At 34.5% G+C, this 144179-nt stretch overlaps 1 protein-coding gene across 5 annotated transcripts; it reads left to right on the forward strand.

The window, feature by feature from the left end:
- Positions 1–21821: 21821 nt before the first annotated feature.
- Positions 21822–112991, forward strand: TRIQK (triple QxxK/R motif containing). Of its 5 annotated transcripts, XM_046006167.1 has the most exons (6): positions 21860–21914; positions 28763–28819; positions 32036–32195; positions 66162–66243; positions 106072–106157; positions 111812–112990. In XM_046006167.1, the coding sequence occupies exons 4-6, from the start codon at positions 66183–66185 to the stop codon at positions 111923–111925; spliced, it is 261 nt and encodes an 86-aa protein (XP_045862123.1). In that variant the 5' UTR covers positions 21860–21914; positions 28763–28819; positions 32036–32195; positions 66162–66182; the 3' UTR covers positions 111926–112990. The 5 variants fall into 5 exon arrangements, with proteins under 5 accessions (XP_045864109.1, XP_045863470.1, XP_045862123.1 ...); XM_046008153.1 differs by lacking the exon at positions 28763–28819 and having other exon boundaries at positions 21822–21914; XM_046006932.1 differs by lacking the exon at positions 28763–28819 and having other exon boundaries at positions 21874–21914; positions 31974–32195.
- The last annotated feature ends 31188 nt before the right edge of the window (positions 112992–144179 follow it).

Below are 144179 nucleotides of genomic sequence, written 5' to 3' on the forward strand. Positions count from 1 at the left end.
TTCACTTAACTAACATGTTTTTGGCCAAGTTTGTCAGACTCTTTATGACAACAAGGCCTGGGGAAAACTTAGAGGATTTTAGGATATGTCAGACGTGGACAAACAGTAAGTGCGTGAGATTAAATATTAGCCTTTGGTTTCCCATAGTGAATGGCAACTGAAAATATAGTGAAGACAAATCTCCTCTAATGTCTCTAAATTAAGCTATCTCCCACATTTTTTTTCTACCAGGAATAAATAGGTTCATGGATTTCATCTACTTACAGTTCATCTGGGAGTTGTCAGGAAATGAAAAAGAAAAGTAGAAGAAGAAATAGGAGATGGAGTCTAGAAACTATTGAGTAGTCATGAGGAATGCAGAAAAACTTCATGGTCACTAGCAAAATTTGCAATGAACATTTTTTTTTGTATAAATACTAGCTCTTCTCTCTCTTTTGTACATACAGACACATACACACTTCAACTCACATTTAAGTAAGAATAAGCTATGTATTTAAGAAATGGTATTATACAAGTTTCTAGAACAATAATAGTCATTCAAAATCTAGCACAGTGGCCATTTACTTCAAAAAAAGAAAAAGAAAAAGGAAACTAAAATGAAATAAATATATAGTAGTAACTGACTTGAGTGTCGGAAAAAAAATTAAGACAATGAATTTATTAACCGTTGGACACATGACAGGTGGAGATGAATTGGTCATGGTAATTAGCAAAATAACTAATTTATTCTAAATGGAATTATCTCAGTTAGAGGTAACAAGTACAGCATTATGTGTATTAGTTGAATATCCTTGCTGTGGTTTCCAGATTTTACAGACTAAATACATAAAATGCATACATAGTCAAGAAAACTTTTGGAAAAATAATGAAGAAAATGTAGGGAAAAGACAGAGAAAGCCAAAATGGAAGCTAAAAGAGGTGAGAGAAAAAAATCATTTTTCAATCTACCTAAAAATTATAACTTGAGACTTCATTGAACTGGCACATTATCTTCCAATTTGCAGGAAAAACTATTTGATCTTAAGTTTCCAATTAGGTGATTAAGGGCAAAGTTGTAAATGTTAAATAAGTAATGATTTATTGCAAAGGAAGTATGTTTAAAAGGTAGGCTAATGTCTATAACAGAATAAAAGGGAACTAAAGAATTAAATTCCTCTTTTCAATTCTTTAATGAGAATTAGCTTAAGACCCTATACTTAGGTTTTTTTCTTATTCTGATATCTAATATAATGTTAACAACGAACTGAATTCTCCACTTTTCAGATCCCTGCTTAATGTGACCTTTAAAAACTCCTTTCTCCCTTTTCTTCATTTGAATCTTTGTCTTCTAAATCCTTGGCTCATTATGTAATGGTAAGATCCTGTCCCCTGTGATGACTTCATTATTTTTTACTTCATAGCTCACTGGAACCTTCTCAGCATAAGAAAGTGTTAACTAAATATAGATTCCTTCTGTATAGTACATGTGAAATTCAAATATACATCTAATATTTAAATAACATGATTTGCACAGAGATGCTAATGGACTTGATGAAGATAGGGCAAAGTGGAAATGGAATGCCAAGTCATTATTACAGTAATTTTTCAGCCATCTTTTCATTAGTAAAAATAATGCCTCGTGCTTTCTAATTTATAAACACATTTTCATGTATTATTTCAATTTAACTTTCCATTTCTGTGATTTAGACAGACATTTTTCAGGTGAATGAAACTTGGAGAGGTTGAGTCACTTCAGCTTTACAAAGAGCTGGGCCTGAGAATCCAGCGCTGCTGAGCTGATTAACAAACTGTAACTACTCTTGGGTTTGATATTCAGTTTAAGCAAAAGTTGGATGTTTATTTTCAAAGCTATGTGAAAGGAGCATGCAAAAACTTAGGTGAGAAAATTAAAAAGAAAAATTCAGTGGACTCTCTGCTCATATTTCGATGTCTGACCAAATGACATCTGTGGCTGAAACAATGCCATTTGTTTATCAAACTCTATTTTTTTCCACCCTGGGTACACAGAGTATATCTCCAAGCCTCCCCTCTTCTAGCAGGTGGGACATTGTATGACTAAATTCTGGCCAACACAATATGAAAAATTTGGGAATGATATATACTGCTTCTATGTGTGGTCCCTAAGAATGCATCCATGTGTTTCTCTCTCCCTCTCTCTCTTTTTCTAATCTGTTTGCCAGATGCAATGGATTTACCCAAGATCTTCAAGACCTGGGAATAGTGGAACCTGTACATGAAAGAAGCCTGATGCTCTGGGTGACTTCATGGAGCAGAAGCCTCACTGCCTTCCTATATCAGTTGTGAAGTCAGCAAGAAGCAGATCTTTAATCTGTTAAACCGCTGAAATTTGGCGCTTGTTTCTTATAGCAGTTACTCTACTCTGTGCATATGAACAGTTGCAAAATATTTTGTTTTGACTTGAGTTGAACTGAAGCTCTCACATCTCCTGTCTGCTTCTGCTTTGGGTCATTACTTCCAGGAGAGCAATCTGAAGAGACTAATAGTGTCTTAGCACATAGAGAGCAACCCTGCTCCTCTCTTTAGTGTAGCACTTATAAAGTAAATAAAAGTATTTAGTAAATTTAAGTTTACTAAATTAAGTAAATTTAGTAAATTTAAATTTAGTAAATTTATGTTGAAAAACCATACAATTCATACCATGGATTTCCATATATTTGTAACTTTTTGAACATCATCTTGTATAATTTTTTAAAAAGATTTTATTTATTTATTTGACACAGAGAGATCACAAGTAGGCAGAGAGGCAGGCAGAGAGAGAGAGGAAAGCAGGCTCCCTGCTGAGCAGAGAGCCCGATGCGGGACTCGATCCCAGGACCCTGAGATCATGACCTGAGCCAAAGGCAGCAGCTTAACCCACTGAGCCACCCAGGTGCCCCCATCTTGTATAATTTTTATAGCAACACTGTGAACTGGATATTATTATCTTAATTTTATGGATGAGAACTCTTGAGGCACAGAGACATTAAGTAATTTGCCCAAACTGTCACATATAGATTGAAGAGACCTAACATTCAAATTTAATTCTGAAGGGCTCCAAAGCTCCTCAAAATGGATTGCAGCAAGGTCCATCTTTCTCTTAATACTCCCTTTAGGCACTATCACTCCCCCACCAAAGAGGAAGAAGAGCCTCATATCACATCATAACTTTATCTTCTGGGTTTATAATGTGACCCTCTTCAGAAAGCATAATAGAGGACAGTTAGCTGTATGGAAAAGAGAATATAATAGCTCTCATTGATATTTGGGGCATCTGAGTTTAGAGTAACACTTAAAAGACCAGTGTATCCTTAATTTATCTTACCATTTAGAAAGAGAAAAATTATTTCTTTCCGATTTTTGCATCAGTTTTGGTGGCTGTTTTAGCAGGATAAAATTGCCTTGAAAGCAGTCAATCATGATCTTGTCCTTATCATGGACATTTCTCACAACTGAACAACATATGGTTAATTCAGTGAGTGTCAGATTGCTGACGGAATTTTTCTTGTCCAGTATTCATGTATTCGGCTGGCTGACAAAACACTTTATTGAGTTTGCAGAGTACAATTATAGTTTAACATTCCACAACAAATACATATAAAAATACAATTTCCATTGAAATTCAGAAAATATACATTGCTAAAATTAAAGTGGACCAACTGTCTAGCTTTTCCATTTTTAAGTCTAATTGAATCTCAAAATTATGTTTTCCATAGAAAAATACCCAAGTAAGATAATATTGCAAATGATGCAATTGTTAATTTAGCAGACTTCAAATAAAAAATTACCAAAGAGAAGCTAAATTTTCAAAATTAATAGTCTCTTTTACTACCAATTCTTGATTTTAATTATTTCTATTTTGTCTCCACTTATTGATTTTTCTAAGATTCTTGCAAAAATAGAAAATCTTATTTACTTATCTCTGGATATTATGAAAATGGGCTTTACTGTATGTTCTGTAATATAAAATGAAAGGTATTATTTTCATAAGGAGAAATCATGTGCTTGAGATACGATGTTACAGAGTCTAAAATACTATTAATATGCTAGGATCAAAATGACACATTAGGTAAATTCTGTATCATATCCTGTTTCAATTTCTTGGAGTTCATAGTAAAAATATTTTTCAAATAGCCGTGATTGTACTGGAAAACAAGAAGGATATCCATTTTTGGTCTAGAAACTATGAGAAAATTTAAAAGATCCCAAGGAGATTGCATTCAGTAGACGAAAGCTCACCTGAAGCAAAGGACACATTATGTTAGGAAGTAAAGGAAGAAATGAAAAACAAATAAACCAGAAACTTGTTAAGAAAAAAAATAAACAACAATATTAACATTAGACCAAATAGAATTTAAGGTAAGCAGCATTAAAGAGGGGGAGGGATATGACATACTAATGAAATCTAATATAGGAATTTTAACAGTGTAGAGCAATAAATGTTCTTTACGTACCAATCAGCAAAGTTGAGAAATACCTAAGGTAAAATTGATCAATACACAAAAAATTTAATGAATCCATAATCATAGGTAGAAACTTTAATAGCTACCTTTAGAAACTTTTGATTTGTTGAATCAGGGATATAAAAATTAGTAAGGAAACAGTATGAGGGTCTTTAAAAGTTAAAAATAGAACAACCCCACAATCCAGCAACTATACTACTAGATATTTAACCAAAGGATACAAAAATACTGATTCGAAGAGGTACATGGACCTTGATGTTTATAGCACTATCATCAACAATAGCCAAACTATGGAAAAAACCCAAGTCTCCATAGACTGATTAAGGGATAAAGAAGATGTGGTATATACAGGTTAGGGTTATACACACACACGTAGAGGAAGATTCTACCCAGCTATCAAAAAGAATGAACTCTTGCCATTTGAAATGATGTTGATGGGCTAGAATGGATTATGTTAAGTGGAACAGGTTAGTCAAATACAGATACCATATGACAGCACTCATATGTAGAATTTAAGAAACAAGACAGATGAACATAGGGGTAGGAGGCAAAAAGAGAAAGGAAGGCAAACCATAAAAGGATCCTAACTACAGAGAACAAACTGAGGGTTACTGGAGGGGAGATTGTGGGGAATGGGCTAGATGGGCATTGGATATTATGGAGGGCCCTTGTTGTGATGAGCACTGGATATTATATGCACCTGGTGAATCACTAAATTCTATTCCTGAAACCAATATTGCATTATATGTTAACTGACAAGAATTTATTTAAACATTTTATAAAAGATTTATTTATTTGAGAGACAGAGTACATACACATACGAGTCGGGGTAGGAGCAGAGGGCCAGAATCTTCAAGCAGACTCCTTGTTCAGTTTGGAACCCAATCTCACAACCCTAATATCATAACCTGAGCTGAAACCAAGAGGCACTTAACCTACCGGGCCACCCTAACTAACTTGAATTTAAATAAAAACTTGAAACAGAAAATGAAAAAAAAATTAAGGGTTTAAGCAAAGTGTAATATGTAATATGTTAATTCTAGATTCATCACAAAGAAAAAGGATACAATATCAATCTAGTAGAAATACATAGTATTTTACAGAAGTTTGTATTCAGTGGAGGATTTAAATACAAAAGGGACATTGAAAGAAAAGAGAAAACAACTATGTGCTAAATTGCAAAACAAATCTCAAAAAAGCCACCAAACACTCACAGAGTGAGATATCACAGAGGCCATATTCATTGAAGATGCAAAATAAGAAATTAACAAAAAAAAATCAGCTCTCTTCCAAACCCCCTCCAAATCTACAAACCTATTAATTAAAGAAAATGCTCTTAAATAATTCTTTGTTAAGAAAAAAAAATCAACCATTTTTTTAAAGATTTTATTTATTTATTTACAGACAGAGATCACAAGTAGGCAGAGAGGCAGACAGGGGAGGGGGGGAGCTGGCTCCCTGCTGAGCAGAGACCAGCTGAGCTCAATCCCAGGACCCAGAGATCATAACCTGAGCCGAAGGCAGAGGCTTTAACTCACTGAGCCACCTAGGCACCCCCAAATAAACTATTTTTAAAGAATGAAACCACTGTTGAACAAAATGTATACTGGGTTTCCATGACAGAATTCAGAAAAAGATTTATGAGCCTAAATGAATTATTAGAAAACAATAAAGATTAAAAATAAGTAATAAATACAGAACAAAAATAACATAAACTTTAAAAAAAGAAGCCAGGAAATTAAAGTATATATTAATAAAATAACAAAAAACAAAAAGAAATTCTAAAGTTGATCAACAGAAATAAAAAACAAGGTTTTTGGAGAGATAAATATAAAAAATAGCTAGAAGTATGGTCATTAAAGAAAAGGGAGAAGCCCATTAGGAATGCAAATGGACAAAGTTACTGAATAAAGTTTAAAATATTGTAAGAGACTGTACAAAATTTATGCCATAAATTGTTAAAACTATGAAAAGTGCATAGGCTTATAAGAGAATGTGAATTCCCAAGTGTGTTCAAGAGGAATTGCAACAACTGAATTAAACCTTTAACCTTACAAGAAATTGAAGCAGCAGTAAGCCCAGATAATTTTAGCCAAGATAGTGAGTTCTGGTAAGATTTTAAAAATAAACAATGTCTCATCTTCTGCAAAGATTTCCAGAACAAAGAAAATAAGATAGAGCTACCTAACTCACTTAACATAGTATATGCAATAGTTACCAAAAGTAAGCAATGCTAGCAAACACCACACACACACACACACACACACACACACACACATCCCACAATATGCCATTTATACTTTTAAAATAAATAAAAACAATATAAAATATTAACAAGTCAAAGTAAGCAGCATTTTCAAAAAAAGGCATGACTAGGTAGTGTTTCTTCAGAGTAAAGTATATTTCCATATTAGAATATCTATTAACATAATAATAGTAAAATGTTATTTGTTTATATGATAAACATTTAATAGAAATAAATATCCATTCATAATAAAAGCATTTAACAAAACAGGTCTAGAATAGAACATTTGTAATTTAATAAAGTATCAGATATGTATGTGAACACCATATCACAATGGTGAAACATTAAAAATATTTCAAATTACAGTTTATAGTAAGATGAAGATTCTATTATTGCTTTTCTTCAACATTATGTCGGAGGCCCTAGCTACTGCAATAATGAAAATAAAGTGTTACATACATTGAAAAGGAAGAAACAACTCTGTCATTCATATGTGATCCTCAATTTCAAGATAATCAGGAGCACAAATGACAACAGCTAAGAAGCAAGTGGAATGGCTTGATATAAGATCAATATGCAAAAATCATTGGCTTTCCCACAAACCAGTAGTAAGCAATTAGAAAATATAGCAGCATGTATTGAATACCATTCATAAAACCACAAAACTATAATACCTTCCCAAAAAAACCCTAAAGAAAAATGTGCATGACCTGAATAGAGATAATTATGAAATTTTGGTTAACAAACTATAAAAAGACATAATATATATGTTCAAGAATGACACAATATTAAAAAGGCATCTAAAAATCAGAAATACCAGTGAAATGCCCACCAAAATGTCAGTAAGACTTTCATGGAATTTGAAAAATTGATTTTAAAATATATATAGCAGTTGAGAGTTCCATATGTAATGATACGAGCCTTAAATGCCCAGAATGACCCCTGAAATTCTTCATTGCTTAATTCTTAATGCTGAAAAAGCTAAAAACAACGAAAAATGCTTATATATGTATATATCCAAAGAGTTAGTAAGATTAAAGCATTTCAACCACAAATATAAGAGAAGATATGGCAAATCTCATTTTCCAAAAATAGGTATAATAATTTATTCCATCCCACAAATCTTCTGCAATGTGACCTCATGCTGTGAGAATCCCAAGCCACACCTCAAGGCTATGTATAGGTCCTCCTGTCAACAGCTCCAGCTAAGTGCAATGCAGCTTTCCAAACATCTTGATCCAGCTACCAGACATTTGTGTAGAAGGGCTTAGAGACAATTCCAACTACCAGCCATTTGCATCCTTCCTTGGCAGCTTAGTCTTCCCAGCTGAGACCTCAAAAATCATGGAACAGATAAGCACTTCCTGTTGAGTCCTAATTTGATTGTAATAAAATTATTGTCATTCTGTACCACTGGATTCATGGTGGGGTGTTGTGCAGTAACAGTTAATGGCATCAGCTGTATTTCGGCAAGTAGTAGGAATATCGAAATAGCTTTTTCTCAGAAACCGTATGTCAAAGGTAGAAACTTCAGTGATTTTCACAGCCTTTAGGAGTCAGGGCCCACCCAAGGTGGGAAATCTGATAGGAAACTCTCAAACATTGAGTTGGGAACCTCGGTGTAAGAAGGAAGCAAAGTTAAATAGACTCATGCCTCTATCCTCAAAGAACTATTACTGTTGTTCCTGAGCAGAGAAAAGAAAAAAAAAATCCCTGAGAAGTTGTAGCCACAAGCTAGACTTTACATGTGTATGCAGTCAAAAGTTGAGATTTTTATGCTTCAATTAATTTTTTTTAAGGATTTTGCTTATTTGAGAGAGAGAGGGGGAGAGAGAGGACAAGTTGGAGGGAGGAACAGAGGAAGAAGGAGAGGGAGAAGCAGACTCCCTGCTGAGTGAGGAGCCATATGTGGGGCTTGATCCAAGGACCCTGAGATCATGACCGAAGCCCAAGGCAGATTCTTAACCAAGTGAGCCACCCAGAAGCCCCTCAATTAAGTTTAAAATGATTCTACATTTTTACTGCCCTAATGTGCTTACTGTGGTGATACAAATCCTCTCTGAAAAGACTGCACCTTTCTCCTACAACTAAAAGGCACTGATTAATTTTGAAATAAAATTGAGAATCTCAAGACTTTTGTTCTTCATTATAATTAAGTAATGGAGACCAGATCTAACTTTCACCTGAAACAAAAATTCAAGTATATCTGTCAAACAATGGTTTCAAACACTGGACATTAGGCAGCACAGGACACTGATCCCTGGGGGGAGGAAAAATTTTGAGGTCACAGGGCAGGGAGAGGAGATGCAGGTGGAGGGGATGCTGGTACCCCTCAGATGAGATGATGGCGTTGGGTATCTGGTGTGGCCAAGGCAGCTATAGTTCACAGAAAGGAAAGCCAGACCTCAGAAAACTGCAGAGTGGGAGTTCTACAGAGACATAGAAGTTACCTCTCCAAATTTCAGCTGAGTACTGATCAGTGAGTGTGCGTGAAGAAACAACCTGAGTTTGAGAAAAAACTACCTGGAAGAGGCAGAGGCAACAATCTATAGGGCTAACACTGAGCAATTAATAGTTCATGTTCTACCAGCCAAAGTGGAAATACATCATAATTCAAAGGGCACTGGTTAGAATGAACACAAGTGTTTTGGGTAAGTAGTGGGGAAAGATTAATAGACTACACGCTGCTCTGCTTCTGCCTTGTTAAGCTTATAAGCAAGCCTGAAAAGGACTAAATTGTTTCTAAGTAACAACTGCATTCCAGAAAATAGCTCAAGAATATTTTAGGAACACATAAATTTCTAGCATCCCACAAGGTAAAGTTCAAAATGTTTGGCATTCAATTAAAAAATTTGCCAGGTATTCCAAGAAATAGGAAAATATGACTCATACAATGAAAAAAAAATCAGTCAATAGTAACAGATCCAGAAGGGACACAGATGATAAAGTTAGTAGAAAAGGATGACGAAAGTTCTTATAATTATCTTCTAAATAATAAAGAAAGTAGAGGAAAGGAGGAATCTGTGAGGGAAAGGAATGAATGATACAGAAAAAGTTGTCAAATTGAACTTCTAGATATAGGAAGAAATTTCTGATATGAAAAATATATTGGATGGGATTAACAACAAAAAAATAAATGACTTGAATATAATGGAATGGAGCAATACAAACTATTTAAAGTATATGAGAGAAAAAAATATAGAAAAATATAAACAGGTCAAGTAACCTAATGTGTATGTGTTTTGGGTCCTTGAAGCTGACAAAGAGTGGAAGGATAGAAAAAATATTTGAAGCAAAAATGACTGAAAATTTTCCAAATTTAACAAAAATAATTAAAAAAAACATATAGGTCCAAGAAACTCAACAAATCACAAACAAAAGAAACACAAAGAAATCTACATCGTAACATAAAATCAAATTGCTTAGGGACTGATAAAGGGAAAATCTTAAAAGCAATCAAAGAGAAAAGAATCATAACTTATAGAAGAACAGATATAAAATGATAGCGGATAGCAGACTTCTTATTGTAAATAACACAAGGGAGAAGAAAGTGGGGTAATATCCTTGAAATATTGAAATGAAAACCACCAACCTGGACTTCTATACCCAGAAACAATGCCTTAAAATGTGAAGACAAAATAAAGGCTTACTCAGCCATACAGAAGAAATCATCACTAGAGGCACCATAAGAAATGTTCAAGGAAGTCCTTCAAGCAGAAAGAAAATAATATGCAGTGGAAACATGCATCTGCAAAAGGAGTAAACAACACCATAAGTTATAAATATGTAGGTAAAGATAAAAGACCTTTTTTCATGTTTTAAAATTATTTCTAAAGGAAAATTAGTAAAGAAAAATAATAACATAGTGCTGCACTCATAACATGTATAGAAATAAAGTGCATGACCATAACACAAGGCCTAAGAAATGGAAGTACATTGTTTTAAGTTTCTTTTACTTTATGTAAAATAATACAATTTCCTATCGGTAGAAATTGAGGAGGCCATAAGAGCAAACCACTTGGAGCAATACATGTTGTACAACCAGGTATCCTTGGTCAGTTGCTGATAAGCACCCACTGAAATTATACAATTCGTATGTCATAGCTCATACATGCATATGCATTTTGTTCTTGCTAAAACAGTAGTAACACAACACAAAACTAACTCAACTGTTCTTATTTCACTTCTTTATTTTTTTAAAAGATCTTATTTGACAGAGACAGACATAGCAAGAGAGGAAACACAAGCAGAGAGAGAGGGAGAGTGAGAAACAGGCTTCTGCCGAGCAGGGAGCCCTATGTGGGGCTCAATCCCAGGACCCTGGGATCATGACTTGAGCCAAAGGCAGACACTTCACTACTAAACCACCCAGATACCCCTGTTTCACTTCTTTATATGTGAACATTCTACCAATACACAATTGGTATTGCCAGTGACTTTCATAACATACTTACCTTGTATTTTGTGTCATGTTGAACTCCCACACATCATAATCCACTAGAATTCTGTGCTCACAGGGCATCCTGAACTCTACATACAATGGGATGCCAAGATGGTGGCAAACTTGTGCACTGTGTACATCTTCTCTATTCATGCACATCCTCTGTTATCCAATAAGACTCCCTTTACAAAAGACAATTTCAAAGATAAAATTATTAAGAATCTCGTGGTGGCAACAGTATAGCATTGACCGAACACAGGGCCCTTCTGAGCCTGGGATCCTTTGGACTCACATAGTTCTCATATAGTTCTCATACCATGAAGCTGACCTTGAGTGATACATTCTAGAGCTCAATAAAAATTAAGGGGAAGTATTGGGTTTTGCTAGAGTTTTCAGACTGCTTGGCCTACCAGTTGTTGGGACAGGCCTTATCCGTTCTCTTAGTTCATTTCCTTGTCTCTTTGGCCCAGGTACAGAAGATGGTGGTGTTACTCTCCTGTTTGGGGTCATTATCATGTGGCCTGGTGCCAAAAAATGAAGAGTTTTTGGTTCCTAATGACCCACTGAAGCCCTATGCATGACCAACTGTTTACCTGGGCCAGTAGCCAGGGCTTTGGCTGCACCTGGTAGGATAGTGGGAAAGCCCCTGGGGTTAACGGTTAATGTCAATACTGAAAATTATCAGGGTGCCTAGGTGGCTCAGGGTTAAGCCTCTGCCTTTGGCTCAGGTCATGATCTCAGATTCCTGGGATCGAGCCCTGCATCGGGCTTTCTGCTCAGCAGGGACACTGCTTCTCCCCCTCTCTCTCTGCCTGCCTCTCTGCCTACCTGTGATCTCTGTCTGTCAAATAAATAAAATCTTAAAAAAAAATACTGAAAATTATCTAATTCATTACGCCAATAGGAAAAGTTGAAAAACATGATCATTTCAAATATGCAGAAATATATTTGATAAAGCCAATATTCACCTAGGATTTTTTTTTTTTTTTAATCTTTTAAAAGCTAGATGTAAAAGGGAACTTCCTTATCCTGGTAGAGAATGCCATAAAAAAGTTCACAGCTAAGAAATACTTAATGATAAAATTGATATAAAAATGTTGGGGTTCAGAGTGAATGGTCAAAAAAGAATTCTTGAGGTGTTTTCAGTGCAAAAAGTTTGTTTTATGAAAGCATGGGGACAGGATGCGTGGGCAGAAAGAAATGCACTAGGGTTGTGAAGAGTGGCTTGTGTTGTATACTTTCTAGTTAGGAGGAGGTTAGGGATAGGGTAAGTCTCCAAGGAATCTGGAAACAAAGTTTCCAGCACCTTGAGGGGCTAGCTGTTGTTAGAAAAAGGTCATTTACTACTGTCTAATGAAACCTTAGTCACAAGATCCTTCAGATAAATATCAGATAAAAATCAGGAGAATGATTCCTAACATATATCTTAGGGGATACAAAAAAAGGAAGTTTCCAAAGGAATTTGTATATGTTAAAGGAGACTTAAAGGATCCTGGAGGCTGGGCTAATGTTAAGCTAGAGTATTAGCATTGAGGCAGTTGATTTCCTAGAGTAAGGTCACTCTGCCTGTCTCAAGGATTTGTCAGTGGGCTATAAGTCATAAGGAAATTTATTTTTTTTCTTTTCCCTTTGCTCCCCACATCAAAAATGTTTAAAGATTTCCTTAGAATACAGAGAAGATAAGAATGCCAACCATCATCACTTCTATTAAACATTGTAGCATAATAAAGAACTAATAAATATTGAAAAGAAGAGTCATTATGTACCAAATGATGATGTAAAAAGTAAAATGATGCAATTTTTTAAAGTTTAGCAAAATTTTAAGACAAAATAAAAACTCAGATATCAATGTGAACTTCTGCTTCCTGCCATGACAGAATAATCAGTGCCAAACTAGTCCTTCTACTTTATAGCTGGACAAAATATAGGAAGCAATATTTTTCAGGCATTGGGCAAGAGTTAGCACATGTCTGTGATTCCTTAAAGAAGGGAAACGCTGGACATGAGCCCCAGGTTCACTGCAGTTCTCTGTCTGAAGCCAGTTTTCTGATCACAGCATAAGGAGTTGAAGCACAAGCAAAGCACATCAGTTTCACGTATCCGTAGAGGCAGATGTTAGTGTCTGAGGTTGTCAAAACAGCTGGAATCTGCAGGACAGGATATTGGAGAGCAGAAAGATGCACATTAGGAAGGATCCAAAAGTCTATTTGGGGATTTCCTACGAAGTCCTTGGCCAAGGAATAGGCTGGGCATATGTAATGAAAGACATTGCAAGGCTTACCAAAGACCAGTGGCTATGAGACTGGGAGAAGAATAAAGCTATTACAGTTTGAAGAGAGCTGAGAGATGAAATTTCAGCCCAAGTAGAATGAAGAAACCTCAGAAACGTTTCAGGAATAAAACTGAGACAGCAGAACAACCCCAACTTAGGTACAAGGACCATATCCTAAAGTAAGAACGATTCTGGATCTATTCAAACAGAGCTTAAAACCAAGCCTAGACAAGAACAGGAGGGGAAAAAGAGTTTGGAATTTGAGGATAGCCAATGCAAAGGGTCTTGGGAATCATCTTGGAATTTTCACTAATCCATTTTCAGGTAGTATAAAACCAAGCTTAGACAAACGCAAGGTGATTGGATATAACTGAACTTGCTGCTAATAACAAACAAACAAACAAACAAAAAACCACTTTTCAGAGGAATTTAACATCCTGCAGGCCCCTACATTATATCATCCACAATGTTCAGTATTCAATAAAAAGTTATCAGATATGCAAAGAAACAGGAAAATATGACCAACAGCAAAGAAAATAGCAGTCACTAAAAACTGATCCTGAGAAGGACTAGATGCTTTAATTATTAGGTAAAGTGTTTGAAACAAATATTATAAACATGTTCAAGGACTTAAAGAGAAATGCAGCTTTAATGAATGAAGGGTTAAGGAATCTCAGTAGGTAGAAAAAAAACAAATAAAAATAGAAATATAACAAACATTTAAATGGATATTCTAAAAATTCTGTAGTAACGGAATTGAAAAAGTAACTGAATAAACTTAAGGGAATATTAAAAACAACAGAAGTGGGGGCACCTGGGTGGCTCAGTGGGTTAAGCGTATGCCTTCGGCTCAGGTCATGGTCTCAAAGTCCTGGGATCAAGCCCCGCATCAGGCTCTCTGCTTAGGAGGGAGCCTGCTCCCCCTTCTCTCTCTGCTTGCCTCTCTGCCTACTTGTGATCTCTCTCTGTCAAATAAATACATTAAAATCCTAAAAAAAAACCCAAAAACCTACAAAACAACACACACAACAAGAACAAGGAGTAAAGTTTTAAACATCACCAGAGCCCCAGGGATCTTGATGATACATTATCATTCATGTAACTGGGATTAAAGAATGAAAGAGGAGATGGTAACGAATTCTTATCGGGTGAGCACTGCATACTGTATATAATTGTCAAATCACCATGTTATATACCTGAGACCAATATAATATTGTCTATCAACTGTACTTCATTAAAAGATAAAAATAAGAATGAAAGAAGAATTACAATGGGCCAAAAAAATTAATTGAAAAATTATAGCCGGAAACTTCCCAAATAATACAAAGCCTTTGCTTATAAATCCCAGTTCAGCAAAATCAAAGTAAGATAAATACAAAGGGAAACACATGTACACATCTAGACACAATAGTCACAAGGCTGAAAAACAAGGGTAGCATCTTGAAAGCAGTCAGAGGTGGGGGACAAAAGACAGATTGCAAACAGGTTCAGTAATATAAATAATAACCTCACAAAAGGAAACTGGTAGCAAAAGGACAACTGAATGACATATTAAAAGTGCTCAAAGAAAAATTACTTTTAACCTGAATTCTCAGTAATATTCAAAAAAGAGAGAGGAGACAGACATTTTCAGATAAACAAAAACTGAGAAAAAATATCACTAATACACCTGAATTACTAAAAAATACTAATTCTTAACACAATTTATCAAAAAGACTTCTTTCCCCATTGCATATTCTTGACTCCTTTGTTATAAATTAATTGACCTAATGCACATGGTGATTTTATGTCTGGATCTTTATGCTGTTCCTTTGATCTATGTATCTGTTTTTATAACGATTGTTTCAATTATTATGGCTTTGTAATATAGTTTGAATTCAGGGAGCATGATGCTTTCAGCTTTGTTTTTCTTTCTCAAGATTGCTTTGGCTAAATGTAAATTGGTGTAGTCACTATGGAAAACACCATGCAATGTTCCTCAAAAACCTAAAAATAGAACTACCATATGATCCAGAAATTCCACTTTTGCATATTTATCTGAAGAAAATGAAAACACTAATTCAAAAAGATATATATACTCCAATGTTCACTGCAGCACTATTTATAATAGTCAAGATATGGAAACAACCTAAGTGTCCATTGATGAATGGATAAAGAAATTGTGGTACATATATAATGTGTATATATATATACATATATATGTGCATATATAATGTATTATATTATATATATAAAATATGTAGTGGAATATTACTCAACCATAAAAAAGAATGAAATGTTGCCATTTGTGAAAACATGGATGGACCTTAAGGGCATTATGCTAAGTGAAATAAATCAGAGAAAGACAAATACCATATTATCTCTCTTAGATCTGAAATCTAAAAAGAAAAAAGAATAAAGAAAAACAAAATAAACAAATAAGCCCTGCTCCCAAAACAATACAACACAAAAACAAGCTCATAGATACAGAGAACAGATTGGTGGTTGTCAGGGTCAGGGTCGGGGGTAGGAAAAAATGTGCTCTAATTGCATTTTTGATCCAGCATCTATATCTATACCTATATCTCTATCTAAAAATTGGATTTGCTCTTTCATTTATTCATTACCATTTTTGAAGATCTACCATTTTTGAAGATCTACCATTTTGAAGATCTACAGTGAGCTAAGCACTATACAGTACTGAAGAGGGATGAATCTTACAGTATTAGATTAGGGAAGATGGATGCTAATTAAAAAATTAAAGTATACAATAAGCTTTAATGGCTTTTTAAAGTAATTGTTAAAAATTTAATCTCTCTGAGCCTCAATTTCTTTATTTCTGAAGATGTTGCAGGATAGGATAGTAACTGTAACTTCAGATTAATGTTGCAAGAAATAATTGAAATGTGTAGACATGTTTGTTGAGTCCAAAGAAAATGTTCAAAAGTAAAAATGAATATATGCATATGTATGTGTTTATTTGTATTCATTTATATTTGAAGTATATGCACATATATATGTGTGCAATAACAGAACCATTTATAATCTCATATTTTGTGTGAAAGGAAACTTGAAAGTTGTAGAGGATAGAAAAAACTACTAATTCTATTATGCAAAGGGATTGATATTATTGGTGACATAGAAAAGAAAAGTGCTAGAGATGGTAAATACATGAGTAAATATAAAAGACAATTCTCTTTGTTTTCTTTAAAAAAAGCTAACTATTTAGGTCAAAAGCAAATACATTTTAAGTTGAGGTTTTATAATGCATTTAAAAGAAACATATATAACAATAATACTAAAGATGAAGTGGGGGCAGATGAATGGAATTATACTGTCATAAGGTTCTGGCATCTGTGAGGTGTGATGCATGAATGGGAAGTGTAAAGTAATGTGTGTGAAATGCGCAACTGTGAACTCCAGCTCTGGGGTGCTTGGAGGAGAGGAGAAAACTAGGGACAGTGTGAAGGAGGGGGATAGAGGGATCACTCTTAAATATATAATACTGTATGGATATAATACTGATGAATCTTAGCAATAATTTAAGGATACATATTATTAATTCTAGAATTATAGAACACTACATCAAACAATTGCAGAAAACACATTCTGCTCAAGTACACTGGGAACGATCATTGAGATAAACCATATGGCCAGCTATAAAATAAATTTTTATAGTAATTTTATTCAGTAATTTTCAGAAGTTTGAAATCTTAGAGTATGTTCTTTAACAACAATGGAATTAAATTAAATGTCAATAATAAATAAGATATTTGGAAAACCCCCAAATACTTGGACTCAAACAACACATTCAAAATAAATAACCCCATGATAAAACTCACAGAAATTTAAAAATATTTTCATATGAATGCTAATTAAAACACAACATGTCAAAATTTATGGGCTATTACTAAAGCAGTCTTTAGAAGTAATTTCCTAGTTTTAAATGCCCACAATTTTAAAGGATAACAATTTAAATCAATGATCTTACTTTCTACTAAGTATATAGTAGAATAAAATTAAGTTGGTAGAAAAAAGAAATAATGAAGAAAAACAGAAATTGTTGAAATAGAAAGCAAATATGAGAAAGTTAACAAAGTTGAAATTTGGTTTTCTAGAAAGGTCAATACATTTGAATCTCACAAATGCTTCTGGTAGGAGGGCAAAATAATACAACACCTTGGGGAAAAAGTTTAGTATTATATTTTCATTTAGAATGTGCCATGCTTTACAAATCTGTGATGCTACTCATAGTCATAAACCAAAGAGAAAGTCTTGTAAAATCGACACCAGGAAACTTACATAAGAAGGTTTATAACCACCTTATTTATTATAGAACAAACCGGAAAGAGCCCCAAAGCCCTTCAATAGAGGAAGAGATTGTGGCATATTCATGCATTAGAGTATTGCATGGAACTAAATTAATCACAACTATGCAGAACAATTAATTTAATAAAAAATTTCTTGAGTTTACATTAGGTGCTTGGCACTGATCTCAGCACTTGGCATACATCAGTTAAAAACTGACAGGATCTCTACCCTCGAGCAACTTACATTCTTTTAACTTACATTCTTGAGGTAGAGAAATATAATAAGTGGTTCACATAGCAAACAGGTAAATTATGTATAAAGTACACTAAAAAGTGATGAATGACAATAAGCAAAAGAACATGTGAAGTATTGGTAAGTGGGCTCTGGAATACTTTGTACATTGAGTACATTGAGATGCTGTGCCTCAATTCTGTCCTGTAGCAGTGAAAACTATGAAAACCTGCATTTGCTCCTTTCTCTGGATGTGAGGAATTCAGAAGCCTTGTTTTGAGAGTGAAGGGGCATGAGATCAAAGCAGTTTTGATTAATGATTTGCCTCCTGAATTATAAGGGGGCTATCAACTGAAAAAAGGCCATTATTATTATGTGTACACTTAAGAAGAGAAAAAAAATGCTGTCAGCGAATTATTTGTAAACTATCTTGTTTTTAGAACAGTCATTATCATATTAGATTAAATTTCAATAAACTGAAAAAAAAAGTAAATGTGAACATTTTCAACTGACTAACTTTTATCTACATGTCATTTGTCAGTTAAAGAAATATCTAGCAGCTATACGTTTGAAATTGTATCCTCAAAATATTTGTAATCTTTGTGATTAAAAATATTTGTGATCTTTCTTCCACGCATGTGAAATAATTCTTGTATCATCTGAAGAATATTTTGAGATATAATTTTATTTCAGATTTCAGAGACAATCTTGCATTGAAGTAATCAAAAATCAAACAAACACAGAAAAATGTATTTAATAATGTATGTTAGTTCTTCCCAGGGAGTTCATTCTATATATGTGCTACATAGCTATAATTTCAAATATTATACAAATTAATGAAAAAAAATTTTATCATTAATTTTCTGAATTTTGCAAAGGAATTTTTTTCCTTAAGAAGAGCATACCCATTTTCAAGGTTTTATTGAGTGGTTTCAATATAGTACTATGGGCTAAAACCAAGATTTTCAGGCAGACTTTGCGATCACAGGGATTTCTTAAAAGAATTCACATGAAAAATAATTTCTTTACATGTTTCAAACAAAATTCACCTCAAATGTCTCCTTATATTCTAAGATGACTGAACAGAAAGAGTAATATGCATATTTGACCTATTACACAGCCATTTTCCAGCTACCGAGAGAGCTAATTTGGATATTTAAACTTAAAAATTTAAGGCAAAGAACTGCTGAAAAATATTAAATAATTTGATATTATATTTCTTATTTTAATATACCCAATGAATTTCATATATTTTGACAGAATCATAATTTCTGCAAATGATCCAAATTGGTACTCCCAAATTTCAAGTTATATGCACATTTCATCTAGACCAAAGTGTTAGCACATATAATTATTAGGTTCTAATTTATATTTCAATTTATCACAAATTTAAATGTAGCATGTCTGTCATTACGTGGTAAAGAACTCTGAGAAACAAACTGAAGGTTTTGGAGGGGAGGAGCGTGGGCGTTGGGTGAGCTTGGTGGTGGGTATTAAGGAAGGCAATATTGCATTGAGCACTGAGTGTGGTGCATAAACAATGAATCTTGGAACACTGAAAAAAAATTATAAAATAAAACTAAAAAAAAGCATATTCATAACATACATCTGGATGCTTTAATTTTACATTAGTCACTGACTTCTTGTTCAGTATCCCTAAGATACATTTTATTTCATATTAGGTTAGTTTGTACTTCATAATTTCTTCTAATGTATATTGGTGCCTATGGAGAAATTTCAAATTATATATGTTCAAAGTATTGGAGCAGATGGAGAAATTTCAAATTATATATGTTCAAATTATTGGAGCAGAAGCATAAGTTAAAAAATAAACAACTGAAGCATGGATAACATGAGACTCTCCTACTCCAAAGTGGGGAAGTTAACTAGAAAATTATTTTTTGGGGTTTAACTATTTGGATAAATACTTGCGAAACTACTTTGCAATAGTCTCATTCATATAGGGTAAGTTGGCTAGTGCTCATTTTATAAAATAGTAAAGTGCTTGCAGAACAACTCACCAGGACAAGCTATTTCAAAAGAAAATGTTCAAGATAAGAAATTCAGTGGCAGAGACTCATTATTCATTGTTCTAACCTTATTTCCTCATTGCATACAGAGTTTTGATATGTATTCTTACGTATATGAAGCACAGTATTTTCTACTGGGTGTTTAACTAGATACCAAGGTAGAGTTCCATAAATTTGAATGTATGCTTCAAACATCTGGAGCTAAACATATGGGAAATATACAGCTGTGTTTATTTCAATGATTACACATTTACATGCATACAATACATTTATTTAAATGTATAATCTCTTATATATGTGAGAATATTTAAACAAATGCATTTGCTGTACTTACTTGATGCAATTGAAAAAGGATTCAAATAAATAATTCACTACTTTTATTTAAATCTTACAGTATTTATTTATATAACATACTTATTAATATACAATCATAGCTCTTTCTTTTTAGTCTAAAACCAAATATTTTTAAAAGATTAAAGAAACATAATGGTGATCATGAGTCATACAAATCAAGAAATTTTGTGGAGAGGTATTTATAGTTAGTGAGCTTTCAGAAGAATTTGAAAATTCAGCAGGACAAGAGAATAAAATCATTTGCAATTGGAATGTGTCTTTTATCCCAACAATTTTATCATAGTATAGTGGACGTTTTTAATTCAGTCTCAAAGTACTTGTCCAGAAATACTGTTTTGTTTTTTCTGTTATTATTACTACTGTATCAGACAAGATAAACACTTCTGGGTATTGGTTTAATATAGAAGGAAAAAAGGGTTGCACTATTTTAAAACCACACGCATACAAATCTGGTTAAGAGTATTAAGATAATCTCATTTAACTCTACCTTTATTTCTAGGAGAGGAACTGGAGACCAGCAAATGATTTAGGAGAAAAGAAAATAAAATTACATTTTGGATTCAATTCCTGGTCCTGATATCCTGAGAGATTTCAGAGACCTTCTAGTTAGTCTATTTATATTTGTCTCAGTCCTTCTTTATTCTGTGTGCTATTTCCCTTCTCAAGGGCTTTTTTTTGGAAACTACGATGGGCTGGCCTACAGGAAAATGACTTACACTGGTGCAAGGGGAAAAATGAAAAATTAAATTGGAAATCGCATAATTTTTAAAAGAATTTTAAATTCAATTTGCCACAGTAAAAAATAACGACTACAGGCACTTTTTCATTTGTTGAATGATTGAATAAATGTAACCTATCTGAGCCTCAGTTTCATTGTTCATAGGCCTTGGATAGTAACAGCTCTGTTGGGTGTTGAGAGGAGTACGGGATTATAAGGTATAAATCATTCAACTGTCAAATGCTTTCCAAAAATAATATCTTAGTATTTCATTCCCATTTCGTAGACGTGAAAACTGAATACCTGGACTGAAAACCTCCAAAGTTTTATTGTTTTATTGTTGCTCATGATTCAGGAATCACTTTTCCTAGATTAATTAATCTGTGAAAAACTTCAATCTGCAAACAACGTTGTTTTCAGAGATAGTTCATGCTTCCTCCAAGGTATGCTCCCCAGAGAGTGGGGATGGGGAATGTGTGTATTAGGCGAGAAGCCTTCAACAATCAAAAGAACGTACTCTCGTGTTTTATATTTCACAAACGAGTTATAGTCCTTATTTCTGATTTCTGGGGTCACCTCGTAAATCAAGTATTGGAGTTTGGGACTCCACGCTGGAGGAAGAAGAGGCCCAAGGACCGGCTCCCGGGCGTCCGCGACCCACGCACAGGCGGGAGAGAGACTGACCAATCGGAGCGCGGGCTGGGGACTGGTCGCGTCCCTTTCCGCCGAGCCCCGCCTCTTTTCGTACCGCCCGTTGGGATTAGGGGTGTGCGGCCGGCTCGTCCCGCCCCTGCCTCTGAGTGACAGGACCGTGGACAGCAACATTTCCAGCCAGACACGAAGTTTGTCGGCCCTTGCCTTGGCTGAGCTGAGGTGTGTGTGTCCGGCGAGGGCGAGGGAGCTGGGGAGGCCCTGCCAGGGAAGCTCGGGGTCAGGGACTGAAAGTGGGCGCACGGCCTTAGCGAGCCCCCAAAGCGTTTAGGAGATGGTCGTTCCGCCTCCGAGAGCGGCACTTGGGCGGGCCTTGTGGAGGGAGGCTCTGGAAGAGGGGGAACCCGAAGCCCGGGAAACCCAGTAGGTACGGTAATAACTTAAGGACCCCTTCTGGCGAACAGGACGCTCGCGGTGGGGGTGGGGATGGTGGGTCTGGTGTTGGGGTGCGGGGCGGGCGTGGCCGCCGCTGTTCCTAAGGAACGCGCGGTTCCCGCCCTGCCAGCGTGTCGGGCTGGGGCCCTGGGCCTTGGAAATTTTAGTCCCGCCCACCTCCCGAGACCGACCTCTCACTTGGCTAGGGATTGGCTCCCTTGTGCTGTCAGTTAATTCGCGTTCGCCTATTTTATTGTTCACGGCTCCGGGTCTGTAGTTCTCTGGCGTCCCTCCCCTGTAGTACCCTTCTCCGTACTTTCCCCCGCCTTTCCTTCTTAATAAGCATCTGCAGACCAAAACAGGCAGCGTGAGGTGGCTTTATTTGCATGGAGGAGGGGGGCGCTGGAGTGGGATGGGGAGAGGATCTTTGCTTGGTTCTTGGTGAATCCCTGAACCCACAAAGTATTGGTGTCCATGTGGGTGGCTAGGGAAAGGTGGATAGGAGATCTGGTCTCTTCTGCCTAGAATTCTTTTTCTCACTGGTGCTCGTTTGGGCACAATGAGCAGCTCAGGAAGTTGAGGCTATTCATTTTTGGACGGGCCTCAATACATGATCTCCATCTCTTCTGTGGAGAGTGGTTAATATTAAGCGTGTAAAGCCCCTTGGCTTCACTGACTCACCTTCAATGATTAACTATAAGATGGTAACCACAGAAAGCCACTTGAGATCTCTTTGCTTGTACCAGTTGGCCCCAAATGATTCAGCAGAACAAACATTCCAGAGAGAAAACACAAAAGGAGCTAAAAACTGCTTTTACTTCCTTCTGCTAGGTTTACTGTATAAATCCCCAAGAAGGAAGCTTGTACTGCTTGATAACACTGGTGAGAACCTTGGCCTATAAGTCAGAAAACAGGCAGGGTTAGGAAATACTGTCCTTGGGCAATAACTTTCATAACTTTTCTCATCTATAAAGTGGGGCTTCTGTGCCCTTTGTTCCTAAAGAGTAAGAAGGGATAATTGATTATGAAAGTATTATTAAAGATCTACAGATATAAAATGTTACATTTTATCTTTTTGTCTGTATAATCTGAATTTGTAAACACAGAAGTATGATTATTCAGCTTAAAGTATTTTCAAACTTCCTTTGCAACTTCTTTTATCATTGGAACTACTCTGGGTCTGTAGTTCTCTCCTTTATGTTAATGATTCTGTGATATTTCTGGTTACATAGCACCTTAAATGTTTTGTGTGACATCCCTCTACCCCCTTACTTGACATCACTGGTTTTTCAAAGCCTGGAAGGATTTGGAAAGGACACATAGCCTGAAAGGATTGGAAAAGATTACCTTCTAATCCAAAGATGAATAACCTCTTTGGTGCTATATACCACTTTGAGAACCCAAGGAAAGCTATTGACTCTCCCCTTAGAGAAAGACACAGTTGGAAGCATAAGTGGTTTTGGATTAAGATCCTATTTTTGATCAACTTCTTGAGGGATAAGGAAATTACTCTCCCCCTTGCCTCATCTCAAAGAGAGACTGAGTATATAGTTGAGAAAAGAATTGGGTCTTTTTCCTTTCTTCCACAATGCATTTACCACAGTTTGCTTTAATTCAGAATCTTAAGCCAATACTTTTTTTTTTTTTTTACTATTTAATAAACAGGAACTACCAATAGATTGTTGCTGTCATTTCAAAACCATGTAAGCTGTAATTTTTTTCAAATACCTTTTGATCATTCTCTTAAAAGGATATTCTTACACTTATGCCAGTAGAAAGAGAAATTATTGTCAAATATTTTGAGAAAATGTGATATGGTATTTTTGAGATTAACATTAAATACATAAACTTTCTCTTCTATCAAAGTCCATTTTAGACAAAGAAAAACTGATTATGTTTAGCATATGCCACTTGAATACCATAACCTGACTCCTAGACTCTCTTCTACAACTTAAGTGAGTCATCTTTTGTACTATTTTAATTTCTTGTGGCTAAAAAATATTGTGGTTGGTTCCACTGTGGCTCTTTTCTTGATTTCTATATTTAAATAAAAGGCTATAAATGAGGTTATTTTGTTTGCTGAATTTTCTTATCAAGGTTTGTCAATAAAGTGGACATCTGTAGTAGATATTATCATTAGGGAAAACACTGACAAAAGAAAACATATATGGCTTTTATAATAAACATAAGAGTATATAGGAGCACTTGTTTTCTTTATTAACATTTATAATTTCATTTTAATTGTTTACTATTTGATTATCCTTTCTTAACTCCATTTCTGGTAGAGAAGCTTGTATAAAGACAAATGGATCAGAGAAAGCATTCTAATGAAATTAAAGTTTTTAGGGCCTCAATAAATAATAGCTTTTTTTCACTCTTGAGTTTGTAAACAGGTGGAGTTTACAATATCAGCTTCATTACTAAATAGTTGATTGGGCATAATAATTTCGATAGGAGAATAGAAACGAATACTAGTACTTCCTCTCCCTTTCTACCTCCACTTTGTTTCTCAGAACTTAGACTTCAGTGAGAGAAAATTTCAGTTTGCAGAAAAGATGCACTTAACCAGAATTACTGATAGGCATGGTCCAGGGAGGAGAGTGAAATAAAAGAAGGAAAACCTCTAGTATTTACAGATTTGCAGTAGTTACTGTCTACCAATTGGAGTAATATGGACCAATGGATTTCAGCCATCAATCAGATAACACTCCTGTTGGGAAGCCGCAAGTAAGCAGTGGGATCTGAGGCCAGGACTGTTAACCTAGTGTTCTGATTTTCCACCCTGGGTGATCCCTTTGGGTCATTTGAAATACGTGGAGGTGTTTTTAGATTATTACTATGTGTTTAAAAGCTACTGGCTTTTGGGACACTGTGTAATATAGAAGTACAACTCAATGAAGAATTTTCTTCCCCTCCTCCAATGCCAGAAATACCTCCTTTGAGAACCACTGTTTCTGTGAAGTTCTGCCACATGGAAACATGAGGGTAGGCCAGATTTCTCCCTAGTCCTTGTTCCTCTGTATTCATATTTTTGATATCAACAGATTTGGCTCTAAGTGTGAAGGTTTTAATAAAAATATTGCTTAGAAATTGTCATTTTTTGGTATTCTCCCAGAATGTCTAAAATAATATTAAGGGAAAATAGTGATGCATATTTTATAATATTTGATATCCTCAAGACATATCTAACTGGACAAATAAGGATCATAGATTCCTAGAGCTAAATCTTTTCACACTTCTTACATCCATACCTGGTACGTATCTTTGCAACAACAGAGGGAAATAGGTATATAGTTTCATGAAAAAGAAAAAATGATTTCTTAGCTTCTTAATTTGGGAATGTTAAACAATAGAAAGATAAATACTCTGTACTCAGAGGTTTAACAAATTCTGTTTCGTTGAATCAGAAGGTGGAGACAGTTGCATAAGTGAGAGGCTCTTATCAGTTTCATGGATTTCAAGCCACTGAATATGGAGAATGACAACAGGATTAAAAAGATGCTTAGTTCTTCTATAGAAGTATTATGTAGTGGGTGCCTGGGTGGCTCAGTTGGTTAAGCGACTGCCTTCAGCTTAGGTCATGATCCCAGAGTACTGGGATCAAGTCCTGTTTCAGGCTTCCACCTCCATGGGCAGTCTGCTTCTCTATCTGACCTTCTCCCTTCTCGTGCTCTCTCTCTCTCAAATAAATAAAGAAAACGTTTTTTTTTAAAAAGGAGTATTATGTAGTGATATAGTTGCAAAATTGGCAGACTAATTAGACTGATCAACTTAAAATTTTGGCAAAGAAAAACAAGATGGTTAAACCCAAAAAACATTTTATCATAGATATTAAAAATATTCAAATATTCTAGGATGTAGAATAATAAATTATATGGATACCTGTGACAAAATCCTACTTGTGGATTATAGTTTATAACTACACTAGGTAGAAGGTACACTGGACTGAAAGGTTTGGTTTAGCTCCAGCAGTAGATACATTATTTTGGGTGGAGTGGGGGGTGGTTTATAATGGTTCAGGCATCAAGTTCCTCATAACTGAATATATACAGTTGAAGATTTATGATGTTCTTCCATTTTTATGAAGAATGTGCTTGAACATTATAATACATTCTCATTATTCACAGTATATCTCTCTGGGCAGGGTCATATCAGATTTTTTTAAGGATGGAAAAGTATAATTTAAAAAAGAACCAGTATCTGATTCCATTTTGATATTTCCTAGGTGTCCATCCTCTGCCTCCTCTCCTCTCCTTAACATCTCCACCCCCCCCAATACATACATACATACATTAGGAAAAGACTCGACTAGGTAGAAATAATCTGTATAGTCTTATTCAATGCCAAAATATTCTGGGTAGGTTTAGCATTTGAAATGAATAGAGTAGAATCAAAACCCCCCACAAATCCAAGGAAGAGTTAATCATAAGATTCAGTGAAATACCTGTGAAAATCTAGAGTTTTAAGCTACAGGAGAACATTTGAGGAAATTCTTTTACATCTAACACAAGAATTCATGGCCTCTGTGGATAGGGGAACTCCATATAAAAAGGACAGACAATGATTAAGTGACAGTAGAAAGATAAAAAGGCAAAACGAAATGATGAGGAAGAAACCAAAAATGAGAACTGTATTAGTTTATATTCTTGCTTTAACAAACTGCCACAAACTTAGTGACTTTAAAAACCACAAATTCATTATCTTATAGATCTGTGTAGTTCAGGAGTCTGACATAGTTCTCAGTGGGCTGAAATCAAGGCATCACTAGGGCTGCATTCCTTTCTGGAGGCTCTGTGGGGGGATCTATTTACTAGGAAAAAATATATACTTAAACCATTCATCAGCTGATTATGATCCATGGGCTACCTAAATCTGGCTCACTGCTTGTTTTTTATGACCCGTGAACTAAGAATAGTTTTTGCTTTTAAATGGTTGGAAAAAACAATATTTTGTGGTGTAAGCATGAATTTTAAATTTTGTTTACAAATAAAGTTTTTTTTTGGGACATAGCTACACATATGTTTATATATTGTATGTGGTGCTTAAACAGCAGTGTTGAGTAGTTGCAGCAGATAAGCAAATGTGTGGGTGTGTTGCTTTGCATTGCTCAGAGCACTACAAATTGCTGCGACACAGTTATAATTTGATTTTCCCTCAAACTTCAAAGCCTAAAAATGTATGATCTGGTGTTTTATAGGAAAAGTTTGCAACTCTTGCCCTAAACTATAAACTTTAGTGTATAAGATTGGAATTTTCTTTTTATTTCAAGGTACCCAAATTTACTCAGTAATTGCCTTGCAGTGTTCTACCCCCCGCCCCCAGCCCCTGCTTTTCTTGGTCTTATATGGATTGGGGTTAAAAATAAGTCTATTATTCTTTATATTTGATCATACAAAATTTCTTTTTTTCATCTCTGAGCCATGAATGAAACATACTCATGTAAAGATTGTAGAATTTCATTTCCAAAGACATTCAGTTAATTATTGCAGTATTGTAAGAAATAGTAATACTTTATGTATACCAAAAATCTGTGTACTTATAGAGATAAGCATGTACTGTATTAAGTTACGTATCAATCAATTAATCAGCAAAGATCTGTTTGGCAGATATAGGTGAATTATATAGGGGGAGTGGCTTTGAAAGAGGTTTTGAAGGATGCCTGTGAATTTAAGATAGGTAAGGCTGGGGCTAAAATAACATCAAGGCAAAGAGAACAAGATTTGTAAAGCTACTAAGCTGTCAATAGGATCACATAGTTGGGAAATGAAAGAAATTCAGTGGCTGGAACACAGAAAAGTGGCTGGAGTAGAGGCAATAAAGACCTGCTGGCCCAGGCCGAGATGGCTGTTTTATATGCCATACAAAGAAATTTTCATCTTATAGGCAGTGAGGATCCATTTCAGATTTTTATACTGTAAAGCCCATGTGATTGGATCAGTATTTTAGAATAATGGTTCTTAAATTTTCAAATATAGCACTCCCTAAATTTTTTTAATGCTAAGAATATACCATCGTGGAACAGAAGTTGCATTGGGTTATACCCTTGCATGTCCTATTTATAACAACATTTTCCTTGAGGGAGGATATATAGATAATCCTCTAATTATCATAGGAACTTAAATGGTACATAAACTTTTGTGAGCAGGCTGTTAAATAAACTGAAATAATTTTAAGATTTCAAAAGATTAAGAAGTTACCTAGAATGTGAAAAAAATAATCTGGCCTCTCCTGGGTACACAGAACTACTTTAAGACCAAACACAATATATATGTTTGCACACTGCACCAGTTTTACATATGGCTTATAAAAACTTTATGGAAACTTGAGATAGACGTTTAGTAATGGACCATTTTAACACATTTTGATTTTCTTTTTTTAGATATTTAAAAAACAATGTTTAATGCTTAGTGTTTATTCAAATAAAATTAGTGTATTGTGAATGCCTGTAAAGAATTGGACTAAAACTGTATCTCACTTTAAACAATGATTTAGATATATAATAAAAATAGTATTCCAGGTAATATTTTCTCACATTTATATGGACTTTTATATTTGTCACATTATTTTCATAAAATGATCTCATTTCATTCTTACAATAATCTCTGATATATATAGTTCTTTACTCCATTTTATAGATTTGAAGTCTATATCTCAGAGGGATGATCTGAACATACTCTTCATTGTAGAGGAAAGTGAGTATGCTCTATGATTAGATAGATTTGCATTCAAATCTTTGCCCTTTTCTTTGTTAACTGTGTGTGCTTAGGAAAGTCACTTAATCATTAGGAAACTCAGCTTTCCCAGTTGGAGTTAATTGTACTTGTCCCACAGGAATGTTATGAGAATTTCTTTCTGATTATATATGTGACATGTAAAGCACAGTAAATGGAAACTGCTGATATGATTATTGCTAATATTAATCATCATTATTAATAAGGGTCTAACACCCATTATTTACATTTTCAAAACCTAAAACTTCTTAGTAAAAAAGGTTTTTGCAAAATAAATTTTCCCCCAAGTATTACATAAACTCAGTTGAGACAAAACTATATTTAAAATGACATGGAACTATTTATGTAGTGTTTACTTTTCTAGTCATTGTCAATAGTGATAAGATTTTGCTATGAAGTATTAATATGCTGTCCCTACATTCCTCTAGGATTGTTTTGTAATTACAGTAGATGAGACATATTACCTCTCTGTAATCTAAAAACCTTTAAGACACAACTGGCCCAAACATTTTAGATAAGGACTACAGATATATATTATTATGATTCTTTTATTTTAATAACCTTATTGAGATGTAGTTCACAACCATTAAATTTATTATTTTAAAATGTACAATTCAGAAGTTTTGTAGCATATTCACAAAGCTGTACAACCATCACCACTATGTAATTTTAGAATATTTTCATAACCTCAAGAAAGAAACCCTGTACCCATTATCAGTCATGCCCCATCTCTTCTGCTCTCACTCCAGCCTTACCTAACTGTTAACCTGTTTTCTGTCTCTATATATTTTCTCATTCTGGACATTTCATATAAAGAGAACAACAGGAATGATGTATTAACTGGACTTTTGTGACTGGCTTCTTTCATTTAGAATGTTTTCAAGGTTCACCCATGGTGTCACATGTATCAATATTTCATTCCTTTTTTGGTGGAATAATACTCTATTGAATGGTTATATCCCATTTTATTTATCTGTTCTTTGGCTAGAAGAATATGCTGCTATGAACATTCATGCAAGTTTTTATGTGGACATGTGTTTTCATTTCTCTTGGGTGAATATCTAGGAGTGGAAATGCTGGGTCATATGGTTACTCTATGGTTTTGGGGGGAACGACCAAATTATTTTGAAGATGGCTGTGCACCATTTTACTTTTCCACCCGCAGGGTATGAAGATTCTAGTTTCTCTACATCCTCACTAACACGTCTTATTGTCTGTCTAGTGAAGTGGTATCTCTCATTGTAGTTTTGATTTGAATTTCCCTAGTGATGAATGAAATCTAATGTCTTTTCATGTGCTTATTGGCAATTTGTTTTTATTCTTTGAAGAAATCTCTATTTAAGTCCTTTGTCTTCTAAAATTTGGATTATTTCCATTTTTACTATTGAATTGTAAGAGTTCTTCATTTTGGGTATAAAACCCATATCAGATATGTGATTTGCCAATATTTTCTCCTATTCTCTGGGTTGTCTTTTCACTTCCTTGGTCATGTACTTTGAAGCACAAAGGTTCTTCTTAATTCTGATGAAGTCCAATGTACCTATTTTTTCTTTTCTTGCTTGTATGTTTGGTGTTATATCTAAGAAACTATTGCCTAACCCAAGGTCATGAAGTTTTATCCTCTGTTTTCTTCTAAGCCTTTTATAATTTCAGTATTTACCTCTAGGTCTGTGATTCATTTAAGTTAAATTTTGTGTATGGTAAAACTTGACTTTGATGTAGGAAAGATGTTAAGATTCAGAGCCAATGGCCAAGAAAGAATTATTGAGACATCTTTGGTCCAAAAAGGTGGTTTCATTAAAGCACAGGGTTACGGAACTGTGTTTTCAGAAATTGCTGCTCTGGGGTCATGAAGAGTGGCTGATTATATAAACTTTCAAGTTGGGAGGGGTTAGGGATAATGTTAAGTCTCTAAGGAATTTTGGATTTCTAGGACATTGAGGGGACTAGCTGTTGTTGGGAAGAGGTCATTTATTATTGTCTGTCAGTGGGTCATAAGCTTGGGGGATGATTCCAACATGCATCTTGGAGGGGGAGACGGTGATAGAAAAGATGTTTCCAAAGAGATTTTTATATGTTAAAGTAGACTTACAGGATCCTGAGGGTCAGATTAAGATTGCCTTTAGCCCTTAGCAAAGTATTAACATCGAAGCAGTTGAGTCCCTAGAGGAATGTCACTCTGCCTGTTTCAAGGGCTTGGCAGTGGGCTGTACGTAGTAAGGAAATTTAGTTTTTCTTTTTGCCTTTGTTTCCCATGTTAGACTTCAATTTTATTCTTTTGCAGCACCATTTTTAAAAGACTATGCTTTTGTATTCTCATGCTTGAGCTGGATTATTATCATTATTTAAAAACAGCCTAAAGGTTGCAAGCTATTTTTAATGATATGATTAGAATTAGTGAAACTTGTGTTCTCAAATGCTTGGGGTTAAATTTTGAGTTGGTGTTATTATTATGAGACAATGGTTTGGAACCATTTAAACTTGATACTCTTATCTATATAAGAACAATTGCAATATAAAACTAGAGATAAGTTCAGTGCCTGGCACAAAATAGGTATTCAGTAAATATTTGTCAAACAAAAATGAATAAATCATCTAGTATTTGATTGTTTCCTTTCTTGCTTTTTAATGGGCATTAGTTTAGAAAGTAACATATTTAAGCAATTATGGTTAAATAAATAAAATTATTTTTATAGGTTGACCCTGTACAAATTACTAACAGAGAACAAATTCGAATTGGTCTCTTTATATTCCTATTCAATTCTAAAATATAGTGAATACATCTCTAACTACTTTTTAGATAATTACTATACAATGAAGCATTCTTAAAGTGTGATCTGCAGAAATAATGTTAGTATTTATTACAGTGTAAAGGGGGTCTTTAATTAAATAAATTTTAGACACATTGGGTCAAGTAAATTTAAATAGGCTTCTCTATTACAGGATTTCTCAGAGCTTTGTTTTTGAAGGTATGCTTTGTGAAAAAAGAGCATGATATGCAACATTTTCTGAGTATATTTGACCAGAGAAACTTAATTCAATTGAATGTGTAACAGACTTAGCAAACCAAGAAACACCTCTTAGAAAATGCTACCACAGTGATTTTATTTTGTAGGTATTAGAGCACTGGAGGTCATCCATTTATAATGTTTCCATATACTCTACTTTGAATTCCAGTAAGAAAAAGCAACCAAGAGCATTGTTATTGGTATCTGGAATTGAATTTGCCAGGAATGCAAGCGCAGCTTCCTCAGTAAAGATCTTGCCTTTGGAAACATCTTACCCCTTGGCAGCTCTCCAGAGTTCAGACTTGGCAGCATCAAGGACACAACACAAGGTGTGTTTATTTGATTTAACATTTGGCAAAAGGTGTTTTGACTTGTGGTTTGTTTTCTTTCACTTTTTTTTTTTTTGTTTTGTTTTGGTTTTGTTTGTTTGCTTCTGGCAATGAACTTGAGTTTGGAATGTAGTTTTTATAGAAGGCGGTATTACAATGGGAGAATGATTTTATTTTTATTTGTTTTGTATTTGGGCAAATCCAAATAAATAGAGCAAGGTCCCTAGAGCTATAAATCTATATCTGATTTTTTAAATCATTTAGTTTTATTGTCTACTAGGATTTGTTTCTACTTTAAGCACTTGATATCTCTCTCTCTCTCTCTTTGTACTTGATCTCTCTTATGTTTGATACACTATGATACTTTGGTACATTACTATATTTTGGTAGTTATATATGGATTATAATCATTGTCTCTGTATAGTAAGTAATAAGCAGATTGAGATCATCATAAAATGTCGTTCAATGTCATTTTTAACCTTTCTTGATTAATTGGTATATCTGTGTTTCACCTGTTTTGTGGGAAGAGGAAATATGTTATACAACCAAAGAATATGGGCCCCCATTGTATCTCTGACCTTATCCTCTGCTATCCTCTTCCACCTCTTCCTCCACGCAGAACTTTTCTCAATGGCTCTCTGTTTCATTCAAAATAAAAGCTAAAAGCTCTTAAACTGGACTCTGCAAGAGATGGTTCCTTGTTATTGCTTTAATTTCATCTCTAATCACTCACTTGCCCAACCATACTGGCTCCGTTGTTGTTCTTTGAACATGCTAGGCATGTTCCCCCTCAGGATTTTTATACCCTTCTCTCTATTGAATGCTCTTCCCTAGATATCTGTATAGCACATTGTTTACTTTCCTTTGGGTCTTTATTACAAGATCACCTGGTCACCATCCATATGTCCCTGTTCTTTATTTTCTACTTAGCATTTATCGCTATATAATAAACTATATATTTTATACTTACTTGTCTTGCTTATTGTCATTATCCTTCACAGGAAAATCAGTTCCTATGAGGGCAGATTTTTTTTTTCTTTGGTATTACTCTATCTCTAGCGACTAGAGTAGTTCTTGGTTCTTGATAAGTGAATGAATGAATTACCAGTTAACTTAGCAAACGTGGTCAGTGAATGAGGCACTGTGCTAATTGGTGACCCTACATGTGGCGTCCAAATGAAGCATCTCTTCATTGGATGGGGGGGGCGCCGATCAGGTAGAAGCTGTGGTGCAGGGGTGAAAGAGTTCCCCTGAGGCGAACAAAAGAGGCAAAAGTTTATTGAAAATACCACAAGGGAGAGAGGTGGGCAGAATGGCAGAGGAGAGGCTGTCTGCAAGGAGGTGGTGGGTGGAAGCTGTTTATTTAAAAGGGGAAGGTGAGGCGGTATAACCTCCTATGGAATTCTCCTTTTTGGTTATCTGTACCTAATTGTAAGTAGACTATTGGTCAGTTAGGGCCTATGGATATTTTGAGGTGGGCTCCTGATGGGTCTTTTTCTATATTCCATTGCTCAAACCTGTTTACCTAAAAGCTGCCTCTGCAATACAGAGATGAAATACACAGTTCCTGCCCTTATAAGGACTGTTTGAAGGGAGATGGATGGTTATAGCAGCCATCTTACTACAGTGTTGTGTTGTAATGAGGTATGAATACAAAGCTATCATCATTTGGAGAAACAGCATTTGAGTCAGACTGTGTTGGGCTCATGGAAGGCTTCCTGAGAAAGGCAACTTTTTTTTTTTTTAATCAGCCAGAATAGCCTAAGTTAGGCTATAGGAACAAACAAGTCCAATTCACAGTGTCCTAACACAACAAATGTTTATTTCTCACAGAGACTACATGTCTAAAATGTGTTGGTAGAGAAGCTCATATACTTCCATGATCCAGATGCAGCAATGGGAAGAGAGTGGCTAATTATGCACTGGCATTAAGAGTTTTATTGGTCAAAACAAATTTCAAAAGGGGGACTGTGAAGTGCAATATCTTCTCTACCCAGAGGGAGAGGAAAACTGGAAGATATGTGAGTAGAATTAATGACTGCTATTACACTTTTCTACTGTTTTAAAGGAGTATAAGATATCCAAGTAAAGAAAAAGTATTTCAGAGAAAGGAAGAGCATGGGCAAAGGCAGTAAGTTGTTATGTAGTGTGATAATTTCAGGGAACTGTATGTAATTCAAAGTAGTTAGAGCACAGTGTTGGTGTGGGATAAAGATAGGTTAAAGAGATTGGGGGGAGAATGGGGGTTTGATTACACCAAACTATGGAATTAGAACTCCATCCTGAAGTACATAAGGAAACACTGAAGGATATAATATACTTCAGGGGAATTTTCTTGATTAAACTTAATTGACGAAAGATTATTCTGGAAGCAGTATAGGGGATTGTTTGAGGGGAGCAAGACCAGAGACAGTAAGACCAATTATGATACTAACGCAATAATGCTGGTGAGATGGCAGATGAAGGCAATGACAGAGAAAATGGTAAAGGAGCGGAACAAAAGGTAAAAGGGCAGGAAAAGTATATACATGGGGGTGGACTCCAGGGCAGAGGGGGAGCCTTGGTGGAAGACAGGATGCTTCATCCACTGAGATTATAGTAGAGGTAATGGCATGAACAGTGTTTGTACCTTAGCATATGTGTGAATTCATGTGTGATTAATGTGTGTGAGAGAGGAAGTTACAATAAACTAGCAAGTGAGCAATTCTTACCTAGTGATCTATATATTCTTTGTGACTTGGGAAACCAGCTCATTTGCCTAGAATAGAATGAAGGTGGGTGGAAGACTTCAGGAGAGCCCTACAAATTGTAATGGCTACTGAGTCAAATGGGACATACAGCCAACTTGGGGCAGAGACGTTGCTGGGAAGTGTTATGCACTTGTTAAAAATCAGATTATACACTTTACTATAGAAATTTCTTTGGGAAGCTCGGTTGCTTTTTCTTTAAATTATTTAGAATTCAGTAATAATTTAAAAATATACACGTGAAAAGACTTTTGTGTATGCTGCTTCCATTAGAGGGACTCAAGAGATACAATCTAGTTCCAGCTCCCAAATTTTGGTTAATGTGATAACAAGGACCCAATTATTTCATAACAGAAGGAATGCAAATTTCTAAAACTAGTGAGGTAGTTATCCAGTGCATTTATAAAATCATTCTTTTATGATATGCTTTCAAATAAAGTAGTAAATGTGACAGTGAAGTTTAATTTTTTAAAGAAGACTGAGGAATGATTGGGATACTTGCGATACTTTAAAGGTTTTAGAAGACATTGCTTGGAATGTTCTATGATTTAAAAGGATATTCTGAAATCATGTTTCTTGTTTCCCATGTATATTAGGACCATGATTAAAATATTTGGGATGCTGGGACGCCTGGGTGACTCACAGTCAGTTGAGCATCTGACTTTGGCTTGGGTCATGATCTTGGGGTCCTGGGATCAAACCCCAGAGTGGGCTCCCTGCTTGGCTGGGAGCCTGCTTCTCCTTCTCCCTGTGCCTCTACTCCTGCTTGTGTGCGCATGTTCTCTCTCTCTCTCTGTGTCAAATGAATAGGTAAATAAATCTTCAAAAAAAATATTTAAGGTGCTACATTTATTATTGCAAATTAAAGTTTTGAGACCTTGATGAAAGAATCAGTTTTATCTAATATCACACTATTTCCCTAGAAACCATACTGTCCTGCTCAATGCATGTGGTGGGAATATAGGTACATATGGATATAGATAAATACAATTTTTTTAGATATATAAATTTTATATATGTAAATTTGTACAACTTAGTACAACTCCTGAGGAGAGAATAACAAAGAATTGATAGGAATGTTGACCTGAGAAGATTTTTTCTTAGATTGGAGGGTAATTTGGAACTCTTGACAAAGATTAGAGATAACAGTTACTAGTTTTAAAACTGGGGACTAGTGTTTAAGCCTATTTGATTATTTGTTTGTTTGTTTGTTTAGAAGTCTGCCATTTTCCAAAGTATTTTTGAGTACTTATACTGTAAACATGAAAGTGGTACTCTCTTACTCCAGAATTTCCAATACTTGCTAACAATAAGGGGCACCTGGGTGGCTCAGTGAGTTAAAGCCTTTGCCTTTGGCTCAGGTCATGATCCCAGGGTCCTGGGATCGAGCCCCACATCAGGCTCTCTGCTTGGCAGGGAGCCTGCTTCCTCCTCTGTCTCTGCCTGCCTCTCTGCCTACTTGTGATCTCTCTCTGTCAAATAAATAAATAAAATCTTTTAAAAAAAAAAGTACATATGTAATTTGGCATCTTAAAAGTAAATCCAAAGATAGTTTTGTTGAAGCCACTTAGCTGATAGTAGAAGATAGTTAGGAGACCAAATAGTAGCAGAAAAGTATACAATTTATATGTAATTAAGTTAATACAGAAAAGAATACAGTTTATATGTAATTAAGTTAATAGTATATTCTGAGACCATTCTTATACTCTAAGAACCTTAACTATAAAGGAGCTCATTTACTTTTTAAATGAATGTGAGGTCATCAAGTTCAGGTTGTTTTTGTTTGTTTGTTTGCTTATAAAAGCCATTTGGACTGTGTGGCCCCTCAGCAATGAGTAACTGATTAAATCAGCATAATGTAATGATACTAATAATATTTAATGAACACTTATTATGTGAGGAGCACCATGTTAAGTACTTAATATATTTAACTATTTAATTTGGTGCTCACAATAGCAGTATGGGTAGGTATTCTTACTGTGCCCATTTTAAAAATGGCAAATGAGCTTAGCTTGGTAAACAACTGAAAAGTGATAGAACCAGAAAGGAAGTGAATTAAAATAGAGAAGAGTTAACCCACCTTTTATCAGTCTCATATTCCTATAATAGAGAATTTATAGTAATATTTTAAAACTCAAAGCATTTTTAATTGTTTATGATAATGAACCATAAAATATGGATGATTTAACTTAATGTAACTGTCTTCTGAAAAATGTTTGCTCAAAAACATGTGTGCCACCGTTTTCTAATTGTTTTGGATTCTTAATATATAAAAACAAAGATCACTATTCTTGTGGTACTATGTTCTAGTGGATGGAATTCAGGAAATAAACAATGGACTACATTTAATATGAAAAAGCCTTTTTAATATTTTTAAATAGTTGGTAGATCTAAGGTTAAACAACTTTTCTGTTGCAACACTGATAATCGAATTGTTCACATCATTTTGTAGTGCCTACATCAAATCATGAAAAGGATGAAATATTGATATAAAATGGTCATTTATTTTAAATAATTAATTTGAGATTAAATAGTATTGACCATTATTTTGAAGACATCTCTTCCTCTCCTCTCTTCTTATACACTGAAGATGCAGCATTCCAAGAAAGCAATTAATTGTCATTTGTCATTTGTAAAAGAACTTGGTTTTGTGTAATTAAAGATCTGGGTGGTCTATGGCTAAAATGGAATGAAAGTGAATTAAAAAAAGTCTTTGGACATATTTTTCCTATGAAGGACACAGTTAAGTGTTGTCTTAGTACCTTAAAATAACAGGAAATGCTCATGATTGAAGATTCAATTTTGCTCTTTTTGTTCAGCTATATCAGTGTGTCTTTATATGTGTATGAGATAAAGAGGAAGGGAGAGAATAAATACGGGAATGAATTATGTCAGGGCTTCCTAGGTGCCTTTGTTACAGTAGCTTTTCAGAATCCTACCACTGTAATTCCAGAAATTGGCTAAACATTTACATATATTGTTAAAATAGAGGATGCTATTTCTCTCTGTCTTGGGTTTCTTCTACTTTCTCTTAAGTGATCTTAGTATTGCTATGCAGGATCTTCCTTTATGTATGCATCTCCAGTAGACCACTCTGCACTGCTCTATTTGGTAGGCCATCTTTCATTAATTCTCTCTTATGAATGCTTTAAGGAGTTAAATAATGAATACGGTTTATGGACTTCATTATTGAAGTAGTAATGATGTGGTACAGTGAAAAATTAAAATGTTCAACCACAAGGTCATTAACAAAGAATGAAAAATAATTAAGGGCAAAAGAAGAAAGACGGTTTTAAGATAAAATTCAAACTCGCGTATAAGACCACTGTGTTGAGAAAGACATTGGAGAGATTTTTGCAGAGGATATAATCTGTACTAAAAGAAAAGTCCAGTTCTGTTAGTAACTAGATTTTTGTGTAGAAGAGATAACGAAAGTCTTTGGCACAGGCTGTAAAAAGGTTTTGGAAAAAAGTAGAGGTAACAAAAGTGACAAGTGACTTAAAAAATGAACAGTAAGGAGTATGATGCATTAAGGAGAAATATGGTCCTATCAGAAATTATGATTATGGCCAATAAATGTGAAAAAATTTGAGAACATTTGTTTCTTTATTAATTGCTTTAGATACTTTATTCATCGATTAAGAGTTGCTTACTTTCATGAAATCCTGTTTTCTGATCTGAACTAAACAGGGCAAGTTTAAAGGCAGGGGCTCAGAGGAGTTCAGAGCCTTTTTACTACATTCATTTTTAAATGCCTTATTTGAAAGAGGATGTCCTAGTTTATGATTTTCATATTTTTTTCCCTTTTAGAAAGAGGCAGATGGTATGAAAACTGGACTCCCTTATTTAAAGGGAATGTTGATATTTATAACCAAGCTTATCTCCAGCAAGATTTGTTTTTTGCAGCTGTTCCAGGTTGGAAAAAAATATTAAAGCCCTGGCTTGTTTTTCTTTCCATACTTGGGTTGGGGGGGATCTTCAGAATGTGAAAAAGTGATGTTTGATTTTAAACATGAATGCAATGTAAACTGTGATTTTTTCCTTCTATATGTGAATTTTCTGTTTGTATGCTGTGTTATGATATTACTCTTTTTGTTTCACTGATCTTTTTCCTAGATACATCACACTTGAAAAATAATTTACTCATCGTTTTCATATCATCAAAGTATTCTAGGAAGTATAGTAGATTTTTATTAAGAGTTAGCCTATTTTATTAAACAAACCATTTTCTAACTTTGTATTTTGGTATTTTAGTCATTTTCTTTCTGCGCAGAGCATCTTTTTCACTGGGAAATTAAGGGTTTTTTGTTTTGTTTTGTTTTGTTTTAATAGCTATGTTATTTACTATCAGACATATATTTTTCTTTTTAATTTTCTGTTCTTTGCTTCTGTTTTTAATAGAAGCTGCTGGACATTTCTGTGGACAGTTTAGTAAGGTGTTTTAAAATAATTTAATTGAAAATTAATTTTATTTTATACTTAAACTTAATACGTGGAGCTATTTGGGCACATGATAACACTAGAATGAATATCTATGCTTGTACACACATAAAGTCTTTGTACATATTTCTTCTATATATACACCCACACATACACGTTTTTTCATAAAGAAGGGTGTTTTTGTAGTAAATATATTGATTTATTGTGAATAAATGTGATTACTGATTTATGTAGAGATAATTTATACATCCTGCTTGTCAAATTAAAGCAAGCCCCACTATTTATCTTCTTGAATATGAAATTTTATGCAAATTATGATTGTCAGACTTGTATTTTTTTCTTTTTAATAATTGAAACCAACACTTTTATTTAAAAGTTTTTATTGCTTGGGGCACCTGGGTGGCTCAGTTGGATAAGCATTGGACTCTTAATTTGGGCTCAGCTCATGATCTCAGGATGGTAGAATAGAGCCCTGTACCAGGCTTTGTGCTCAGCATGGAGTCTGCTTGTCCCTCTCCCTCTTCTCCTCTACCCCCAACCCCTTGGTGGTTCTCTCTCTCTTAAATAAATAAATAAAGTAAATCTTAAAAAAAAATTATTTCCTGTATTTCAGCACTTACAGTTAAACTATTTTAACATCATGAAGACTAGCATATTGCTAAATCTTTGAAATAAACCATTATTAGTGTAGCTTATTTCCAGAGAGTATCTGACTGTTTTTCTGCGTAAACCCTTTAAACTTCAATCTTTAATTCACAAAATTATCACTCTCTCTCTCTTTAATTACATAGAATATGAATACCTTTAATTGATTTTATCCGTTCAGCTTATTATACATCTTTTATTATTCCCTTAGTCTTTATAATGATACTCAGAGTTAAAAGTGTAAAGTGAAGGATACGGGAATTCTTTGTTGGTTATCACTTCTCTCTATCTTTTTATAAGGAATGCTTTTCATGTTCATTGCACAAATGTCATTCTTTCGTTGCATGAGTGTTTGCCTAAGGTAGGTTTAGTAAAAATTTAAATGCAATTCTCAAAATTAAGAAACAAATCAACATGAAGCATTTAGTGAAAGGTGCTAGCATTCTGTTGCTCTGTCTTCTCACCATGTAACAAAGCAAGTAATTCTATAGAAGGTATGACATTGTGCAAGTAAAAATCATGCACATTACTGTTCCCTGTTTTCTTGTGATTGCTGCATGTTCCCAATGGATACCTATATGAGTGAGCATTTAAGGACCATGTGACTGGGGTCATCTATATTCACTTTCTACTTCTTTAGCCAAGAGATCCAAAGTATGTTTTTCAAATTATTTAAAAATAATAAAGATGAAAAGATATTTTTTCAATCAGTACCTTACATATCTGAAGACATATAAGTTCAGATATAAAGATCTGGGGCAGAAATAAAATGAACATGTTTATTATATGACATGGCTAAGGGAGATGCTGTGTTTAGTAATTTAAATGTAGATGTAATGGAGTATAAAAGAAAATGAAATAAAATATATTTATAAACTATATTAAAATAATTGAATTTTTTTAAGATAAGTTTTTTTTTTAAAGATTTTATTTATTTATTTGACAGAGAGAGAGATCACAAGTAGGCAGAGAGGCAGGCAGAGAGAGAGAGAGGGAAGCAGGCTCCCTGCTGAGCAGAGAGCCTGATGTGGGACTCAATCCCAGGACCCTGAGATCATGACTTGAGCTGAAGGCAGCGGCTTAATTCACTGAGCCACCCAGGTGCCCTAAAATAATTGAATTTTTAATCAGAAAACATTTATGTATTTCCTGTGCTTGTGGCCTTTTATTATGAACATCAGTGATCATTATTCTATTTGTTCACAGGGGCAAATAGCAAATTACTGACAATAATCATTCTTTTTTGGAAATATCTTCTAGAGGACCTGATTCAGAAGTAAAATGTTAACTTATCTGAAGGAGGATTTTATCAACACTGTTGAAAATAACCAGTGGGAAAGAGAGAAAACTTGCAGACTACTAATGCCATTTTATAGGAGAATAAAAATTGATTCTAAAATAGAAACCACTAAGATGTATGTTAATATAGTGACATTTTAACTTATTAATAAGAATATAGTTTAAGAAAGGACTTAACATTCTTTTGTCTTTAAAAATAATTGCTAGTAATAGCCTGCATAGCTATGTTTAACTGATTCAATAATTATATATCAGATAACCCATTTTCAGGTATATATTAATTAATTTTCTTATTGCTGCATAGCCAATTACCATGAACTTGGTGACTTAAAGCAACAACCATTTATTAGCTCCCAGTTTTGTAGGTCAGAAGTCCAGTGTGGCCTGGCTGGGTTCTCTGCTCAGGGTCTTACAAACCTGAAATCATACCAGGATGTTCAAGGCTCTGTGGAAGAATCTACGTCTAAAATCAGATACGTTGTTGGCTGAATCTAGTTTCTTGTGGTTGTAGGACTGAAATCCTCCTTTTCTCTTAACTCCTTTAAGCCACTCATATGTCTTGCCTCATGGCCCTATCCAGCAGTGGAGAATTTCTCAGGCATCAAATCCCTTTCAGTTTGAATCTCTCTAACTTCTTGGACCTCTAAACCAAGATTTAAAGTGCTCTTATTATTATATGAGTCCCAGTTTGAAAATATCCCTATTTTAAAGTCATATTTATATGATATAGACATTAATTAAATCTGTGAAACTTCTTTTGGTATTTAATTTAACATAATCATGGAAGTTATATTTCATTATATTCACAGATTCTGCCCATACTCCAACTTGGATTTACTCTGTTCTCACGATCACCTCATTATTTTTGTAGCTAATATGAGGTCTTTCTTGCTATACCCACTTAACATTTTTGTATTTACATTTGACATACCGCTTCCTATATCTCTGCAACTATTATCATAGTTTTTTTTTTTTAAGATTTTATTTATTTATTTGACAGACAGAGATCACAAGTAGGCAGAGAGGCAGGCAGAGAGAGAGGAAGGGAAGCAGGCCCCCTGTTGAGCAGAGAGCCTGACACCGGGTTCGATCCCAGGACCCCGGGATCATAACCTGAGCCGAAGGCAGAGGCTTTAACCCACTGAGTCACCCAGGCACCCCTATAATAGTTTTTTCTTATCTGCATTTAGAACAGGATAGACATAGGGAATCCACACACTGAGATTCCTATTTTTGAAAAAGCAGCTTATGAATTTCTAGGCAAAGTTACTCTAGGTCTCTGTTTGACATTCACAACTGTTTTTAAGAAATCACACAGTATTCCAGTTAATCGCAAAAAGCTGTAATATATTTTTTTTTCCATTTTATTTATTTTTTCAGCGTAACAGTATTCATTCTTTTTGCACAACACCCAGTGCTCCATGCAAAACGTGCCCTCCCCATTACCCACCACCTGTTCCCCCAACCTCCCACCCCTGACCCTTCAAAACCCTCAGGTTGTTTTTCAGAGTCCATAGTCTCTTATGGTTCGCCTCCCCTCCCCAATGTCCATAGCCTGCTCCCCCTCTCCCAATCCCACCTCCCCCCAGCAACCCCCAGTTTGTTTTGTGAGATTAAGAGTCATTTATGGTTTGTCCATCAACAGATGAATGGATCAAGAAGATGTGGTATATATACACAATGGAATACTATGCAGCCATCAAAAGAAATGAAATCTTGCCATTTGCGACGACGTGGATGGAACTAGAGCGTATCATGCTTAGTGAAATAAGTCAATCGGAGAAAGACAACTATCATATGATCTCCCTGATATGAGGACATGGAGAAGCAACATGGGGGGGTAGGGGGATAGGAGAAGAATAAATGAAACAAGATGGGATTGGGAGGGAGACAAACCATAAATGACTCTTAATCTCACAAAGCTGTAATATATTTAGGAGTTGATGTGACAGAAATATAATAATGAATTATCTTATAAGATCATCAGATTTTGATGTACAGATTAAGCTTGGGTGCAATACCAGGAGGACATAACAAAAAAAATCCCAAAAAACAACAACAAAAAAAGACAAATACAAGGTGGTTGGTTACTGGGCTGGCCACAGCTGCATCAGAAAACATAGAATTTTGTTTAGTCAAGTGGGAAATCTCCAGACATGCTGTACAGAACCAATTACAGTTGACTCTTGAACAACATGGGTTTGAACTGTGTATTTAAAATATGTGGATTTTTTTTCAATAAATATAGTATTTTTTTGTAGCTTTATGGTAAGAATACAGTATATAACACATATAACATAGAATATATGTGTTAATTGACTCTTTATACTGTTTATATTATTGGCAAGGCTTCCATTCAACTGTTAACTTTTAGTAGTTAAGTTTTGGGGAAATTAAAAGTTATACATGGATTTTTGACTGTGGGTTGGCATCCCTAACCCCTGTGTTGTTCAAAGGTCAATGTATCTGAACTGAGAAAGAAAAAAAATTTATCTACCTGCATCTTCCTTTCTTTCGTTTCCCATTGGTCAAAGTTCATCTCATGGTACGTTACTGTCCTTGTACTTTTCAGATCGTTGTTGGGGAAGTCAAATCTCACAGTATGTACTCTGTGGCTTCATTAGACTCTTAGAAGTGGTGGGAGGAGCCAGGCTTCCTGTGGGTATAGGATTATGTATGTCTGTGACTATAGGTAGGTAGAGGTAGTAGTGGAAGCTGTAATTTACCCTTAAACCTAGAGGAACTCAAGACAGACAGTGGTGTTAGAAGATGAGTTGAAAGTAATGGCTGATGTTGACCATTGGGCAAGGACTGAGGCTATAGTAGGCAGTGAATATAGAGAAGTATGTAAGTTGGGTCTAAGGACGATTTATAGCAATTGCATCTGGATTACATATTTAATGATTCTTTATCATGTAAAGGTGCCTTTGATAGTACCTAAGCCACAGTTTGAACTCATTGAATGTTTGTAAAATTTAATCCTTAGGTAATGTATTCTCCTTGGTTCTTAGAGTCTCTTCAAAATTTGGATTATTTATTTATTTATTTATTTTTTACTGACAGGGAAATAATTCAATCAAAATTAATATAAGAAACAATAGATATCATTCCTTTGGATGCCTTTGTTAATTGAGTCTTAGAGTTGTACTGAAGAGCATTGATTGTATGGATGTGTTGCTTTTCAAATGTGAGTATTCAACCAGGTCAGTATTCTTTACTAGTGTAGACAAAAGCCAGTTGTCTATATTTCACAGTTACAGCAGAATTCAGATTAGAATTATATTATAAATATTACAAAAATACTTTCTTATTGTCATTTATTTTGTTGTCATTGTTAGCAAGATCAGGGTAGGGTGGAACCCAGGTTCTCTGATAAGGCTAGTTGAACTGTCCAAAGAACCCCAACTAGGATAAAACATAAACAGACACCTAAGCACATCAAAATTAAATTGTTGAAAACAGAGGTAAAAGAAATGTAAAATAGTCACAGCAGAGGATTTATATGAAGTAAAGAAAAAAATTAATTTGAAGAATGTTCTTCAATACTATGCCAACTAGAAGACAAAGGAGTGACATCTTTCAAGTACCAAAAAAAAAAGAAAAGAATTCTATACCCAGCAAAAATATTCTTCACACATGAAAGACAAAACAAATACTTTTGTATCTAAAAAAACAGCTGAGAGAATTTGTTGCCAAAAACTTACACTGCAAGAAATGTTAAAGGAAGTTCTTCAGAAAAAAGGAAAATTAAACATCAATCTATAAATGAATTAAGAGAACTGGAAATAGGAGCTATGTTGTTAAATATGAAAAACATTTTTCTCATTTTTAAAAATTTAAAAAATATATTTGTTTTTTTAAAGCAAATATATTGACTATGGCTTATTTATTATACATGTAGATGTAACATGTAACATAATAATGTCCCAAAGGATTGGGGAAGGGAAATGGAAGTTTACTGTAGTAGTAGCAGATTATTTGAAGATAGACTGTGGCAAGCAATATATGGACATAAATTCTAGAGTGACCACTAAAAATACAAAACAAAAAGGAATAACTACAAATTAAAAGGAATGATAGAATAGACTAAAATATGTTCAATTAATTGCAAAGCAGAAAGTAAAGAACAAGGAAAAGAATAGAACAAATAGAAAATAAATTACATGATAGTGGATATAAACACAAACCCAATTCCATTAAATAAAGTGATCCTCACACTCCATTTATATATATATATATATATATATATATAAATGGATAAATAAATATATATATGGATAAATAAAATGATTTATTTTTATTTATTTGAGAGGAGAAAGGGGCAGAGGGAGAGAGAAACTCAAACAGACTCTGTGCCAAGTGAGGAGCAAGTTCATGACCCTGAGATAATGAGCTGAGCCAAATCACTCAGTTGCTTAACCAACTGTGTCACCCAGGTGCCCCCTTAACACTCTGTTTAAGCCAAATATTTTCAGACTGGGTAAAAAAAGCAAGACCCAACTGTACGCTATGTACAGATCGATCCAATTAAATACCTCTGTGCAAGCAATCTCAGTTGTATGTCTTCCTTGTTTCCATCAGATAACCAAAGAATTTGATATTTATTATTAAGAAGCATAAAAATATATATTATATATATTGTATATTTTCCCTAAGTAGTATCAACTATTAATTTGAATTTTTTTTTAAAATCTATTAGAGAGAGAGAGAGAGTGACCATGAGCGGGGGTATGGGGCAGTGGCAGAGGGAGAAGTAGACTCCCCTGAGCAGGGAGCCCTACTTGGGGTTCGATCCAAGGACCCTGAAATCATGACCTGAGCCGAAGCAGATCCTTAACTGACTGAGCCACCCAGACGCCCCTTGAACGTTTTAAAACCTTATGTAAATATATCAACAGGTGTATCATTGTCCACAGATTTTTAAAAAAGATTTATTTTTTTATTTATTTTAGAGAGAAAGAGAGAGTGAATGGGAAGTGGGGGGAGCAGAGAGGGAAGGAGAGGTAGAGGGAAAGAATCCCAAGCAGACCCTGTACTGAATGCAGAGCCCCAAGTGGGATAGATTCCACAACCTGAGCCAAAACCAAGAAGGGGGGACTCAACACACTGAACCATCCAAGTGCCCTTCATTGCCTACATATTTTAACCTCATTATATTTCACTGATGAATGAATTGTGATGTATATACAGGACTTTGGATTTTTTTCCAAGTTTTAAAAATTTTTGCTATCATTAAATAGCTTTTTGAATGTTTTATTTACATAGAGGATATTTCAGTAGTTCATATAACCAGCAGTGAAATTGATGTTTCTGACACATACATATTTTAGATTTTATTGGATATTCTTTAGCTCTCCCCAAAATGCTTATTAACTACTGCTCTTATTTTATTGTAATAATTATTCTCTTAAAAAAGTTCTGTAAGAAGTTGCATAAAATTATATGTATTCATGGCTATTTATAGATGTTTAAAAATTTTTATTGCTATAGAAATTTATGATTTTTTTATAAGACTTTATAAATTGTAACTTTGCTGAGCTCTTATGAAAAAATCTTACACTGATTCTAATAATTTGTGTCATATAATTTGTAATATATTATTTGTGAATCATAGTCATAACTTTTTTTTTCTTTCAATTCCTATGTCCTGTCTCCCCTTGTCTCACTATATTACCTGGATTTCTGATTATAGTGATTGTCTTGTTCATGATTTTTCACAATTAAGGATAATCTTTCCTTTTTCTGTTTCTGCTACTGTCAACAACTTAAGAAGCTTCTTTTCTATTGCTATTTCCCTCCTTCTGCTTTGTCTCTTTTCTCTCCTCCTTCCCTTCTTTTCTTCTTTGTCTCACTCTTTAAGAATCAATGGATATTGAATATAACTTTTTTCATGTATCTGTTGAGGACTTCCAATTTTTTTCAGCTTAAATCAGTTAACATGGAGAATATTACTAATGTATTATCTAGTGTTAAACTATCTTTCCATTTTTGCTATTAGCCCAGCTCTATTGTGGTAAACTTTGTTAATGATTATATACACATATTGTATTTATTTTCCAATATCATACTTAGGATTTTTATCTCTCTATAAGTGAGTTTGACCTATGATTTCTCGTTCTCATAATGTCCCTGCCTTGGTGTCATTGTAAGGGTTTGTTAGCCTCATGAAATGAGTTGAGCAGTGTTGTACCTATTTGTATTTTTCAAAATAGCTTATCATTCTATGGGTCTGATATAGCTTGTTTATATGGATATTCTGTCTCTTGAATGGTTAATAGAATTTACCTTTAAAACTATCTAGGGCACTGGGTGGCTCAGTGGGTTAAGCCTCTGCCTTTATTTCAGGTCATGATCTCAGATCTCATGATCTCAGGTCCTGGGATCAAGACCTGCATCCGGCTCTCCACTGGGCAGGGAGCCTGCTTCCTCCTCTCTCCCTCTGCCTGCCTCTTTGCCTACATGTGATCTATGTCTGTCAAATAAATAAATAAATAAAATCTTTAAAAACAAACAAAAAAACTTGTCTCATCTGGTTGCTTTTGTTTTATGTGTATATCTTTTAATTTTTAAGGGTAGATTTTAAACACTGATTGATTCCTTTAAATGACTTTTATTCTATTCAATTTTATGCTACCTTTACCTTCTTGAACTGGTATTAGTTATATTTTATCTTAATTTTTAAATTTATTTACAAGAAATTTTTTTACAGTATCCTCTTCTTAATTAATAGTAATAGTTGCTGAATGTTTAGCCATGTTCCCTTATATATTTCTAATACTTTTGTACCTTTTTTCTTGTTCTATCACAAGAGTTTGTTCCATGTTTTTATTTTTCAAAAGCTTTTTGTCTATGTTGATCATCTCATCTCTTTTGCATCTTTGTTTCATTGTTTATTGCTCTTAGCTTATTTTATCACTTGTTGTAATTTGGGAGACTTTTTTACTCCTTTTTTTTCCCTAGTATTTTCTTTTTAGTTCTCTTTTTTCAGTCTCTTGTCTATTTAAATTTCTTTCTTCTAAGTATTATGTTAGCTGAATCCTATATTTTTTGTAACCTTTCACTGATGTATAATACATAAATTATAAATACATAATGTATAAAACAACATAGCACAAGAGTGTTAGATGTTCAGTTTTCACAAAGTGAAGACTCAAACAAAACCCTATGAATGTTTTTATTTTATTTTATTTTATTTTTTCTTTTCAGTGTTCCAGAATTCATTGTTTATGCACCACACCCAGTGCTCCGTGCAATGCATGCCCTCCATAATACCTACCACCAGTCTCACCCACCCTCTCAGCCCGCATCCCCTCCAAAACCCTCAGTTTGTTTCTCAGAGTCCACAGTCTCTCATGGTTTGTCTCCCCTTCCAATTTCCCCAACTCACTTCTCTCTATCTCCCAATGTCTTCCATGTTATTCCTTATGCACCACAAGTAAGTGAAACCATATGATAATTGACTCTCAGAACCCTATAAATGTTTTAATATCAATAATCTATAACATTGCTGGAACATAAAATCTTTTATTGCTTTTTAACAATTCCAAATCTATATCTTCCATATTTTCACTTTGATAGCTTTTCTTTATTTCTTTTTTGTGAAACTGAATGCTCTTAGGTTAACTATCAAGCAATACTGTAACATCTTTTTAAATGAAATGCTTTATAAAAGGCAATACAGGGGCACTTGGGTAGCTCAGTCAGTTAAGCCTTGAGCTCTTGGTTTTGGTTCAGGTCATGATCTCATGGGTCATGGGCTAGAGCTCTGTGGTGTGGCTCCACACTCAACAGGGAGGCTGCCCAGGGGGTTCTTTCCTTCTGCCCTGACTCTCATTCTCTCTCTCTCTCTCTAGAATAAATAAGTTAATTTTTTAAAAAAAGTATTATGGACTTGATAGAATAGGAATTAAGGAATAAGCAATGGAAGACAGATCCCAGTAGAAAGTAGAATTTATGGTTTTCTCATTTGTGTTTTGATTCATATCTGGGGTATTTTTTTTCTCTATCAATCAATTGCTATAAAAACATATAAATGTACTTTCAGAGGTATCTGGGTGGCACAGTTGGTTAAGCATCCAGCTCTTGGTTTTGGCTTAGGTCATGATCTCACTGTCATGAGATTGAGCCCCACATCCTGCTCTGCGCTCAGCATGGAGTCTGCTTAAGACGCTTCCTCCTTTTGTCTCCCCCACCTTTATCTCTCTCTCTCTCAAATAAATAAATCTTTTCAAAAAGAATAAATTTACTTTTGCATTTTTACACTTTTTTCTCTATTTTTATTTACTTGTTTCTACGTAGCAGAATTATATTAGTTAATAATCCAGTGCTTCTCCCCTTTAACCTATTTTCTCAGTTTTTAAACTCAATACTTTTTATTGTATTTCTCTGGGAGTATAGTTTGGTGGTTTTAAAAATGAGCAATTTGCATCATTGTTTATAAATACAAATTTTAATAATACAATCTGTTTGGAAACTACCAGTCTGAGAAATCCTTGTGTTAGTAAAATGGTAATGATATAATCACATGAGACATCAATATAATGAATGCATTTAATGCAACTTCTATGAAATTGGTTTATACTAGTTATTTTTATACTTTTGACACTTATTTACTCATAAAGCTATTTTTTAGTAAGTCAAACAGAATTATGAAACTATTAGAAACAAAATAACCATAAAGAGCATCCTGATGGTTGCCTTGAGATGTTTATTTCCTCTTATATACTCAGATAAACTTTACCTCAGTGAACATATCTTTCATTGGTTTTAAAAGATACATTTAAAAATTTGTAGTATTATTATTGGGCCTCTCTAATTTGTTTGTTTCTAAGATTTGTTTCTAGGCATGAAAATGATTTTCCTTAACCTGATACAGATGATCATGTGCACTAGTTTGTCTTAATTTGAAGGAAATTTAGGAATCATTTAAGAAGGGAACTAGCATGGTTTTGTCAAGGCCATGCATTTTTTTTTTTTTTTTTTAAAGACTGGGCTCAACTCAAGTTTTGTATGTTCTGGTCTGGTATATTAACATTGATGTTTTGTAGAAACTATCCATGTACCAAACTAGAATTTTCTTTTCCAGTTTGCTTTTCCTAAAGTAGTTAGCCAAAGAGAAGGAGAGAGAAAGAAAAATCTAGGTGAATTTTTGAAGTTTTTAAAACCTTTCTATTACTGAAATATAGTTGACATACAATGTTGTATTAAAATATGTTTTACTTGTACAATATAGTGATTTGGCAGTTCTATGCAATATACAGTACTCACTATGATAAGTGTAGGTACTGTCTGTTACCAGGTACTGTCTGTTACCGTATACTGTTATTATAATGCTATGGACTATATTCCCTATTCTGTATTTTCCTCCCCATGACTTAATTATTTATTTTTTTTTTAAAGAATTTAGTTATTTGACGGACAGAGATCACAAGTAGGCAGAGAGGCCGGCATAGAGAAAGGAGGAAGCAGGCTCCCTGCTGAGCAGAGAGCCCGATGTGGGGCTCAATCCCAGGACCATGGGATCATGACCTGAGCTGAAAGCAGAGGCTTTAACCCCCTGAGCCACCCAGGCACCCTGACTTAATTATTTTATAATTGGATGTTTGTATCTCTCAATTTCCTTTATCTATTTTGCCCATGTCCCCTTTTGTCTGCAAACAACTGATTGTTCTCTTTATCTATGAGTTGGTTTCTGTTTTGTTTTCGTTTTTTGTTTTTTTTTTTTTCAGTTTTTTGGTTCGTTTTGTTTTTTTAGATTCTTCATATTTTTGCTCTTAAGTGAATTTTCCCAGGATGGACTTAAGTGACTTTTCCCAGGATATTTTTCTTGAATTTGAAAACCTAATTACTTGAAATAGGTAATATAGGGGAGCCTGGGTGGCTCAGTGGGTTAAGCCTCTGCCTTCGGCTCAGGTTATGATCTCAGGGTCCTGGGATCGAGCCCCACATCGGGCTCTTTGCTCCGCGGGGAGCCTGCTTTCCCCTCTCTCTCTGCTTGCCTCTCTGCCTACTTGTGATCTCTCTCTCTAGCAAATAAATAAATGAAATCTTAAAAAAAAAAGAAATAGGTAATATACATTGAAATGACTAATAATTAGCATAAGTGATAATTGCCAAAAATGATAATTGCCACAAACTAAAAGAAAACTTAATAAATTGGAGAAGATATTTGCCAATGACATATCCAATGAAGTGTTAGTATCCAAAATATATAAAGAACTTATACAACTCAACACCCAAAAAACAAGTAAGACATAAAGAGACATTTCTCCAAAGAAGACATATAGATGGCCAATGGACATATGAAAAGATGCTTAACATCACTCATAATCAGAGAAATGCCAATCAATACTGCAGTGAGATATCACCTCACACGTGTCAGAGTGGCTAAAATAAAAAAACACAAGAAACAAGTATTGGTAAGGATGGGGAGAAATAGGAACCCTCTTGCACTGTTGGTGGGAATGTAAAGTGGTATAGCCACTCTGGAAAACAGTATGGAGATTCCTCAAAAAATTAAAAATAGAACTACCCTATGATTCAGTGATTACTACTGGATATTTACCAAAAAAAAAGTATAAAAATGCTAATTCAAAGGATGGTATGCACCCCTATGTTTATAGCAGCTTTATTTACAATAGCCAAATTATGGAAGCCCAGATGTCCATGAATAGATGAATGGATAAAGAAGAGGTGGTGTGTATATACAAATGGGACATTATTCAGCCATAAAAAAGAAAGAAATCTTGCCATTTGCAACAATATGGATGGAACTACAGATTATAATGCTAAGAAAAATAAGTCATTCAGGGAAAGAAATACCGTATGATTTCACTTATATGTGGAATTTAAGCAACTAAACAAGTGAGCAAAGGGAAAAAAGAGAGAGAGAGAGAAACCAAAAAATCAGACTCTGAATTATAAAGTACAAATTGATGGTTACTGGAGGAGAGGTGGTTAGGGGCATGGATGAAATAGGTGATGGGGATTAAAGACTATTGTAGGGAATTGTTGAATCACTATATTATACACCTAAAATAATATAACACTGTGTGTTAACTATACTGAAATTAAAATAAAAGACTTAATGAAAAGAAGTGTGAAAACTATCATTTTCCAATTTTAGAATAAGTGATGAATCCATATATATATAAGTAATTACACAATATAGATCTTTATAGATCTTGAATGTTAGCAATTCAATATATGCAATCTATTTCTTTTTTATGTGTGAATCTTATATGTACATTGAAACAACACTTTTCATTGTCTGTTTAGAATTCCATTAATCCTTATCTTCAAAGAACCTTGATTTTATTACACTAGCTATTTCTCCCATATGCAAACGTATGCTTATGAGAAGTAGACCCCGTGGCCAACTTTAGGGATAAGCCTAGTTGTTTTAAGATCAGTCTCATTTTTCTTGCCATAAAGTGGAGCACTTGTCTGTAAGGCATAAAGTAATGTGATTGACATCTGGGCTATTTGATATTTGATATTACTCTCAAGTTGGTCTACATTAGCATAGGTTAGTTACTTATTATATTCAATTCAAATGGGCTTTTGTATATTGTTTCTTAGGTGATCTACAAGTTAAAAATCTTAGGTATTAACTTTTTATTACAAAATATTAAACAAAAAATTAAATATGACAAATTTCCTTGATAATAATGCTGATAGGTTTGTCACTGTTAGAAAAGAAAATTACAAATATAAATGTAGAAAGGGAAAAACTACAATGAATTGTGTGGTATTGGGTTGGAAGTTGGAAGCACTGACTTCATGCCAATACGTATATTCCCTAGCTCTGTGCACTGACAAGTTTAGAAATGATATCACTCATTAGCAAGGAACATATCCTGTCCCCAGATCTTGATGTCTAAATACTATTCTTCACTGAAAGGTAACTGGGCTCATGGGAGAAATGACAGATTCCAGGGCAGGATCAAGGAGGGTGTAAAATGAACCTTGAATATTTTCTTGTGCCAGAAAATAACAGGTGTTTAAAAAATGATGGCAATATGTCAAAAAGATATGAACCACTTGAAGGACCTTTCATTGGCTAAACCCAGGACAACTTGAGCATCAAAATAAACAAGTGATATAAATGAATTTTGACCTGTTGAACAAAATAGCAATTTGTAAGTGAGTATATACTGCTATAAACACAGAAATGAATAAATATATAGGGAGAAGGAAATACTTTTTAATACCATAGAATATGAGCTAATAAATGTAGAAGGAATGATGAAATTAGAAAGTCATCATTTGACAACTCTATGAGTATAATTAATTCAGCATGAAGCATCAATAAATCCTAAACTAGTAGCTGCAAATTTGAGGAAGAACAGGATATTTATATAATTTCAAAGTACTCCCAACCAAATACTTACTAATTACAAAGAGGAAAAAACTAAATTCACAGTGGGGAAATCAGGCAGATTATCACCTTAATCAAGTGATCAAAGTTAACACTACCAATTGAGGAAACATGCAATGAGAAGAAAACAACATTGCTTCTGTGATATTCCTGGAGTTTAGTTAAAAAATAAATGAGAACATAGAAAAAAAAAAAAAACAAGTCAGTCATTGGGACAAATGAGAAATTCACGTTGGTCATGCTCAGAAGAATGCTGGATGTATGATCAAAGAAGCCAGGGCTAGGGATATAGGTCCTTGATACATATATTCAAAGGAATGAGGTACCCAAGGAGAGCACATGTGGAACTATGGGGAGCACCAGTGTTTAACAGGCAAACTGAGGAAGAGTGCATATGAAGATGGTCAAGAGGAAATCAAGATGGAAAGGGGGAGGGGCGCCTGGGTGGCTCAGTGGGTTAAAGCCTCTGCCTTCAGCTCAGGTCATGATCCCAGAGTCCTGGGATCGAGCCCCACATCAGGCTCTCTGCTCTGCAGGGAGACTGCTTCCTCCTCTCTCTCTGCCTGCCTCTCTGCCTAGTTGTGATTTCTCTCTGTCAAATAAATAAAAAATAAAAAAAAAATAAAAAAAAAATAAAAAAGAAAGGGGGAGAATTGGGACAGTGCTAGCTGGGAAACCAGCAACTTAGTTTTGAGACCAAATACTCAGTAGTGCCACTTGTCACAGAGAGATTCATAAATGAGGACAGTTTGTCTCACAGTACAATCTGATATTGTGATATTGCCATAGCTGCAGCAAGTATTGTCTAAAATAATAATTTGTTTCCTTAAATGGAAGTTTTCCAGAAGATGACCCCTCCCTTTCTTCTTCTGCAATACCTAATGAATGATAAAACTAGTTGAAGTACAGTGTGTTATGAATTGTACTTGTGTTCTTTATAGTTAGGGCAAGAGTGTACTGGGACAGGAGTTGGCCCAGAGCAGTCTTGGTTTATACTTGCTGTCCTGGAGTCACAGAGTACCCTTTCACTCTCAAAATGTTCTGGCTTGGATGGTGAATTATATGGTCATCCTATTCTAGGTCTCTGTTGCCAGAATATTCCTTTCCTATCTGAAGCTGGGGAGCTGATACGCATGTCTCTTAGCCAGTTCTTAACATCTTTTATTCATCAACCAGATGCTTGCTTATTCACTTCCCTTATAATTCTTCTAAATCAGCTTTCTAATAATCCCTCTCTTTCACCAAACTTTACATGAAATGGAGGCTTCATGAGATGATAATATGCAAAATGTGAAAAGTTGGTCAAGTAACATTGGAAATGACATATTCAAGTTCTATTTAAGAGATCGACAAGGCACATGTAGAGACTCAGAAAAGCTTTCAGTAGACTTCCCGAAGTTGTTATATATTGTCCTAAAATGACCATATTTGGGGAACTTGGTTCACGTTTGCTTCAATGTAAAATACATGCAAACTAAGAAAAAAACTTTTAACTTCAAATAAGTCAGACTTGGTTATTGTGATTTTGTTAGAGTTATAGTGTATCAGAATGTTTCATCTACACTGAACACAGGTATATTATTTGGATGTTCCCAGTGAAATGTATTTTAAACATTTGGGCTAAGTAGAAAAAAAAATACACTTTTTGTCAGTAAACCTTTATCTCTGGTAACTTATTGAAAGTTCTGAATCATAAGAATTCACTAATATCATTTGAGAACCAAGAAAGGGGAGTTTGTATTGAGAAATTATGATAAAACAGATATATATCTGTTTACTTAGGAATTACAGAGATAATAGATGCCATCTGAGATGTTTGCATCTAGAAATTATTGTTTTCTTTCATCCTTTAGCCACCAGTTTTTGGTACCATCTGGACAGAATAAAACTTTTTATTATCTGTATGATAATTGAAACAATCTTGGGTTTCATATAATTCTCTTAAAATAACCAGTTTAAAGGGATTATAAGTATTGAAATATCAAGGCTTGTGACCTTTAGATCTATAATCCTATTTTCAATTACTCTTTGTCTCATCAGAAGAAACAGTCTGAAGGTGTATTAGTTAGCAGCCAAAGTAGACACGAAACTGCCTTTTCTCTACCTCAGGATCATTGAAGCCAAACATAAACTTTATGCTTCTCATTCCTCGTGACTCATTAAGCTCTTAGCGTGCAGTGGTACATGCTGCCGGCCTTACTGTTTTATACTAGAATTGTAGATGTCTTGGCTTTTTCAGTATGGTTGAATATGTGTCTCTTCTTCTGTCGTCACTTTATAATTAGTAAAACAGTGTTTGCTGTTCTATTTATTTGATACCATATTATTGTAACCTTAGAAATTTTTGACAGTCCAGTTTACATAATAAAATCCTTTATTTCACTAGATCTTAGCCAAAAGACTGAGAAACGATTACATAAAATCTTTTATTTGAAAGATAGTATAATTTATGTTACTATTGACCCTTTTTTGACCATTAAAAGTTATATGGTGGATCAGTACTTGTTTAACTGACCTATCTACTTTTGCAAATATAGTGCAAAAAATTAACTGAAGTACGCTTCCCATTTTGCTGAATTTAAACTCTGTAAAAGTAATGATCATTTTCCAATTAGGAACATGGTCACTTACTTGGTAGAAATTCTCTCCTACTCACATTTGAAGTGTTTATTCCTTTGATATTCGTGCAAAGTTCAGAATTTAAAAAATAATAATTCTGTGGGACCCTGCTACTGTAGCACCCCTTCCCCCAGTGATGAGCATTGTTGGTACATGCAAGGCAGCTTTTTGTCTATTCTGGGCTGTATAAATTTAATGTGTTGTTTTCAAGTATGTCATGTGTCCAGATGCCACAACAATCTGTGCATTAAAAATGCATTAAAATAAAAGTAAGTAAAATATTTTTGGGTATTTTTTGATGGAGGCCAGGGAATTAGTGATACAATCATGTTTAGATAAACCAATTCTATGAGGTTTCAGGAAAACAAGAGCCTTGTTTTCTTTTTCTTTTTTTTTTTTTTGTAAAGATTTTATTTATTTATTTGACAGACAGAGATCACAAGCAGGCAGAGAGGCAGGCTGAGAGAGAGAGAAGCAGGCTTCATGCTGAGCAGAGAGCCTGATATGGGGCTCCATCCCAGGACCCTGAGATCATGACCTGAGCCAAAGGCAGAGGCTTAACCCACCGAGTCACCCAGGTGCCCCAAGAGCCTTGTTTTCTTACAGCAGTTATAAACATTTTATAATGTATATTTATAATACTCCCCTACCCTCACCACTTACCCCTTATTTATTTCTCCCTATTACTCCTTATATTACCTAATATAATATAATGACTGCTAATGACATATATCTTCTAGCTGAATATTTTGCCAAGTGTGGTCCATGTACCATCTGAGATTGAAAATGTTGGCAGGGAGTTGGTGCTTGTTAAAAATTCAGTTTCCTTGGTCTTTCCCCAACCTTACCAACTGGGTATCTTTGAATAATGAGTCCTGGGACTTTGTATCTTAATTATCATTCAATTTTAAAAGCACTGTTATCTTCAGCTTTTCCTCTGCCTCATACCCCCTTTCTGCTCTTCCCAGATTCTGAAATGTCAATCACCAAATGTCTCTTCCTTTCTACTAAGTATTGCTGTCTTAGTAGATTGCCTTTGGAAAGTACCTAGATTTGTTTTAAACTTGTTAATTATCTTCTAACCTTCTAGCCTTTCATAAACATACTAAAAAGTATCTGATTTGATTACCTCATTGCCAAATGCCCTCTATGGTTTCCTGTTGAATTTAGAAAAAGTCTGCAGTTTCAGCTGATTTTTTAAAAGCTTCTTCAGCTTTGTCATACCACCTTATTCATCTTCCACCAAAGAGGTTGAAGGATCTCACAGTCTCTGCTGAGGCCTTCCATCTACTTCCAGCAGCGTTTCTCAAATGCTAGTGCACAGAATTATCTATAAGCTGATTTTAAAAAAAAGTAGTGATTCTTAAACATTAAAGGCCAAAAAAACAAGAACAAGAACAAATTAAACAAACAAACAAACAAACAAACACCAAAACCCCTGGAGATTCATGGACCTGAGTCCTTGAGCTTTTGATTCAGTAGGACTATGATTGGGGAGTCTGCATTTTGATCCCACACAACTCCTTATGTTGGTGTTGGATGGACAGCATTTTTGACAAGTGCTGACCTGGAGCCTCTAGTTGCTCCTGGTAAGTTGGTACCTAAGTAGACTCTACATACCTGGGTCTTTCTTCCAAGGTGTTCAGATCTAGTCAGCTGAACCTTCCCAGAGGGAGTGGGATTTCCTCATTTTACCCAGGCTGCAGCTGACTCCTGAAGAGGCCTGAGTACTCCATGCAGTTTTGAGATAATCTAATTCAAGATACTGCACATTTCTGTTATCTTTATTTGCTGTCCAAGGTGACACATTTAACTCTTTGTTCTCCCCTGAACACATATGCTTATGTTTTTCTGTGGTTTATTTTTATTCTTTTACTGGACCAATCTATTGCTATTCTCTTTCTTCTATTTTTCTTTGTATCCCTCTTGAAACCTCAAGCACTTCATTGATTATCACTTTTACCTCTTGACATTAATACACCATTTCCATAAAGCCTTCTTAAGTCTCCACTTAAGTCTCTTCTTTCTTTAATTCTCCACATACCTGTGGATTAAAAGTTTGGTTGTTATCTTTTTATTTTCTTATTGTCGCTCCTAGTGCATTTACTTTTCCAAGTATATAAAAACAAACAAGACAAATGAAGCAATAAATCCAGCTCTTTTGTAGTTGATTCCATTTGATTGTAGTCACCTCAATCTCCTTATTGCTGTGAAGTGTGGATATCCAGGTCACTCCTCTGTCTTCCTAACCTAGAGTCTTTCTGCCTTAGCCCAAACCCTTTAACCATCCCGGGTGCCTTCACTATCCACATGTGTGATGTTTGTACTATCCTGGCCCTCATTTCCTTGTCTGCCGTGCTGTTTTCCTATTACTTTAGTCCCTTTGGATCATAACCTGCTCCATTGCAGTAATAGCATCAATCACATGATGCTCTTAATACCCTTTAGTTCTCCGGTCAAAGAAAGTCTAGTTCTATCCTTCCCCAAACTGGTTATTTGACCTCATCCAAATTTTTAAGCCCCCAAACTGGTTCACTTTCTACTTAACTCTATACCTTCTGCTGTCTTCACTTCCTTCTCTGGCTTTAGACGCCGTGGCACATCACTTTAACCACTTTATAGAGTACCCTAAACTTTTTTGTCCTACTGCCCTTCTGTCGTGCCTCTCCGGGAAAACCTAAACTTTACTTAATCTAGCTAGCTATCCCTTCCCAAAGCCAGAAGTGAGCAGCTGAACACTCAGGAAAACCAAAACGAAACCAAAGCATGCTATTTTCAATCATGTAGTTTAATGCTACTATGGATTCATAGTTACCAAATTAATTTGGTCTCATAGTGTTTCTCATTAATCCTGTTTTCCCTGGACAGCCCTTTCTATTTTGCTCCTGCATAAATTTTCCCCAGCGTCTACATCCTACTTCATAGTGAACGTGGAGCTGCCAGGTGGAACTACTACTTCTTTGGACTACCAAACCTCAAAACTTAATTAATCTTACCCATCCTTTTTTCCTCTCTACTGTTAAAGTGAAAGAGGTAGTTTGCTGTGATTATTACTTCTAGTGTGCACTGAATTCTATCCCTTCCTACTGACTTGAAAATCATTTTTTACTTTTTTTTTCTGTCTTTCCACCCCCTCACTTTCTATTGGCTCCCACTTATTTAGAATGACTCCAGTTTTCATCTGCATTCAAAAACAAGCCCTCAAGAGTAAAACCAAAGTATAACAAAAAGTCTTCCTTAACCTCTCCCTTCCTCTGAGTAATATCCTCTCTCTCCCCTTCCCTTTACTTACTTTGTAATAGATTTGTCTATGCTTTCCATCTCTGCTTTCTTACCTCTTATATATTCCTTCACCCATGGGAAATAAGTGTTTTAATGAGTGTTTCAACAAAGAGGCAGGTATCACCGTTGTTAAATGATGTTACAAGGGCACATAAAACTGATAAATACTCAGTTGATTTAGTTCTAAAGGAGCCATTGCTTCTTTCCCTCAGCACACTGTTTTTGAGATTTATCTCCGTTGTTGCATATTATCAGTATTATTAGTAGTAGTATTTTGCTGAGTAATATTACACTGTATAAATAAACCAGTTTATCAGTTCTTCTGTTGATCAACATGAGGGCTATTTCCATTTTTTGGCTATTATGAATAAAAATGCTATGAACATACTTGTACAAAGCTTTTTTGTGGGTGTGTGTTTTTATCTCTCTTAGATAAATACCTAGGAGTGAAATTGCTAGCAGTTAACTTTGTAAGAAATTGCCAATTTTCCAAAGTCGTTGTGATTTTACACTCCCATCAGCAATGTACTAGAAGTTCAGTTGCTCCACATCCTCCCAATATTTTGTATAAAAGGAAGCTTTATTTGAACCATTCTAATGGGCGTAGTGATATTTTAATTCTTATTTTAATTTGCATTTTGCTGACTAATCATGGTATTGAGCTTTTTCATGTGCTTATTTGTCATCTGTGTATTTTCTTTGATGAAGTTGCTGTTCAAGTCTTTCATCCTGTTTTTTAAATTGGGTTGTATGTTGTATATTACTGAGTAGTTCTTTATACATTCTGGATGCAATTTCTTTTTTCAGATACAGCTATTATGAATATTTACAAACTGTCTATAAATTACATATTTATTTTCTTTTTTCTTCCTTGTATCTTTGGTGAACAAAAACTAATTTTGATGAAGTTCAGTACATCCTCTTTTTTTTTCTTTATAATCTATACTGTTTGTTTTCTGAGAAATATTTGCCTACACGAAGGTTATAAAGATAATCTCTTTTTTCCTAGTAACTTTATTGTTTTAGCTCTTTTGTTTAGGTCTATGATCTAAGCAACTAATCAATCCTCAGTTGATTTTTATTTATTTATTTGAGGGAGAGAGAGTGAGCATGAGCAGTGGGAGGAGCAGAAGTAAAGGGAGAAACAGGCTCCACACTGAGTAGGGAGCCAGACATGGGATTTGATCCCAGGACCCTGAGATCATGACCTGAGCCAAAGGCAGATGGTTAACCACCTAAGCCATCCAGGCACCCCTATCTTCAATTGATTTTTATATGTGGTGTGAGATAGGGGTCTAATTTTGGCTTTGTTTTCCCGTAAGGATATACAGTTGTTCCAGCACTGTTTGTTAATACTGTATTCATTTCAGTTCCCTCATATGGCTGAAGGATGAGTCCCAACAACTAAGATTCCTTTCCTCTATATGACTTTTGGGGGTTACATAGCTAACTATTTTGTAGTTTCCTTTCTTATGAATTTTTATATCAGTGTTGGATAGTTATCAGGATCTTAGGAATCACCTTTTCACATATTCAAGTTTTGACATATTTTTTTCTGCAGCTATAAAGGAAATTAATAAAGTGAAGATGAGGTAGTCACTTTGATCCCTGAAAACATTAAGAAGACCACTGGTTAGCGCTCCAGTTTTACACAACAGGAATTTGTTCCTGCTTGTAATAATTTGTTTCAATATTATATTTATGTCAACATGTACATTGTCCACTGTGTCACACTTAGACTCCTAAACTACTTATTTTTTTTTATTTCCTTAAGTGTGGAGAATTATCTCTGGAGATCTGAATCATGTGCTTTTGCTTGAAATATTAAAATATAGATTCCACAAGTGGGGGAATATGGAAATGACACTTAAAGTACATAGTAGAGCATGAGTAAATTCATAAAAATGTGAATGAACTTGTCAAAATCATGGAACTAAAAGCTGAATTTGATAGTGCGCCAGAACATGAGTAAGGAACAAATGACAAACTTGTGTTATTAAGGGTCCTGCATATTAAGAGTTTTATCTGGGAAATGGGCCATTATTTGGATGACTTAAATATGTTGCTTTCTTGATCAGCTTTGAGTTTTTAAACCATCAGTCTGGGAATAATGAATGCATCAGATCAGGAACAAGTGCCTTCTTTATTTATTCACTACTTTGTTCATCCCAACACCAGCATAATATTTTATTTTCATGATTGGTTCTCAATTCTCATCCAGTCATAAACAAATAGGCAGATCTTCTGCCTATTTATAACTTCATATTAAAGTAAGAATTTTTTTAAGGAAGGGTCTTTTAGCCTTAAAAACTGAGATGATTGTTTTCTGTGGTCATGGTTTGAATTTTTTAATAACCTGTGTTTTGATCTGTATTTAAATGTCACAGTCTGGATTGAATGCTTTTTCTGGAATCAGAGACATATGTGGAGGCTTCAGGTTTCTTATTTCTTTACTTGTTCTTTCTGGATTTCATAAAAAAGGTATAAATGAGCAATAAAGTAACTTGGTCGGAATGTGATAGGGTATTGCATTACCTTTGTTTGTTTTTAAAGGTCACATACTGTATTTAAAAATACGTGTGGCAAATTGCTGTGTAAAATTCAGGTTAAGAAAGGATATTAAAAATAAAAACACTTCTTTAATCTGAAAAGTCCTGAAGAGTGTAAAGTTTTAATTAAATAAAAATTAATTATGAAATATTTTAATATGCAATTTAGGCATTAAATAAAATTAGCATTTTTTTCTTCCTTAAGTATGTGTTATCAAGTTTCAAGAATGTTAAAAACTTCTCTGATGATTTAATCTGAAATCATTCCTACAGCGAAATTCATAAATAATAAATATTATCTTATTAATCCATATTTTAGTTTAGCTGGGTCTCAGAGTAACTTAGTTCTTCAGGGAATGCGGTGTTCTTTATAAAAGAAGGTGATGATATGTAATCTCCAAGGAATTAAATTGTGAAAACAATCTTGGTATTGTACATGCTAATATAAATCTGTTATTCCCTTTCCACATCTATCACAACACATTTTAAATTGTGGCTGATCTTGTATGCAAATAGCTGCCTTATTAGAAATTGCGGCTCTACGTGCTAATGTCTCCCTGGATTTCTTGGGAGTTTGCTATCTCACCATCAAAGCAATAGAACTGAATGATGATTACTGCAAGGCTTTGAAGAACAAAGAGAAGTCAGAACATTTTAGAGGTTCTAGATGTCTGAGGCACTGACAGTTTGCAACATACAATTGAATGGGAATCTCTTTAGATAATTTAAAATAGCCTCAATGTGTTTATTAGGAAAGTAAAATATTTTCTACCTTTTTGTATTTGTTACAGCTAATAAAATATAAGTCATTTGTACATGGGTGTGTTCTTTAGACTTTTTGTTTCATCATTTGATAAAAATTGTATTTTGCTTAAAAAATAGAATAGACTGAATAAAGAATAGAGTAGAATGATTTCAGAGAACAAAGTGTAAATTTTTGAAATTTTGGTTAAGAATTATCAGTCACCAAAATCATTGGGAACAAAAATTCAAGGCTGGTTCCTCCTTAGTGTATCTCTTAGGTTGAAATTCTTTTAAAGATTTTATGGTCACAGGTTATATACATATAAAATGTATCAATTCATAGAGTATAAGCCTTTATAAAAATATAGGTTCTTTAGCTTTTTTGGTATCACTTTGTTTATTTAAAGTACATTTTAAAATAAGTAAAATCTAATTCCTTTTGTTGGAAAAATATTCTCTATGGAGCTCTTCCTTTTTTTTTTTTTTTTTTTACTACAGGTAAGGAATGAATAAAATACTGGTCTTTGAAGTGTTATCTCTGTTAGGATTTTGGTTTAAATGACCAAGCAGGAATTGAGGGAAGCATAGTAAGTGGTTGTTTTGGTAGGTTGCCTTAGTAATTTTCTTTTTAAAAAATTTTCCATAAAGGCAACAAACAAAATTAATTTGAAGAGGGAAAAATGTCTTTGTATTTATTTATTTAAACTAACTTCTTTCCTAAAATGGAGTGATATTTTTTTCTAGCCCCACATAATCAAGAGTGAAATAACTTGACTCCCTTTTACAATTAGTAGATGCAAAACACTATGCAAATGGTTGCTACATGAATAAATTATATCATATCTACTGTATTTTTGTGATGCTTATATTAACGTTCTAAATAATAACAAGTGAGAATATAGGATTAGGTGATGTCTTGGCTTCATTTCTGAGATTTTAAGGTTGTATTATCTTAGATGTGATAGCTACATGGTTTATAATGTGAAGATTTATTTGATTTTTGTCTTACTTTGCACATTCTTAAATATTACCATAATATTAAATTTGAAGATTATTATGAATAGAAAAATGGATTTTTAGCAGAATTTATAGTTTTCTTACACATAAGTAGTAATTGTTAATTTGTGGATGCCTTTTCCTGTGTTAGGTGGTATCGTTGTTAGGATTGCTCTGTGTGACCATATATACAAATAAACAATACAGTTTGAACTGAACAGATTTCAAAGACATTTGGCATTTGAGAACCTTATTTATATGGAGACTCTATACATCCTTAAGTTAGGGTGATACTACCTACTGTAACATAAATATAAAGTGTATAAAGGCTCAAATGCTACAAGTTATTTCTTGTTCTCACAGCGGTGTGAAAGAGAAAAAACAAGTTGATTGAGTGGGTTTCCTTTGCGTAGCCATTCAGAATCCAGGATGTCACAGATTCTGCCATCCTCATCAGATTATTTCCAGCATCAGTCGGGGGGTCATCTCCATTTTATTCAGGTGATGGGTACATATGGTAAGTTTTTATAGGTTAATTCTGGAAGTAGCAAACACTAAATTTATTCATATTCTGTTGGCTGAAACTCAATCACATGCCCACAGCTAACATCAAAGGAGGCTGGAAAAGTTGTCAGGTGAGCTCAGGAACAAAACAAAATAAAAAAAACCCTAAAAAATGAAGGAGAACATGTATTCTAGTGAGTAGCTAGGAATTTTTCCTTTAGTCTACCTTTCTGGTCATGAAATAGCCATGCACATCTTTTTCCCTGACTCTTTGGTAGGAAGATCCTAAAGTTCCCCACTTATTGTGGCCAGGATAAGCCAAAGATCTCAAGCCAGTGCATAGTGCTCCCTCTTAGGCTGGAACGTGCTTGCTTGAAGTTTACAGACTATCAGATTTTGCTAATGGTGAAGCAGAAGATAACTGCTTCATATCTCCTGTAATCGCTCCCATTTAAAGAAGGAAGAATGGGAAGAATGGGAAACATACAGGAAGCACTGATGCAGCATGATAATGAAACCTGCTGTGCCCAAAGCCACTGATAAGGCCCACTGTGCGGACAGAAGTTTCTTCTTGGACCTTCAGTTACGGTTTTTTTTAGAGAATTTCCTCATCCATTGTTCTTTATGGCCCTCACCTTCTGGATGGTTTTCCTTTCTGGTCACATATGAAGTGGATATTCCAAATCTACAGTTTGCCTTCCTTGGGGGCTGCAGTCTGCTGGTTTAAGTTTAGAGGTCCAGGATTCGTTTTAATTCACTCATTTTTTTTTAGACAAAGTTGTAAATAAAATTCCCTCAGATTTTAGTATCCTTCTTAACCATTTATGATTAGTTCCATGTGACAGTGCGTTTCTGCCACATATATTTTTTTAAAGTTTTTATTTCAATTCCAGTTAGTTGGCAGTGTAGCATTCATTTCAGATGAATAATACGGTAATTCAGCTCTTTCATACAATACCCTGTGCCCATCACAAGTGTCCTCCTTAATCCCTACCACCTACCTCACCCATCCCCTCGCCCACTTCCCCTCTGGTAGCCATCAGTGTGGTCTCTATAGTTAAAAGAGTCTTTTTCTTGGTTTGCCTCTCTCTCCTGTCCTTTCCCCTCCCTGCCCCTTGCCCATTTGTTTTGTTTCTTAAATTCCACACATGTCTGCCACATATTTAAATTCAATAAAAATAGTAAGATTTGAAAGATGTGCTGTGGATTAAATCAAACAGTGCTTGTAATGAGTAAGCATGAGAATATTAGTAAATGGTAGTCATTTATACTGTTTACAGAAGGAGAGACAGAACTAGAACTCATATTTATGCACTTTTGTTACCTGTCATGCTTTTTAAAACAAGATTTAAAGTATTTAAGATTCAAACTTTAGCCTTTTTGTGTAACAGAATGGGTAATTAGAAAGAAACATACTGCCAAGAGCAGGCCTACAACCCTAACCCATCTGAATCAGTGGTACATGGTTTTCACATTTACAGATAATACTTTTAACAGTTTGGTTTAATTGAGTATTTATAGTACTTGATAAAATGAATGTTACCAAGAACAAATAATTGGGAAATTTAATTACCAGCTATTGTACCTTTGATAATTTATTTGAAAGAATTTGTGTTCTTTACTGATATCTAATGGGAATAGTCAAAGACATTTTTACCCGTTGCTTTAAAAATGAATTTAATGGAATAAATTATTCCTGAAGTTTGTAGATAGTCCTTTTGATTTTTTAGGACTTCATCATAATTATTTTCTTTTTTTGCAGCGGGCATTTTGGAGATCAAAGATGGGTAGAAAAGATGCCTCTACTATAAAACTTCCTGTTGATCAGTACAGAAAGCAAATTGGTAAGCAATGAATTCCCTTTGATACATTACCGTGAGTTAAGATAAAGAAAAAAGAATTATGTGTGATATTAAGAAAATAACTTTTCCGTAATACATATGATACACAGAGTATGAATAACGAAGGACTATATATTTTTAAAGAGCTAAAAATAAGTGTAGCCTGCTTACCAGTAGAGAAATACACTTTGTGTACTTGTGATTTTCAAAGCTCTTATAATTTTTATTAATTTAATAAAAGCAAAAAACATTTTATTATTTTTCTTAAGGCCAGATGTTTTTATATAGTATTTTTAGTGTTATCATCTATTAAATCATTTATTTTTAATACATGTAAAAACTTTTTAATTTTGTTGACTCAATGACAATAATTTTTGTTAAGCCTGAAATTCTTCTTCAAAATTTTACTTTAGTAAGATAGTGGGCTAGAGAAAAGTACACTAGTCAACATAAAAAAATAACAGGAAGCTTATTTATTTTAGACTATGCTCTAGGTACAAGATTTTCTACCCATTCTTTTCTAGAGCACATGAAGTATTTATAAAAAATTACCCACATACAAAGTCACAAACCAAGTTCCCCCAATTTTATAGAATCTGTATCCTACAGCTACAACTTTGAGCAAAGTGTAGTAAATCAGAAATCGTTTAGAAGTGAAAAACTCCCATCCTGCACCCTTTCTTTTTACATATTCCTACTCACTTCCATCCAGTCCTACTTTGGAAATAAAAAAATAGCACTAAAAAACCTCTTCTAAAAAACTGAAGGATAAACAGAGAAGTTACAATAGAAGTCACAAAATAAGTAGAAATTATTGATACCAAAAGAGTATACACCTATTTTATAAATGTGGTATATAAGGTGCACACCATAAAGATATTTCTGTAAAACAAAAGAGGTGCAAAATGAAAGGAATAGTAAAGAATATTTAGAATATATATAGCCAATTAAAGATTTATATGTAGAAAAATAAAATCCTACTATAAATAAATAAAGTAGTCTGGAAATCCAAAGTAAAATGGGTACAAAACATGAAGAAGCAATTCATGAAAGAAGAAATCTGAATAAACAAAAATAAAAACAAAACAAACAACTATTACAATAAAAAAATGAGATTGAAAGAGTCTTACAAAATGACCTAACTCCTCTAACTGGTGGTCAGATAAAAGCAAATTTAAAAAAGTATTTCTAACTGGATTAAATTTCTTGAGGGATGGTTTCTGATGTTTGATTTTTTTGAGGGGGCATGTATTCCTCCTTCCTTCACTTAGAGGATGCCTGATGAATAAAAAGTATGGGTTGCTATGTTATTTTTGTGTTTAAAAAGGACTGATTTATCAGATTAAAGTCTCTGATCAAATGAGATATGCTAACCACATAAAGAATAGCCATATCGTGGATCAATTCACAACCCAGCTCTTAAATATACAATTCTTAGAATTTTGACAAGTGTACATACCCATGTAACCAGAAATGCCAATCAAAATAGAAACATTTCTATTTTCTCAGGCAGTTCTTCATATCTGCTTCCAGTCACCCTCTACCCACCTTCATATGCAACTACTGTTCAGATTTCTATTACCACAGATGAATTTTTTCTAAAATAAAAAAACAAATAAATAGCCTGCAGAGTTTTTATTGAAGTTGACTTTTATCTATCAATTTTGGTGAATAGATATTAAAATCTAAATTCTTCTCTTTTATAAACATGGCATATCTTTTATTTACTTCTATTCATATTTATTAGAACCAAGAAAGGATGAGACAAAGTAATATAATTATGAGGCCTCCACTCTTTTCTTATACTAAACTGTTCAGAGAGTGCTGTGATATGCATTATATTCCCACAGTAAGTTCTCTTTCCTGTTTTACTTCTTCTTGAAAATATTAGCTGCACAAGATCCACCTGTCTCACAAGGTTCTTTGGAGATCCATGAGAAGTGTCAGACCAGTTTGTAAACTAGAGTGTTTGATAACTCATGGATATGAGTTATCCTGTGTTTATTTTACAAATGGAGTAATCATAATCAAACACAGTATATTAAAAGTAAAAGAATGATGGTGTTTTTGTTCACTACTTTTAAGGATAATGGACTGAGTTAAGATTCTTATGCATATACCATAAAATATTTTTGTATGGTCAGTTAATAAGTATATTTGGTAATACCAATACCAGTGCCATTTTTTGAATGATGATTTTAATATCACTGTTTAATTTATCTTCTGCTAAAAGTTTTGCCTTTTCAATTATGTACTAAATGACAATGATTAATGGCTTTCATAAAAGCTTTCTTTACAATATTCTTCGCTCAGGTAAGAATCAAATGGGCTAATGCTATGACTGGAAACACCTTGTAGATACAGAATCTTCATATTAAATGGACACTGTTTTAATTACTCTAGCATGATCTTGAAATTTGTAGTGAAGATGAAGTACCTTCTCGATTTTAAGGCAATGCAACCAAGAAAAACAATATTCTGAAATATTTCTGGCTTAAAGGAGAAATAAATTGGTTTGGGTCTTTTCTTCAGATATAGTATCATATGAATAGAGAGTAAGATTGCCCAATATTGCATGTATTATTCTAGGGATAAATTATTTCAAGATTGGAAGAGAATTTTAAAAACTGCTTTAACATAATTAAGATATAGTCTAAGTATATGTCATTAAGTGTATCAAGCTAAACAATATTTATATGTATGAGGTAAATCATTATAAAACCCAACTAATTTACCTGTAAACCTCTATTTTCTTACATAATAAAAGTTGCTAACAGTATCAAGCATCTTGTGCCAGGCACATCTTATTTTATCTTCATAGTAATCAGGTAAAAAAGCAACTACTATTATATAACTCCATTATACATATCAGGACGACTTGGCACAGATGGGTTTAAGAAGTTTCCCAAGGTTCTACAGTTGGTAGAAAGTACAGCCAGGACTCAATTCCAAGCAATGACCACATAATCCCTTTACTATACTACTTTTCTAGGGTTGAAGACTATATTAGGTACTGGCAGATGCAAAGATAATTGGGTCACAAGATTTGAGGTACTGGCAGATGCAAAGATAATTGAGTCACAAGATTTGAGTTCATGGAATTGACAGAATAATAGTGCTTTGGCTGTCAGGAGACTTTGAGGGACCTCTCTCTGCCCCTAATTTAGAAATACCAAAATATGAAGCTTCCATTTCTTAATTCTATTTTTAAAACTCCTAAGACATTTTTATTATAGTTCATTCAGTCAAAGCTCATATAATTATATACATATTTACCACCACCCTGCTCTTAATTCTCATTTACATCCCAGACCTTAAATCTGAAATCATGTTTTTTGTGCCTGGTGAACATTTTTTGGAATTTCTTAGAGTGTATGCTACTTGTGGCAAGTTCTGTTTCTTTCTTTTATGATATTAACATACCATTTTTAAAAGTTTTTATTGAAATTCCAGTTAGTTAACATATACTGTAGTATTAGTTTTGGGTGTACAATTTAGTGATTTAACATTTCCATGGTAACACCTAGTGCTTATCACAGCAAGTATACCTATTACCTCCCATTACCTATTTAACCTATCCCCCACCCACCTCTCGCTGGTAACCATGTTTGTTCTCTGTAGTTAAGAGTCTGTTTCTTGGTTCCCCCCCACCCATTTTGTTTCTTAAATTAATTCCATACATCAGTAAAATCATATAATATTTGTCTTTCTCTGACTGACTTATTTCACTTAGCATAATACCCTCTAGCTCTATCCACATCATTGCAAATGGCAAGATATCATTCTTTTTGATGCCCGAGTAATTAAATAATATTCCATTGTGTGTGTGTGTGTGTGTGTGTGTGTGTGTGTACATAATAGAAATAGAATTTTCTTTGGAAAAATGTCTATTCATGTTTTCTGCCCATTTCTTAACTGGATTATTTATTTTTTGCATGTTGAGTTTGATAAGTTCTTTATAGATTTTGGACACTAACCCTTTATCTGATATGTCATTTGTATATCAAATTCTCCCATTCCATAGGTTGCCTTTTAGTTTTGTTGATCGTTTCCTTCTCTGTGCAGAAGCTTTTTATCTAGATGGATTCCCAATAGTTCATTTTTGCTTTTCTTTTCCTTGTCTCTAGTAGTTGCTACAGCCAATGTCAACATTTCAACAATATTTGTTCTTCCAATCCATGAGGATGGAATGTTTTTTCATTTCTTTGTATCCTCCTCAATTTCTTTCATAAGCATTCTGTAGTTTTCAGAGTATGGATCTTTTACGTTGTTGGTTAGGTTTATTTCTAGATATCTTCTGGGATTTGGTGCAGTCATAAAGGGGATCAATTCCTTGTTTTGTATTTCTTTCTTCATTATTGGTGTATAGAAATGCAACAGATGATTTGTGTTCTGTGATGTTCTTGAATTCATGTATCAGTTCTAGCAATTTTTTTAGTGGAGTCTTTCAGGTTTTCTCCACAGAGTATCATGTCTGCAAATAGTGAGTTTGACTTCTCCCTTGGCAATTGGATGCCTTTTATTTCTTTTTCTTGTCTGATTGCTAAGGCTAGGACTTCCAGTACTATGGTAAATAACAATGGTGAGAGTGGACATTCCGTTCTAGTTCCTGATCATAGAGGAAAAGCTCTCAGTTTTTCCCCTTTAAGGATGATATTAGCTGTGTGTCTTTTGTATATGGCCTTTATGTTTTTGAGGTATGTTCACTCTATCTTTATTTTATGGAGGTTTTTTAAAAAATTAACATATAATGTATTATTTGCCCCAGGGGTACAGATCTGTGAATCATCAGGCTTATACATTTCACAGCACTCACCATAGCACATAGCCTCCAATGTCAATAACACAACCACCCTCTCCATACCCCCCTTCCCCTGGCAAACCTCAGTTTGTTTTGTAAGATTAAGAGTCTCTTATTGTCTCCCTCCTGATCCTATCTTGTTTTATTTTTCCCTTCCCTACCCTCCACAACCCCCTGCCCTGCCTCTCAAATTCTTCATGTCAGAGAGATCATATGATAATTGTCTTTCTCTGATTGACTTATTTTGCTCAGCATAATACCCTCTAGTTCCATCCATATCATTGTAAATGGCAAGATTTTGTTTCTTTTGATGAATGCATAGTATTCCATTGTGTATGTGTGCATATGTATATACACATCACATCTTCTTTATCCATTCATCTTTTGACGGACATCTAGGTTCTTTCCATAGTTTGGCTATTGTGGACATTGCTGGTATAAACATTCGGGTGCACATGCCCCTTCTAATCACTACATTTGTATCTTTGGGGTAAATACCCAGTAGTGTGATTAATGGGTCATAGGGTAGCTCTATTTTCCACTTTTTGAAGAAGCTCCATGCGGTTTTCCAGAGTGGCTGCACCAGCTTGCATTCCCTCCAGTGGTATAGGAGGGGAACCTCCAGGAGGAGGAGGATTTCTTCACATCCTCACCAACATCTGTCATTTCCTGACTTGTTAATTTTAGCCATTCTGACTGGTGTGAAGTGGTATCTCATTGTGGTTTTGATTTGTATTTCCCTGATGCTGAGTGATGTTGAGCACATTTTCATGTGTCTGTTGGCCATTTGGATGTCTTCTTTGCAGAAATGTCTGTTCATGTCTGATGCCCATTTCTTGATTGGATTATTTGTTATTTGGGTGTGGAGTTTGATAAGTTCTTTATAGATTTTGGATACTAGCCCTTTATCTGATATGTCATTTGTGAATATCTTCTCCCGTTCTGTCAGTTGCCGTTTGGTTTGGTTGACTGTTTCCTTTGCTGTGCAAAAGCTTTTGATCTTGATGAAATCCCAATAGTTCAATTTTGCCCTTGCTTCCCTTGTCTTTGGCAATGTTTCTAGGAAAAAGTTGCTGCGGCTGAGGTCGAAGAGGTCACTGCCTGTGTTCTCCTCAAGGATTTTGTTGGATTCCTGTCTCACAGTGAGGTCTTTCATCCATTTTGAGTCTATTTTTGTGTGTGGTGTAAGGAAATGGTCCAGTTTCATTTTTCTTCATGTGGCTAAGTTTCCCAACACCACTTGTTGAAGAGACTGTCTTTTTTCCGTTGGACATTCTTTCCTGCTTTGTCAAAGTTTAGTTGACCGTAGAGTTGAGGGTCTATTTCTGGACTCTCTAATCTGTTCCATTCATCTATGTATCTGTTTCTGTGCCAGTATCATACTGTCTTGATGATCACAGTTTTGTAATAGAGCTTGAAGTCTGGAATTGTGATGTCACCAACTTTGGCTTTCTTTTTCAACATTCCTCTAGCTATTTGGAGTCTTTCGGGTTCCATATAAATTTTAGGATTATTTGTTTCATTTCTTGAAAAACATTGATGGTATTTTGATAAGAATTGCATTTAATGTGTAGATTGCTTTAGGTAGCATAAATATTTTCACAATATTTGTTCTTCCAATCCATGAGCATGGAATGTTTTTCTAGTTCTTTGTGTCTTCCTCAATTTCTTTCATGAGTACTTTATAGTTTTCTGTGTACACATTCTTTGCCTCTTTGGTTAGGTTTATTCCTAAGTATTTTATGGTTTTGAGTGTAATTGTAAATGAGATTGACCTCTTAATTTCTCTTTCTTCTGTGTTGGTGTAGAAATGCATCTGATTTCTATGCATTGATTTTATATCCTGACACGTTACTGAATTCCTTTCTGAGTTCTAACAGTTTTGGAGTAGAGTCTTTTGGATTTTCCACATAAAGTATCATGTCATCTTCAAAGACTGAGAGTTTTACTTCTTCTGTGCTGATTTGGATGCCTTTTATTTCTTTTGGTTGTCTGATTGCTGAGGCTAAGACTTCTAGTACTATGTTGAATAGCAGTGGTGATAGTGGACAGCCCTGCTGTGTTCCTGATCTTAGGGGAAAAGCTTTCAGTTTTTCCCCATTGAGAATGATACTTGCTGTTGGCTTTCATAGATGGCTTTGATGGTATTGAGGTAATGTACCTTCTATCCCTACACTTTGAAGAGTTTTGATCAAGAAAGGATGCTGTAGCCTTCGGTACTGCATCCTTTCTTGATCAAAACTCTTCAAAGTGTAGGGATAGAAGGTACATTACCTCAATACCATCAAAGCCATCTATGAAAGCCAACAGCAAGTATCATTCTCAATGGGGAAAAACTGAAAGCTTTTCCCCTAAGATCAGGAACACAGCAGGGCTGTCCACTATCACCACTGCTATTCAACATAGAACCTAGATGTCCATCAACAGATGAATGGATCAAGAAGATGTGGTATATATACACAATGGAATACTATGCAGCCATCAAAAGAAATGAAATCTTGCCATTTGCGACGATGTGGATGGAACTAGAGCGTATCATGCTTAGTGAAATAAGTCAATCGGAGAAAGACAACTATCATATGATCTCCCTGATATGAGGACATGGAGAAGCAACATGGGGGGGTAGGAGATAGGAGAAGAATAAATGAAACAAGATGGGATTGGGAGGGAGACAAACCATAAATGACTCTTAATCTCACAAAACAAACTGGGGGTTGCTGCGGGGAGGTGGGATTGGGGGAGGGGGAGCGGGCTATGGACATTGGGGAGGGGAAGCGAACCATAAGAGACTATGGACTCTGAAAAACAACCTGAGGGTTTTGAAGGGTCAGGGGTGGGAGGTTGGGGCAACCTGAGGGTTTTGAAGGGTCAGGGGTGGGAGGTTGGGGGAACAGGTGGTGGGTAATGGAGAGGGCACGTTTTGCATGGAGCACTGGGTGTTGTGCAAAAAGAATGAATACTGTTACGCTGAAAAAATAAATAAAATGAGAAAAAAAAAAAAAAAAAAAAAAAAAAAAAAAAGTTTAAATACATTATAAAAAAAAAAAAAAAAAAAAAAAAAAAAAAAAAAGAAAGGATGCTGTACTGTGTCAAATGCTTTTTCAGCATCTATTGAGAGTATCGTATGGTTCTTGTGCTTTCTTTTATTAATGCATTGTATAACATTGATTGATTTGTAGATGTTGAACCATCCTTGCAGCCCAGGAATCAATTCCATTTGGTCATGGTTAATAATCCTTTTAATGTACTGTTGGATCCTATTGGCTAGTATTTTGGTGAGAATTTTTGCATCCATGTTCATCAAGGATATTGGTCTGTAATTCTTTTTGATAGGGTCTTTGGTTTTGGAATCAAGGTAATGCTGGCCTCATAAAATGAGTTTGGAAGTTTTCCTTCCATTTCTATTTTTTGGAACAGTTTCAGGGGAACAGGTATTAATTCTTCTTTAAATGTTTGGTAGAATTCCCCCGGGAAGCCATCTGGCCCTGGGCTCTTGTTTTTGGGAGATTTTTGATGACTGCTTCAATCTCCTACAGGTTATTGGTCTGTTCAGGTTTTCTATTTCTTCCTGGTTCAGTTTTGGTAGTTTATATGTCTCTAGGAGTGCATCCATTTCTTCCAGATTGTCAAATTTGCTGGTGTATAGTTGCTCATAATATGTTCTTATAATTGCTTGTATTTCTTTGGTGTTGGTTGTGATCTCTCCTCTTTCATTCATGATTTTGTTAATTTGGGTCCTTTCTCTTTTCTTTTTCATAAGTCTGACCAGGGGCTCATCAATCTTATTAATTCTTTCAAAGAACCAGCTCCTAGTTTTGTTGATTTGTTCTACTGTTGCTTTTGGTTTCTATTTCATTGATTTCTGCTCTGATCTTTATGATTTCTCTTCTCCTGCTGGGTTTAGGTTTTCTTTGCTGCTCTTTCTCCAGCTGCTTTAGGTGCAGGGTTGGATTGTATACTTGAGACCTTTCTTGTTTCTTTAGAAAGGCTTGTATCGCTATATACTTTCCTCTCAGGGTCACCTTTGCTTTGTCTTAAAGATTTTGAGAAGTTGTGTTTTCATCTTCGTTTGTTTCCATGAATTTTTTCAATTCTTCTTTAATTTCCTGGTTGACCCATTCATTCTTTAGTAGGATGCTCTTTAACCTCCATGTATTTGAGTTCTTTCCAACTTTCCTCTGGTGATTGAGTTCTAGCTTCAGAACATTGTGGTTTGAAAATATGCAGGGAATGATCCCAGTCTTTTGGTACTGGTTGAGACCTGATTTGTGACACAGGATGTAATCTATTCTGGAGAATGTTCCATGTTCACTAGAGAGGAATGTGTATTTTGTTGCTTTGAGATGGAATATTTTGAATATATCTGTGATGTCCATCTGGTCCACTTTGTCATTTAAAGCCTTTATTTCCTTGTTGATCTTTTGCTTAAGTGATCTGTCTATTTCATTGAGGGGGTGTTAAAATCCCCTACTAGTATTTTGTTACTACTACTGTGTTTCTTTGATTTTGTTATTGCTTTATGTAGTTGGCTACTCCTGTATTAGGGACATAGATGTTTAAAATTGTTAGATCTTCTTGATGGATATAGTGTCCTTCCTCATCTCTTATTACAGTCTTTGGCTTAAAATCTAATTTATCTGATATAAGGATTGCCACCCCAGCTTTATTTTGATGTCCATTAGGATGGTAAATTGTTTTCCACCCCCCCTCTTTAAATTTGGGGGTGTCTTTGGGTCTAAAATGAGTTTCTTGTAGACAGCATATTGGTGGGTCTTATTTTTTTTATCCATTCTGATACTCCATATCTTTTGATTGGGGCCTTTAGCCCATTTACATTCAGGGTAACTATTGAAAGATACGAATTTAGTTTCATTGTATTGCCTGTAAGGTGACTATTGCTGTTATTGTCTCTGTTCCTTTCTGGTCTATTACTTTTAGGCTCTCTCTTTGCTTAGAAGACTCCTTTCAATATTTTCTTTAGGACTGTTTTGGTGTTTGCAAATTCTTTTAATTTTTGTTTGTCCTGGAAGCTTTTTATCTCTCCTTCTATTTTCAATGACAACTAGCTCGATATAGTATTCTTGGCTGCATATTTTTAATGTTTAGTGCTCTGAATATATCATGCCAGTCCCTTCTGGCCTGCCAAGTCTCTGTGGATAAGTCAGCTGTCAATCTAATATTTCTACCATTGTATGTTACAGACCTCTTGTCCCATGCTGCTTTCAGGATTTTCTCTTTGTCACTAAGACTTAGAAGTTTTACTATTAGATGACATGGTGTGGACCTATTTTTATTGATTTTGAGGGGGATTCTCTGTGCCTCCTGGATTTTGATGCTTGTTCCCTTTGCTGTATTAGGGAAATTCTCTATTCTAATTTCCTCCAATACACCATCTGCCACTCTCTCTATTTTTTCTTCTAGGATCCCAATAATTCTAATATTGTTTCATCCTATGGTATCAATTCTCTCTCATATTCTCCCCTCATGGTCCAGTAGTTATTTGTCTCTCTTTTGCTTAACTTCTTTATTCTCTGTCATTTGGACTTCTATATCACTAATTCTCTCTTCTGCCCCATTTATCCTTGTATTAAGAGCCTTCATTTTTTTTATTACACCTCATTAATAGCTTTTTAAATTTTAACTTAGTTAGATTTTAGTTTTTTTATTTCTCCAGAAAGGGATTCTCTAATATCTTCCATGCCTTTTCAGAGCCCAGCTAGCACCTTGATAATCGTCCTTCTGAACTCTAGTTCTGATATATTACCAATGTCCTTATTGATGAGGTCCCTAGCCATTGGTACTGCCTCTTGATCTTTTTTTTTTTTTTGTGGTGAGTTTTTCTCCTTTGTCATTTTATCCAGATAAGAATATATGAACGATTCAGTACCTTTTCTTGTTAGTTGTAATAATTTGTAATTTCTCTTTGATTTTCTATATAGATAGTTTTCTAATAGGTATACTTTAAAAATTTTAATTCTTGCATTTAATCTTTTGTATCTTGTTATGTTGTGTTTTTCAGTTAGAAATAGAGTTATTCATTTTCTATTCCTAACTTTAAAGAGTATGTTTCAGTCATTTTGCCATTATATGTGATGTTATTTCTAGGTTTTTGGTACATACTTGTTGTTGAGCTAAGGAAATTCCCCTTTGTTCTTAGTTTATCAAGAGTTGTTTGTTTGTTTTTTTTCATTTTTTAAAGTAATGAAGTAAGTTGAATTTTATTGAAGATTTTTTCTATCAGAAGAGTATTATTTATTTATTCAAATTTTATTAATAGATTTTCTAAACTCTTTTCATTGCTGATATAAATCTTAGTTTGTTTTGATTTCTTAAAAATACACAGTTGATTTCCATTTACTTGTATTTTATTAATTTTTTCACATTGTTTTTTATTTATGAAATTGATATATGTCTCTCCATTTTCTTACCATCTTTGTTCAGTTTAAGTTTGAATGTCATACAAGATTTATGTAATGAGTTGGAAATATGCTTTTATCTTAAATATATCTTTTATATGCTCTGAGATAGGTTATACAAATATGTAAATATAACCTTCTAGAATGTTTCTAAAAGTCCCTAAAAAAACTTCTGTATTGCTTTATATTTAAGTGGATCTTTAATGATTTTCTCTCTTACTTTTAATGGATTAATAGATCTATATTTTTTAGCAATTCTAGGTAACATATTCAGTGATAAAACTGAATGAAAAAATTTCAAATGTATTCTTAAAGTTGTGTGTAAACTTTTTTAGTATTTTAAAAATATCTATTATGTTTCTATTTTTTAGTTGATGTTATTTAACTATGTCTTTATCAATATTACCAGAGATGTCTAATTTTTTACACATTTTAAAGTATTAGCTTTTGGTACTATATATTCTACTGTTTCTTTTCCCATAATTTTACTCTTTATGATTTCCTTCATTGACATTTGTTAACTTTTTCTTTGGTAATTATTTGAGGTGAGTGCTTTGCTATTTGTTTTTTAAACTTTTTAAAAATAATGTGTTCATTTAATGGATCAATTTTTTCACTTAATTATTGGCAACATTACATTATTTAGAGCTTTTTGAACTTTTATATATACTTTTTTCATATATAGGTACTTCATATATATTTATACATTTACGTAATTTGAATTGATTCTTAAACATAGGAGAGAGCATGAGTGGGAGGAGGGGGCATGGAGAGGGAGAAGCAGGCTGAGCAGGGAGCCCCATGTGGGACTCAGTCCCTGGACCTAGGGTCATGACCTGAGTTGAAGGCAGAGGCTTAACCAACTGAGCCCCAACTTACTGTTTTTTGTTTAGAGACTTTCAAGAGTCAGTTTGTGATATTAAGCTTTTCTCTATTGCTTAGTATGTGGTCAATTTCATTTATGTTCTTATGTCCATGCTTGAAAGGAATAAGTATTCTCTAACATTAGGATACTGTACTGCTTATGTTACTTGTGGTGTTCAAATCTATTTTGTACTTTATATGAATGTTAAGCTGTCGTTCTGTGAGAAAGGAGAATTAAAATACTCTCACTAAGACGATGGAGATGTTAATTTTTGTAATTCTATTGGTTTTTGCTTTGTATATTTTAAGGTTATGTTTTTGTTGTGTAGCATTTCTAAATTTGTATATATTTCTGATTTTTTCTTTTTTCTATTAAATAATGGTCTTTTTATTTCTAAAAATGCATTTAACTTTTTCCTTAGAGCTTTTTTTTTTTTTTTTGGTCTTACATTAATATTGGTGAATACCTTTTTCTTGTTTAGTATTCTGACTTTCTTTCCTATTGCTTTACTTTTGTCTCAACTTTAACATTATATTTTATGTTTTTGATATAGCCTAAGAATCTGTATTTTTGAGCAAGCAAATTTAATTCTATATCATTTCTTGTGAATGAAAAATCTAGATATAGTTCCATGATTTTATTTTGTAATTTTTAATTGTGGTGGTTTTTGCTAATCTCTACCCTAATCTTCTTATGTGAGAAATTTGGGGGTTTTTTTTGTTGTTGTTGTTCAAATTTTGAAATGTTTTTTGAAATGTTTTCATTTCATTTCATTTCTTCTCTCCTTCCTCCTTCCCTCCCTGTCTCTCTCCTTTCTTTTTCTACTTTTACCTTCCTTCCTTCCCTTCTCCTCCTCCCCAACTTATCTCCTTCCCCTCCTCCTCCTTTTTGTTTCTCCTCTTCTTCCTCTTCATTTTCTTCCTCCTCTTGGATTACTCAAATTTTACTAGTGTTGTATTTGACTTAATGAAATTGAAAGCCTATTAATATCTTTATTTATCCAAAACAATATAAAGATTTTTAACTCTATATATGATTCCTCCTTCCTGCTGCTCATGTTATTGTGTGTATTACTTTATTTCTTTCTTGTTTTTAATAACACAAACTCAATTATTACAACTCTTTTTTAGTTTTAGTCATCAGTAATTACTTAGATCTAACTTCATATTTGCTTTTTTTACTTTTAGTATTTCACATCTGCCTTCTGGTGAAGTTTCCTTGTTATTTTGCCTTTATGCAAGTATCAGTGGCAAAATTTCTCGGTCTTTGTTTATAAGACAGTATTATATTGCACTTATTTTTGAATTATAGTTTAGCTGGATACATAATTTTAGGTTGATATTATTTGTATCTGCTCAGAACTTTGACAGCATTATTTTATTGATTACCTGTTTCTGGTATTTCTGATGAGACATTTTTCAATAATATAATTATCACTTCTTTTAATTTTCATTCCTGTTTTTAAGGTTTTTCTTTTTATCTTAAATGTTTTTCAGCTTTAATTTAATGCAAATGCTTATTTTTATTTAGTAACAAGAAAAAAAAAACTTGAAATCAGGTTTTCTCTTTCATATTAAATATTCTTGTCTTTCTAAGTCCTGGGAGTACTTAACATCTGTTTTTTTTTTTTCGTCTTTTGAATAATGGCTTTCCTCCTTCTTTCTAATTTCTCTTTCTAGCATTACTATTATATATAAATTGAAACTTCATATTACAATATTTGCAATTCTTAAAATCATAGTTATGTATTTTCTCTCCTAAAACTTCTATTGCAGGGATGCCTCGGTGGCTTAGTTGGTTAAGTGCTTGACTTTGGCTTGCGTCATGATCCCAGGGTCCTGGAATTGAGTCCCACATTGGGCTCCTTGCTCAGTGGGGAGCTTGCTTCTCTCTCTGCAGGCAGTTCCCCCTGCTTGTATGTGTTTTCTCTCTCTCTCTCTCTGATAAATAAATAAATAAATAAATAAGTAAATAAATAAAATCTTTAAAAAAATTTCTATCATATTTGGATTTGTTATTTTTCTGACTTATCTTCCCTTAGATTAAATTTACAAATTCTTTTTCTTTCTCAGTCATTTATTTACTATGTCTAAGTTGGATTAATGGATATATAATCACAGTGACCTTTTTTGTCATGTGTAAAAGGTCAATTTGATCACTTTAAAAATCATTCATTTTTGTTCTGTTTCTTTCCTCTTTATTTTAAGTACCAATTTTATATATTCTTTGAGATTCTTCCACTATTCCTTCTTATGGTGCCAATTTTCCCATTTGTTATATTGGTTTATTGTGCCTCATGCTATTTTATTTTTCTTTCTTTCTTTTTTCAGTCCTTTTATGGTTTATTCCTCCCCCCCACCCCCGCAACGTGTTTGTGTATGTGTGAGTGTGTATTCATCTTCAGCAGAGGGTCATTTGTTTTTATTTCTGTTTTCTCCCTCTGTAGGGAGTTCAAGCAGTCTGAATTGTGAAATATAATTTCAGAGCAGTGTTTATTTATTGACAGCAGGGATTTTTGGACCATTAATCTATACTTATTTCTTGGCTGAAGATTTCTGCAATTTGGACCTCACACCTTCTTTTTGGGTCTGACAGGCTTAAGATTTGTATTTCCCATAGGTGACACAACTTTTCTGCACACCCAGAATTTAGAGGCAGTAGAAACATTCCTTACCATTTCTCCAAATAAGTACAGTGTCTTTTGTATGGTTGGGTCAATCCTTTGAGGATCTCAATTTTATCCATATATTTCAGTTTCAGCTCCTTTTTCATAGCAGCGCTACCCATGCCTGGGCCTTAAAAGCCAATATACAATCCTCTTGATATCTACAACCGGGCACTGGTTTTAGATGTAACACCTCCCAACTCCCCACCCAAGGCCACCCAAGGATATCTAGGATATCAGCTAGAACTAGCTGTTTTGCTTTGAGTTTTATCTTTGCTTCTGCCGTTTGAACATTTCTGTTTTTCATTTTATTATCATGTATGTATGTTTATTTAAAAATATATACATTCAATATTTATAGGTTTGTAGGATGAGCTTTTCACTACTGTTTCTATGTGTTTATATAAAAAAAGAGTCCACCTCAGCTCTGTCTACCTTATTTTCAGAACTGGAAATCTTTTGAGCATTTTATTGGCTGATAGCACATATCACTTTCTTCCTTATTTTAAGTATTTATATATGTATTTTATTTGTACCTACTGGGATTTAAACATTCTTGAAGACAGAAGCTCTAATTTTATTTTTCATCCCTAATGATCACCTCTAATGATAAAGAGTACTTATAAATATTCAATAAAAAATCTCCCTAATTCTAAGGTAATTAAATTCTATACAATCTTTGTTTAATCTACTCTGTTCATATTAGTCTTGAGTGTTCTATTATATCTCTTGAAATAATGAGTATCTTTAATATGCTGTTACTTAATTTTTCTGCAAGTTTTTGTTTTACCTTCCCTGTGATACTTTTTTAATGTTTTCTATTGATTTTTATCTCTATATCCCCAAGAATACATTACACATAGCAGTTACTTAAAAAATTGTTCATTTACTTGTTTGTTTTGGCTAGGTGCAAACTAAAGTTTGATATGCTTTATGATATCTTCTATTCAGCCACATTTCTCTCCATATCTAGGTTGTTGCTTGGTCAGTATTTTTAATGTGATTTTTCTGAGAAATTAATTTATATCTCATGAATAAGTTGTTGGTTTATCTTTCTAACAGCCCAAAGCATAGTACTTGTTTCTTAGTACTTAATGTGATATTAAAGGATGGTAGAGCCTCTGCAATATATGATTAATATCAAGCTGTTTTGTCTAAGTATTTAAAAAAACTGGCTTGAGTTGCCTTTATAACATAATTTTTTTTTTAAAGATTTTTTTATTTATTTGACAGATAGAGATCACAAGTAGGCAGAGAGAGAGAGAGGAGGAAGCAGGCACCCGCAGAGCAGAGAGCCCGATGTGGGGCTCGATCCCAGGACCCTGGGATCATGACCTGAGCCGAAGGCAGAGGCTTTAACCCACTGAGCCACTCAGGTGCCCCTATAACATAATTTTTAAAGTTTGAATGAGTTTTTATTTTTAACAATTAATTTATTTATTTCCTCTCCTTAGTTCAAATATCCCTAAATAATTTTTTAAAATATTTTATTTATGTGATGGTGAGAGACAGAGAGAGAGCACAAGCAGGGGGAGCAGCAGGAGGAAGGAGAGGAAGAAGCAGGTTTGCTGCTGAGCAGGGAACCTGATGCTGGGCTTGATCCCAGGACCCTGGGATCATGACCTGAGCTGGAGGCAGACACTTAACTGACTAAGCCACCCAGTTGCCCCAAATATCCCTTAATAATTTTGAGAAAAATACTTTTTGCAAATTTTACATCATTTTATATGACTGGCTAAATATAAAAGTGTACTATACCAGGGATAATCCACTCGATCTGTACTGTTTATTCTTGATATTTTATTGTGTTTCTGGTTTTGTAATAAGTTTTTAATCAAGTTGATTAATGTTTAAATTATTTTTTTTGCCTGTGATCATGCCATTTCTGATTTTGTTCATCCTGTAGCTATCAAAATGCTGCTCATTTGTTTATTGACATAGTTACTGGAGTTTGCTATAGGATTCCATAGGAAAGACTATAGACCCTTGCTTTTATAATGAGTTTTCCACAGTTATTTGTAGTTTACAATATAGTAACTAAAATCTGTGTTCATATGGCAGGGAGATTACTTTATATGCCAAATTACATTGCTCTTTTATATGTAATACAAGTAATATGATATGGTAATACCATATGGTAGTCATATGGTAAGATGAGAAAAGTAAGATTTCAAATAGTGTTTTGCTTTTCGAAGAAGAGGGGAGGGATTTAAAGCAGTTGATAAGAAATTATTCTAAAAATGTTGAAGGAAATCTAAGTCTTTGATTAACAAATATTATTTGTCAGTATTTTTGGCATGCTGTAAATAACTCATCTTCCAATAATTCGTTTGAGTAATTAAATTTAGATTGCAAATTTTTCTTTTCAAATATTTTGACTCTTATCTCTTTGCTTTTCTATTGTATCTTAATTGGTGTGGTCTCTATAAATGGACAATAAATTATATATCTTTGTTATAGAGATCAGACAGTGAATAGAACTTGGTATTCATCCCAGACAGAATTATGATTGAATGTATTTGCAAGATTAAAGCACTGAATTTACTTTTTTCTAATTAAAGGCAATTAAAGATTTCCAGACACAAATAAAAGACAATGAATTGAGGAATAAGTGTAGGAGCAAGTCCATTTGCAGGTGAAAAGATGTGCCTTTGAAGCAGAACCAGCTGTATTTTCATTGAAAGAATAACAGTTTAGGAAGCTTTTCTGCATGTGCTTGCTTGATAGCATAATGTACTCATAAGCAGCTTATGCAGTATTCAGAAAATAACAGTGCATTAATTTTTAAAGCAGCAAAGGCAGAGGAAGAGCAGTATTGCCACATGATGATAATGAGTGTGGCTACTGTAATGTCGACTGTTGAGAAAGAAAAAAACAATGAGCTTCTGAAAAATGAACATTTACAATAACCAGATATTCACATGATAATGAGCTTAGACAGCTATATCAACAAAGGGCAAAGATGCAGTCCTGTTTCTGGACAAAGTAAAGGAAAGGAAAAGCAAAAAGCCCAAAGCAGTTAAGTAACCTGTTCTTTCATTAAACTAAGAAAACTCAGTGAAACTACTGCAGAGTTAATGCCGTGTCTTTAAATATGAAATAATTTATGACGTAAATGTGTTTTATGTTGATTTAAATAAAACATAAAAATTATCCTATTCTTTTCTAAATTAGTGTAATATGAGGAATAGTATATGACAATACTAAGGTACCAAAATATTTATCATTTTTGTTAAATATGTTTTTGTATCCACTTGTGATTTTTTATAGAAATGGTGCCCATGCTAGAGTTAAATGTATTTTAACATACTGAATAAGAAAGGAAACTTTACATAGACAATATATGCTGATTAGAAATTATAACTGAAAATGACTTTTTAAATTATTCTGTTTTTAAAAGCAGATACTACACAGATTGTCTGCAAAGTATATATAAATAAAAATTACAAATGTGTGTGGAATAAACTTTGCTATAAAAAAATCCAGGTGTAATTCAAAAATTATTTTGCTTCAATGTTTACTTTTCAGTTATGATTTTGCTTTTACTTCATACTCAGAAGCTCTGTTTAAGAGTTGGAAGAGGAAATTCTGTTGATTATATACTATTAGTTTTCAAGTAAGTATTTTCAACCCATATTTAACAGGAGAAATCAGGAACAGGCTAGTTTGATTTGTTAAAGCTGATGGAATTAGGAACTAGACCCATCTTATTAGGTGAATCTTAACTCTTTTGTAATTGGAAGAAACGAGATAGGTTTTTTTTTTTTTTTTTTTTGAGTTTAAGAATGATTAAAATGATCCCAAGTTAAAGTATCCATCCCACTTTGCTTTTCATTTTGTAAGACTGTGAACCAGAGCAGGAAATAGCCATGATTCTAGAGTGAAACAAGAAATACAAACTGGTGGTGTAAAGTCCTTCAGAGTCAAGACTGGAGCTCAAGTCAATCCCAGCTGAACTCATTCTTCTCCTGGAAGAACTCCTCCTCATTCTCCTGGAATAACTAAAAAATCCATTAATCTCTTGCTCTCCCCCTCTCCCTCCATCCGTCCTATTTTCACATTATTTCAGGTTGGATTTCTTCCCTTTATCACTAAAATAATCTTGAAAGGATCTAGAAAGATCTTCAGCAACTACTCACATATTTTCCAACCAAGACTGGGACTACTGTTCTCTAAGTACAGGATCTTCAATGATATAGACAGATAGATAGATAGGCAGGCATATATCTATCTAACTATATATTGTGACTCAGCCTAAAGGGAGAGGAAGAAATATTTTTAAAATTTTGATAATGCCAATCTTACAGAGAAACTGGCTATGTAGAGAGTTTGAGCAAAAAAATAAAAGTTCAGGTTACCATTCTCATTTCTCTTGCTGGTTGTAGTTGTTGTAATTTATGACCTACTTCCTCCAAAATTCATTCTGGATCTTGTCCCTAGCAAACATCTTAGTTTGATGAACCTTTTTCTTTAGTGCGTAACCCACATGTTTATTCCTGAAGGTTCTAGGTGATTCTTCTATTTATAAAGTTATGTAAAAATTTCATGAAGTTTTATTATTGGTCATAATAGCACATGAGATAACCCCAGGAGTACCCTAACATCTTTCCGTAATTCTTTTGATCTTCACTATGTTTTAACAAATTGTTTACCTACAGGCATAATAACCCAAACTGACCAGATGGCAGACTTGGTATCTACTTCAGGAAAACAAATATTGTGCCTTTCTTAGGTTACCTCTTTTCCTAACTAAAATGCATAACCAAATGTACTGCTCAGACTTTGGCCACTGGGAGGATCTCCTTTGTAGGTTGTGTTTTAGGGCTATCTCCAAGGATAGACGTCTACTTCCAATTGGTGTCAGCATGTTATAAACAGCCATCTATAAATATTTTTTTAACTGCTAAAATGGTATACCCAATTTTATGCTTTGTTGAATTAGATAACCTCCAATTCATAACTGGTAGCTCTGACCAGATGGTCCCTGAGACTTATGATCAGGTAGTCAGTCTCCATCAGAGCTTGGTAGCAATCCAGGAGTTGTTTCTTAACAGCTGTTACCTGCTGAAGGATGTATGGCACTATTCCAAAACCCTAGAGACTGACACTTCTTTTTGGGGGGGACCTGCTAAAGGCTTATTTCTATGTCACAGCTAAAAGCATTTCAAGCTTCATTTATTCTGCCATGCCATAGGCTCTAAGAGGTAGAGTAGCTTGCACAGCAATCTACTGGAGAACTTTTTATTGTCCCATGTCCCACACAACACTAGCAGCTTTTCAGGTTCTCTCTATCTATAAAACATGTATGCAGAATTTAAAAACACAATTATAGCGTGGGCAACCATGCATCCCTCATCCAGGTTAAAAACTAGACATATACCAGTACCTTAGAACTCTCTTTATGCCCCTTCCCAGTTGCAACACTCTCTAAGCCTCTGAGAGATAAATCACTGTCTTGATTTTGCAATAATTCTGTTTATGAATTTCCATCTAGATTCATGTTTTATGCTTTATAGCATTTCATTGTATGTGTATACCAGTGTTGTTTTTTGTCTGTTCTCCTGGTTTTGACATTGGATCATTCCCAGTTTCTTTTTTTCCTTGAAAGTTTTTTGTATGAATGTTATTATAAGCATTCATTGCACATTTCTGAACATGTCTGTTCTTTGGTCATATGTATGAGAGTTTCTCTACAATATATACCTAGCAGGAAAATGTTGGATCATAGGTCATAGAAGAATGTTATCAAGTAATGCTGGTAAGTTAGACCTATGTTCCTTTCTTAATGGTAGATATAGTGTGAAGTAGAACAAGTTGGACCTTTCTTCTTGGAAACAGTCCTGACATGCTCTAAATCAATGGATTCCCATGAATCAGATTTAGATGCCAAGTTTCTGTATTTAAAAGAATGTTTTCTCTTCTCTCTCTTACACATGTATTTGAATGAGGCATATCAGGCAGTAGCCATGCCTTCTCCAAGGCTTACAACAAATCATTGTTATTGTGATGTATCATGTAATAGTGAGGCAGTTAAATTCTCTCAGAATGAGAACATAGCACTGAGACAGTTGTTCTGGTTCTTGAGCAGGACTGTAAGTATACTGCTGTTCCTTTCCAGTAAAGGCAGATAGTACTTGTGATTGGACACTAGAAAAAAACATTGGCTAGAATAATTAGCTACTTGTGGCCATGTGTGAAGGACTTTTATATTCTGCTACTGTAAGAACAATAAGAAAATTCTACCATAAGTTTGAATTATTTTAATGGTGCTCAGTTGGCCTCTCAAGACCAACCATACACAGTGAGAAAATAAATAAGTCTCTGGAAATAAACAGTGTGACTGTATGTTTAGTTTTGATGATGTAATGAATCTATGATTCTTCTCTAGGAATGTACATTCCCTTTGATTTACCATTTTAGTAAGGTAGGGGAGTAATATTTCTACCTCACTTTTACTTTCAAAATAGCTTTCACAGCACATATCAGGGAACCAAGCTGAAGGTTCTGCCTATCATTTTAACCCATAACTGTGAATATTCATAGGGTCTGTTCTGGACCTCTGAGCTGATGGTAACATCAGGAACTGAAATTTTTAATTTTAAATTTACTTAATTTTTAAAACTGAATAACTGGCATGTAACGTTGTATAAGTTTAAGGTATACAATGTATCATTTTGATAGAGGTATGTATCATAATTGCTGATGTAGCAAAGTTTATCACATTACATAATTAAAGTATAACATTTTTGTTTATATTGATTATACTGTGCTTTCGATCTCTATGGCTTATTTATTATTTGTTACAAGTTTATACCCTTAAACACCATCACTCTTCTCCCTCTCCTCCTTTTTATTGTTAACTACCAATTTACTGTTTTTTTTTTTAAACAGGTTTAACTTTTTAGTGATACCATATAGTATTTGTCTCCTCTATATGACTTATTTGGTTCAGCATAATGTTCTCAAGACCCATCTATGTTTTAGCAGATGGGAAGATATCCTTCTTTTTCCTAGCTGAACAATATTCCATTGTGTTTATTTACCACATCTTTTAAAATTCATTTATCCATTAATGGACATTCAGGTTGTTTTCACATCTTGGCTATTGTGACTAATGCTCTTATAAAAGTGAGAATACAAAAATCTCATTGCAATCATGATTTCATTTCCTTTGGGTATATAAACAAAAAAGGAATTTCTGGATCATGTGTTACTTTTCTTTTTTTTTTTTTTTAATTTTTGAGAGCCTTCCATATTGGTTTTCATCATGGTTGGACCAATTTACGTTCCCACCAAAAATGTATATAGGTTCTCTTTTCACCATGTTCTTTTTAAAAACTTTTACTCCAGTGTAGTAAACATAGAGTGTTTTTATTTTCTGGTGTATAGTGTAGTGATTCAACAATTCCATATATTACTTTCATATATAGTGCTCATCAAAATGAGAGCACTCTTAATTCCCTTCACCACATTCTTGCCAGCTCCTGTTGTCTCTCGTCTTTCTGGTGATAGCCATTCCAATAAGCATGAGATGATATCTCATAGTTGTTTTGATTTGCATTTCACTGATTAGCGATGTTGAACATCTTTTCATGTGTCTGTTGGCCATTTTGATTCTCTCCTTGGAAAAATTTTACTTAGTTCTGCCCATTTTTTATTGGATTGTTTGAGTTTTTGTTATTAAGTTAGCTGAGTTCTTTATATGCTTTGGAATTAACCCATTATCCAATATATGGTCTGCAAAAATTATCTCCCATTCTATAGCTTGTCATTTCATTTTATTTCTTTTGCTGTGCAGAAGCTTTCCCCCCCCCCGCCCCCCTAGGATTTTATTTATTTCTTTGACAGAGAGAGAGGGAGCACAAGTAGGGGGAGCAGGTGGAGGAAGAGGGAGAAGCAGGCTCCTTGCTGAGTGGGGAACCCAATGTGGGGCTCAGTTCCAGGCCCCTGGATCATGACCTGATGCTTAACCAACTGAGCCACCCAGGCACTCCTGTACAGAAACTCTAGAGTTTAATGTAGGTTTGTTGATTTTTGCTTTTGTTGTTTGTGTTTTGGTATATGTTAAAAATATCATTGTCGAGACCAATATTGGCCAATATCTTCCCTATGTTTTCTTCTAGAGTTTTATAGTGTCAAGTCTTATGTTTAAGTCTTTGATCTATTTTGAGTTAATTTTTGTGAGTGATGTAAGATAGGGGCCAAATTTTATTGTTCTGCATTTCTTTTTTTTTTTTAAATATTTTATTTATTTGACAGAGAGAAATCACAACTAGGCAGAGAGGCAGGCAGAGAGAGAGGAGGAAGCAGGCTCCCTGCGGAGCAGAGGGCCCGATGTGGGGCTCGATCCTAGGACCCTGGGATCATGACCCAAGCCGAAGGCAGAGGCTTTAACCCACTGAGCCACCCAGGTGCCCCTGTTCTGCATTTCTTTCTCCAATTTTCTCAGCACCATTGGTGGAAGAAACTATCCTTTCTCTACTGGGTATTCTTGGCTCCCTTATCAAATACTAGTTGACCAAATATATAAAGATTTAATTCTGGGCTCTCTATTCTGTTCCACTGGTTGATGGGTCTGTTTTGTGCCAGTATCATACTGTTTTTATTATTATGGCTTTATACTACAATTTGAAATTGGGAAGAATGGTACCTCTGGCTTTGTTCTTTTTTCTCAGAGCTGATTTAGCTGTTTAGGGTCCTTTGTGATTCCATACAAATTTTAGGACTTTTTCCTTCTATTTCTGTGAAGAATGCCTTTGGTATTTTGATGAGGATTGCATTAAATCTGTAGATGCCTTTAGGTAGTATGGCCATTTTAACTATTAATTCTTCTGATCCATGCATGGGATGTCTTTCAATTTGTTTGTGTCTTCTTCAGTTTCTTTCAGCCAAGTCTTATAATTTTCATTGTATAGATATTTTACTTCTTTGTGTGAATGTGTTTTAAATATTTTATTATTTTGATCCTATTGTGAGTGGGATAGTTTTTTTTTAGATGCATCATAATTAGTGTAAAGAAATGCAATTGTTTTCATACATTGTTTTTTTATCCTACCACTTTACTAAAGTTGTTGATTCTACATACACGATCAGCAAATAGTTTACTTTTTCCCTTCCTGATTTGGATGTCTTTAGTTTCTCTGTCATGCCTAATTGCACTAGCTAGGATGTCCAATACTGTATTGAATAGAAGTGGTGAGAATAGGCATCCTTGTCTTATTCCTAATATTAGAAGAAATGCTTTCAGTTTTTTTCCATTAAGTATAATGTTAACTTAGGTTTGTCACATCTGTCCCTTATTATGTTGAAGTATGTTCCTTCCATACCCAATCTGTTAAGGATTTTTTATCATCAAATGGTGTTATATTTTGTCAAATGTTTTTTTCTGCATCTATTGAGATGATCATATGATTTTTATCTTTAATTTTATGGGTGCGATGTATTACATTGATTAATTTGCATATGTTGAACCATCCTTGCATCCCAGGGTAAGTTCCACTTGGCCATAGTGTATAATTTTTTAAATGAATTTTTGCAATCAGTTTGCCAATATGTTGTTAAGAATTTTTGCATCTATATTCATCAGGGATATTAGTGTATAATTTTCTTTTACTGTGGTATCCTTATCTGGCTTTGCTATCTAAATAATGCTGGCTTCATAGAATGAGTTGGGAAGAGTGTGGAAGAGTTTGAGGAGGATTGGTGTTGATTCTTTAAATGTTCTGTAGAATTTTCCAGTGAACCTGTCTGGTCTTTGAGTTTTCTGTGTTGGGATTTTTTGATTACGGATTCAGTCTCTTTACTCATTAATTTGTCCATATTTTCTACTTCTTCCTGAGTTAGTCTTGGCAGGTTGTGTGTTTGTAGAAATGTAACCATTTCTTCTAGGTTATGTAACTTGTTGGCAAATCATTGTGCATCGAAGTCTTTATATTTCTGTAGTATCAGTTTAATGTCTCCTCTTCCATTTCTTATGGATTTACAGATCTTCTCACTTTCTTTTTGTTGTTGATTTCTAGTTTCATTCCACTGTGATCAGTGAAGATAGTTGGTATTATTTCAATCTTTTTGAATCTGCTAAGATTTGTTTTGTGATTTATCATGTGATCTATGCTGGAGAATGTTCTACGTGCACTTGAGAAGAATGTTTATATTGATGCTATTGGATGGAATGTTCTGTATATGCCTATTAAGTCCACTTGTTGTAAAGTGTGCTTCATTGCAAAGTTTCTTTGTTGATTTTCTGTCTGTGTGATTTACCCATTGCTATATAATGGGGTATTGAAGTCCCCTGCAATTGTTATATTATCATCTATTTCTCCTTTAAGATATGTTATTATTTACTTAATATTATATCTTGGTGCTTAGATGTTGGGAGCATATACATTTAGTTGTTACATCTTCTTGAGGTACTGGTCTCTTTATCATTATATAATGATCTTCTTTGTGTCTTACTACATTTGTTTTTCTTTTTATTAAAGATTTTATTTATTTATTTGACAGACAAGGATCACAAGTAGGCAGAGAGGCATGTAGAGAGGGAGGAGGAAGCAGGTTCCCCGCTGAGCAGAGAGCCTGATGCGGGGCTCTATCCCAGGACCCTGGGATCATGACCTGAGCTGAAGGCAGAGGCTTTAACCCACTGAGCCACCCAGGTGCCCCTACATTTGTTTTTCTCGAAGTGTACTTTGTCTGATGTAAGTATGGTCACACCTACTTTCTTTAGGTTTCTATTTGCTTGGAATATTATCTTCCACCCTTTCACTTTGAACCCATGTGTGTTTTTAGAACCAAGATGAGTATTCTGTAGGTAGCATATAGTTGGGACTTGTGTGTGTGTGTGCATGTGTTTGTGTGTGTGGTTTTTTTTTTTTAAACCTCTTCAACCACCCTGCTTTTAATTGGTGAGCTCAATCCCTTTACATTTAGAGTGATTATTTCTAGGTAAGGATTTGCTACTGTCATTTTATTTTTTGCCTTCTGGTTATTTTGTCTTTCCATTGTTTATTTTATCTTCTTTTTCTATTTTTTTAAGTTAGTTTTCTGTGCTTATTTGCTTTGTCTCCCCTGTCTTTGTTTCCTGTTTCTCTAAATTTTTGCTTTGTGGTTACCACAAAATTTAAAATAATAAAATGATTAAAAAAATGATGAAATAAAAAATGATGATATAAATAAATGATGAATAAAATAGCCTTTTTTTTCTGCTGATAACAACTTATCTTCATTTGCTGTAAGGGTTCTGTCATTTTATTCTTCCCCTTTTATATTTCTTTTTTTTTTTTTTTTTTTTTTTTTTTTTTTTTTTTCTCATTTTATTTATTTTTTCAGCGTAACAGTATTCATTCTTTTTGCACAACACCCAGTGCTCCATGCAAAACGTGCCCTCTCCATTACCCACCACCTGTTCCCCCAACCTCCCACCCCTGACCCTTCAAAACCCTCAGGTTGCCCCAACCTCCCACCCCTGACCCTTCAAAACCCTCAGGTTGTTTTTCAGAGTCCATAGTCTCTTATGGTTCGCTTCCCCTCCCCAATGTCCATAGCCCGCTCCCCCTCCCCCAATCCCACCTCCCCGCAGCAACCCCCAGTTTGTTTTGTGAGATTAAGAGTCATTTATGGTTTGTCTCCCTCCCAATCCCATCTTGTTTCATTTATTCTTCTCCTATCTCCTACCCCCCCATGTTGCTTCTCCATGTCCTCATATCAGGGAGATCATATGATAGTTGTCTTTCTCCGATTGACTTATTTCACTAAGCATGATACGCTCTAGTTCCATCCACATCGTCGCAAATGGCAAGATTTCATTTCTTTTGATGGCTGCATAGTATTCCATTGTGTATATATACCACATCTTCTTGATCCATTCATCTGTTGATGGACATCTAGGTTCTTTCCATAGTCTGGCTATTGTAGACATTGCTGCTATAAACATTCGGGTACACGTGCCCCTTCGGATCACTATGTTTGTATCTTTAGGGTAAATACCCAGTAGTGCAATTGCTGGGTCATAGGGTAGTTCTATTTTCAACATTTTGAGGAACCTCCATGCTGTTTTCCAGAGTGGTTGCACCAGCTTGCATTCCCACCAACAGTGGAGGAGGGTTCCCCTTTCTCCACATCCTCTCCAGCATCTGTCATTTCCTGACTTGTTCATTTTAGCCATTCTGACTGGTGTGAGGTGATATCTCATTGTGGTTTTGATTTGTATTTCCCTGATGGCGAGTGACGTGGAGCACTTTTTCATGTGTCTGTTGGCCATCTGGATGTCTTCTTTGCAGAAATGTCTGTTCATGTCCTCTGCCCATTTCTTGATTGGATTGTTTGTTCTTTGGGTGTTGAGTTTGCTAAGTTCCTTATAGATTTTGGATACTAGCCCTTTATCTGATATGTCGTTTGCAAATATCTTCTCCCATTCTGTCAGTTGTCTTTTGGTTTTGTTAACTGTTTCCTTTGCTGTGCAAAAGCTTTTGATCTTGATGAAATCCCAACAGTTCATTTTTTCCCTTGCTTCCCTTGCCTTTGCCGTTGTTCCTAGGAAGATGTTGCTGCGGCTGAGGTCGAAGAGGTTGCTGCCTGCATTCTCCTCAAGGATTTTGATGGATTCCTTTCTCACATTGAGGTCCTTCAACCATTTGGAGTCTATTTTTGTGTGTGGTGTAAGGAAGTGGTCCAATTTCATTTTTCTGCATGTGGCTGTCCAATTTTCCCAGCACCATTTATTGAAGAGGCTGTCTTTTTTCCATTGGACATTCTTTCCTGCTTTGTCGAAGATTAGTTGACCATAGAGTTGAGGGTCGATTTCTGGGCTCTCTATTCTGTTCCACTGATCTATGTGTCTGTTTTTGTGCCAGTACCATGCTGTCTTGATGATGACAGCTTTGTAATAGAGCTTGAAGTCCGGAATTGTAATGCCACCAACTTTGGCTTTGTTCTTCAATATTCCTTTGGCTATTCGAGGTCTTTTCTGGTTCCATATAAATTTTAGGATTATTTGTTCCATTTCTTTGAAAAAAATGGATGGTATTTTGATAGGGATTGCATTAAATGTGTAGATTGCTTTAGGTAGCATAGACATTTTCACAATATTTATTCTTCCAATCCAGGAGCATGGAACATTTTTCCATTTTTTTGTGTCTTCCTCAATTTCTTTCATGAGTACTTTATAATTTTCTGTGTATAGATTCTTAGTCTCTTTGGTTAGGTTTATTCCTAGGTATCTTATAGTTTTGGGTACAATTGTAAATGGGATTGACTCCTTAATTTCTCTTTCTTCAGTCTTGTTGTTGGTGTACAGAAATGCAACTGATTTCTGTGCATTGATTTTATATCCTGACACTTTACTGAATTCCTGAACAAGTTCTAGCAGTTTTGGAGTGGAGTCTTTTGGGTTTTCCACATATAGTATCATATCATCTGCGAAGAGTGATAGTTTGACTTCTTCTTTACCAATTGACACAAAGGATCTTTTTTACACTTTTTTACACTCTTCCTTTTACCTTTATGTTATAATTAGGAGTTTAACATGCTATTCTAAAAGAGATTCTTTTTTAAAAAAAGACATATATTTGACAGAGACAGAGACTGAGAGAGAGAAAACTTGAGCAGGGGGAGGAGCAGAGGAAGAGAGAAAGAGAATCCTCAGGTAGACTCCCTGCTGAGTATGGAGCCCCAATGCAAAACTGATCCCAGGACCCTGAGATCATGACCTGAGCTGAAATCAAGAGTCGGCACACTCAATGAACTGAGTCACCCAGGTGCACCTATTCTTAAAAAAGACTCTAATTTTAATTTTCACTGACTTCTTATACCTTAATCAGAGTTTTGTGTACTTTTGTCCTTTCTTTTCGGCTTGAAGTGATTATTTCAACATTTCTTGTATGGCAGGTCTAGTGGCAATGAACTTCCTCAACTTTAATTGTCCAGGAAAGCCTTTATTTATCTTTTATATATGAAGGATAACTTTGTCATAGAGGGTATTCTTGGGTGGCAGTTTTTATCTTTCAGTATTTTAGTATTTCACTCTCTCCTGACCTGTAGAGTTTTTGCTGAGAAATACACTCATAATCTAATAGGCATTCCTTTATGGGTTACTGTCTTTTTTCCCCCTGACTGTCATTAAAATTCTTTATCATTGATTTTTAACAGTTTTAATAAAATGTGTCTTGGAGTTTTTTTGTTTTGTTTCGTTTTGTTTTGTTTTTGCATTGAATAATAAGGTGTTCAGTAAGCTTCATGGAATTATATCCAGTTCCTTCCCTAGATTTGGGAAGTTGTCAGCTATTACTTATTTAATTAAACTCTCTGTCTTCTTTCCCCCCTCCTCTCCTTCTGGAATATTGATTATTTTTACTTTGGCTTTTTTTTTTTAAGATTTTATTTGTTTATTTATTTGTCAGAGAGAGAGAGAGGAGAGAGAGAGCAAGCACACCAGCAGGCAGAGGCAGAGAGAGAAGTAGGCTCCCTGCTGAGCAGAGAGCCCCATGTGGGGCTCGATCCCAGGACCCTGAGATCATGACCTGAGCTGAAGGCAGAGGCTTAACCCACTGAGCCACCCAGGCACGCCTACATTGGCTTTTCTTTTCTTTTTTTTTTTAAAGAATTTATTTATTTATTTGACAAACAAAGATTACAAGTAGGCAGAGAGGCAGGCAGAGAGATAGGAGGAAGCAGGCTCCCCGCCAGGCAGAGAGCCCGATGTGGGGCTCGATCTCAGGACCCCGGGATCATGACCTGAGCTGAAGGCAGAGGCTTTAACCCACTGAGCCACCCAGGCGCCCCTATATTGGCTTTTCTAATGGAGTCTAATAACTCTTGTAGAATTTCATCATTTAAAAAAAGTCTTTGTTCTTTTTCATCTTCTACCTGAATTATTTCTAGATGCCTATCTTCTAGCTTGTGAATTCTCTCTTTCATCTGATCTGTTCTACTTCCAATGCATTTTAATGCATGGTTTATCTCATTTATTGAGTTCTTTACCTGCAGAATTTCTGTTTGGTTCTTATTTAGAATTTCAGTCCTTTTGGTAAAATACTCATTTTGTTTGTTAATTTTATTCCTGAGATCTTTTTATGGTCTTTCTGAGTTTTCTTACTGCTCATTGAATGTCTTCATAACAACTATTTTGAATTCTTTTATCCATTAGATTGCAATATTTCATGTCTTTGGGTTCAGTTGCTGGGAAATTGTCATTTTCTTTTAGTAATTTAAGTATATTATCATGATTTCTCTCTCTCTCTCTTTTTGATTTCTCATTTTTGGTGAAAAATGTTTCTGCCACCACATTGAAAGTAATGTACACCTTTTCTATTTAGTTAAGATTTTGTGATTCTAATAGATCAACATGTTGGTAATTAGGAGCCTTCCTTTTGCCTTCCAGAAGGTGGTGATATAGCATAATCTTTTGGTCTTTCTTATCAGAGCTGATTGTGCTAAGTTTTGGAGTCCAGGCGTTTAAAAAAAAAAAATTAGGTGGCAGACTGGGTGTAGGTGTGTCTTTAGCTCTTGGGTCTGTGGATGTGCCCACAGCTCTACTGAGGGTTCCATGATTGTGGGGGAAGTAGTCCCAGAGGAATATGGGTGATTCTATTGCCAGAACCCTGAGGCAGACAACAGGAGACACTTCCCTTCAGTTCTCTTTGTCTGCTACTTCCCTCCTAAGAGAAAGCAATGGATTCCCCAGCTACAAAAGACAAAACTGGGCAGACCTCACTTACTACCTTCACCCTCCACCTCCTTTGCCAGAAAGATTGTGCTGTTCCATAACTGGACCTGAAGCAGTCTTCTCTGTAGCTGCCACCTCTTGTGCAACTCCCCTTGCTCCACTGCCCCCTCTGCTTTCCAATCCACCCACTCTTGGGTGCCTGAATAAATGAGTCTATTGAGTGCCTTGGTACTTGCCACAGAGGGGCTTTTCTTTGGTTATGGATGTCTGATTAGTTGCAAATTAAAGGGCAGGGGAAAAAGGAGCAACTCATGCTGCTGTGATGCTAACCTCACTCTCAGACTTATATTTTATTACCTATAAAGCTCTTTTTCTGACTTCAGAGACTTCAGTGACATTTTGACCCTCTACAGGTTCTTGTTTCCTGAGTCTTTGAAAGTTGATATTCCCAGTATTTGGAATTGCTTCTACAAGATATCCACATGACTTCCTCCCTCAACTCATTTAAGTATCTGGTCAAGTGCAATCAAGTAATAATGTTGAGTGGCATTATCAAGGAGGCCTCCCTGGACCACTCTATCTGAAATAGTACTTCTCTCCCTTTTATTTTCTGCCCCTCACCAGCTCTATTTTTCTTTATAGTGCTTTTTATCACCTAGAAAACTGAATATTTTTTTTCCTTATTATTTATCTTTTAACAAGGATAATAGGTAATTGGTCTGTTTTGCTCACACTGCTGTATATTTAGTACCTTGAACATTGTTTGTTACATGGTAAGTGCTCAATAAATAATTTTTTAGAAAGATTTAAAGTAAACTCCACACCCAGTGTAGGACTTGAACTTACAACCCTGATATCAAGAGTCATGTGCTCTACTCACTGAGCCAGCCAGGCATTCCACAGTAAATAATTTTTAATGAATGAATGAATGAATGAATGAATGAGTTGTTTAAAAAACAGACTATAAAAATACTTATGACTGTAAGGGAACATTTTCAGTTTTGCTTAATTAGGTACTACGTTAACTAGGAAAACTAATAGTCAGTGATATGTTCTAATGTCACACTATTCTCAAAGGTTCTGGCAATTCTATCTACTAACCTTAAAAAATAATGACTCATATAATTAAAATTTTGGATGTAGGTGAAAATAGTAAACTGTTATATGTATTTTTTCATATATTTTTCTTTTTTTCCTGATGGACAATAGTTAATATTTTTTTACTTGCTAGCCAAAATAACCTTACTTCAGAGATCTCAGCCTCTACTCATTAACTATATGCATATACTAATAATTTGAGAATCAGTGCTGATATTAATTCAAGGAGCAATCTTACGACAAATTCTCCTATGTGAAAATGCAAGCTTTAATATTTCTTAATTATGAAATGTCCATTTTTCAGCATTAAATCTTGATTCATTTTGGGAAATAAAAAAGAAAGCTAGAATCTGTTATGGAATAAATACTAAGGGTCACACATCCTAAGTGTATTTTTGCTTTATATATAAGTTCATGTAAATCCAGGCATTCATATAAAAACAAATTTATTTTATTGTTCTAAGTGTATTATTTAGCTGTATCATTATTATATTTGGGGAGGAGTTTTTCACTTTCTCTCTAAGAATGATCTAGAATTTTACATGCAAAAGGAGTTTTGTAATGAAAAATTAACATTGACACACTCTCTTTTTTTAAGAATTCAGGTTGATTTGAAGGAATTTCAACTCAGTGTCATGTGTCATGATTTTTTAGAGAAATACTCTGTTTGGATTGGTAATCTTAAAAATGCAATTATTTAAATGTATTTTACTTATTAAGAACTATAAATAACGGATAATAGAATCTGTATTCATACTAAGCCATAAAAGCACTTTCCCATATTATAGAATTTTCTACTAGAATATTAATTTTACAACTTTAAACATATAAAAATGGCATTTTGCTAGTATAAATATAGCTCACAAGTTTAAATTATAATATGTAGTTATTTTAGAGAGAATTAAAGAGAATATTATGACTGCTTTGATGATAGTCATTGAGATTGGGGATTAAGAATGGTATTTGTCACCATGTATCATCCTGAACATTACATGTATTTCTGTACTTTGTTTTGGTTTCACAATATCAAGACAATTCTATTAACATTAATAGTTAAAAATAATAATGTAACTTTTTAATAGCACAGATCTAGCAACTTCAGGATACTATTCAATTTAAACTAGTCACAAAACTGGAGAGAAGAGTAGTAGGAAATTTTATTTCACAACTAAATCACAGATATTATTTAAGGATAAATTGTAGTTTTAAATAACTGGCTCTTTTTTTTTTAAGATTTTATTTATTTATTTGACAGAGAGAGAGATCACAAGTAGGCAGAGAGGCAGGCAGAGAGAGAGGAGGAAGCAGGCTCCCTGCGGAGCAGGGAGCCCGATGCGGGACTCGATCCCAGGACCCTGAGATCATGACCTGAGCCGAAGGCAGAGGCTTAATCCACTGAGCCACCCAGGCGCCCCAAGGATAAATTGTAGTTTTATCATGAATCTAAAGTTTCAGTAACAAGAGTATAATAATCCTTCTAACTATGCATGTGTCTTTCACATTTTATTGCAAAACTGTTAAGCTGTAATAAGAACATACATCCAATACGGACAACAATGTCTTGCCTGGCATTTTTAAGGAAACCAAGCATGTGCTACAGCACTCTATTCACTTTTTTTTTTTTTTTTAAGATTTTATTTATTTATTTGACAGACAGAGATCACAAGTAGGCAAAGAGGCAGACAGAGAGAGAGGGAGAAACAGGCTTCCTGCTGAGCAGAGAGCTGCTGCGGGACTCTATCCCAGGACCCTGGAATCATGACCTGAGCTAAAGACAGAGGCTTAACCCACTGAGCCACCCAGGTGCCCCTCTATTCACTTTTATAAATCTTTCTTGCAGACATTTAAAGGCTTGAATTAGTAGAAGTCCACTGTATACATCAACTTTCCAAGCCTATGACACATGTCCAAGAAGTTCAAATATAAGCACAGAAAAGTCAAAAGATAGAAACTACAGCTAGTGGAACTAGCTCTACAAAGCACTATACTGCTTATTTCCATCAACTGGAATATGAAATTTATTTAAGTGTATATTTTAAAATTTTGAAAATAATGTAGATTATGTTTAAAAATAGGGAATTAAACAAAATATTGATTTGAATTAGAATCTGAAGAGTTAAATATACATTTTATATTCTCTAGGACAATTTTTGAAACATACTAAAATATATCAAAATCATAATAACAAATACTAAGAAATGTTTAAACAATTCAAAAAATGACAGGAAAAGTGAAACAGGAACAAATCAAAGGGAACAGAAAGAAAGCAATAAGAAAATAATAGATCTAAATAAAAATGTATTAGTTTCATTAAATGTTAATAGTCTAAACATACCAATTAAAAGACAATAGATTTTCAGGTTGAAATTTTATAAAATAAATATATGCTGTATAAAAGAAATAAACCTCAAATATAATGACATTAAAAGTAAAGGGATGGAGATGTACTTCTTGAATAAAAAGGTAGAATCTCAAAATCTGCTCCTCTATAAAAGCAATAAGAACAATGACAAAAAAAAAATGTCAAAATCAACTTTTTCAGAAATCTGGAAATTAATGGACCTCTTAACAATAGTCCAAGGAGTTTTAACTTGAGATAAACTGAATTTCAATCAGAACATTAGACTTTTTTGGGTTTTAACTGGTCTTCCATCTTTCTCTGCTCATCCTTGCAACTATAGTAGTTGTGAAAAGCATCATCCTGCAATTAATGGAGAAGGCAGAATGAGTTTGGAACTATGCCACACTCTATTCTCAGAGAATTGTCCCTATCTGAATTACTCCCTGGAAAGCCTCATTCTCAAAACTTGTCCTTATTTGAATAGACTTAGAGCTCACTCTGTGTGAAGGGCCCTCTCCCAGAATTTGACCCAGTCAGTGGCAAATTTTTAACATCCCAACTATTTGAAGTAGTATTACAAGTTGGGACTAGTAGGAGGTTCTCCTAAAAATATTTTAAAAAACTGGACAATGAGATTTCCTTAGGGTCTATAAAAATCTCCAACATAGATTTCTGGGAATCTAGAAAGTCACAAGCCAATGGAGAGCTATGCCATGACCAATGAAGACCTGAAAAGGCTATAAAATTTCTCACCTCTTTCTGACCTTGAAGAAGCTAGCAGGAAGTGAAGGCTAAGGCAGGACTATAAACTACTGTCAGAGTATGGGAAATATATACCAACACACACACACACACACACACACACACACACACCTGCCCCACCACACACAGCTCCTCAGCAAAGCTGGAAGATATTGGTTCAGAGCATTTAAGAAAATATTTGTTCAGTCTTTAGGTGAACATTAAGCTAAGTGGCTGCACATGACAAGAATACAGACTTTACAGAATTAGACCGTAAAAATCATTAAAAAAACAAACAAACAATAAAACCAACAACAGAAAAACAAATAGTAGCAACAACATCATAGGGGAGATATGATTTGCGGGGTTCCCACATTACATTACTTGATATGTCCAGTTTTTACAAAAATTATAAAATGCACAAAGAATCAGCAAAGTGTGTTGCATACACAGAAAAAGAATAGTGAAACTTGTCTTTAAGAAAGGTAATATCTTGGACTTATTGAACAGAGACTTTAAATCCGCCTTTTAAAATATGTTCAAAAACTAAAACCATGTCTAAAGAATTGAAATTAAGAATGATGCCTCATCAAATAAATCACCTTATTATAGAAATGTAAATCATGTATATTTAAAAAAGCAAATAGAAATTATGGAGTTGAAAAATACAATAATTATAAAAATTTCACTAGAGGGACGTCACAGCAGATGTGAACTGATAGAATCAGAGAACATGAAGAGAAGTTAATTCAGATTATACTTTCTGAGGAACATGAAGAAAAAGAATAAACGAAGAATGACAAAAAAATGAGCAGAGACACAAAGACCTGTAGAATACCATCAATCATGCCAACTATGTACAACGATAGTTCCAGAATAAGAGGAGAAAGAAAGCGGGTCAGAAAGGGTATTTGAAAAAATCATATCCAAAAACTTCTCTAATTTGATGAAACACTTTGATTTTTTTAATCCAAGAACCTCAATAAATTTCAAGCAAGATAAACTCAAAGAAATACACACTGGTCTACATTATAGTCAAACTGTTGAATGTCAAACATAAAAAACAATTGTTGAAAGCAGCAAGAGAAAAGTAATAGATTACATATGATATGCTAAAAGCAATAGACAGTCAGCCAAGAGATCTATATGTAGCACAACTCTCCTTTAAAAAAGGAGAAATTAAGATGTTTTTGGATAAACAAAACCAGGTAATTTGTAATAGCACACCTGCCCTGCAAGAAAACAAGGAAGTCCTTGAAGTTAGAATGAAAACACACAAGACGGTAACTCAAATCCATATAGAGAAAAAACAAACAAACAAACAACAACAACAACAACTCAAAAAATTAACACTTGTCAAGGTAACTGCATAGATAAATATAATAGAAGTCTACATATATGTTTTATGTCTAACATTTTTCCTCTTCATGCTACTGTATGAGGTGCTGCTAAAGCAGTACTTAGATGGCAATTTGCACCTATTAAACAGTACATTTATAAAGAGGAAATATTTCAAATCAATAACCTAACTTTCTGTCTAGACAAGTTAGAATATGAAAAGAGCAAACTAAACCCAAAGCTGAAGAAAAGGAAATAATAAGGATTAAAGTGGAAAAAAATAGAGAAGAGAAAAAATAATAAAAAAATAACAAAACCAATAGTTTATTTAGAAAGATCAACACAATTGAAAAACTTAGTTATACTGTTAAAAACAAAACAAAACAAAGATATCATTAATGAAACAGGCATCCTACTGTTGACCTTATGGATATAAAATGGATTATAAAGGAATAGTATAAACAATTGTATGTTAAAAATTAGATAACGTAGATGAAACTAATACATGTCTGATGCAAAACTACCAGAAATCTGATCCATTGCTGGTGGGAATATGAAATGATATAGCCACTCTGGAAAATGGTTTGGCAGTTTCTTACAAAGTTAAATATGTACTTACCATATGACTCAGCAGTCCTACTCTAGTAAATTGAAAACTTGTGTTCATATAAAACCCCATACACCTATGTTTATAGGTAGCTCTTGTAGTACTTGTAAAGTACTAGACATAACTCAAATGCACTTCAGTGAGTGAATGGATAAACAGACCCTGATACCTTTGTACAATGGAATACCGATCAGCAATAGAGAAGAATGAATTGGTGAGTCATACAACTTGGGTGAAACTTAAAGGCCTTATGCTGATTCAGAGAAGCCGGTGTCACATTACTGCCATATTACTGAAAGACACAGCTATAGCAATGGACAGTAGCTCAGTGGTTGCCAGGAATTATGGATGGGGAGGAGGCATGGATATAAAAGGATAGCATGGGGAGTTTTTGAGATAGAACTGTTCTGTGTCCTGATTATGGCAGTAGTTACATGAATCTATACAAGAACATTAAAATTCATAGAACTATATACCAAAAGGAAAAAAAAAGTCAATTTCATTGTGATAATTTAAGAATAAAATATAAAAAAGTAGTATTATAGGATTATATTGGAAAGAGGAAGCATAAATCAGGAGCTTAGGGAAGGAGAAAAAAAAGCTTTTGTTACTTTAACTATGCCATAGGAAATGAAAATACAGAAATATGATGAATGGTGTCATTAAACAGAGAAACTAAGTAACTGAGGCCCCAGATTAGTTTCATAGGCTTGAGTTCTCCAGGTTTCTTCTCATATAAAAGGTAATGAGTAATTGTCAAACAGCTACTTTGTTTATTGCATTATCGATATAACCAAAATTGGACCCAACTACGTCTAGAAAACCATCTACATATAAAATCTAGATTATTATATATGTACTTATATACATATATAAGTGTATTTGTATGTGTATATATACATATATATATAATGTATGTAAATGTACATATATATATGTGTGTTTTTCTAAGTTTAGTACTCAGAATGTAGGGGCTTCTGTATTTAACATTTTTTACAATTGTGTAGGCATAGGTATCCTTCTTGAAGCCATACAAAATTTAAACGTTGAAAACCCCTTTGGTATAATAGAAATATCTAGTTTTAGTTGTAAAGAACTTAACAGATGCCCCTGTAAACAAACCTCGTTTTTCAGTATATACTTTTGGATATCGTAGTTAGCAAGCAGAATGCTAAACTACTGACAGATGCACTATTTGGAGAAATACCAGGTGTAAATAATTTTTAAAACCATCTATTTGTTATAAATACAGTTTCAAATGTTCATATCAACTTTAATATGAATCTAGAGGTATTATTCTCTAAGAGATACAAAGTTGAGTTAAAATGGAACACATTATTTAACTAATAAGTTACATGGCAAGTGAAGTAGAGTGATAAATTCTCACTTTAACCTTGACTCTTTGAGGTATATTTGAATCTGTTTTATGACAGACACATCATCCAGAATAATGCATATGTGTATGTAAAACATTTGGTTTAAGACAATCCTTTTTCCTTTTATTTTCCCCCTTGCACCCAGAGATTATTATAGGGCATTATAAGATAAAACAAGAAATGACTTTTTGGCCTCAGATCTATAATCTTCAAATTTCTCTTTAGATTCTGCTTAGAAAACTTTGTAACCCTGAGTGAGGCATTTGATGTGTCACCATTTTCATTGTTCTGACCTGTTTATATCTCAGCAGGAATAATGACATGAATAGTTTGACTATTGAGATGTGAAATCAGAGTGAACACTTGTCAAGGCTTTTGCAGCAAAATTAAATGTTGCTAATTTAAACTGGGTCAGAGTAATATTTTTCTGTAGTTTATTCATTCCATAATTTAAATTTAGATCATTTGGTGTACATTTTTACAATTGGTTCATTTCTGGATCATTAAACCTTATCATCAAATAATATTTATTAAGCTTCCACATGTTCATAGATCCAGAATGACTGTTATATGATAGCAGTTAAGGAAATAGCATACACTGGCTCTTTAAAAAAAGCAACAACAACAACAAAAAAAATCACATAGCTCTTCAGCCAAACAAGCACTTTTATGTGTCTAATGAACACAAATAGAGCATTTCTTCATTACTTCCATCCATTTGACTCACTTCTTCCTGCCATTTCTAATTCTAAAAATCTATATGGAATTTTAAAGGCACTTTTGAATCATTAGCAAAGAATTATTTTATTGCACATTAACTTTTTATGATACACTACAGTGTAGATCAGCTGCATTCAGATTTATTTCAGTGCAAGGAAGATGTGGAAATTAAAGTTGGAAGTTGTATTATTTACATAAAGGAGATACAGGGGTAAGTCTGGAAAGGAACCAACCATGAAGGAAAGGGAATAAGATAGAAACAAGGCAAACTATAAGAATATAAAAGAGAGATTACATGGATTTATGCTAACTCCCACACAGAGTGAAGTACTGTATTTGAGACCCATTGACCCAGTTCTTAGTTAAAAGTTCTTTTGGTTAACAAAAGAATATATTATTCTAGTCAATGTTTTTATTACTCTTGTTTTGTTTTTGTATTGTTAAATTTATTTTCTTCACAGGTTATATAATTCATTAGTTACATACAAACTCAGGTTTGTTATTCATTAGTTGTCAAATGGTACACAAAAAAGGAATTTTGGTGATGTTAACTAACTTAGTTTTTGTTCATCTTTGGCTGTGAAATGTGGTAGAGAAGACTGGAACTAATATTTAAATACAGCTTTCCTACACCTTTTATTTAGCTGTATTTATTCTGTCCTCTATTAAGAACAAAGTTAAATATGTATTTTTCTAATGAATTCAGTGACTGAAAGTTTTTACAGATCTTCTTTAGTTTCTTATAGAAAACTTGAGGATATTTCTCAAATTGATTATTTGGTTATTTTATATATCCCTAATAAAATAAATTTATAATGAGCTCTTATTCTTCATGTAGGAAGATGAAGTTAACTTACCTATTAATGGGATCTTAGGTATACTCACTTACACATTTGTTTCTAAATGTTTCCAAAAGGTTTACTACCTTTACTCTGAATATTCTCTAAAATAACTTTTTAGCTTTTTAGCTTTTCACTGCACACCAAATTGAAAATGTCTGTCAGATCTTCTTCCTGCAAAAAATTAAGAGAGGAGAAGTTGACCTTAGGGTGATAACGTTTATGGTTTCCAAAACTGGGAGCTCCTTTGCAACTCTGTGTCCCAGGCTTACTGTATTTAAACATTCTTTGACATTTCAGTTGGCTCTTAAACTTGAATTATGTATTAAGCGTAGCTCATTGCTTGAAATTATTTCTTTCTAGGTAAACAAGATTATAAGAAAACCAAACCTATTTTACGAGCAGCCAAATTAAAAGCAGAAGCAAAGAAAACAGCAATAGGGATAAAGGTACCTGTATTTGGTAATTTTAAAATTTGATATATGCATGCCATTTCATTTTCTAAAACTGGATTGCATAAATGTTGAGTGCTAAATGTTTTATGACATTTCAAAATCAAAGTCAATGCCAGAATTGAAGGTTCTTATAAAGAATTTACTTAATGGGAAGCATCATTCTGATCCTGAGATTTTACCACGTCTTAAAATAAAACACAATGTCACATAAGAAAACCAGTTGTACTTAAAGTTGCAACTTATTTTTTCCTCTAGCTACTGTTTATATTGCTCAAACATTTCAGTGATTTATGTGGCCCAAATAAAAAACTTCTTTTATTTTCAATAAATTTAATTTTATGGTTATTGAAATTTTAGTTATAATTCCATATACTTAGATCATTAATATATATAATTTTATTCTGTGTTTTATTATTGTTGTCAGTACTCTCTATGATGAAATTCTAGTGATGTCCCCAAACTTATTTTAGATAACCCGTGTTTTAACTGCTTAAGAGAGTTAAGCGCATCTGAGAATGATGTTAGCAGATAATAATCCAATATGCTAGCACAATGAAGTTCAACAAAATTACATTTATATTACTATTCTTGTCAATTTTTTGTCAAGTATTTAGAGGTGACTCAAACTATAAATAAAAAAATTAACTTGATGGTTCTACTGTCAAATGTGTAAAATTAAAGTGAATAGTATATATACTTTATTTAAATATTAAAATGTTAAAAGGAGATTTTGGTTTTTATCTGGCAGATGAAAAATCAATTTTTCTAAGTTATAGCTTATAGCAAATGCCAAGGTATTACTACCAGGCTGTAACAGCTGTTGAACTGCCAGATGATATATTTGGTTGTCTTCCAGAATTTGCTATTATGATCACCAAATACAGCCTTCGTTTTGCTCTTGATTGCTGATTTTGATCAAGTATTGCCGTGTGAATACGGTATGTTTTCACAACACAATCCCCTCAGTTAGTGCTGTTTGTCAGTTTTTAATGAAAAAAAAAAAAGGTTGTCTTTTTGTTTAAAAGAGAAATGATTAATCTTTTGAAATTTTCTTCTAATTTCACATGAAATTTTATTCATCTTTTAAATTATCTCCATGACATGATATTTCTAAAAGCATTAGTTAGGGGTTATTTTCTTTCTTTATTTTACAGTTAGTTACCTGATGATTGTCTCTTATAGTGAGAGCATTATCTGTAATTTTCCACCAAGGCATTATGTCACTCACTTTTATCTTTTTCAAAGTGGTGTTTTGGTTTTGGGGCTTTTTAAAGAAAGATATTGGGTAGCAAAATCCTCTTGTGGCACAATATAATGAGCAACTATAAATTAGAATTTGAGAAATGTGCAGCCATTCATTTATTAATATATATACATTCTCTTTATTTGCCCTTATAATTTTTTTTACTTTAATTTAAGGAAATGACTGTCTTAGTATCAGATAAATCTACCTTATAACACAATTACTTACTATCTTTTTATAAACAATGCAGAACTTGCTTATCTTTTTTTTTGAGAAAAAAGTTTTTCTTAGATTTCATTTATGATTTAATGTATGTACAGAAGAGTTTCTGACATCTAAACATAGCTCCTTTTGAATAAGCTAGCATATCATTTTGATTTGTATACCTGTGAAAAACAAAAACCTTAACTTTAAACATCGTTATTTTGCTTGAAAAATTATACGAAGAGTCCATTAAAATGATATGAAACTTTTTAGAATCAGAAACATGGATGTGTTTTACATTTCAAATCTGGCATACTAATTAGTTTGCCCTGTCAAACTTTGATTGCCTTGTCATTTTAGCATAGGATTTTAAATAACGAAGTTTCTTTCAGCAATTGCCATTTAATGCTGTTTAATTTCCCCAGTGAGTGATTTTATCCATATTGATAATGTCAGAGAAGCAACTAAGGACTAATGAACATCAAACATGTTTGACTCTTATCTAGTTGATTCAGGATGACCATAATATTATAGTATTTTATCACTTTATGGCTTATTTTTAGAATGAATCATAGTTATGCTCTTAAAATAATTTAAATCTATAGAAAATATGAACAGCTGGATGGAATAGAAAAATACCAGCCATGACAACACTGAACAGAGAAGAAAGAGGTCTGGGATCACATTCCTCTTTCCTCTTCCTGTTGCCATGATCTAGCAAAGTCTAAGCTGACATATTTGCAAAAGCGATTATAACATTACCTCACAGGGTTTTCAGAAGAGTTAAATAATACCACAAAAACAGTTAACATTGAACCCAGGACACTGAATTCATTTATTAATTGTTAGCTGATTGAGAAAACACTTCTTTGAATTCGCCATTGCTGGTTTGTACAAATAAGACTCCCTTTGGTTGTTTGTCATTGGCCTTAAGATCCCCCACTTCATCTTAGTCAGCATTGTGTTATTATATTGCATATTATAAAATATTGTCAGTTTTGCTGTGGAGATACTGATATTGCTGTTGTAAAGTTTTCAAAGTATTATCTAATTTTTAAAAAAGATTTTATCTATTTATTTGATGGACAGAGATTCTAAGTAGGCAGGGAGGCAGGCATTGAGAGAGAGGAAACAGGCTCTCCGCAGAGCAGAGAACCCGATGCGGGACTCGATCACAGAAGCCTGGGATCATGACCTGAGCTGAAGGCAGAGGTTTTAACCCACTGAGCCACCCAGGCGCCCCCAAAGTATTATCTAATTTTATACTTCTTATATAGGTTATCTAAGTCTTAACCTTCATTATCTGTTTAAAAATGCTTTAAATATTACAATGTTGTAGAACCTATAGAAAGAATATTACAATGTTGTAGAACCTATAGAAAGAAAGATGACCAAGACATGATCACCTGGGAGCAATTTATACAAGAAATAACTTCCAGATTTCAATATCATAAAAATCAACAATATTGACTGGGATATCTAGTACTGGAGAGGTAAAAAATACACAATATAGTCTTTATGCTCAAAGACTTTTAGTGCCTTTTTATACACATATGTTTAGTAATTTAAAATGTTTTGGGAGAACAGTACTGATTCAGAATAAGATGTGAATATCAGGGGCGCCTGGGTGGCTCAGTGGGTTAAAGCTTCTGCCTTCGGCTCAGGTCATGATCCCAGGATCCTGGGATGGAGCCCCTCATTGGGCTCTCTGCTCGGCGGGGAGCCTGCTTTCTCCTCTCCCTCTCTCTCTGCATACTTGTGATTTCTGTCAAATAAACAAATCTTTAAAAAAAAAAAAAGATGTGAATATCATTGTTCCAAAATCTAGAACTAATTTCTGGTTATTGAAGGTATTTTATTTTCTATGTCTTACTAATGTAAACAAAACCTTGTATTTTAAGACCCAGTAATGAGTGCTACCTGAAAAATATTTGCACAACCAATATTTCCTATTTGGTTGCTGTTCAGTTAGATTGTTGTTTAAGAATTATGACTTTATTAAACATTTTTTAGAATGTAAATACCCATGTTTCCTAGTATTTAGAAGAAAAAAGATAATTCATATTTGTTAATTAATTAGTTATTTGAAAGGTTTATTTGAAAGGTATAATCTAATAAAAGAATAAATATAAAAAATTTAATTTATCTGTTACATAAGTAAAATATTCAAGTGTCAAACAGATCCTGCTAACAACCTCTTGGGATGAGCCATCTGGAAATGTTATTTTTCTTCCTTTTTGTGATTTTGGATGTAAAACTAAAAATGGCCAGGGAGTGGAGGGTCATAAATGCCTAGAGCTCTCTAAGTTATGGTTAGTGTCACCAGCATCCTGAAAGCAGTATTTTCAAATTTTATCATTGTTTTAACTACCTCCAGTCCCCACAATGTTCATCTCCTCAACAGAACAGGGATTTTTTTTTTTTTTTAATGATGCTATTCATCCCCATTCAATACTCTTTAGCCCTACCCCCTCCACCATATATTCAGTAGACCTAATTGAATTAATGGATCCTCTGAAGTTGTATTCTATGAGTGCTCTCTGCTTTCTACCCTTAAAACCCATTTTCGTGCTTCTGGATATCCTGAAAACGTATAATGAAGATGACAGTTTTTTGAAGGGACAAGGAACAGTTACAAAGCAGCAGTTAGAGGTGATTATCAAATGAGATGTGGATGATGGTCTCCAATCAAGAGTACAAACTTTATTCCTGCTTTAAGCTTGTATGAATGGTGACTGCTGTTGAACAGTTCTGTTGTCCACTATACAGAACAGATGGAGTTTGCAGTTGTGTGTCACTTGTTTATTACATCCTCTTAAAATTAGTAGCTGTGTAACCAGATGGGTCTGGGAGCACAGCTGTGGATATAAGAATATAAATGAAACCTGTCTGATGCTGCCATGCCCTTTTGAGATGCCAAAGTGTTCCAATTGCAACAAAGAAAAACTCACTTTCATTGACATTATATTGATGTATTAGATTTAAAAAAAAAATCTTATAAAAATTGTTGACACCGAGTCTATCAGCCCCCTGATTTTTATCAATATTTACTTCTATAGTTTGGAAATCTAAATAAATGTACCTTTGATGCTAAATATCTATATAAATTGCCCATTTGTAATTTCAACATCCAGGTAAAAATTTCTTGTTGCTTATAAACTAAATTCATTTTAATGTTTTTTAAAGTTTATTACATGGCATATGTTGAATTAGTAATTTTACATTCTGATGAAATGTGAAATATATTCATATAAATGCAAATAAATTGCTTCTCCATAAAACAATGCCAGGAATGAGTGTGATACACAATTGAAAATTAGAAAGACATATTAACCTCTTTAGGATATGGAACTGGCACTAGTTGCTCTTTTTTTTTTAATCTCTTTAGCCAAATGATATGTTAATATTGAGAGTACTCCTATTGGTGTGTATGTATACTACATACTATATACTTTTTGCCATAATATATGTGGTAAATTTTTTGGCTACTAGTTTAGCATAATTAATATAACCTATATCAAATAACCAAATGAAATATTCAGAATAACTCTTCACAATTCTGATAAATTATACTATGTCTTGCTTCAGGAACTGAGAGTCCTCAGTTTTGTTCCCCCACATTATAAACTATGGAATTTAGAGTTTAAATTTAGTTTTAGCAAAATAATATTTAATAAAAACTTACAGAGACTTAATTTAGAAACTGGCTATAATAGCAGTTCCTTCCTATTAGAAAAAGAAAGATAAATGTTTTAAAATCTGTGTCCTAAAGCTTTAACTAATAACAAATGAATTGAAGCAACAAATAAAGTTAAACATACTCAAATAGAGAACAGAGGAACTGTGTAGGCACAAACTACACTGCTTGCACCCAACATCTTGATATCCAAACTATGCAAATATATCAAAATTATAAAGTTAAATTTTATTATTAGAAATTTTACTATTACAAATTATATAGAAATAATAATAGAAATGAGTCATCCACTGATGTCCTTATCATTGCAGTCGGTATTGTCAAGTACAAAATAAATTGCTTTACTAAATGATAAGAAGGGTTAAACAAAAAAATGTGATTAATTAGGTTCAAATTATTATTCAGATGATGGAATTATATCGTTATTTTCTCTGATGAAACTTATGACATTAACCAATCTCTTTTCATCAATTTCAAACATACTTTTTTTTTTCCCTTCCTTAGGAAGTTGGCCTCGTACTAGCAGCTATATTGGCCCTCCTACTGGCTTTCTATGCTTTCTTTTATCTCAGACTGTCCACAGATGTTGACCCTGATCTGAAAAGAGATGAAGATTAGCTGAACAGCAATCAATGCATTAAAGGGAAATAATTTTATAAAAGCATCCCTTGGGACCAACACTTTCTAAAGTACTGAAACTGGAACATCTTGAATTCTTTCTGCTGGTAATTTCAGTTTTCAGAAGTATCTTTTTAAATAGTTGCATAGGATATCAAAAAAAGAACCTTACCTAGCAATGTAGTATAATGTATGCTACCGGATACTTTTATAAATCTTTCTACTTTGACAGGCAACCTATTCATGGTGCGTTTAGATTAAATGGAAAACAGATCCTAAATTCTTCAGATGTCTTAGCCAATTTATGTGTATAACTCCGTCACTTCAGATTACTAAATCTATTTTTGTTCCGTATACATCGTAAGTAAAAGTATATATCCTCATTTACAGAAACATTCTCAAATCACATTCAGAGTCTAAGGAGGAATGAAAAGTCATGGGAAATTTTTCATTTTACAAAGAAGCCCTGCTTTCTTTCCAGACATATTTTATATCATTAGAGAGACTATCTGCCATACATCTACAGTAATCTTTTTCCTTCTTTGCCAACTGTTCAGCGCACATGTGCTCCATCAGAAATGGCACCTGGATGACAGAAGCTCAAAGAGTCACATATGTCTGTAAAATAGAGTTCCTTTCCTCTTGGGCTCTCTGAACTGGTGTAAATAGAAAGTTCAGTTGATCTTGATTTTAATTAACATTATTGTATTAATATAAACTTGGAATTCTATTTTAATTATGTTGTTCTGGCTGCTTGCAGTATCAGTTTGCCCTTCTTGTTAGGAAGGTATGTAACAATCTGTCATTTAGTTGTGCAGTTGTTGTTGTTTTTTCACACAACAGTAACGGAAGTCCTACCTACTCAGAATAATTTTCTTGGGTTGCCTCCTAAACCTAAACAATACAAATTTGGTTTACAAAATTACATTTTGTCTCTTGAGAGTTAATCAATTATAACTGTTTTGTGAAAAATAAATAATAGAAGAAAATACATGTCTCATATTACTTGCATTTCTAATTTTTTTGTTTACATAAGTTGTAAAGATATTTTGTATTTGTTGGAGTATAACAATCAATATATTCAATATTTTTACCAGTAATGGATTTTTAAAAAATATTTTTAGAACACATGAATACATAAAGCTTAGAAAATGGGAAAATATGTGTCCACATCAGAGTTGTTAGCTACTATCTTATATAAAGAAGGATAAAAAATTAGTAGTTAGAATCAAATGCACAAAGTGCTTTATATCATATACATTGTATTTATGAAGAGCAAATAAAATGTAAAGATTGTTTCCATATTTTTCCAGAGAAGAAAGCTTTGATGAATACACTCAATGTTCTGTGAGACTTTTGCAAATAGTTGAATATGACTGTGTAGCTTTATGTTCTGTAGAATTTTTCCAAGTAGCATAATTTATTTCATCAATGTGAAAACAGCCCAAAGTTCCCATATCCTCACAGATCATTTATGCCAAACATCTGAGGGCAAAATTTAGCCAGTGTTATTTACTGGATTCTACCCCTTGAAATCACAAACTCATGAGACAGACCAAGAGTTCTTATACACTCACCACAGCAGACCAATCCAAGTGGCATTTTTAGGAAAGGTTGCAGCATTTAATGCCATGTGGTATGTCTGTTCGTGAAGTGGGTGGCAAGGGAATATCCAAGCTGGCATTTTGGATATGATGGGCCTTTTCCTTTCCTGAGTGACATGCCACATGTCAAGAAATACTGCTTTTCCCCCACTCCTATCACATTTACGTGAACAATTTTCATTTAGTTATTTTACCTCCCATATGGTGTTAAAAACAGTCATATTAAATAAAGATTATTTCTAATTTCAGTAGTAATTTAAATGAGAAGATATGTATTAATTGTTTATTAGATACCCATCCAAGTGAAATATAACAGAATTTATAGTATTTAAAATAGATGAATATACTCTTGGAAATGTCTGAAAATTCATTACCCTGAGAAAAAATGTTACTGTTCCCTTCTGTTCTTGGGGTGTTCTCTTGAGGGAAAAAGGTTGTTTCTGATAGTAGTAAGTATTAATCTATACATAGTATAATTATAAGCTAGTTGAATACCTCATTTTATTGATACCTTCAGTATCTGGCTAGTCCATTTGTGTAATTGACTTATGGTGGCTACAGAGAACCATAAGTCCCAAAGGTCCAACTCTGATTTTAATAAATAGTGGGCAAACTGAGACAATATATGTTTATACAACACTGTTTTCATGAAATGCAAATTTTTCAAATTCACATTAACTGGGAAGCGGCCTGTAGAGAAATCCCAGATTAAAATCTGGTTTGAATCTTTGAAGCTAGAGAGGTGATATATGGCCTACATTTTCAGGGGACCACACTTCTAAATAGTGAGTGGTGTTTGGCATAAATCTAAGACTAGCACCAGACACAAATTTTAGGCGTGGGTTTTTCTCCTCCAATAATTCACTGCTTAGAGTAATTCAGAAGACAAAAACAGAAAAATTGTAATGACTTTTCAGAATGTTAGAATCTATTTGCTAACTATACTCTGCAGGATAAATTTTAGCTAATGCAGCAGACTTTACATACAACCTATGGAATACTGTAAATGAAGCTTGAAGAGTTGCTGGTTCTTATTTTGAATGCAAAATAAACATATATAGATTTATTGAGAGGAGATATTGTAAAATTATAACCTCATGCAGGATTTCTTTTAAAACAAATGAACAAAAAGCCTATCATTGTGCCAGTATAGAGTTTGTTGTTTTAAGGTGACAAGTACTTGAAGATTTTCTGTCTTTTCAATTTTTCCAAAATATTTCTACCCCAACCAATGATTGCAAGATCATGAAAGTATGTTCTTATTCATTTCTGTAATTCCAGTAGTGTAGTGATCTGCACATATTTAATAAATGCATGTCAAAATTCAAGTTAATTTCTTTTAGTATTCTCAGTCTGGTACAGTTGCTGCATGTAACAGATGATCAAAAATTATTTGCCTTTAATAAATAAAACTTAGAAATCACTATGTTGATCAACTCAACATTTAGCATTTATGATCATTGAATGTCCTGGGACAAATATGTTTCATCCTGTTCCTTTTTAAGATCAAGACAACTAGTGTTAAATTTGCTATAGAACACAAACATTGCTGTTTTCTGGGTAATCAAATATGTTATTTTTATCTTAGTATTGTTGAAAACCACACTCAGTGTTTTTAATTTAACTTATCATACATCCTCATGCCCAACAAAAATAAAACTAAATTTTCATTATAATGCTTACATTTATGTGAATACTAAAGCACTATATTTTCCAGATTCTAAAATGATATAATCGGTAATAATTCAGTAGAGTAAGTTTTGATTTATTTAGATGGGCTTCAGAAATAAAACTTCCAGAAATTAAACTTAGAGAATTTTCATGTATTTCATCCCTAATGTAAGGTTGTTGAGCCAGAGACTAGACTATCTAAGGTATGTACACTTACCTTGGGCTTCTCTGGGGAGATTCCTACCATTTCTCCCTTAGCGGCACTGCCTTCTTTTATTAGAATTGCTCCAATGCAGCCTGGATAGAATGCATGTTTGCTAGATTTTGTTCCACTGACATCATATCAAGAATCAGTGCAACCCACAGTAAAAAAAAAAAACAAAACAAAAAAAACCCAAAAAACAAAAAAACCTAGCAGAAGAATTCAGTGCCAACAGAAACATTCTTAGTATTTTATTTTGTATTTTAGCGATGCAGGTAGGTATAAAGAGAACTGGGAGAGTCACTCAAAGAACTCTAACAGTGTGAAAATATCCATAGTGGGCCAGTAAATTCATTTAAAACAATTGAACTGCTGCCCTATTCAGCAGAGTGCCTCATTCTTAAATAATTTTTTTTATCCTTAGCAACAGACATGAAATCCTTATTTCAAGAAAAATAAGATACTTTACGTGCCAGAAGATCTTTTGATGACAGTACTCCCTCCTATTCTTCATTTTTTAAAACAACAACCAAATTGGTGGGGAGGCAGCCAAAATTTGAGGTACCAATGCCTCTCGAACAGATGTCACACCATTATTTTTTAGCTCGTTTAGATGAATAAACATGTTAAACTGTGAAGTATTACATTTTAGATTTTTTCATTAAAAAAAGAGACAATCTGTTTACTGTCCTAATTGAGACAACAATCCTTGTGGTTGCCAGTTTTGGCAGTCATAACAATGAACTATAAATATTTGAACCAACCAAGTAAATGGTGACTATAAAGGCTATAGCATGTGTAAAGTTCTGTTTTCATGGGCACCCATCTTAGTATGCCTTTTTTTTTTTTTCTGACTTCTTCAAATACAATTGTGTAAATCTGAAGTTTCATGGTAAGCCTAAAAGAAATTGATTTCAATATCTAATTTCGTTCTAGTTTATTATCCTTTTTAGCGTTCAGCTACCCATCTGCTTGTAACAAATTGCTTCTGCAGTTGCTCTACTGAATGTGACAAGGCAGGTCTTCATTGCATTGCCTTCTCTGTACATCCTAGGATAACACAAAAAATCAGGGATTTTTTTTCTGTTTTTTTTTTTTTTTTTATTTATAAAGTGAGGTTAAAGACATTGTAAGTCTCTTAAATTGCAGCAACTAGTTTTTTAAGAGAAGGTTTATAAATAAACCATGTCGAGAAAAAATTCTGGCTGTAATGTCCATGAGAAGGAGGACACAGTCTTAGCTGCAATGGGATGTTTAGCGTGAAGCACTGGCATATGACAAGTTGATAGATCAAAGAGAAATAATCTAGACACAAAAAATCATTATTACACTAGTTCCTAAACATTGGTGATCCAGATAGCGAATGCCCTTGTAGGCATTTTCGAGTACCATTGCTTCCTTTTCTACCCTTCACATTCTCCTTTATCTGCCCCAATTCTAAACTCTAGGCAATCTCTAACATTTCCTTTTTCAGTTGTATGAACCTCACTTGTATGTTAAGTCGCACTTAACTATGTACTTACCGTATTAACTGCCTCCACTCTTTTTACTTAGAATCAGGACTATTTTCCCACTCTCACTCCTCACCCCTTTCTTTTTCTTAATCACTGGCCACATGCATTACACAAAACTAGAGATAAGAGTGTAATGAACCTCAGTGTACTCATCACCTAGAGTCAACAATTACCAATATTTTCCCACTCTTTTGTTTCCCCATTTGGTTTTTTTTTTTTTTTGTAACCTGAGATATTTTAAAACAAACCTCAAAGAAGGTGACATTTTACTTATACATATCTCAGTACATCTCTGACAAGAACTTTCATTTTTTTGTTATTTGTTGTTTTTTCTTGCATTACCAAGAAGCTATTATTACAGCTAATAGGACTAGTTATTTCTTCAAATCATTTAATACCAAATCTGTATTAGAATGTCCCAAATTTCTGCAAGATACCTATTTATAATAGGCTTTGAATCAAGATCTGTACTACATTTTATTGTAAGCCTCTTAAATTTCTTTTATTATATAGCAAACCTCTTTTTCTTTAATGCCACTGATTTATTGAAGAAACCACAATATTTGTCCTCTTGGATTTCTAATATTTTAGACTTGGCTATTTTCATTTTGTTATGTATTTTATGCCTCTATTTTTCATATTTTTTGTAAAGTAGGAGTTAGATCTTAGGCTAGATTAGATCCAGGTAATTCCGTTATTGTTATTTGTTTATTTTTAAGGCAACAGTATGTCATAGTACTTAATGAGATACATCACTTCTGGTTGTCTCATTTATAATGATGGTGAAGTTTACCAATGGGTTCATGTGCTGGTAACCCCTTTCTCTCCAAAATCAACATTTTGCCTGGAGCTTTTAGCATCTGTTTATAATTATTCCCTAGATCTATTATCTCACTTGACAATTTTTGACATTACAAAATGACAATTTTTAAAAATTTTACTTATTTTTTTTTTCAAGAGAGAGTAAGAGAGCATGTGCACAAGTGAGATGGAGGGGTGGGACAGGAGATGGAGAGAGAGAATCCTAAGCAGACTCCATGCCCAGCACAGAACTTGCCCTAGGACTTTGTCTTAGGACCCCGAGATCATGACCTGACTCAAAATCAAGAGGCAGATGCTTAACTGACTGAACCACCCAGGAGCCCCAGGATGACAATTTTCTATCAGTCCTTCAGCATTTAAGTGAAATTATTAAAACGAAACAAAACAAAAAACCGAGAGACTTAACTATTTGGTTACCTTAAAATATGGCTCATAACAGGAAAGGAAGGATAAATACTTGAATCTTTGCCTTTACCAAATTTCAAAGTAATAGGTTAGCACTCTCTAATAATGACCAATGGAGATTTGCCATTGTTGTTCCTATTGTAGCTTTTATTACCACTATAAAGCCATAGATTTTATATATGTAATGTGTGTTTCAACCCACCACAACCATCATTCTTTTCAGTACTGAAACACAAATTCCAGTACCATGCTTTATATTAAAGGTATTATCATTAAAATCATGAAAAGTTTTATGCTTTTATATGATTTTATGTTTTTCCAAAAATAATAGCCAATGCAATCAGACTTTTTAAAACAGTAGGAATAAGTAGGAAATGTGGAAAAAGACTATAGATTGCAGATTATATGATTAACTGGAAAACTAATAAGATATTGAGTAAGATTTATATAACATGGCCCATTAGAAAGCTATGTGAAAATTAATAGCTCTAATAATTATAATAGTTAGCTAAATATCATAATATAAAAAATATATCTTATAATCACAATCAAAACTATGAATTGTCTAGAAAAAAATCAGCAAGAACTATCAAGAGTTTTTATTGGAAAAAAGACCTTACAGAGTAAGATAATCATACTTTAATAAAAAAGAGACCAACTGTCTCCCTGGATGAGATGATTTGATATTGTACAAATTTAAACTTTTTTCTAAATTGGAAATAGAAAAGAGAACCTTAATCCACCAGATATTAAAGTGTATTATAAAGTTATAATAATTAAAATAATCTTACAGTCAGGGAAAGTAGACAAAGCAATAAAATGTGCAGCCTGGAAATAGATCCAAATATAAATATTCACTTAATGTAGACTGTAAGTCATGAAGATGGAAAGATAGATTACTTATTAAATATATTAAAACAATTGAGTATCCATTTGGAAATTAAAAGATGCCTATACCATGACTTAAAACAAGATTAATTTCTGATGGAATTTATTATTTCTAAATTAAAAAAACCCCATAAAAGTTATTAGAAGAAACTACAGCATTTTTAAAATCTCTTAGTATAGAAATTATTTCTAGGCATTGATTCATAAGTCAGAAATCATAAAGGAAATACTGTTGGATTATAACACATTAAATTAAAATCTAACACACAACCCAGCACTCAGTGTTAATTAAAGATGTGAGGAAACAGTCTCTTTCATACACTGCTTGGGGGAATGGTAATCTCACACACTTTCTGGAAGGCACTTCTGCAGTGTACTTTAAAAGTCTAAAGTTTTATATATACTTTAGTTGCTTCCGTATCTCTTTAGAAATTCTTTCAAGATAATAATGCGTGTAGTGTGCAGAAGTGCACAAAGTATTTTAACCACAGCTTTGTTCATAACCCCCCAAAAAACCTGAAAGTGATGACAGTGTCCAACATAAGGGTCTTTTTAAACAAGTTGTGTTACATCTATTAAATAAGTGTGATGGAATCATTAAAATAATATATAGTTATCCTATTGATATGGAGAAAGGTGAATAAGCACTTAAAAATAGGTTTCTGATATTCTGATATCATATTCTGATATTCTGATATCATGACACATGATAGGATTCTGTTTTACTTGAATGTATGTCTGTGTGTGTTTATGTGCATGTGGACACTTCAGTGCACATGTGTATAATTGAAGAATACTTAGGAAGAAGTAAAAACTATTTCTGGATATTAGATTATAAGTGATTTTTACTTCTTTCTTTTGAGTGAATCAATCTCCACTCTACAGAGAGGACTGGAAAGACAAGTGTTTTAGTGAGCTATATCAAGAGCCCAGACAACTGGTAAATTTGTCCATTTTTTTCCATTATGTTCTTCTATTTTTCCTTCACTTAATAACCATTAAGTACCTTTATCAGGTATTGATAAGTCATCTTTCAAATTCCTCATCTATACACAATGTAAGTAGTACAGAAAAAGGCAGTTTAGCTTTTTTCATAGTGAGAAATTCAGAATGTTTCAGAAAGGAACTGGTATTTAAGTTTATTCATTTTCATTCAAAAAATATTTATTGAGCATTTGCCACATGGCAGAACTGTACTTTTCCCTTGCAAAAAAAATCCATGAACATTTCAAACAAGAAAGAAAAAAATAGTACTCTTATGACATATGACTTGAGAGATGGTGGTGATAGTTTCATCAAAGAAAAAAAGAGGGAGAAAAGGGTATTCCAAGTGAGAGAAAAGCCAATGAAAGTGTACAAAGACAACATATTAGTTCTTGGCCCGTATGTGGTATAGTGGTATAAGAAGGTTGTTAGGTCCCTTTGTGCTCATTGTTAACATTCTTTCCTTCCTCTGCCTAAAACCATTTTCTCTTATTTAATCTGGAAAATGCCTACATAATCTGTCCTTCAAGATTTATTTATTCCCAGATAAATCCCCAGACTTTCCCCACAGAAGCCCCCAACCCTGCCCACCCAAGGCTAAGTCAGGTGATTCTTCTCTTACATAGAATCTATTCCATGATTATCCATTTATGTGTCTCTTAATTGGAATCTGAGGTCTTTAAGGAAGGAACTCTGGGTTTTATTGCTTTATCTCAAATGCCAAGCACTGCACTAGACTCATGGTTTATTCCACAGTAAATATATTTGAATAAGTACTACATCTCATTCCCATAGAACAGGCTTTCTCAACTTCAGCATTATTGACATTTTGGGCCAACTAATTCTTTGTGTGGCAGTCTTGCAAATTGCAGGATATTTATACTGACTGAATCCAGGTAAGGCCTCTTTATAAATTTTGTAGATTTGTACCACTGCCCAGATAAGCCTTGTGTTTATTCCCTTGCTTATTAAACCGGCCTTTTTCCTCCAGCTCCTCTTGCCAGCTGTGTGTGAGGGCCTGTTTCAGATTTCACCGGAGAAGCTGCCGAGTTATGACAACCAAAAATGTGTCTAGACATAGAAAAGTGTTCCTTGGGGTCAGAAGTATTCCCAGCTGTACCCCTGAGAACCACCACTGCCCTAGAGCTATGAAAAACACAGTTGCATCGAGAACAAGGTGGAAACGGGGAGGTATGGGACGGGACTTCCGAGTTACTTCAAGTCTTTTTCCAGAGGCATTTATTTTTTAACTCCAAACACTCCTAGCTGTATACAAATTGTTGACTTAAATCTTGTAGTCATTCTGGTGGGTGGCTGGCAGGGGGAGGGCACAAGAGATATCTGAATTTGAGCCACCCATCTGCTGCTCAAATCCCTGGTGCATTTGTTTTCTCAAAGGAAAGGGAGAAGGACTTTAAGATATCTATGTTATCAAACAATCTAGAATTCTTTAAAAGACTTTATTTATTTGACAGAGAGAGACACAGCTAGAGAGGGAACACAAGCAGGGAAAGTGGGAGAGAGAGAAACAGGCTTCCCACAGAGCTGGGAGTCCAATATGGGGCTGGATCCCAGGACCTGGGATCATGACCTGAGGCAAAGGCACACACTCAATGACTGGGCCACCCAGGTGCCCCACAATCTAGAATTTCTTTTTTTCAAGAAATTTTAAACACACTGTAAGACAAAACTCCTAAAGCAGAAAAGGATGGCTCTTCCACCTCTATTATTTATTTATTTACTACTAACAAAACACATTTGGTGAAACCAGACATTTTATATGTAGGTAGTAGCTAAATAATGAGCCTTAGAAAACAGATACATAATTCTTGGAGTAATCAGAAACTTTCAATGTATAAATTCTTTTTCATGGAAGCAGGGTTTGATCCCCATTTTCTCTATTTTTGAATGTGAAATGACTCCTATTTTTTTTTTATTTGTTTATTTACAGCATAACAGTGTTCATTGTTTTGGCATCACACCCAGTGCTCCATGCAGTACGTGCCCTCCTCATTACCCACCACCTGGTCCCTCAACCTCCCAACCCCCCCACCCCCCCGCCGCCCCTTCATAACCCTCTGGTTGTTTTTCAGAGTCCATAGTCTCTCATGGTTCATCTCCCCTTCCAGTTTCCCTCAACTCCCTCTCCTCTCCATCTCCCCATGTCCTCCATGTTATTTGTTATGCTCCACAAATAAGTGAGACCATATGATACTTGACTCTCTCTGCTTGACTTATTTCGCTCAGCATAATTTCTTCCAGTCCCGTCCATGTTGCTACAAAAGTTGGGTATTCGTCCTTTCTGATGGAGGCATAATACTCCATTGTGTATATGGACCACATCTTCCTTATCCATTCATCCGTTGAAGGGCATCTTGGTTCTTTCCACAGTTTGGCGACCGTAGCCATTGCTGCAATAAACATTGAGGTGCAAATGGCCCTTCTTTTCACTACATCTGTATCTTTGGGGTAAATACCCAGCAGTGCAATTGCAGGGTCATAGGGAAGCTCTATTTTTAATTTCTTCAGGAATCTCCACACTGTTCTCCAAAGTGGCTGCACTAACTTGCATTCCCACCAACAGTGTAAGAGGGTTCCTCTTTCTCCACATCCTCTCCAACACACGTTGTTTCCTGTCTTGCTAATTTTGGCCATTCTAACTGGTGTCAGGTGGTATCTCAATGTGGTTTTAATTTGAATCTCCCTGATGGCTAGTGATGATGAACATTTTTTCATGTGTCTGATAGCCATTTGTATGTCTTCGTTGGAGAAGTGTCTGTTCATATCTTCTGCCCATTTTTTGATATGATTATCTGTTTTGTGTGTGTTGAGTTTGAGAAGTTCTTTATAGATCCTGGATATCAACCTTTTGTCTGTACTGTCATTTGCAAATATCTTCTCCCATTCCGTGGGTTGCCTCTTTGTTTTGTTGACTGTTTCCTTTGCTGTGCAGAAGCTTTTGATCTTGAGGAAGTCCCAAAAGTTCATTTTTTGCTTTTGTTTCCTTGGCCTTTGGAGACATATCTTGAAAAAAGTTGCTGTGGCTGATATCGAAGAGGTTACTGCCTATGTTCTCCTCTAGGATTCTGATAGATTCCTGTCTCACGTTGAGGTCTTTTATCCATTTCGAGTTTATCTTTGTGTACGGTGTAAGAGAATGGGGAATGACTCCTATTTTTAAAAAAGCACTTATCTGTACATGTATATCGTTGAGAGATATGAATGGAATAAATACCCATGTAACGAGTGCCCAGGTTACTGACATTTCATATTGTCTGGCTATTTTACATTTTACCTTTTTGAAGAGTGTATACAGATGTTTCACTTTAAAATTTTCGTTTTCCTGATCATTTTTATTGTTTCACCATTAGTTTTACTGTTGATTCTCTTAAGCTATCTATGAGTTCTTTGTTGTCGTCTATAAGTGGATACTTTATGCTGTTCTTATCCAATCCTTATTGTTTGGGTTTTCCCTCTAAACCAAGAATTATTTAATAGAAATTTTAAAAATATATGTCTACAGGTAGAATAGCCTGTTATTTAAATTTTAATTTTTAAGTTCAGATTTTACTGCATAGTAATCAGTGTTGCTTGTGTTATTTCTATTTTATGGAACTTGCTCCTGTTTTCTATTTGACCTAATATATACTTACTTTTTGTGAGGGATTTATGTACACTTTAAAAAGTGGTATATTCTATTATAGTATTATGTTCAATATTAGTACACAAAATCTACCTTATGCTGTACATATCTTCAACTTGTTTTTTATCCATTTAACTTGCCTTATGCTGAGACTGGTACATGAAAAGGTTTTTTGTTTTTTTTTTTTCTTTTAGGTATTTATTTGTTCTTGCATCTGCTGTAGTATTTGCTTTTGAACACAGTTGCTCTGTTATTTGGCATATTGATATTCATAGCTACTATATCTTTATTGTGAGTTTTGGCTTTTAGCATTATAGAGTATTTTTGGTACTTTTTGGCCTGAATTCTACTTTTTTTTTTTTTTAATATCCATACTGATGTGGGAAACAAAGGCAGAAGGAAATGTAGATTAAAATTAAATGTCCTTATAACCTGCTGCCTGTTGACAAATACATGAGGCAGGCAGACTATAACCTTCCTCCAGGAAGCCCCCAATTTGTCTTAATGTTAATGCCTTGCTAGAGGGAAAACAGCTTGGTTTGACAATAGCAAGGCCTCTAGTATCTAGTGAGTCTTCTTTACACATGAAAATTCCTTTGGAACTTCCCTTATCTTTAGGTTCCCCCCATCCCAAAATATATAATCAGTTGCCCCTCCTAACACTAGTGCGGCAGGGAGCAGCATCCTCTGCCTAGCTCTTTCTGCCTTTGGGTCCTGTCCCTGTGCTTTAGTATATGTGCTGCCGAAGCGAGCACAGTCCCTGTGCTTTAATAAAACCACCGTTTTGCACTGAAGATGTCTCAAGAATTCTTTCTTGGCCTTTGGCTCCAGACCTCACCATCAGACCTCATATATATTCAAAAACTACATCAAATATCACACTTCCTGCCTTGTCATAATTTAGTCTTCCTGATTTGTCTTTTCCCACCCCTCTGATTTCAACACTTTGAATCCCTGTATGTGAGGTGGGACCCTTGCATAGAACCATAGAGGTGATATTTGCTTCATGAGCCAATTAGGAATTTTTTTCTTGTAATGAATGAGTCAAGCCCATTCACAGTTTTTGATGTGGCTAATATATTGGTATAAATTCTGTATATAATTTTATATAATAGAAACCCTATTAATTCTGTTATATATGCTGTGTTTCTCTGTTATAGCTCTGCTTTAAAAAAAAGATTATTTTGGTATTTTTGAACATTGGTATTGTTATTTAGAGGTTTCTCTTATACTTTTATTTGCCCTTGAAAACATTTTTATAAAAAACTCATTTAGTCTGTGGATTAAAATGTCCATCTGACTTGTCAATCTTACATGATATCCTTGATTTTCATTCACTGCCTATAAAACAATCCATAATCTTACTTTATTTTCTTCTTTGTCTTTTCCTTCAACTTCAAGGTGTTTTCTTTCTAATTTGTCAGAGTATATCATAGGTAACACATAATACGTACACACTGCTCTTCCTTCCAGCCTTGCCACTACCTTCCTTTTAGGCATTGAATTCTTACATTTAATTCTAAAATTAAATCTATGAAATGCTTATTATCTGTTCTTTTGCCAGAATTCTTCAGGTTAGCTCCTAGTTTAATGAAGCTCATCCAAACAAGGAAAGGCTCATGTGTGAGGTATTCTGTGGATTCATAAACCTTTAAAAGTGTTCTTCTGTTGCCTTGACACTTGAAGGGAAGTTGGCTGTTTCTAAAATACTTGGCTTGCAAGTTCTTTCCTTGAATTCCTTTAAAATGTTGTTTTCCACTGTTGCTTTGTTTTGTATGTTGCACCTTAGAACTTTGATGCCTATTTTTTTTTTTAAATAGTGATGGCAAGTAATTTGATCTTATTGTCTGTATACCCTGAATGTTTTTCTTTGTCTTTAAATTCATATTGTTTCTCTAGGATATGTCTCAGAGTTTGTTCTGAGTTTTCAAAGACACACAGTGGGCCCTTTGAATGTGTAAAAATGATTACTTTGTCCTGAGAAGTTTTCTTTGATTTTAATTTTACATATCAGTTATAGTATGTTTTGTTTACCTCCTTCAAAGACTTCAGTTCTATGTATGTTGAACTCTCTTTGCATATCTTCTCTTTCAGCCATTTTCACTTTGGCCATTATACTTGTTACCTTATCTCATTTTTATCCTCTTGGTTTTCTTGCTTTTCTTCAAAGTACCTTATTCAGTTTCACTAGAATGTATTATACCTTGGATTCCTTTTAATTTATTCTTTATTTCTGAGGTGAACTTTTTTTTTTTTTAAGTTTCTTTACTGATTTCACTATAACTCTTAATGATTTACTTTCTTCTTTTTGCACTTATGGGCTTGGCTTAAAATTTCTGATTCTTATTTATATCTATATCTACACCTATGCATATCTTCATATCTACATCTAATCTCCAAATGCTTATTTGAAGATTTCCAAAATCATTGAAAAATTTTGTTAGAGTGCTCTTCTGTTTTGTAGATTTTTCTTTATTCTTTTCTTTCTTTTCTTCTTTGGTAGGGAACATTTCAACAGCTGAAGTATTTCAATTGAATTTTCTGTTTCCTTCCCTTCTTCAATTAACTTTGTGTGGAGTTAGCTTGATTTTTTTTTTCACCTATTCCTAGTCATTTTGGGCGTAGAGTCTATAGTCTAGGAGTGCTCTCTTCTGTTACTGTGGTAAGGCCAGTTTTTTATATGAATGCCCTAGTTGTGGGGGAGATGGAGAATTGGCATCCTTGTGTCTCTTTTATTTCTGAATTCCCCTCTTACTTTCTTCTTTCTCTCTTCTGCTACATCCTCAAGAGCTTTATCTTTTCTCTACTTTTAGGATTGTCTCCAGGAAGCAATGGTTTTTGGAGCTTCTGACTTTTTTGATATAAACTCATTTTCTAAACTCTTTCTTATAACTGATACTGTGTACTGATAACCAAATAACAGATGCCAAATTTTGCCACTTAGCATTGTACTTTCTTTTTCTGGGGCCTTTGTTTGGTCTGTGTATTATACTTTTTAACAGTATCTCTTAAGCTCCCTTTTCCCTGTGTTTGTCATCAACAGGCTCAAGGGGTCATTTGGATGTGGTATTTATATCTCTTTTTATAGGTAACTTGATATTCATGATATTTTCTACTTCCTAGTAAAGCTAGAGGCTCGAGTCATTTGGGATTTTATTTGTACTGGTTTTTGATATTATCATTTTGGGGGAAGACTTGAGGAGAGATTTGGTTTCAGGAGGACAGCATTATTTCCAGTCCCAGAATTTCCTTGGAAATAGTTTGAAATTGACTATTTTCTAGTTAAATGTATAAGAGCACCTTGGATTTGTTTTCAAGAGGTTTTATTATATTTTGAATTTAAATTTTTCTGTGTATTTTACATATCCCTAACTGGACTCCATAATTTGAGGGAAGGGGTCTTGTAGTTTTGATTTTTACTGCAGTACCTAGTATATTAATTTATACATAATGGTTTCTCAATAAATATTAATTACTTATTAAGACTATCATTTATTGATATAAGAAAATGTTATTATACATGATATTTAAAGCAAAACATTTGGGTTATTTATAGATCTTTTAAAAAATGTTTTCTTACCTCAGGGTAAATGTTGAGAAATATCTTCTGAAACAACTAAAATATAGTTTAGTTTCTTAAAAAGAAGCCATGTTTTAAGGGAAACACCCATCTGAAGACACATTCTCATGAAATAATAGAGACTGAGTAATTTCTCCAATTCATATTTTTCTCAATACTTTCTCTGCAAAAACACAAAAGAAAATTTATACATTTTGTTTCTTTATTTTAGCATGTGTAAAAATTAAAGCAGCAAACAATAAGGAAATATAACACATTATTGTAATCTCTGCTATTTATTAATTCATTTAATTTATATGCAAATTATATGTTTTAATAATCATAAATTGCTTGGCATCAGGTTGTTCCTAGTAATGAGCAGTTTGAGAGATGGCACTTTTTTGAAATTCTAATAAAGCATTCCACGGAGCCCTCTTCCTTTGTGAACATTGCTGCCCCTTGAAACATCCTGAAATACAGAGCCGAAATGATTTAAAACCTCAGAAGAAGGTTTTTAAGGTTGGAATAGGAAACCACTCTTGGCTTCATGGCTAGATCTGAACATTGAAGTTAAGAAGCAATTTCAAATCAATCTGTAGAAAGATTTTACCTCTGATCATGAGCAAACAGAGGCCCTCTCTCCAGTAGGTGTCAGGAGTCATGTGATGGACACTAATGATGTCTGCTGCCTTTTATCATCTGTCAGGGACAAGTCACATTTATTTCCACACAGACAGTGAGAACATTTAATGAAACAAAACAGCATTATCGAGCTCCAGGTTTTCCAATCCTCTTTGGTCCTAGAAATGAGGCCTCAGGTTCATTAAATTGTGGCTTGTGGAGGGATACCACAATTATAGTCTACTGAACCAAAAATTATAATAAGATCCCAAAGCAAAGCTTTAAGATACACTAACCTCCTCTCTCTATTTCAAAAGTTCAAATCAATACGGGAAATATCACAGGTTTAGGAGATAGTGTGTGTGTGTGTGTGTGTGTGTATATAAAATTCTGTAATACATATGTTTATTAGAGAAAAAATATGAAAACTAATTTAAAAACTCACTCCAAATCACATTATCCAGAAATAGTCCTTAATAATATTTCTATATTTGTGCTTTTCCTTTTAACCTTCTAGGTCTTATGACACATTCATATTCTTATAAAAATATGTAATTTATCTTTCCCAGACCTCAAAAGCCTGCGACCAAAGCAATACTCAGATTTTTGCTGTCTTTAATCAAAAGATGCATAAATGTAAGCAGATACAGGTCTACCATATTGCCATATTCTTTCTAATTTATTCATTCACTCAAACACTGCATTTGTACTACATGCAAGGCACTTTTAGCAACTGGGAATATAGTAGTGAACTAAAAAGAGTTAAGTCCCTGTATACACAGAGCTCACATTCTGGAAGAGTAGGTAAGCAGAAATATGAAATAGATAAATGAAAAAATAAATAAAAATGTATAAACACAGTATGTCCGGAGATGAGAAGTGTTTTGGAGAAGAGAAGGTAGAGAAGTAGAGAATGAGTGTCCCCATTCTCCCATTTGCTCTGGCACAGCCACAGCTCACACCTGTCTTGATTTCACCAGACATGCTTTCACCCGAGGGCCTTTGCACTCACTGTTCTTTCTTTGTGATTCATTCTTCCTCCTCTTTCTCATCTTCATTCAAATGTCACCTTCTCATTTAGGCCTACCCTAACTGCCCTATGTTAAATTGCAACCTGATGACACCTCTCCTGCCTCCAGCATCCCCCAGCCACTTAGCATAGTCCTTTTTCTTCACATTGAACACTTTCTACTTTTGAACATTATGCATCTTTCACATGATTATTCTGCGTAGCATCTATTTCTCCATCTTTCTCCACTGGAATGTAAGGTCTTTAAGGGTGGGTTTTTGTTGTTGTTGTTTTGTTTTGTTTTTGTCTGGTCAATCATGTATTTCAAGTGCTGAAACTCATACCTGGCATACAGTAGGTGTTCAAAAATATATGTGAGATAGTTAAAGTGGAGATGTTGAATAAGTGGTTAAATATCCAAAACTTGAGTTTTGAAGGCAAAGTCCAGGGCAGAAATACAAACATGGAAATCATGTAGGCAGACATGTTAAGTCATAAAATTGGAAGAGATCTCCTAGGGAGTGAATTAAAATGGAGAAGAAGAGAGGTTGTTGGGATACCAATATTAAGAAATCAGCAAGATAAGGAAGCTCCAGGGAGAAAAGTGGGAACTAAAGTAGGAACACCAATTGAGCATGACCTTCTGTGATCTGAGCAAAGAACATGTTTTAATGAAGAGAAGGCCAGCAAATTTGGAGTATCTGTCTTTTTGCAAAAGGTAAATATACAACATCTCTTAAGTTTTACTGCTAAGTACTATACTGCAAGAGAAGCTCTGTAATTCTGTGTAGTGAAACAATTTTTATCATCACTCCAATCTCCAAATGTTATAGAGATTCTAATTTTTGTAAAATTAAGCACATGTAATACATGCATAAACTGCAGTGTGGCCCCAAAAATGAATAGCAAATGTCTTAAGATGCACCTACTCTACTTTAGAGATTGTTGATCTACAAAACAAGACCCAAAGGGACCTCAGATGGATATTATCCCAAGGAGGATTCATCACCTTCTTTCTCAGTTATCTTGATTTTCTATTTCCACATGGCACATCTTTTCCATAGAAACTTAGCTGTCCACTTGATTCTTCTTCCCTTTTCCAGCCAAGGGTCTAGCTCTGCTGGCTTCCCATCTGCCAAATTCACCTCATGCTCATTCCCAACTCCTGTCCTCTCTTTCTCTAAGTGGCATCTTCTTCCACGCCATTAATACTGTATTTTCAGTTTTCTCTTCATAACCAAGTGTCATAAAAGCAATCTCTCTCAAGGCTCTTTGGCGTTCACTACCTCTCCCTTTCATTTTCCACCTATTGCACTTTGACTTAGGTCCTCTTATCTCCATATCTGTTCTAGCTGAGATTACTGATAATGGCCTAACTTTCCAGTTCAATGGACACTCTTCGATTCTTACTTTGCCTGTCTGGAGATTTTACCTTGTTGGAAACTCTCTTCTGCTTGACATCTTTTCTTCTCCTAGTTCTGTCACACTATATTATTCTTCTTTTCCACTTTTCCTTATGATTCTTTGTAGCCTCCTCTGTGACTTCTCTTTTCTCTCTCTGGCCTTAAATTTTAGTATCCCTTGGAGTTCTGTCTATGGTCCTTAAGCATTCCTCAGGCCTTAATCTACATGGACCCCTTGTTTCAATCTAATTAAATCTAAATAAACTGATTCACTCTGCAATGCTCACCTATGTTTCCCTTCTCTGCTTTTTGTTGGTGCTCTGTCTACTTTCCAGGTTCTTTCCCTGTCACTGCCTGCTCCCTTACAGGTCTATATAGTACTGGTGCTTCAGGATTCAACTAAAATGGCATTTTCTCTTCATCCCTAGAGCACTTCAGCTGTCCCTTTCATAAGGCACTTACCACAGCTCATCAAGCATTAGAATTATTTATGTAGCCCATTATCTCCCTGCAGGCTGGCCCCATGTCGAATGCTTCCTTTCCTACCCTGGCCTTGGATCGCTGAAACTCAATAAATGGACTGAAAACAGAATAAATAAATGGGAATGTCCCAATAGTAGAATGACACAGAGTCATAGGAAAAGGTCATTTGGTTAGCAACTAGTAGAATTGCCTACCACACTCCCAAATTAAGGACTGAGCAAACTTAGTCCTGTTGGATTCCTGTCCTGTTGAAAATACTGTGGTTGCAAAGCATCTCAGTGAGTGATGGTTATGGTAACGATTTAGTAGGTATCTTTCTCACAGTTCTGAATAACACTAAAATATAGAAACGCATTTACAAATATTGCAAATTACAGTGGTTATATTCAGTTATTTTCAACAAACCATTTATATGTACATCAATACTGTTATTTCACAAGTTTTTATAATGTTTTAGACATATATTATGTATGACTTCACAGTTCTCTGAGTACCTTGGCAGAGTTCACTCTGAAATACAATTAACATTAATGGTTATTAATAACATTTTAATGGAGCATTATATTAACATGTGAGGAGATTAGGGCTTATTACACTTATTACTAATATCCCTCATACAATAATTTCTTTAAGAGTTCTGAAATTTATTATGCCATTATATGGGCCCCTTTTTCTTGAGCATTGATTGGGCTTATAACTACCCAAACGAGTACATTTAATTAGCTAGGAATAAAAATAGCAACAGAAGTTACCACTTACTGAGCATTATGCCGGCCTAGGCCCACTGGTAAGCACTTCATGTGTATCATTTTCTTTGATCCTACCTACCCTGGGAGGTAGATAACGTTGTTACTCCCATTTTATATTGAAACTGAAGCTTCGAAAAGTGAAGTGACTTTTTCAAGGTCATAATCTAGAAATAATGGTTCTAGGTCTCCAAAATAAAAAAGTCTGATTCCAGGGCCAGTCTTTTAACCATGCTTATTCAGCTTCTATGTCTCTGCTTTCAGTAAGATGGACGTTTGAATAGGTGACACTACTTCCATCTAGTGGGTCACTTCCCATATTTAACATTGGTAAGGTCATGTTTCACTTGGTTCTAGGAAAAAAAAAAAAAAAAGAAGTTCCAAATAGGGGATTTATTAAATATCCTATGGGGAATGCAGTATGTTTACTGCATTTTCATCTCCATAATCTTTTATTTGAGAAACACTAGCTTAAAAGAAAATGAACCTGGCTTCATTTTACATGCTCACAAAAATACACTTTAAACAATCCATTTTCTGCCCTTGACTGCAGTCAAGTTGTCTGACCTGTTTTAGACATCAGAGTGAAGTTTGCCCACCTCCAGTCTTTCGAAATTTTGAATTTTAATGATTCCATAAGGATATCTAACTTAGATAGATGAACTGATATTGTTTCCTTGAAGTTCTAAACAAGGAATATTTGAAAGCTAAGAGACCAGTGCAATTGAGACATAGAAATTCTTACAGTCTTCATATGGATTGCAGACTTCGATTTCCTCTTACCAGCATTTGCCCTACTTTTCCTATCTGAAGATCACTATCCTTGACAACCAAGGCAGAACAATCATCAGACCTTATCAGATCTGTTCTCTACTTGTCATCTGTCAGCATTGTACAATCGGACCTGAGCCACAGGCAAACCTAGACCTTCCCTGCTCTTATTGGGAATATAGGTGAGACTTTTTGTATGTTTGTCCTTAATAATTTTCACTCACTTCAGTTCATTTAGGGGCTAAGACTTCCTGATGCTATTCCTTAGACGTGTCTGATACATCTATGGTCATACCACCCTGAATGTGCCTGATCTCATCTGATCTCAGAAGCTAAGCAGGGTTGGGCCTGGTTAGTACTTAGATGGGAGAAATGTCTGATAATATGTATTCTTTAATATACCCTTGTACAGTGAAATCTATTGGAAAGCCCCCTTTGGGGATATATGTAACTTCTGAAGTGATGATTCTAGACCATTTTGAATGAACAGACTTTTAGGAATCTGATGAAAGCTCTGGACACCCCTCCCTCAAATAGTGAGCTTAGGCATTCAAATTTCCCATAATTTCAGGGAATTTATAAACCAAAATCTTTCATCCATAAACCCTTGTAGACAAAGTCCTGATTACAACCACCATTACTGAAGATTTTCTCATTTTCGTTTTCATTAAAATTATCACAATTGTATCAAAACAATTGTAATTTTAACAATATTTGTTGTAGGGTCTCACATCACAAGTTTATAACTGTCTTTACTCTGAATATTTTGAAGACAGCTTTCATAAGATTTGGTTACCGCCTGCATTTTCTAACACAGCTGTTTTGTATTACTGGTTCATTTAAGGCAATGTGTATAATAGCAAAAGTCAAAGCTTTGAGAAATAATGTTAATCAAGGTATTTAATATCTCTAAGTGACAGTATTCCCATCTGCTAAGTGTGATTAGTATCTACTTCATTGCTTGTTTGCTTGTTTGTTTTTTAATGGGTAAGAATTAAATGGGAACATCAGCTCCCCAACCCCAGAAATGTCACTGGTTTTGTTAATTGCTTCCTGAGTTCTTGTCCAGAACAGTGCCTGGCCCATAGTAGGCGCATCATGAATATTTATTGAATGAATCAATAAAGCATAATTAATTCTTAGAAGATTATATGTCCTTAGTAATGACTTTTTAACCACAAAATAATGAAAATAATGTTTTGGAATTGAAATAATCCCCAGAAAGGGCAAGAAGTCTTTGGAACGTGCCATTTAACTGTAGGCCACGTGCAGCAGGTGCTCGGCTGGTTGTAAGTTCCCATTGCTACTTTATATTTATTGCTGCTTCCTCAGAGAGGCCTTCCCAGCAAACCTGGTTAAGACTCCCGACTCCTGTCCTAAGCCAGGAATTCTCTACTAATTCTGAGTCTCAAATTCTTCACAATCTATAACTTTATGTGTTTAACTTGGTCATCATCTCTTTTCATCTGCTAGAGCGTCATTTTAGAAGAATAAGGACTTTATCTTATTCACTTGTCATGACCAAAGTCATCTGAATGCCCAGATGCATAATTAGCACTTAGCAAATATCCATTCAAAGCAAGCGAATGATACTTAACTCTTATTCATCCTAGGATTAGTTAAGGTTTTCTTCACACCTGCTAGCTTGGGGATGTCCTAGTCTCACAGAATGTGGAACTTTACTTCCTCTCCAGAGGGCCCAGCTTTGGTCATCTTATTCTTGCAGAAATAATCCTGAGAGCTGTTATTCAGTTCTTGTTCTCTCTCTGTTTGCTACGCTTTAAATTTCACTTGTGGTCCTCATAGCAGCCATGATTGGTTGCTGACCCAGCAGCCATTTTCTCTTTTATCCTTCCTTCAGAACCCCAGTTCTGCTCAGGTATCCACACTTCCGTGCAGGTGTGTGCACCTGCTCCAAGGCAGGTGAGGCCAGCCCCATCCCCTGGAAATGTGTCCTGATTAATCGGATCCAATAGTGTGGTCTAGTTCTCTTTTCTGGTGATTGATTTAAGTATGGACTTGTGACTTGGTGTTGGCCAATGAGATGTGAGGGGGCTATCTTCCTTTTTCTTTTTAATTTTTAATTTTTTTTATTAACAAATAATGTATTATTAGCCCCAGGGGTACAGGTCTGTGAATCACCAGGTTTACACACTTCACAGCACTCACTATAGCACCCCAATGTCCATAACCCCACCACCCTCTCTCTACCCCCCTCCCCCAGCAACTCTCAGTTTGTTTTGTGAGATTAAGAGGTGAGGGTCCTTTCTTAAAGTTTCCCTGAACTGGTAACAATGGAGACATAAAGCCATACTCTAGAGAGTGCTAGAATGTAAGAGTATAAGAGAGCGAGTGAGAGAAAGAGACACAATAAGCAGATACAAGAGATTGAGAGAATAGGAAATGACTACAAGAAAGAGAGGCAGGAACTACAAGCAAGACCATGAGGGAGAGAAAATGAGTCCAAGAATAAGAGAGAAATAATATACAGAAAGTCCAGTTAACTGAAAAGCCCTAACTCTATACTATTTTCCAAGAGGAAGAGCAAATAAAAATGACTCTTCTATTGAGTGGGCAGCAAGAAGCTTCCTGTAGAAGCAGAAAATTCAAAGTGGATTTTTCTACCTGCCACTTGCCATTGAATTACTAGGTAATAAGTTTTTATTCTATTTCTTAGATTATGTTGGTGACCTTACTCATGTCTTTTCATTACTTATGGATAGAATTGAACAAACAAGTTACATCTTAACTATCCAGAATTCTGGATGTTATTTTATTTTATTTTTTTTTCACAATTCTCAGCCTCTATTTGCATGACATCATTATACGCTCCCTGTGAAGAATGCCAAGGAACAGCCACAGGTGTCTGGCACACTCTGACTGTGGCCAGGAGACCCATATCATTAGGATAATGGCCACGAGCATCCTGCTTGGCTATGTGTTTGAAATCAAAATACAAGGCAAAACCAACATAAGCACAGTTAATTTAAGGCACTTTCTGTCTATTTATTAAAGCTAACTGCAAGTCTGGCTTACAATTAACAATTGCCCAAAGGATTAAAACGCCATGTCACTTGACAAAACCGAGTGTCCATGGCACTGTCCCCCTGGATTTAATATTTCCAGGAAGGGATCTCATTGCCTGTGCTGTTGCGGCTGGAAAGAGTCCTGCTGTAAAAGGAGGATCAACAGTATCTTGGCAATGCTGAAACAATTTATGATCTTTATGACCATCTATACTGGTGTATTAAAGCAATACAGCTGGAGGCTAATTAATGGATGCAGGTAGGATGTTCCCGCCTGTAAGAAGGAGGTTGCCGGTTCCCTCCCCGGCTGCTGGCTGCAGCTCTCATACCGATATCATGTTGTTGCCAGTGTTGCCACCTCATTAGAAAATTAGCTTTTAATTAACTTTGGAAGCTGTTGCATGGGTTTCGATAGAAGGCACACATTTGTACACATCTTGTTGCAGAATTAAACCGCCCCTTCGTGTTTCTAATGGGCCTCTCCTGCCTTGCGGAAAAGCAGCAGTCTCGCCAGCTTGCAGGCAGCCGCTCCGTGGGTAGCAGTGGCCACACAGCTCCAGCCTGCTCCCAGTTACAAAGAGATGTCCTTTCATGCCCTCATGGGCAGCCCCTTACTCCAAGGCCGCTTAGGATATTAAGCAGCAACAGAGAAGACCACAATCCCAGATGCTCCCCTTTCATGCTTCTGACCCCCAAGCTAGCTTTAATGGCACATAGTCTGGCAAGAATGTGCCTTACCTCATTTTTATATTTAAACATCTCTGCCTGAGCACAGTGGTGATAAACCTACAGACAAGATAAATAGCTAGATTATCACTCTTCTCTCCAGGGGAAAGTCATGCTGTCAATTAGGCTAATGGGGGTTCCGGGTGCAGCTTTGGCATGCCCTAACACTAGGGAAGGCTTTTTGCCCTGCATAGCTGCAAAGCCCAAAGATGGATCTGAAAAGTGGCTACGACCCTAGGGTGGCCAATCAGCAAAGAGGGAAGTCAAGAACCTGATGATTAATCATCTGCCACAACAATGGGAGGGCAAGGAAGATGAGGCCCATGAGACCAGATCTTTGGAGCTTTATTCTAATTATACATTGCCTCTTCAATTCTATCTGGTGGCTTGAAAGGAGATATGGGTGCTTTCTGTTGAAGAAGTGAGTCTCCATCCTTTACTAAAAATAAGCGTTCTTTTGTCATCCTTTTCAAAGCACTTACACTGACATCTCATTTGATCTTATTACCAGTCTCCAAGGGACTTAGGGCAGGTGGCATTTTTCTCATTTTGCAGCTGATGGAACTGCGACACAGCAGAGTTTAGTAATTTCCCTGTGATCACACAGCCAGCCGGTGATGGCACCAGAATGAGCTTGCAGATAATATGACTATCCTAAATATTTACTTATGCTTCACCACTGCATCATCCCTCGCCTTCCAGCCACAGAAGTTAAATTGTGACCTGCTTGCCAAAGTATTGGGTAATGCTATCCCTTGTGTTATCTGTTACATATAGGAGACAAACTTTAAAAGTAACTCCTGGTAAATACAGCCTGCTAAACAATTAAATTTTTTAATGCATAATTTGGAGGCATAATGTTATCCCTGATTTGTCCTACAATTTGGGCAACAGAGGGATCATGTGTTTTAGATACCAGCAGCAAATGACCAACTGTGCAATACTGGGCTTTTCCATCCCAAAGACAGGCTCTTTGCAGTGTGAAGGTTGGACTGTAAGCAGGGCAACTGCACATTTCCCTGATTCACGTGGGCGGATACCGGTTTCCAGGTATTGTCTAGGTAGTCCATCATTTTTTAGCATTTGTCCTGAGCAAAAATGAACTAGCTGTATAGTAAATTTTCTGGCACCCCAATTTTAAGTCAAAGACTTATCTTCTAGTTACATTGTTTCACTGAGGAACCAACCCTGCCACAGCCTCACTGTTGGTGTTTTCAAGAAAATCTTTACTGGGTGTACACTTTCAGTCCTCAGAGAGCAGAGGACAGTGGTAAGGAAGATGCCAACTTTCCCAGGCCCTCATCTATGCTCAGAGCATTATTATCTGCCTGCATTATTATCCTCTTTAGTCTTCCCAAACCCTTGGAGGTAGTTACCGAGGTCACATGTATTTCACGGATTAGTAAACTGAGGCTCGTGGTAATTGAGTGACTTGCTCAGGACCCAACAACAAGTACATGGCAAAGCTAAGGTTTGAGTTCAAGTCTCTCTGGCTTAAAAGCCCAGTCTCTTCACAGCTGAGACATTTCAAAATAGGCAAAGTATCCGTGCAGGTCTCTTCATGGGATACTTGACTCCCACAAATGGAGAAAATGGTCTGGGTGTCAGGCCTCCCAGGCCACACTTCCTAACTTCACCTAAATGACTGGTTTCTTGAGCTTTAGCAAGAACAAGAGTCACATGAGGTGTTTTATTGAAATGCGTATTCTAAGGCCCCTTCTCAAAGACTGATTGAGTAGAGTGTAGGAATTTCCGTTTTTAATAAACCCCCTTTATGATTTTGATGTTCATGATTTCTCAACCACAATTTGAGAAACACAGTGATCTCTTTATTTCTAAGTATTAGAAAATGTGGGTCTGAGTAAAGAGGACCAAGTAGGCTGGTTGAGGCATGGATAGATCTTCCATTTCTTTGAAAATCCCTGAAGCAAAGAACAAAAATGGTGGATATTGGGCACCTGTTTTGCACCACACACTTTCACATATTTTATTACATTTAATTTTTTGCAACAATTCTGTGTGTGTGTGTGTGTTTGTCTGTCTGCCTCTGTGTCTGTCTGTGTGTCTATGTGTCTGTGTGTGTCTCTGAATACATATTTTACTAATAAAAAATGGAGATAAACAGAAATAAAATAGCTGTTGATAAATTATACTTCCTGGTAGTGGTATAGAGATTCAAACTTGGATAGTGAACTCAATTCAGATGCTTTATATTTATATGGATTAAAATACATAAAAATTTTAATTTTATAACTATATCTACTATGTTATGTTTTAATAGTTTTTGTTTTCTTCTTTATACCTCTTTTTTTTTTCAAATTGCCTTCAGTGGACAACTATTATTTTTATTATCAGAAAACAGTAGCAACATAAAAATATACTTATTTTTCCTTAGTTGGCTTTCCCAGCAGTGAACTGTGAAATAAGGATTGAGTTTATGATGATTTTACTTGGAAGATAAACACTGGGAGCCCTGATGGAGAATAGAGACAAGGAGGAGGATGATGGGGCACCTGGGTGGCTCAGTAGGTTAAATGTCTCCCTTCCGCTCAGGTCACAATCCCAGGGTCCTGGAATTGAGTCCAGCATAGGGTTCCCTGCTCAGCAGGAAGTCTGCTTCTCCCTCTGCCCCTCCCCACACTCGTGTGCTCTCTCTCCCATTCTTTTTCTCTCACACTTTCTCACAAAAATAAATAAGTAAAAAATAGTGGGGGGGGGGGGGAAGGAGGAGGAGGACGCCCACACAGACTGTTCACGGACAGATTATCATTGTGGGCAACTGGGACTTGGCCCTGCCAGGGACCTTTGAAAACTGCATAGAGCACTCAACCTTCAGGTGTGTTGCAAAAATGGGGTGTTAATCCTCCAACTGCTCTTTATCATCATTCATCACCATTTGATTTAAAGTGGCCAAAAAAAAAAAAATCATATTAACATGGGCAAAAAAGAACTATTCCGTCCCTCACAAAACCGAAGGATGATTAGGGATATATATAGTTAAATCTTCAGGGAAAATTGGAACCTTGAACTTCATTTCCCCCGTCTTTCTCTTCTCTTGTCTTTTTCTTTATTCTCCTTCTCCTCTTCTCTCCTCTTTGTCCCTCTTTCTCTCATCTGCTTTTCCCACCATCTTAGTTTTTTGAAACCACTTCCTTTCACATATATAAAACAATTTGATCATCAACAAATTCATTCTCCGTATTTCACAGATTTACCCAGAAAGGGCTTATATTTATTTTTGCACGTTATTTCAAAAAGTTCTACAGACAGATTCTCATTATTTTAACCTCAGAGTCCATTTGGAAATCAACTGTGTGGGGAGGGGATGGAAGAGTAATATGATTGGCAACTTCCACTAAACCATGTGATTATGGTTGAGTGAGAAGAAACTTTTCAGGAAAAGAGAGTGCTGATTCTGTAAGAAGGAGACCTAAGTTTCCAAATTACAGGGTTTTTATTCTATTAAGAAGAAGAGAAGGAAGGATCCAACACAGCTCATGCTAAATTCTTTTAAGTGGTGCAGACAAAATAGTTGAGATTCCCAGGGCATGGGAACTTGGACATGGTCATCTGGACACAGGGACCCTTATGGATGGTGATGAAGAAAACTTAGATGATCAGACAGAAGTGTGATTCCTACACTGTGACATGCCTAGGAGCCAATATGATGCCAAGCCCTTTAGGTAGCAACTAGTAAAAGTTATAAAGTCTATTTCATATCCACCTGGATTGGTCTGAAATTGGGAGAAAGAGTGAATAAGGAAAATTTAGTTTTTGGTGCTTAATCTTCATTCATTCATTTCCTCAATAAATATCCATTGTGTGGTTTATATGTGTTAAGCTGTGTTTAGGGCAGTGAGCACGGTGCAGTGAATGAATGGGACAGAGGCTTTTACTGTCCACAGATGCCTAGATGACAGTTCTACCATGTATTTCTCCAATTTCTGCTCTTGCGATGTAATGTTGAGTAAGTAGGAAATTGCCAGAGCACCCCTCCTTTCCTTAAACAGGTAACTCCTTTCAACAGTAGAATAACAGTGTCAAATGTGTGAAATCTGCTTAGAAGCATATCCAACAACTGGATTTCAGTCTGTCTTATATGGGTGAAGGATAAGTTTTCAAACTAATCCCTGATAAGACACTTGTATAATTAGATAAATGTGAATGGCTTTTATTTGCTTATAAATTACCTTATTTGACTAATCAAAGTAGCTTCTATGGCTGTGCCTATCTTCCACAGGGTTCCTTCTTTTTACCCATATCCTTTTAAAGGTCATCTGTATCATTTTCCTGATTAAGAAAAAATCTGTCTTCATTGGTCCTGTATAAAAGGAATCACAGAAGTTTGTTCTTTCCTTCTACCTCCTGTCCGCAATTTGATGGCTTTTAACTGTTTTAGCTGCATAGCTTATGAGGTTAGGATTCTGTTACGAAATTTAACCAGGAAAAATCTTGTATGAAACACATGATTAAATCATTTTTCCCTATAAGATTGGTCTTAATTAAAATAGCAACATAAATCATTGAACTATTTACTATGAGGCGTTTCTGAGAAAATCTTAGCTATTTTACTATAATTTTAAAAATATAAACATATACTCGGATGTTTGATTTAAACATGGTATATGTGGTCATGTTGAGTTTCTTTCTGAAAGTAGATTATTTTTGATGTGGCTTTCTTCATGATTCTAATCTTTCAGAGAAGGCTTTATGAAGAAAAAAAAGCACAGAACTCTGGTTAAAATACATTTATTTCATTAAGCTATGTTTAAAATGTGAATAAAGTAAAATCAAAAGGCCATACTCTGTAGTAACAAATCAAATATTGCCTGAAATTGAAGTTGAGGTTTGCAGAATCCTAGAAATTCATTTTCCAGGATTCAGAAAAACACTTTTTGAACTAATCTTTTTAAAACATTTTAGTGTCTCAATTACTACTTTACAAATAGAGGTTTAGAATGTCTCTCCTACTCCCATAAGAATGTTGAAAAAGTTAAGTGAGAGAAGAAACATGAAAGTATTTTGAAAACACTACAATCATGTTATGTGAGACTGTTCTGTGTTTATAAGCGCTTCAGACTTCTTTATTATGAAAACTATTGGTCAGTGGGCTCCATATGGCTCCCTCACTGGTACCTGGCATATGGTCAGTTTTCACACCAATGCACTGTCATAGCAATGATCAGTAGAATAAGTATTTATGTGTGTTTAAAAGGAGTAGGTACAAATAGATATTAGGTAGCTAGTTATATTCACATACATACTCATATATATGCACTTACATAAAAAGGTATATATTATGTTTATTATTTTATGAGGCAATAACATCTATAAATATCTTGAGCACAGGGATTCTGCCTTACTCATCTTGTAACAGCCACAACTCTTACTTAAGCAGAGTAGACTTTTAACACATATTTGTAACATTGATAAACATACCATTGCACAAAGGAAATATTAAGAGATATTAAAAGATATTAGCTCTGAAAAGTCAGAGGTAATTAAATGGTCTGAAACAGAGTATACATGGAAACATGAAATAAAAATGCATGATAAGTAAGTATTAGGTTTCCTCAAAAATTGAGATAATAGGGCAACCTAACAGAGACGATAAGGAAAGATGACTTTTAAAGCATTCAATACACATAAAAAAAAGGAATTTAAGTATTGAGAAAAAGTTCATTCAAATATAGCAAAAGAACATGCATGTCTCTAAAACAAAACTTCAACAAGAAAAGATTGCTTAAGATATTAAGGTCAATAACTAAAAATTGCAGAGTCATATTATCCAATTCAGTAGAGTACAAAGCCAAGAATAAAGAAAACCCAATCAATTTAGGAAAAGGCAAAGAAAGAGAAAAAATGAGCTTAATAAAAACCCTGGCAAATATTAAGGAAAAATAGTCACAATAAATGTAAATGGACTTTGCCTTTTGAAAGGCAGATCCTTATGTTGGGTAAGGAACTAAATCTCATTTAAATGCTAGTTGTGAAAGACACACCTAATGCATAAAGATCTTGAAAATTTGGAAGAAAAATGAGAGAAAAATACATACTAGATATTTTAAAAACAACATAGTTGTTGCAGATGAAATACAGGATGACCAGTTAAATTTTAATTTCAGATAGACAAGGAATATCTTTTATTGTAATAAGTATGTCCCAAATATTTCTTGAGCAAACATACTGAAAAGAAAAGAATTCATTGTTTATCACAAAGTCAAATATAGCTGTGTACCATAAAATTATTTACTAAATCTGACAAAACTCAATGAAAACAATGTTGGTGTAGCTATATTAATATCAGATAAAGTAAATGTAGATTCAGAAGGAATTACATTAATAAGGCACAAGCTACATAAGCCATAAAGTAAATCATAGACACATCATACTATATTAAAATTTTAAAACTTCTCATCAAAAAGACTCTATAAACAAAGTGAAATACAATACACAGACAGGGAGAAGATATTTATGATTCATATAACTGGCAAAATATTAAAACTGAGAATTTATAAAGTATGTCTACAAATTAGTAAAGAAGGAAGGAAAGAAAAAAGGGAGAGATAGAAAGCAAAGAACTCACTAGAAAAATGGTCAAAGTACATGAACAGACAATTCAAAGTGTAAACCAAAATTTTTGATGTTACAAGATGATAAACTTCACTAATAATCAGGAAAATTGAGAGTAAACTAATCAAGAGCTGACATTATTGCTCATGTGACTACCCAAAATTTAAAATTTTCACAATACAAGTGTTGAAGAAGATAAACTATAAAAACCAAATAATTTATATATATATATAAATTAATTAAATTTGGAAACAATTTGACAATATCTAATAAAGTTTGCACAAAGGAGTGTTATCTTTGAACCAGATGTTCTCTTCTGACATGTATATCTACAGCTGAACTGTCAAATACAATAGTCACTAAACACATATGGTTAAATTTGACTAATTTAAATTTGGTTAATTTAAATTAAATAACATTGAAAATTTTGTTCTTTACTTGTACTAGTCACATTTCAAAGCTTAATAGTCAACATGTGGCTGGCGGCTATATTGGACAGAGCAGATACAGGACATTTCATCCATATAGAAACTTCTGTTGGATGGTGACCGTAAGACTGTCTTGAACAACAATTTCTACAAGGAAATATTTCTTTTCATTCCGGTTTCCTGCCCCACTCCCACCCTGTTACAACCTAGCAGAAGTATTTCCACCTCACCTAGCAGCCATTGCTTTAAGATAATCCATCTCAAAGGCATTTCCTATCTAATTTAGCCCAAGCACATTAAAAACATCAGAGAAATAACTTATTTTGCCTAAGTGTATAAATAAGTGAATATAAATATTGAACTTTAGGAAAGAAGCTGAGAGTGGCCCATCTGCCCAAAAGAAGTTTACCAAACTAGAGAAACATGGCCTGCAGATATATTTTGTTTGGCCAGTAGTTTGTTTCGTTGTTTTTTTTGTTTGTTTGTTTGTTTTTTTTTTAATTGAGGTAGTGCCCAACATTTAAAGATAAAAAGATTTCCTTAAATACAAAAAAAAAAAAAGTTGTCTGGCTTCTCTTAAAAAATAGAAAAATCTAGAAAACTGAGCTACATCTTCTGCCAGAACACCTTGGCTAGTGGGAAAACTTGAGGAGTGGGAACTTCCTTTTGGTAGGGCACAGGCCTCCCAGCAGACCCCAGTTCACCACTTCCTCATTTCTGTCATCTGCCTGGCCCCTGTGGGCTTTTGAGTTTATGACTCCTGCTCCCAATATAGAAAAATGATTTCATTTCTTCCTAGCATACACAACATTTAGGGGCTCCCAGCTGTGTTGTAGTTGCGTATGGTTGACCACATCAACTTGCATCAGAATAAATCCTTGACTATCACTTGAAAAGTCTAAAACAACAATTGATTGAGTTGTGTTAAGATATTTTAGTATGAACACATGATTCTCTGCATATGTTAATTTCTGAGGTTTTATTTATATAGCCATGTTTGTATTTATGCATCTGACAACTGTTATTTTGAGGAAATAAGGTAAAGGTGAAGGTCCGGCCATCCTCAGCTGTTAGAAGCTAATATTGTATTCACAGATGCACCAGAAAAGGCTAGCACTTTATTATTTTGTTTACACCTGAATTGGGGAGGAAAAGGGGGATGCACAGTCTAAATAA

This window comes from Meles meles, chromosome 1 (assembly GCF_922984935.1).
Source record: "Meles meles chromosome 1, mMelMel3.1 paternal haplotype, whole genome shotgun sequence".
NCBI lineage: Eukaryota > Metazoa > Chordata > Mammalia > Carnivora > Mustelidae > Meles > Meles meles.

Excerpts from the sequence above, each read along its gene's own strand:
- TRIQK (XM_046008153.1), top strand. The coding sequence starts at position 66,183 with ATGGGTAGAAAAGATGCCTCTACTATAAAACTTCCTGTTGATCAGTAC. Across the intron at positions 66,244-106,071 it reads TCAGTACAGAAAGCAAATTG|GTAAACAAGATTATAAGAAA; the intron begins GTAAGCAATGAA and ends ATTTCTTTCTAG. Across the intron at positions 106,158-111,811 it reads AAACAGCAATAGGGATAAAG|GAAGTTGGCCTCGTACTAGC; the intron begins GTACCTGTATTT and ends TCCCTTCCTTAG.